At 41.3% G+C, this 144,179-nt stretch overlaps 4 protein-coding genes across 4 annotated transcripts in view; 2 read left to right on the top strand and 2 right to left on the bottom strand.

Annotated features, from left to right (window-relative positions):
• Nucleotides 1–23,662: 23,662 nt before the first annotated feature.
• Nucleotides 23,663–63,829, bottom strand: Mblac2 (metallo-beta-lactamase domain containing 2). Its single transcript, XM_076927077.1, has 2 exons — nucleotides 62,954–63,829; nucleotides 23,663–26,966 (listed from the first exon to the last, which is right to left on the bottom strand). The coding sequence occupies exons 1-2, from the start codon at nucleotides 63,405–63,407 to the stop codon at nucleotides 26,581–26,583; spliced, it is 840 nt and encodes a 279-aa protein (XP_076783192.1). The 5' UTR covers nucleotides 63,408–63,829; the 3' UTR covers nucleotides 23,663–26,580.
• Nucleotides 63,830–63,898: 69 nt separating this feature from the next.
• Nucleotides 63,899–100,910, top strand: Polr3g (RNA polymerase III subunit G). The gene is made up of 8 exons (XM_076927078.1): nucleotides 63,899–64,035; nucleotides 74,878–75,026; nucleotides 77,727–77,856; nucleotides 83,774–83,833; nucleotides 85,722–85,772; nucleotides 90,651–90,733; nucleotides 94,368–94,505; nucleotides 98,606–100,910. Exons 2-8 carry the CDS (start codon nucleotides 74,910–74,912, stop codon nucleotides 98,693–98,695), a joined length of 669 nt encoding a protein of 222 aa, XP_076783193.1. The 5' UTR covers nucleotides 63,899–64,035; nucleotides 74,878–74,909; the 3' UTR covers nucleotides 98,696–100,910.
• A 1,662-nt stretch (nucleotides 100,911–102,572) lies between these two features.
• Nucleotides 102,573–115,892, bottom strand: Lysmd3 (LysM domain containing 3). The gene is made up of 3 exons (XM_076927076.1): nucleotides 115,701–115,892; nucleotides 110,559–110,823; nucleotides 102,573–106,314 (listed from the first exon to the last, which is right to left on the bottom strand). The coding sequence occupies exons 2-3, from the start codon at nucleotides 110,811–110,813 to the stop codon at nucleotides 105,652–105,654; spliced, it is 918 nt and encodes a 305-aa protein (XP_076783191.1). The 5' UTR covers nucleotides 110,814–110,823; nucleotides 115,701–115,892; the 3' UTR covers nucleotides 102,573–105,651.
• A 24,268-nt stretch (nucleotides 115,893–140,160) lies between these two features.
• The window catches only part of Adgrv1 (adhesion G protein-coupled receptor V1), a 514,991-nt gene continuing 510,972 nt past the window's right edge, over nucleotides 140,161–144,179 (top strand). Inside the window, exon 1 of the mRNA XM_076927075.1 lies at nucleotides 140,161–140,219. Within this exon, the coding sequence (XP_076783190.1) occupies nucleotides 140,198–140,219 (22 nt within the window). The 5' untranslated portion in view covers nucleotides 140,161–140,197. The remainder of the gene's footprint in view (nucleotides 140,220–144,179) is intronic.

The raw sequence follows: 144,179 nt of genomic DNA, 5'->3' as shown, positions 1-144,179 counted from the left end.
ACAAGGCCTTGGTTTCCTTCTGCTTTGTAACAGTCAGTTTCCTGAAGTTTTATCTTTTTTGATTCTCTCCTGGCACTTGGTTCAAGGAAGCAGGCTTTGCTGTGCGGTTTCTGGTTTTGTTACTGTGTTGTGTTGTGCCTGATGGTAGCGGACTCCTCCATCACGCACGCTAGAATCCTTGGGACAAAATTCTCAGGGAGCTCAGCATCAAGTCCCTCCGATCCACATGCCCTTAGGTCCTCTGCCTCCTTAGCACAAACTCGCGTATAAATTGCCCACGTTGTGTCTAGTTCATGCCTCAGGAATGGAAGCTCCAAGGGGATATACACATGTGTGTTCGTGCACACACACACGTGTCTATGTATGTGTTCACGAAAGCACAGATCATTCATTCAAATAAGTGGCACCATGCTGCATTTCTATAGAAAGAATAAATGAAAGTAACAGAATGGGCAAACAAGCAAAACGCAAGACTCATTCCCTTCATGTCGCACTAAACCAGTGGAAGCCGGGTGTGATGGATCAGAAGTCATCACAACGTTTCTACTGTTCACTAAGACTTCTGTAAAAACACATTTTGAAATTGTTTTCTAATAATGGGAACCATAGGCTAGTTTACATTTCAAACCATAGATTTTCCTGGAAGTGTGAGAAATAATTTCCTCCTCTAACAGACATTTATTATAATTCTATCCCCTCCTGCATACCGCTACCTCTTTTATTAATAGTAGTGTTACTGGGCCAGGAGTGTGGTTCAATACTGCAGCACGAGGATAATCTCTGAGAGGCCTTGGGTTCAATTCCCAGCATGCGCGCACAAAAAGAAGAGTTCACAAACAAAGGCCCACCCTTTGTCTATATATTTTATTCAAGCTGAGCAGTACACAGCCTCACACAGCCCTTCTAATACTGCAAAAAAAAAAAAAAACCTAATAATACTAATAATACTACTACAATACTAAGACTCTAAAGTCTTGAGAAGAAAATATAAACATCTTTCCAGAATACACACAATTTGTTCTGTCTCTGTTGAGGATGCTTGGGCACAGAGGGTTTGAGAATATTATTCTATGTTTGTATGCAGACGGAAGTTTCCAGAAGAAACGGCTTTTAAAATATAGTAGAAAAGGGAGATTGATGTTTATTATGAAGAACTTAACCACTTGAGAAGGCACATATCCCAAGGAGGCCAAGCATAAGTATGGCATAAGCAGAGAGAAAGGACACAAAGGACACCAAAATAAGTGGGCCACATCGGTTCGGAGCCCGCTGGGAAGCTCAACAGGAACAGACCTCCAGGGAATACAGCTGATCCTTTTTGTTTTGCAGTCACACACACACACACACACACACACACACACACACACCCGCCCCCGTGTGTTGCATATAATTTAATGTAATGTATTTATCTTGTGAGGTTTCATAAGGGAAGGGAGACAGGACACGGGGAGGGAGGAAAAAAAGGGAGAGGCACTCTGAGAATTTGATTGACAGGCTGGCCTGTCAAGTTAGTTTTCTTGATCACAAAGCTGGTTTAGTGAAGCTTGGGGAGAATTAGACGCTGTTCGAAAAGCCACCTTACGCTGGACTGAAGAAGAAATGATCATAGCCTAAGAGACCACCTACCGCCAAAGAAGACCTTAAAAGGGTATTTTTAAAATACTTGGCTTTGTTGCTAACATTATAAAATCAGGAACAAAGAACAAAGACTTGCAGTTTGGGGCTTTTCTTAAAGAAGCAAGACCCAGCGCACAGGCGCTGAGCTCTCACAGTCGGGGCGCTGCTGCCCCCTGCAGGTGGGAATTATGATCTTTTTTTGCGAGTCCCTTCTCCCACTGCAAGGTACTGTTTCATTTTGTGCATTATGGAGTATATGGGTATTTGAATTCATTTATATACTAATTATCCTCATCCTGCAGTGTATGGCATGCTAGCGTGCATCTGATCAGGAAGAAAGGCGCACAGTCTTAGATTAGTGATTCTCAATGTGATTTTTCCACCCCATGTTGAGAACTACACTTCAAACCACTTCTCTGGCAATTAAACCATAGTCTATGCCTACTGTAAGGTCTCTCCCAGGGTTTTCTTGCGCTATAAATGCTAAGTGCCATGCGCATGAGTGCTGTGATAATAAATACTTAGGGATGCGGGGGCGGGAACGATTATTTCTGTAATCATTAAGAATTTTAAAAATTGGCTTGAACTTCTGCAAGAGGACAAGCATTCTGCATGACAGGGGAAGCAAAAGCAAATGCCTGAACTTAGTAGTCCACAATTCCTGCAGAGTATAAAGTGGAATACTACAGGCAATGCTGCCCCCCCCTTCAATCTTGAAGCTAGCTATCTCAGAGTAGGAGATCCACAGAAATACTGAAACAGGCAACACACTACATTTGAAACTCTTCTAATCTTCTTCCTCCTCTTCCTCCTCTTCCTCCTCTTCCTCCTCTTTCTCTTCCTTCTCCTCTTCCTCTTCCTCCTCCTCTTTCTCCTCCTCCTCTTCCTCTTCCTCCTCCTCCTCTTCTTCTTCCTCCTCCTCTTCTTCTTCTTCCTCCTCCTCCTCCTCCTCTTCTTCCTCCTCCTCCTCTTCTTCTTCCTCCTCCTCTTCTTCTTCCTCTTCCTCCTCCTCCTCCTCTTCTTCTTCCTCCTCCTCCTCTTCCTCCTCTTCTTCCTCTCCCTCCTCTTTCTCTTCCTTCTCCTCTTCCTCTTCCTCCTCCTCTTTCTCCTCCTCCTCTTCCTCTTCCAGCTCCTCCTCTTCTTCTTCCTCCTCCTCTTCTTCTTCTTCCTCCTCCTCCTCCTCCTCTTCTTCCTCCTCCTCCTCTTCTTCTTCCTCCTCCTCTTCTTCTTCCTCTTCCTCCTCCTCCTCCTCTTCTTCTTCCTCCTCCTCCTCTTCCTCCTCTTCTTCCTCTCCCTCCTCCTCTTCCTCTTCCTCCTCCTAATCTTCCTCTTCCTCCTACTCTTCCTACTCTTCCTCTTTCTCTTTCTCTTCCTCTTCCTCTTCCTCCTCCTCTTCTTCTTCCTCCTCCTCCTCTTCCTCCTCTTCTTCCTCTCCCTCCTCCTCTTCCTCTTCCTCCTCCTAATCTTCCTCTTCCTCTTCCTCCTACTCTTCCTACTCTTCCTCTTTCTCTTCCTCTTCCTCCTCCTCTTCTTCCTCCTCCTCTTTCTCTTCCTCCTTCAGAGGGAACAAAGACCTTAAGGAGTGGAGTGATCTGCTCAATGTCACACAGCCACTTGGTGAAGGAGCTGAAATCAAATCTGCCCCCCCCACACACAGACACACACCAGTGTTTTCCTATACATGTGAAGGCATGTCAGTCATTTTGGTCATGGACAAGGAGAAATTCTGAGCTGCTCAGGAGTTTTAGATGTAATTCTTTTTTGTTTCTATTTCTCTTCCTCACTCATTTCTACCTCAAATTCTTACCAAATTCTTACTGAAGAAAAAGCAGACAGAGAAAGTGTTATGGGAGGTGTGTGTATATGTGTGTGTGTGTGTGTGTGTGTGTGTGTGTGTGTGTGTGTGTGTGTCTGACCAATATAAAAACAGATCAAGAATACTTAATGAACTGAACTACTTTCCAGTATGCGATTGTAGTTGGCTACCTGCCAAAAAAAGTGATCTGCTCAACTTCTAAATTCTCTGTGACTGCCATTCTCTGAAAAGGGAAGAAGAAACTACAAGATAAATTTTCAGCCTACTAAAGTGAGCGCAATGAAAGCATAATGAGCTAGCAGGCATGTCTCAAGTTCAACAGTGATAATAATTAGAATCAGAATTTGGAAACACTAGTCAGTTTGGGGGTACCTTAAGACAAACTGACAGACAGACTGTCCCTGGCTTTCATACCACACCAGCAAGGCTAACTCTGCATCTTGGTATTTGGGAGTGGCAAAGTACTTTAGTGTTAAGAACACTTGATTTGAATTTGAACCCGGGTTTTTAGCATTGACCAGCTAAGTGGTGCAGACAACTGAATCAATCTTTCCAAGTATCCACCTACACATGTATAAATGACGAAAAGTTGTATTTTACTGTTTTCTTTGGGTCTTTAAGAGATTTACTACCTTTTGGGGGGGGGTTGCCCCAAAGCAAATTCCAAGACAAGATTTGAGTGCAAGTTGGTTACTTGACCCCAGGAAACACTGAGGCCAAATTGAAGTGAGGCAATGAAGGGAGAAAGCCAGTAACAACAATGGCTGTTTAACCGGCTCCATTGCTTCATTCGAAGCCCTTCGGGAACTTCCAACTCCACTCATTGGTTGATGTTATTCTGGGGGTATCAATACCCTAATGCTTCTGCCAGGACCTGACCACAGGTTCAGCACACGTTAGAGTGCTGAGAAATAATTTCCTACATAAAGCCAGGGGCTTTCTGTAGAAAGCTGAGTGTCCAGAGGAAGTGCCTTTTAAGGCCGCAAACAACTCCTGAGAAGAGGATAAAGGCGGGCTGATGGTGACATCTGTCTTAGTGAGGTGATGTATTTATTAGATCAGTCCCTAGAACAGTGTAACCACCAAACAGAGGCACAGCTGTTTAAACACAAACACTGAGCATGAAGAAGGACTCTCCTTTGAGAGTCCGCACAAATCAAGGAAGCTCTGTTGCTGAGCTGAGTGGAGCGAAATCCCCCACTCACACTCTCCTCTGCCGTCGCCCTTCCCTCCCTACCTACCTCCATTTTCCCTACAGCCTTCTCCACTCCACACCTCTCCCCTGCCTCTTCCTCAATCTCATCTTCCTCAAATCTTTCTCTCAATTCCTAAATCCCAAACCCAGAACAGTGCTTATGACGTCCCACACTTCCTCATCCTACAGAGCCATTGTCCAACTTCCCTCTCTTTCCTCAATAAGCCTCGTTCTTATTCTGAAATTCAAGGCACTGTCCGTTTCTGTGAAAGGAGGTCCCTACCTACCGGCACCTTTTTCTTGTGGTCTGAACCGCGGGTCAGGTAGCATCTCTGTGGATGTCTTTAAATGTACCACTGACATCAAACATGGTGGCACCTGTCTGTAATCACAGCACTTGGAAGCAAAAATACTGCAAGTTCCAGGCCAGCTTGGGTTACTCTGTGAGATACTGTCTCAAAACAACAGCAACAAGAAGACATAAATCTTACCGCTTGCATTACAAATATGCAGTTACAGCATTATAAATATGCATTTATAATCCAGCTTGCTAATTGCATCATTATTCTTTATAAGCAGATGTGGAACATTTGCATTCTTGAGAAGTTCATAGACGATTTGTAGCTACACTGATGTCTACCAGTCGTCTGTTTATGCAACAGGTTTCCTAAAGCAAAGAGCATCCTTTTTGGAATTCTGGTGCCTGTCATCAATTCTAATATGCATTTGGTGCTCCATAAGTAACATTTTAATCAATAAAAATGTGCTTTGAATATTTCCACTATTCACACTGATTTTTACCAAGTTGCTCCCTGTGGCGATAAAGTATATTAAAGGTGCATTCTGCATGCCCATGGAAGTGTGTTAAATCTTGTTGGCGATCTGCCAGTTCTGTAGCTAAGTGGCTATTAAATTTGGCCATTTGTTCTACCTTTTCACCCTTGGTTGCCTTAAAACCTCTTCCAAAAAGGTCTTTAGTCTTATTAGATTGGTCATTGGAGCCTGGGAGACTAATTCTCAAAATCAGGTGTTAGAATGGCTAGAGAGTGTGTTCTAACAAAATGTTTATTTACACTTGACAAGATGGTTATCAGAACACTCCAGAAGCAGCTCTTGAGATTAGCTATGTTTTCATGATTTAGCTTCATCAGCTTTCATTTAGCAGAAAGAATAATGTACATTATTTAGCACATCAAAATAAAGTCCATTGTGTAACCACCGTCTTCTACAATAGAGACATAGATGGCATGCCTGTACTGTCAGCCACCACCAAACATGCGTGCCCATGCATTCCATTCTTATCTTCTGCATCTTAGCAGAGTCTGTGGGGACAGTTGAGAGGCCTGCAGGATGAAGACTAGCATCCAACTTTCCACTCCTATAGGAGCTATCCAGGAGTATTAGGGCCTCTGCCTCTGAACCATCTTCAGGGTAGAAAGTGTAAGGAGGATTGTGTCGGTCCATAAACTGAGCTCCTCTGTTCTTCTATTTAGTTCTTTGACTCTCCTCTAGACTCTAAAATCTGCCCTAGAAAAGGTCACTAAAAGAGCCAGAATCTTGTCTGTCCCAGGCTGAATGGACAGCATGACAGAACTCTCCAGACTGTGGCTGAGAAAGAAGCTCTCTCCTGATTAAATCCTGGGTACACTATTTGCTCCCGAAAGTCTAAATCTTACTTGAAAAGTAGAGTCAGTGGTCTTCAGAGATGGCTCAGTGGCTTAGCTCACCTGCTGCTCTTGCAGAAGACCTTGGTTCAGTTCCCAGCACCCACATGGTGATTCCCAACCATAACTCCATTTCCAGGGAAACAAATGTCCTCCTCTGATCTTCTCAGGAACAGACATGCACATGGTAAACAAACATAAATACACGCAGAACCGTCATGCACATAAAATCTTCGGTTTTCTTTTTAAAAGAGAAAAGTGCAGTCAAAATGCTTAGAAACTGAGAGAGATCTTCTGCCTAAGTTAATGATAATTTTTGACTTTCAAGGGGAGTCTGAGACAATCCTTCATGTATTGTGGCTCTATCTGTAAGATATTCTGTATTTATCAGAATGCTTCATGAGAAATGAAAAATAGATCTCCAGTAGGATGCAGTGATTCTCTTTTACAGAGGAAAAAAAAGCTTATATTAATAAGGAGAGTAAATAATATTATTAGTGACTTATCTGAATTTATATATTAATATTTTGCTATTATAGATATTTTAAATGCTTGCATGCCAAGCTTATTAGAGAGTACTTTAGAAGTGTTTAATAATACATAGTTAACTCAGTCATTCTGGATTTCTGATGGGGTTGAAAACATATAGCTATTGACCTTAAGAGAAAAGATTTGAGTGGATGGTCGTCAGCTGACATTCATCCTAAAGCCAGGTTCAGAACTAAGTGTTTTAGTTAGGATAGATGACAGAGATTCTGGTTAGTCAACAAAAGGATGGACTGGGTATTAGGACTATCTTGTACCTCACTGGTACAAATTGGCATAATTATGCTCTAATTGTATTTTGAGAGAAAAGTTTCATTTTAACAGGAAGGGTGATGTGTAGGAGGAGCTAAGGTAGGAGGAGTACTGAGAGGAAGAAAAGGAGTAAGAAGAGGAGAAGAGGAAGGAGAGGAGAAGCTAGCTGATGAAAGAGAAAGAGGGGGGAGACAGGGAGGCAGATATTCATGTATCTCCACCAGTCAAAGATAGTCGTTATATCTAGGTTGGTCAGTGGGTTACACCTCTGATTGAACAATTCCAAACTTATAAAGCCTATGATTAACATTATTTTTAAAAAATGTATAAATGCAAAAAGGAAAAGGGGGCATGGGATAGGGGCTTCCTAAGGGGGGTGGGGGGGAATGGGGATAGGGGATGCCATCTGAGGTGTAAATAAAATATCTAATAAAAAAAATACAATTCAATTCTAATATAATATCTAGTAGAATATTATTTTATATCTACTCTTGTAGTAATGAAGAATTTTTAAAATATCTGTTTTTCAGTTTCTGTGTGTGTGTGCATGCAAACGTACGTCACCCTGGCATTTGCATGGAAGACAGTTTGTGGGAGTCTCTTTTTCTTCTGCCACCATGCATGTCCTGGAGATTGGACTCGGGTTATCAAGCTTTGCAGCATGTGGCTTTACTCCCAGAGCCATAGTGCCAGTCCTAATGAATGGATTCAATTAAATCAAAATACTTAAGGCTCCCGCCCGCAGAGGGCGCCCCGTCTCTTGGTGCGCCGGTTCGAGTCCCGCCGTCTCTCCCGTCTTCCCGCGTCATCTCGTGGGAAAAAAAAAAAAATCAAAATACTTAGCTTTGAAATTTTTCAGGAAACATTACTGTACAGCCATAAGTGTACACTATTTTTTACATATAATATACATATATGTTTTATTTTAACTATTTTAATTTCCATAACTATCAATTTAACCAATTTAGTTTTGTTTAATCTTTTAACGTCTTAAAAAAAAAAAAAATCTCTTCAATTAATCCAGGTACTTTGTAAGTATTTTCTATTGTGGAAAGGTTTTTGCGTGTTCTGAATCATATTCTACTGAGTTTAATAGGGAACACGGCCTGAAAAGGAATGAAGGAATGAAGAATGGCCAGGTCTGAAGTACTGATGCTAGAGGGGTGGTGATACTACTTTCACAGTCAGATCCTCATTGAGGAAACTGAGCCAAACTTATGGGGAGGGGAGCGGATGTACGTAACTGAATTTCTTCAATTAAACCACTAGATGGCACTATCCTCGTTTCTTTTGTAAATCCACTAGCTACGTGACTACTATATTTTAAATGTTGCAAAATGACTATTCTCTGGTTCTATCTAAGGAAGAAAACTACAGTAGAAGGGTTTCAAGCACTAAGAAAAGTGTTTTCTTGTGTTCAGGTTGAGGCGTGTTTGCATCCTTTCTGATTGGACAGAAACAGAGAAGCCACTGGGGTCACTGATGAGAAGCCATCTCTTCAGCTACTATGCAAGGCCTGCAAGGAGACCTCTCCAACAAAAACACAGATGACCAGTGCTCTCAAATCTGCCTTCATTTCTTTACTGCCTAATGTCACCATCTTTTTCCACTTTGTGGATTAAAAAGCTTCATCAGGTCCTAGCGAGGTTTTCGGCCCTTGGGACCAAGTAGTAGGATCCCGAGTTCAAAGCTAGACTAGGCTACGTAGGAATCAGGACTAACAGATGGCAGTTGTGTTGGAGGCTCTCTTACCATAGCGGATTTTACACGCTACACCTTTTCTACTCTACGCACAAAATTGAAAGCAGGAATACTCACTTTTTCTAGCCCAGACCACAGCACTTATTCTCTCTAATTAAAACTTAAACATTTGATAGCCTGTCTGGCTTGCCTTTTACATGAAAAGTATTTAAATGTGGAAATACAAGTATCAAACATTTTATTGTTTATTACTTTTTAAACGTATATGAAGTTTTACCTGCATGCATATCTGTGTACTGTGTTCATACCTGTTGCCCCGAGAGGCCAGAAAAAGTAATCAAATCCCTGTGGACTAGAGTTACAGACAGTTGTGAGCTATCATGTGTACTGGGAATCGAACCCATGTCCTCTGGGAGAGTAGCTAGCCTTGCCAGCCCTAAATTAGAATTCTTTTAAACGTGAAAACAATAGTTGTCTTTATTTTCATCCAAATATGAAGTGAACACAAGTAGAAGACTTTATTCATCTCATTTGTTGATTAGAATCTGCTTAAAGGAAACTTTCAAAAACATCTATGTATGTACGTATGTATGTATACACATACACACACACACACACAAAAAAAACAAAGGACTCCCAAAAACTTTGCTGGAAGACACCCAACTATTTAATATCCTACAAAGCAGTGTAAATGGGATATTCTTCTCTTTTTGAAAGTGTATCTCTAACAGATAAAATTAACCGATTTGTAACTTTGTTGTATATAACTTGTACCCATTTCTACTGAGATGCAAAATAGCTGCCCACTCCTTCATGTCGATCAGGCCAGGACTAAGCAACAGTCTTGTCAAAGCAGAAACTCCCCAGAGGACCTGCTAAACTCAAGACCCGGCTCCTTTACAATCTACAACCCCGCTGCTGGGAAGAATGGCCTCTTTGGAGAGCACCTTATTCCATTTGCCGCAATGCTAGGACAAACCACAGGGAGGCACTGTCTGCACTAGATTTTCTACATAGGGATGAGAACAAAGTTAGATTTCCTTGGCAGTAGCTGCTGTAGAAGACACACAAAGAAATTCAAATTAAAAAAAGAAAAACCAGAAAACAAAAACAACAACAACAACAAAAAAAACACCTCATCTCTGACTTGGTTTGCCATTTAAGTGGGACATTGTATCATTCAAAAGTCTCAAACTAGGGAGAGCTCAATGCTACATTGTTTACCTAGCATAAATTAACACTCTATTTTGTCCCCGTTTTGAGGTCACATAATTGAATGAAGTAGTCATGAAGATACCTGGAAGCAATAAAACATTTTTGAACACAAAACAACCAAAAAGTAATTCAAAATCAAATGCATAATGAATCTAAGGTGTTTCTGCAGCATAGCCTTGGCTCTGAGCACAGAGCATCCATACCTCACAGCGCCTGACAACACACCAAGCAGCTAGTCTGCCTGAAACTCCTCAGCTCCGGTGCAAGACTATAGTGATGATGGTATCAGGAGACAGATGCCAGGCAGCTTGAGGCAGGGACCTGAAAGCAGCAGTCTTCAAGAATATTCTGGATGGAGACCAGGAAAATCGGATCCCTCTGGGTTCTTTCTTTCAAAGTTGAGTTTCAAATACTTTTTAACTTTTGGAGGTTATAATGTTTCATATCATTCCTCCCTTCTCTTTCCTCCCCACAAACCACTCTCTCAATGATGCCGGTCTCTTCTTAATCACCATTAATTTCTCAGCTCTAGTTAACCACCATCCATTGTTCCAGTAAAGCAAAGGTTTCATTTCTATGTTACAGACCTCTTGATAATCACAGGTGACTGACTCTTTGGACCCAGCTGATCTGAACCACAGGACCTTTAAAAGAGCAAAGATGCAGTGGTCCCATGGTCTAAAAGTAATTCTCAAACTTTCCTCAGGGACTTCTCAAGCAAAGCCTCAATCCTCTCTATTTCTCCCGACATTCTCTGCCTCCAAGCTCCCACACAACGGCTTACCGAGTTTTGAACACTCAGTAGCTTTTCTCACCTAAAGTTCCAAAGTCCTTCCACGATCCCCCAAATCCGCATGGTCAGGTCTATCACAGCAATACCCCACTATCCTGGCACCAATTTCTGATTGTTGTGATAACTTCCATAACCAAAGCAACTTCTGGAGGACAGGGCTCATTTGGCTTCCGCTTTCACATCATTGTCCATCTTCAAAGGAAGTTGGGACAGAAATTCAAACAGGGCAGGAACCTGGAGGCAGGAGCTGATGCAGAGGCCACGGAGAAATGCTGTTTACTGGCTTGCTTCCCCGTGCTTTGCTCAGCCTGCATTCTTATAGAACCCAGGATTCCTAGCCACAATGGGCTGGGCCCTCCCCATTAATCACTAGTTAAGAAAGCTCTCCACCAGCTTGTCTTCAGCTGCTCTTACAGAAGCATTTTTTCAATTGTGGGTCCTTCCTCTCAGATAAACAGACCGGCTAATCTGCCAACAAAAATATCTAAAGTTCTTTTCGTATTTATAGTCCCTTACCTTCCTCCAGCTCTGTCTTTTAGCTCTACTAAGACTTCAAGTGCTATGTTGAATAGGTACGGAGAGAATGAATGTTTTTCCTTGTTTCTGGTTTAGTAGGAATGCTTTGAGTGTCTTCCTATTTAGGTTGATTGTTGGGTGTGATTTAGTTGTAAATCCCTTTATTATCTTTACTTCTTGTATCCCTTGTCTCTCCAGGACAAAGGGGTGTAGGATTTTGTCAAAAGCATTTTCTGAATCTGAAACAATCATGTGGCTTTTTGGCTTCCATTCTGTTTGGGTGGCGGATTACATTAATTTATATATTGAATCATCTATGCCTCTCTGGAATGAAGCCAACCTGATCAGAGTGAATAATTAATATTTATGCTGTGTTCTTAGATTCACTTTTCTAATATTCTATTTGAGAATTTTTGCATTTATATAAGGGTTATTAGTTTATACTTTTCTTTTTTGCTTCTTTGTATGGTTTTGTGTAGGCCGCCAACCTTATGCGACTGAATAAAAACGGCACTGCAGAGTTGACACGGCTGACTAAAACAACACTGCGCCGCTTCAACTCTGCGGGCCAAGGGCACACATTTGTGCGCGCCAGCCGCTCTGAGGTGGCGATCCAAGATGGCGCCTGCCTAGGCTCTGGTAGGAACTACCAGAGGCCTGCGCATGCGCAGTTCAATTTGACTCCAGCCCCTCCCGAACAGAGCATGCAAATGAGGTACCACTAGGGTACCACGAACCTGACCAATCACCCACTCCCGGGCAGGCTATGCTAATGAGTATGCTAATGAGGCATTGCAAATTGACCAATCAGGCACCTCCATGCGCTTTGCCATGCCCAGGGCTGGGGGTATATAAGCAGCCTGTTCTGGGCATTCGAGGCAGTCTCTCACAGAAATCTAAAAGAGCACTTCCACAATAAAGGCTGTTGAGAAGGATCCCATTTGTCGCATCTTCCTTGCTGGACAAGCGGGGTGCTACAGCTTTAGTATTAGGGTAATAGTGTGTTTATTTTAAAAAAAACAGAAAATGTTCCTCCAGTTTGTATTTTATAGAATAATTTGAGGAGTATTGGCATTAAATTTTCTTTGAAAGTCTGGTAGAATTCTGTGCCAAAACCATCTGTTCCTGGTTTTGTTTGTTGGTTGGTTGGTTTTTATAAGATGGGAGATTTTTAATTAGTGCTTCTACTTCAGTAGGGGATATGGTTCTTTTTAAATCACTCATCTGATCTTGACTTAACTTTGGTGTTGGTAGATAGTATGCTTCAAGAAATCCATTGAGGGCTGGAGAGATGGCTCAGGGGTTAAGAGTACTCAGTGTTCTTCCAGAGGACCCTGGTTCAATTCCCAGCATCTACATGGCAGTTCACAACTGTCTGTAACTCTAGTTCCAGAGGATCCAACATTCTCACACAGTCAAATGTGTAGGCAAGACACCAATGCACAGACATAAATTATAAAAACTATGTACATCTGATTTTTTGATAAAGCAGAAATACATTCTGGAAAAAAAAAGAAAGAAAGCATTTTCAACAAATGGTGCTGGTCAAACTTGGTATCTGCTTGTAGAAGAATGAAAATATATCCACATTTATCAGCCTACACAAAACTCAACTCCAAGTGGATCAAAGCCCTCAACATAAAACCAGTAATGAATCCTTCCACTTACAATCTGATGTTCTGGGGCAATGGTGGCACAGAACATGTGGGAGTGGCCAACCAATGTTTGGTTTAACTTGAGGCCCAAGCTGTGACAGGGAGCCCAGGACCCATAATGTCTGGATGGCCAGGAAAGGGAGCATGGTTAGCCTAGGACCTAGGGTAAGACCAAACACAGTTGGCAAAAAAAAAAGAAGAAGAAGGAGAGAGAGAGAGAGAGAGAGAGAGAGAGAGAGAGAGAGAGAGAGAGAGAAAAGAAGAAGAAGAAGAAGAAGAAGAAGAAGAAGAAGAAGAAGAAGACAAAGAAGAAGAAGACAAAGAAGAAGAAGACAAAGAAGAAGAAGACGAAGAAGAGAAGGAAAAGGAAAGAAAGGAAGAAAAAGAGGAAGGAAGAAAGAAGAGAACATAAAAAAGCTATCTAATGATATTCTCCTGTACTCATAAATCTGTACCTTGTCCAGTTGTCACAGGAGAGGCAGCAGATGGGAGCTTGTGCAGAGACACACAACCACAGTGTCTAAATTGGAGGTCTCCATTGGGTCCCTCTCTTCGGAGCTCAGAGAAGGAACCCTGCAGAAGGGGAGGAAAGACCCTAGGAGTCAGAATGGAAGGAGGACATGAGAAAGTTAAGTAGGATTCACAGAGACTGAAAAGGAAGTTTGAGGCCTGCATTGGTTGCACCAGGTCCTCTGTGTGAATGCCACGGCTGTTACCTTGCATGAGTCCATCATGTTCTCCTGTGTATGTGCCATGGCTGTTACCTTATGCTTCTGTGGGTCTCCTGACTGTGGCAGCAGGTGTGTTTCTGACTCTTTCATCTGCTTTCAGGACACTCTTGAGTCCTCTTACTGAGTTGCCTTGTCCAGCCTTGATATAAGGGCTTTTGTCTTATTTTATCTTGTTTTCTCCTGTTTGGTTGTTGTCTCTTGGAGATCTACTCTTTTCTGAAGAGGAAGCAAAAGAAGAGTTGGATCTGGGGGAGAGGGAAGGTGGGAGGGAACAAGTGTGAGTGGAGGGATGGCAAACTGTGGTTGAGATGTATTGTATGAGAGAAGAAATGTGTTTTTAATAAAAATAAAATATATATGCCTGCTTACTTCTTGGGCCTATTTGCTTGGAAATCTGTCTTCTATCCTTTTATCCTGAAGTGATGGCTACCCTTGCTGGTGAGGCATGCTTCTTAGATACAGCAGAAAATTAGTCCCTGCAATATGTCAGTCTGTGTCTTCTTATTTGGGAATTGAGATGATGTAGTTATCAATGAGCATGGGTTTTTATTGATTTCTATTATTTCGTGGTTGTGCTGTGGGTATTTCTCTGCTTCTTTTGATTTATTGTTATTGGATTATTTATTCCTGTGTCCTTTGGGTGTGGTTAAACTGTGCAGACTGAAATTTTCCTTCTAGTACTGCCTGCAGATCTGGATTACCAGATAGAAATTGATTAAATTTGGGTTTATACTGGACTGCTTTTCTTTCTCCAGTTGTTTGTGATTGATGGTTTTGTTGGGTATGGTACTCTGGGATGGGACCTGCTTTCTCAGATACCATATGACATCTGCTGAGCCCCTCTGACTTCCAGAGTCTTCATTGAACAGTCAGCTAGCTGTTACCCTAATTGGCCAGCTTTGGGGTATGACCTGGTTTCTTTTCCTTGTGACTTCTTGAATTCCTATCCTTGTTCTATATATTTGATTTTTTGGTTATTGGATATCATGAGAAAATTCTTTCCTGGGCTTATTTGCTGTTCTGTATGCCTCTTATACCTTGGTAAGCATTTCTTTTTTTTAGAATGAGAAACTTTTCTTTAATGATTTTGTTAAAGAAATTTTCTGTGACTTTATACCTATAATTCATGTTTAGTCTTTTCATACTGTCCTAGATTTCTTATATATTTTGTTCCTGAAGTTTTTTAGATTTAACATTTTCTATGACTGAGCTATTCATTTCTTTTACTCTGTCTTCAAGGCCTGAAATTTTCTCTTTTATGTTTTTGAATCTGCTGGTAAAGTTACCTCTGAAATTTTCGTTTTCATTCGAAGATTTTTATTTTAAGTTTTATTTCAGTTTATTTAGGTTTTCTTTAGTGATTTTATTTCTTTTTAAATTCTGTTTTCATGTCGTATAATGTTTTCATTTTTCCTTTTCTCTCTAAGATTTGTTTTATGTGCATGGGTATTTTGCCTGTATGCACAGATAGGTGTACAACATGCATGCCTTGTGACTGCATCCCCTAGACCTGGAGTTACAGACAGTTGTGAGTTGCCATGCAGGTGCTGGGAATTGAACCCCAATTCTCTAAAAGAGCATCCAGTCTCTTATCCTCTGAGTTGTCTGTACAGTTCATTTTCATTATTTCATGAAATTGTTTGTGTTTTCATGGTCTTCATTAAGGCATTTATCAATAACCTCTTTAAGGTCCTTGGACACATTCACAATTGACAGTTGGAAGTCTGCAGAAAACCATGGAGTCAGCCTGGCCCAGCTGCCTTGAGAGGCATGCAGCATAGGTTTTTCAAGTTAGAGTCCATGGTTTCTGAGGTTCAAGGTCCCTTCTAGTTCCTAAGAAACCAATGTACTCTCTCAGGCAGTGAAACACCCTCTGTATGTTCTCTTAGTAGTCAAGAAATCAGCAAAATTTGGCATGACAATTGATCTTAGATATTAATTTTGAGTAACCTACATAGTTTGCATACTTCATTGTATTTTGACAATTACAACTATATTGATCTTGGCAAGTGCCATTATATTCTATTTCCGACAAAGGTATGAAAACTCTGATTGCTCTCAATAAAATGTCACAACCTTAGTCTTGCTGAGTTTTCTCCCACCTGAACCTAGTTTCATTCCTTGTGGCCATATAAGGTGACCTTGGCCCAATAATCAATCGAGGGTGCTTACACAAATCCTTATCTTGTGCTACAGCTAAATAGCTTTTCTTGGGCCTATGGTAACACAGTTGCTGGCTTGTGGGGGAAACATACTATATTATCTGTTCACATTTTTTTTTTTCTTTTTGTACTGGGATCTAGGCATCTGGAGTTAAGATGTTTGTATTGTTTCTTTGTATACAAATCTTGTCTTGTGTTTGTTGCATTGGTGTTCTATTCTTTTGTGGCTATTGTCCCACTCTGGATCCTACTTAAGTGTGGTGGCTGTTGGGTACCTGGTGGAGAGTGTTGCTTCAGGTCAGTAACACAAAGAGTGGAAACAAGCTAATGCAAAGGCTCAGAAGGGCAGCGAGAAAGAGGAGGACCTTTAGTCTGGGCCAAGAGGCAGAGTTCCCAAGGAATTCAAGTGTGGTAGAAGGAGGGGCTACAGTAGGGAGAAAACATCAGGACTAAGAGTGGGTTCCCTCATTGCAACTTTCTAGTTGAAAATGTATTCTGTGTCTTTTAAAAAATCCTAGCATAAATTGGTAGGTTCTCTTTTTAGAAGACAATCTCTATATGCTTCTGGGCCAGGTATATTGTATCTCAGACCTTTGTTACCAACTGTGCAGAGGCATCTGTCTGTTTTATAGATTGGTTGTCTTCAAATCAGAATTGATTGGACAAACTCTGCTTCATTGACAAGCTGAATCATTCATATTGACTTTCATTAGTTTACTGGGTGGTGTCTGCCTCTCAGTCTTAAGCTGCTCCACAGAAACATCCTGCCCTGACACTTTCAAATAAATATCATGTTTGCTTTCAGTCTCTACTCCTTCCTTTGGTTTTCCCTTATTGAAGAGAGGAGTGGTGTCTCCTTAGCTGCTGCTCCACAAAAGATATTACTCTGTAATGAATGCTCACACAGGCAGAGAAGAAGCACAACTTGTACTGTCTCTTTAAGCTGCAGTGGACAGGGCAGAGGCACATACACACACCTTGTACTGTCTCTTTAATTATGTGGTCAATGATTCACCTGCCTTTTTCCTTTCCCCATTGTGTCTCATTTTCTAAAATAGCTTTTCAGGATCTCCTTTATGACTTACAAATACAGAGCACATTGCCAACTGTTCTTTATAAAAATGCTGTATTCATTGCTTTACTGTTTCATTCAGTACTGGGCACGTGTGAGTTTTAAATCAGTAAGAACTGAAATTATAGAAGACATATGTATATGTGTAAAACAATTTTTCAAAATGCTTTTCTAAGTCTTATACTGACAAAGAGTTTTATAATTATAGCTAATTATGACAACTGTGAAGAAGTACATGATAGATAACTGAATTTTAGGGTTTTTTTCTATTAAGAGTAAAGCCATCAGAACAAACACTCAGTAAACAACATTCTTTGCATATTAATCTTTACTATGTATCAGCAAAGACACAAGCACTTAAAGACACTAACTGCATAGTATCTATTATAACTATTGCCTAGTTACTTTTCTACTGATTTGATATAACACCATGGGCAAAGCAATTTATGAAAGGAAACTTTTAATTTGGAACTTGCAGTTCTAGAGGGTGAGTCCATGCTCACCATGACAGAAAGCATGTCAGCAGGGGGGCAGGCGTGGTGCAGGGGCAGTAGCTAAGAGTTTACACCTTCATCCACAAGCACAAGGCAGAGAACAAAGGGGGAATGGTGTGGGCTTTTGAAACCTCAGAGTCCCACCCCCTTCTGTGATACATCTCCTCCTGCAAGGCCTTACCTCCTAGTCCTTCTTTAACAGTTTCACCATCTGGGGACCAGGTATTGGGACATACTAGCCTATGGGGTCATTCTCAAACAAGCCACCATATTCTACTTCCTAGTACTTCATAGCCACATGGCTGTATCATAATGCAAAATGCTAAATGCATTTTGGAAATAAAATTTCCATTTCAAAAGTTCCCATAGTCTTTCACGCCCTCAACACTGTTTAAAAGTACATGTCTTCTGAGACCCAAGACAATCTTTTAATTTTAATCCCTCCTAAAAACAAAAAGCAAATTATGAATGTCTTCCTTGTAATGGTACAGAACCCACATTACTATTCCAAGAGGGAGAGAAGAGGCAGAGTGAGGGTATGTTGGCTCAAAGCAAACTCCAAATCCTGTGGTTCTATGACTGATGTCAAACAGCTTAAATGGTTCTGCCCTTCCGGCTTCGCTGACTGCAGCACTGTCCTCTCTGGTTTCACTGTCCACAGCTCTGCTTGGAGGACATCCCATATCTCTCTCGCCTCCACCACCCTGGGGCTCTCCAAAGTAGTCCAGGCTTCACCTTCACTGTTACGGTCTGACCCTCCCCCCACCCCATCCCTATCCCCACCCACAGAATAGCTGTAGCCATTTTGCTCCATGCCTGCCAGGTATTTCATACCATTGCTGTAACGTGCCTGCCCGTCACTGACGCAGAGACGTGACTTGGCTCAAGGACACGCTGACCACATAACCTGTTTTGTTCCGTATGCTCTGAATGTTCTGTATGAGGTTTGCTAATCTTAGGAAATTCCACAAAGTTTTACGTAGGACCCATCAAATCCAAGGTCAATATGAACTGTTCTATCTAAAAAGGCTCGAGTCGGAGCTGACCACCTTCCAGTTTCTGTGGATGACACTGAAGAATGCTTTTTTGAAAAAGTTATGATTATAATACTCATGCTTTGGTATCCCAGTGTGATGAAAGTCACCACCCATCCACCACCACCCTTACCTTACTCAGGACCAATCAGCTTAAGGTTAGCTGATAATACTTTGCTTAGTGAGCCCACGGCTCCCCTCCTCGCCCTTTAAACCTTTGAAACTGGTGTTTCCTATTAAAAGCCTGCCCTGAGTGCAGACGAGGACTGTAATTAGCCTTCCAGCCCTTTTTGTGGTCCTGAAGGCTCAGTATCACCGTGTGCACTCAACAAACCATTCTTGCTCTGTGGAGTGAAAAATTATAAAGGCCATTTTATGAAATATGTGTAGATTTCTCGCCTTAGAAAAACTTACTTTCTCCAGAGTACCTGAGCAGGAAAAATGCAGACATTCCTCAAACCTCTCCCACCTATGGGTGGGAGAGGCTCAAGGCAGGAAGACATTCCTGATTACAGATAAAGATGCTACCACCTAGGTGGGGCTATAGCCCTATAGCCGGAAAAAGTAAAGATAGTAATCTGAAATGGCAGGATAGGGCACAATGGCATGGTAAAAACCACATTTTTGAGAAGAATGCAGGGCGATTTCCACATGACACTAATCATTTAGAGTGAGTACCTCTGAATTGTTCCACTGTTTTCATGTTTTGTATCTTTGACAACCCCTCACCCCCCTTCCCACTCCCCTGGTTTGTGGTTTTTCCCTTTAAAACCCCCCAAGGACTGGCCGAGGGGGTCGGACCTTGACTCCAGTGCGAGTACCTGGTCAGACCGCTGGCTGCCAGCTCTTTCCCTAATAAACCTCTGCTGATTGCATCCAGGTATGGTTTCTTGTGATTTTTGGGTGGCTGCAATGGCCTGAGGCTTGAGGAAGGGTCTCCGGAGTTTGGAGCTCTTCATTCAAACTGAGATCAGTGTTCACACGGTTTGTGTGGCGTTTCCTGAACCCTAACGGTCACAGTCTCACAGACGCCCTCTCAGGGCCTCCATGTGGGGACTCCTTTCCAACTCCCCTGGCCTCAGTGCCTCTCCTTAACCGCAGTGGAATATTCCACATCCCGCTTACTTGTCTATCCTTTAGAACACTAAAGCCAGAACTGTTCGGCTTGTGCTGCTGCGGCTGGATGAAGCCTGACCCCAGCTTGAATTACATTTGCATAAGCTTTGATTTGTTGATTTTTATAAACATTCCTCAGGCCCCTTGTTTTTACAAATTGCAGGCTTAGCTGGGTGGGGGTCTTGTTGGAGCAGATCACTCCCTTCTTTCTTTCTTTTTTTTTTTTTTCTGACCTCTCCTTATAGATTTCAACACAAGCTCTAGCTCCAACAGGAAATTCTACAGTGCTTTTTTCCTCCAAACTGTGTATTTTGTATTGTTGTTGCCTGGCTTGCCATTTTTCACTGAAGACCTGCATAAAAATGATTAATGACCATGCAACAGGAATAATGCTAGATTGTCCTGAAATCTCCTCTGCTAATGAAATTAAAGCTTTTCAACTTAAGCTCAGGCAGATTCTTAGGACAAGAGAAGAAATCAGACACATTCTTTGCCAAAATGCCAGAAGAATCATCTCCAGCCCAATTGCTAATAGGGAAACCTCTTAAGCTGGGCCTCCATACTCCATCTTGCTCTCAGCATCCTTGTCATCCAAGCTCCTAGTGAAGAGGTCAGCTCAGAGCCTTTGGAGGATTCTACCAGAACCCGGAACCATTCTCCCTCCGGAAGGGAGAGGCAGAATAAGATTGCTCAGGAAGACCACAGCGGAACAGAGCGCGCAGACCTCAGGGCCACCGACAACTGGCCCCTGCTACCACATTCCCTAAGGAATCCGTTTAAAAGTAACACTATTCTGCCAATCGCATCGTGCCTAGTGGCTGTTGCTCTATTCTACCCCTGAAAACTGTATAAAAACTGGCCAAACAGGCTGCCCGAGGGCGGCGCCTCTCCTTTTGGATGTAGGACGCCCCCAGCATGCTGAAAAAATAAACTCTAAGTGGTTGGGGGGTGGGGAGGGGCGGTAGGGCTTCTCCACGTCTTACACTATTAAGATGGCCCATTAAACTTACTTACAATGTTCAACCATTTTCTTACTCCAAAATCCCAAAGTCTCCCACATTCTTAAACAAAACAAAACGGCATAATCAAGCCAATCATAGCAATAGCCCACTTCCTGGTACTAATTTCTGTCTTTTTTTTTTTTTTTTTTTTTTAATTGCTATGACTGTGCTCCATTGTAGGGGGAAGAAGCTAAAAACTGTTTCCCTAATTGTTTCTTGATTATTTCAATAAAGATCACAGAAGCCAATCGCTGGATGAAGGTAAAGAGGGGATTTCCGGTCCCAGGAGGAAGAGATAAAGAAAGGTTTTTGTTGCTGTTGTTGTTTTGTTGTTGTTGTTTTCGCCACCAGGCTGTGGTGAAAGGATCTGGAACAATGTAAGGTCTGGGGGCTACTAGAACTGTTGGTGGCCTTTGCCACTGGCAGAACTCTAATATAGGATAGTTGATGAGTCTAGAGCAATAGATTCTTTGCCCAACATTGTGTTATCTGGCTGGTTTTATAATATTAAAACTGTCTGATGTTTTCCATCTGTGGTGACTCAGTTGGGCCGGAGAAAGGGCAGTGACTGGGAGGGTGTTAGAGGCTTGGTGAAGCTGGCCGTGGGGACTGGGTGAGATGGCCTTTGCCGACACTGAGCAAGGAGCTAGCATGGATTTTAAAAATTAGACGTAATACACCATGACCAAGACAATTTATAAAAGAAACCATTCAATTTCGGACCCATAATTGCAGAGGGTTGGAGTCCATGGTCACTATGGTGGGAAGCATGGCAGCAGTCAGGCAGGCAGAGTGCTGGGGCAGTTGTCTTGAAGGTCCACAAACAGGAGGTGGAGGAAGCTAACTGGGAGTGGAAAGAGCTTTTGAAACCACAAAGCCCTTCCTCAGTGACACACCTCCTTCAACACGACCACAGCTCAACTGTTCCCTAACAGTTCCACCAACTGGAGATGAGCCTTTGAGGAGCATTCTCATTCAGAACACCAAAACTATTGTGTTAGTTAGAGAAACTGTTCTAATAGTGCGGACTAGTGGTAGGGCGTATTTCAGTAGTTGAAAGACACTGAAGTAGAGAGACAACCTCAGGTTGCTTCACATCGTGAGTGTAGAGTGAAAAATTATATATACAGGCTTTTCCTTTATCCTATACCTGAACAAGAATGTAAGTTCCAGAACGAGGAACTGAATGTAAGATTTTCATCACCCCAGGACACATTCCAGGTGAATGTGAATCAAGCCTCAAACAATAGGCCCACCTATGGGTGGGAGAGGCCCAAGGCAGGAAGGCATTCCTGACTACAGATAAAGATGCTGCCACCTAGGTGGGGCTATAGCCAGAAGATAGTTAATCTGAAATGGCAGGATAGGGCACAATGACATGGTAAAAACCACATTTTTGAGAAGAATGAGTGTGCAGAGTGATTTTCACATGACTCTAGATCATTTGGGCTAGATTCCTCTGAAATGTTCCACTGTTCTTGGTTACCCCTCCCTTGGTCTCCCCAGTGCTATGTTCAAAATTTGTAAAACAACCAATCATGTGTAACCGCACGAAAATGCAACCATTCATGTGTAAGCGCGCGAAAATGCCTTCCTTCCCCCACCCCATGCTATAAAAGACCCTTTAACCCACCACTCTGGGCCAAAACCTTGCTCTTGGAGCTAAAGAGCCTGTAGTTTTGACCGCCGGCTAATTTCCCTAATAAAGCCTCTGCTGATTGCATCCAGGTATGGTTTCTTGTGATCTTTGGGTGGTCGCGATTTCCGGAGATTTGAGGAAGGGTCTCCCGAGTATGGGGGTCTTCAGTGAGTATGCTAGCATTAGGAATATCTTGAGTGTTGGACTCTGTGTACCTGTGAGAGAAATGGGAGGATCAAGACAGTTATGCTGTAGATGGGATGGGTGTGTGCTCCTAAGTTCATTTTGAAACATATTCCACAATATGGTAACACTTGGAAGTTTGGCCCTTTGAAGCTGATTAGATTGTGAAGTTTTGATTCTGTGAATGAGACTGATTCCCTCTTAAAGAGACACCCATGTAGGGCAGTGCACAACTGCCTGTACCTCCAACTTCAGGGCATCTGATAACTTCTTCTGGCCTCATAAGGGTTCTCCTCACTGAAACTCTAATTACAGCTGGTTATGAAATGGCCAGCATGGGTGCTGGGAACTGAACACAGTTCTCCTGGAAGAACAGCTAGAGGTCTTAAATCACTAAACTGTCTTTCCAGCACTGTTTGTATATGAAAGACTTATATATGAAGGATTTTGTATAGATGTAAAAGTATGTACATTATATATGAAGGATGTGCATATTATATATGAATCTGTGTATATATTTTAATATATAACATATATGAATCTATGCATACATATATGTATATGAATCCTTCTTATATATGAAGGATTTTGTATAGATATTGTATGCACATTAAATACAGCTGTATGTTTTTCTCTAATCAGAATTTGATTCGCTTAAATCTTGAACTAAGCCACAACACCTAAACTCGTAGAAGAAATGTTTTCCTTTCCTATGGTGGTCTACCTGTTTCACTGTAAGCACTGTTTATATATGCTTGGCTTAGTCAATCTTTTGTGCTGTTAAAGAAGTACACAGGTTATGAGTTATTTCTTCCTCCTCATAGTCCTTCCCCCACCTTCCTTCTCTCTCCAGTTTTTATGACATAAAATCTTAAGCCAATGAAAACTTAAATTTTGTTGTAATTGATTCTTTTTAATGTAACACGGCCCCTCCCATTTCTACTACATACATGTATAGCTCTGGTTTACACATCTACACTTTCAATCAACTTCAGGTTTGTTTTTATGATGGCATAAACCTTTATCTCCCACAGGAGAAACTGTACTGCTCCTGAGTCTGCTGATTGGATTCCTCTGCATGAACTTTAATAGCCTTTGCGGGTGTTCTGCTGCCTCTGGGTTCTGTATAGCTTTTTCTATCCTTATTGTTACAAATCTTTCAAAATTTCATTTAGTAAAACAAAATGTTTTATATAGTATGTATTCCTCTAAGATATTAAAAGGACATCCGTTAATATTATATAAAAAGCACCACTTGAACACTGAAATACATGGCCACTTTAATAGTTACCATACAATGTTTACATAGACTTATTTGAAAATTATAGAACAATTTGTGCATGTCACATTCATATTATTACCTATATTAGAACAAATACACATAACCAGATACTCAATTACATCAGTATAACATACAAGGTTTCTGTTTGCTTCAAGCTTCTCAGTTAAAAGGAGACATTAATTAAATAAATAAAGTGAAAGTCCACAAGTTCATTATTAGCAATAATAAATAAGAAATCATTTTGACATGTCTAACATTTTGACAACCTTGAGTTACACTTACAATATTCTAGTTCTGAAAAATCATAAATTTACAAGGGCCACTGTCAGGGTGAAAATACATATTTTTTTTTTTATTTTCTAAAAATGCTATTAGGATTTTATATTATTTATTTTTCACATATATGGCATGTTAGAAAGTAAAAATATATGTGGGCAATTCTGTGTATTGTGCAGGTTTAAGAGAGGCTATGGTTTGGGAGCAGACAAACCTGTGTTCAATTACTAGCATTGTTCCTAGTCCATACTGTATGATGCTGGTCAATTATCTCTGGGTGCTGGAACTAGGATGCAAATTTAAAATGTATTGTGGATACTAAATGAGTATAAATTTACTTCTGTATTTTTCGCAGGGTAGCAATAGTGAAATATCGCAATCTTACATTGGAATTTAGAAAACTAAAAAAATTGGTGAGATCGACAAATATCAATTTATACTGAGAAATTGCACTTTTAATAAATAAAGAGACATCTCATCAGGAATAAATTTTCTTAATAAAGCTTAATGCCTACTCTATCCTGACTTTAAAGTAAATACTAAAATATGATAAAATAGTCAATGATTAAGGATTTTTGGCTTTATTTTGTGCTGCTGATACAAAAATAATGGCTATATTTAAGGCTTACTAAGTGATTGCAGTTGCCCTGAACCAACCTCTATTCTCGGTACGGTGACACCAGTTGAAACAGACCCCACTGTCTTCAAGGACACGACAGACACTCATGACACCTCATACAGAGCCAATCATGAAGGTTTACGTGGTGGCACACGACAGCTCAGTCCATCTGACTTTAAGAATGAGCCACGTACACAATCAGAAACCCGTTCTGGGAAGAAATGGGACTCCAGAAAATTAAATTTATATGGTCGCGAGGAATAGGCTAGCCTATCTAGCAATTCTTGAAAATGTAGGCTCACATCTTTTTTATTTCCCAGCCTCCCTGAAATCTGACTAAAAAAAAAAAAAAATCCCCTCTTCCAGGGACTTTGCCTTACCCACCTTCACACCCTTCCTTGTGTCCTTTATATTTAAGCATCATGTTTATTAATGTCAACTTGCATACGTTACTTCTTGGATTTTGTGGCCTTAACTTCTAGCTATAACTGGTTCTTTCACTTTCAAACATCCTACATTGTTTAGCACAGTACTGTGCACCTATGTGTAAGTGTGGCATGCCTGCGTCTGTGTGTGTGCACATGCATGCCAGCATGTGTGTCTACTGAATGAATAAAAACCTAAAGAACCTGGGTGTTTGCAGAGAAAAAAAAATGACATAACTTGACAGAAATAAGAATTGCTGGTTGGTACGGAGTAGACCTGTTTGGTCTACAATGTCAATAATAAAATATTACTAATAAAACGGTAGTGGGAAACTCTTCTAAAAACTTTTATGAAATGTGCCAAAAGGCTTTTTGATAAATTTATTATTATTAAAAGCACCAAACCCAAACATTTTACCTAGTATCACTGAATAGTGATAATAATTAATAGCTTAATAATTTTCTATGACATAATGAACATAGACTGTTTTTGTTTACGACGAAGACTACTGAACAGGAACAGGTGTTGTGAATCAGGATAAGAAGGCCATTTGCTCTAGTTAATAGATAATACAATATGCAATAAATGTATTCTTCTGTGGTACATATACATGTTATATCAATTAAAAGAATTGTTTGCATCAAGATGTCAGAGATATCAGGAGTTGTTTTGGTACTGTAAAACATGACACAATACTGAAATTGCTATTTAACCAGAAAAAAAAATTTGCTTATAGTATCTATTAATACTAAAATAGGATAGAATAAAAAATTAGTCTCAATGTGTTTATTTTCAAATTTGCCTGACAGTGCCCTTTTTTAAGAAATCTGATAAGTTATAGTTAGAGAGCATAAATTTGAATTTCACTTTCATGACTGAAAATATTACTTACACAATAACAAACAACAAACAGTGGCTTTTTACTGAAGTGCTCTGAAATTTACATTTAAAGCTTTGCAGTAAGACAAAAAATCCATTGCACTGCTCATACGTTAAATTATATAGCATGGTATATGCCTTATACTTATACAAAGAATTAAAAAATAAAAAAGGGGGCGTAAAATCCAGGATCACAAATACGGGCTGTTTTAGCTGTCATTTTAGAACTAGTTTGTTGAGTTCTACTTTGTTTTTGAACCCAAGAAACTTTATCTTTAAATAAAGTATGGAGATGAAATCAAGTGTAAAGGGTAAGCACAGAACTCCATACGATTTCCCCCTAGGTATCTGGGGAAGTAAACTATGGGACAAGGGCAGTTCTTGGAGCTGCTGCCAAGTGTATCCTTGATGCCTGGAGCACCCACATCACCACCAGAACACACATTCTGAAATGACAGCACTGGCCAATTACAAGCGTATTTAAGTGGCTTCTTCCTTGGAGAAAAGGAAAAGATACTAACCTAAGACTCTGCTTTTTTTTTTCTTCTTCTTCTTCTTCCTTAATCCTTTTTTCCTCTAACATACAATGGTGATCTTAAAGCACATTTAGAAATGCTCACTAGTAACTGTTTCCAACAACACAGGGGAACTGGGTTAATTTACACAATTAATACAAACAAATGGCCCATGTCGATACTAGGGTGAGGTCCTAGGATTTGTTACACGGAGAGCTAAACTTGCAAGAGATCTCATGGCAAAAGTAGACACTTTGTGGCATATCCCAGCTTTTGAAATATAGTTAGAAGCTAAACGAAACAGCCTTTCGGCACCAAAGGTATTGAAGTGCCCAGGAAGCACCTTCTCCACAAGACCTCTGTCCACCAACTCTATGAGACGTTCACAAGTTCCCACATAGTCACTGATCCTGCTGTACGGGAGCCAGTCAATCAGTGATCCATCATACACGACGTCACCACTGAAGAGTACCTTGCGGTCTTTATCATGTAAGCAAATACTGCCTCTGGAGTGACCCGGCATATGCATAACAGTGAGCTGTCTGTCGCCAAGGTTGATCACATCCCCTAAAATAGAAACAGAAGTTACCAATAAATACATGACAGTGTACTTGCCATTAATCATTGAAGAAAGCAGAGGAGCATTAAATGGGTTTCGAGGAAACTGAGGACACCATTCATTAGCTTTACTTTCATGTTGTTTCTCCGTGTGTGTGTGTGTGTGTGTGTGTGTGTGTATCTGTGGTGTATGTGTGCTATGTGCTATTTGTGTGTGTGAGTGGTGTGCATGTGTGTTGTGTCTGTATGTGTGGTGTGTGTGTGGGGCATGTGTATGTATGGTGTGTATATGTGATGTGTATGTGTACTGTGTGTGTGTGTGTGTGTGTGTGTGTGTGTGTCAGGAGCACTGCCATAACTCAAGGTTAGTTTGGGCAACAGTGATTTTCAAGTTATCCTGAGCTACAAAGTGAAAGTCTATCTCAGAACAGACCAAAACAGATCAATAAATAACAAAAACAAGAGAAAATTAACCAGAGTACAGAAGACCAAAACACTTATTAATCAAGTTAATATAATTGACATATATAAAGCATTTTATACACAGAGAGATAACATTTATTTGATTATACATCAATATTCATTTGCCTATAATGCTAAGACATAAAACAAGTTTCAATAAATTTAAAGGAATAAAATGCAAAATATACCCTCTGTCCACAATACAGTTAAAATATTATTAAAATAACTACAAATAAGAAGCAGCTAGTTTATAGAGCATCTTAAATAACAAAAATAATAGAAAATTAAAGAGATGGCAAGTATGAAAACAGGAAATATTCACAGATGTCGTCACCACCATATTTCTCCCCAGCTTATGAAAGCAAAATGAATTAGGAAGTATCCTGGGTTGAAGTAATTTGAATGAAATTAAAATATATCAAAATCTGTGGAAACTGGTAAAGCAGTATTTAAAATTACTTTAAATGCTTGTTCTATACAGCATTAAGTATTGAGATCAATTCCAAAGATGCTGTCTTAAGAAGGTAAGAGCAATACACACATATACTTATTAAGAAAGACCCAACAGCTGGCTGGAGAGCTGACTCAGTTACAATGCCTGCCACAAACGTATGAGAACCCAAGGGTGGAACTTCAGCCCGCATGTAAAGAGGCTGGGTGTGGTTGCATGCATTGGTAACAGGGCATAGGAAGAGTAGTGACAGGAAAATCCCTGGAGTTTCTAGCTAGCCAGACTAGCCAATCGGTGAGCATCAGGTTCAGCAAAAGACCTGTCTCAAAAGAAAAGGTGGAGAGCAACTGAAGACACTTAATGTTGACCTCTGGCCTCAATTTATAAATGTATGCAAATACATTTAACACACATACACATAAAAACGTTTTGAAAGAATGATAAGGAACATAGAAAACGAGGCCAGGGAACTGGTTGAGCCATTAAGGGAACTTGCTGCACTTGCAGAGGACATTGGTTAGTTTCCCAGCACTAACATAGATGTTGTAACTTCAGTTCAAGGGAGCACATACTCTCCCTGGCCTCCTTGGCACCAGGTATGTAGTGAACATGCTGACAAACAGTCACATACATAGAATACAAATAAATAAGTCATTTTTTTAAAAAAGAGCATAAGAAAAATAGAATGGAAAACAAATGTCATTAGAGAAAAATCAGTAAAGCCAAATTGTTGGGTTTTGAATAATGCAAGAAAATTAATATACCCTTAGATAAGCAAATCAAACCAAAAATTGAAGAAAAGACAAATTCTCAGAATGAAAAATGAAAGGAGGGAAGACAACACTGAGTGATTCAGAAGCACAGGAACCTGGCACCCATTCATGCCATCATGAAACAGAGAGGGCTCAAACCTCAGCTCACTGACCCTTGCACCTGGATGGCTCCAGTACTCAAAACGTCATCAAACTGTTTCTCCTACACATTATTTTCTGTGGTGTTGGTATTGTTAGCTTGCTATTTGGGCTTTTTAAGTTTTTCTGTCTCATGGGATATGATTGAGACACTAAACCTAAGAATCCATTAGATAAAAGAAGAAACTGAGATACGAACAAAATAAATAAATAAATAAATAAATAAAATCTAGTCAGTGATTTATAGCCTAGACTCCCCAAATCTAAATACAGTGATATCCAAGCACAGTGCACGTTTGGAGTCTTATACAGACATGACTAGAGACCTATTATGGCCAAGATGACAAAAACACAGAACAAGGAACAATATTAGAGCTGTAAGAGAAGATGCCAACTGACACACAAAAGAAAACACTTGTGAATAACATCAGAGAGCTTAACAGAACTAAATGTCATGAAAGCGTGAATGGTGTATTTCAATTCCTGAGGTAAATAATGTCTAACAAAGTTATATAGCAAGGCTATCTTTTAAAATCAGCAGATAAGGGTACTCTGAGACCTAAAAAAGTTAAAGGAATCTATTACCATCAAGCCAGCATTGCAGAACATAGATGAATTCAAATCAGAGAGAAGGAATGCAGTACCAGCCATAACACAGGAGAGAATACATTTATAAGAGAGATGGATGAATGAAAGCAAAGTAGACAATGACGAATCATATCCAAATTAGTCAACTCCAAACTCTTCATTGATACAACGGAGAAAGAAAATAACAAAGAACAACACAACCAAACAGGAAAACAACCAATGAAACAACAGACATTACCAAACTCTAAATGTAAATGATATTAACTCTACAATTTAAAGGTCTGTACTAGCTGATCTGGTTAAAAAAAAAAAAAGAATAAGAAGATTGAACTATAAGAAACACACCTCACTGGCAAAGACACAGATGGGAAAATCAACACACCCTCATGTGCCCTTCCCCCACGCTGCCAACCTGTCTAGGTTGAGCAGCCCCTAGGTTGAACAGGCCGGAACATGCTGTTTACTACTAGAGATAACAAAGGACCTGGGAAGCTGCCTGCATTGGAGACCTGCAGTCTGCCACAAGAGTTGAGCTGAATGGATTGCCTGCTGAGCTTGCTCCCTACACCTCCGGCCCCTGATTAAGGATGCACACCCTCTCACCCACACGGCTAAGCTATCCTTGGCACCTCCTAGACTGCTATCGCCTTGCCCAGCCCCTGGGCTGAACCAAGAAGAGATTCTGGGGGGGTGGGGCTTCCCCTTTTCCTTTATATGTGAAAGCCAATTATTAAATTTCAAGCCTTGATCAGAGAACTTTGTCTTGGCTTCATCTCTTCTCGCCCTCCATCCCCTTTCATTCCCAGCCCCCCTTTCAGGTGAACCCACTTGACTTGTGGCCACAGGCGGCTACACCCTCAAGTAGAAGCATCAAAGAAGCTGGCCTACCCACTCTGGCAGGTGATAAGGCAGACCTCAAGCCAAATCTAACCAGAAGTGATACAGCAGGTCATTACATAGTGAAGAAGGTAATGACCAACCAAGAAGACAGAGTTACTATAGCTATGTATGCATCAAACATTGGGGCTCTCAATTTATCCAACAAATATTAACATACATAAAAGGAGAAGTAGATCTTGACAACGTAGCAGTGGATAGCTTATGTAACACTTATCTTCAGAGAGGTCATCCATACTAAAAGCCAATAAAGAAATGTCAGAGTCAATTTACACTATATACCAAATGATTGACTGTAGAATATTAATCTTCTTTTCTGCACACATTCTTACGAGCAGGCCATGAAACCTCCTCTGACATGAATCACATTTTAGACCATAATGCAAGTATCTACACATGAAAAAAAAATACAACTTATCAAATCATAATTGAATAAAACTAGAAACCAATAAGAGTAATGATGGAAACTATGCAAACACATGGTACGGGGGGGGGGGGAGGGGGGCTGGACACCAGGCTTTTGAATGACCAGTGGGTTTCAGGCATCATCAGGGAAATGTTTTTTTTTTTTTAAATAATAAATTGGGGCTGGAGAAAATGGCTTATCATTTAAGAACATTAGCTGTTCTTCCAGGAGACGTATGTTCTATTCCCAGCTCCTACTTTAGACTCGTAAGCGTTTGTAACTTGAGTCCCAGTGGAGATCCAGTGCCTTTTTCTGGCCTTTCTGGGTACACAGACACACATGTAGATAAAACTCCCACATGCGCAAAATAAAAAATAAAATTTTAATCCCAGAATCAAATGAAAATGACAGCCCAACAGCAAAGGATGTTCTAAGAGGAAAGACTAAGTAAGTGCTACAGACTGCACTGGAAATGTAGAACACTCCCAAGCATGCAGGATGCACACACAGCTAGAGACTGCACTGCGATTGTAGAGCACTCCCAAGCATGTGTGATGCACAGCAAGGTGCAAAACCAGGAACAAGGCAAGCCCAAGGGCAGACATGGAAAAAAACAGAAAAGACAAAGGCAGAAATTTATCAAAACAGAAATCCAAAGACTAGAGAAAAATGCATTAACGGGTCGTTGAAAAACAAAATAAACAAGATCAATTAACTCTTAAGACCTAAATTCATAAAATTACAGATGACAAGGGAGACATCAAGCAGATTACAAATAAATTCTCAAGATAATTAGGGGATACTTTGAAAACATATTTCAAAAACAAACAAACAAAAAAAAAAAAACCACAAAATAGCCCACCAAAATTGAATGAAGAAAATACCAACAACTCTAGCAGGTCTCTAATGAGCAGTGAAGTAGAGTGATGATAGACTCCCCAACATAGCACGCTCAGGACCGCACACATTTACCGCTCAAATCTAACAGGTCTTTAATGAAAAGTTAAAATCGACTCCTTGAAGAATTCCATAAGATAGAAACAGAAAGAACACTTATTCAATGATGAAGTACTGAAATCAGATAAGGTCACAATATCAAAACTATAGACCAGTTTTCCTGAAGAACACACATGCAAAAGTCCTAAATAAAATACTTGCAAATCAAATTCAACAACAAACAAAAAAAATATCATAAAATCATGATCAAGCTGGTTTCACTTCAAGGATCAAAGATGATTCAATCAATATATACACATCAAGGGCTAGAGAGATGGCTCAGCGGGTAAGAGTTCATATTGTCCAACCCAAGTTCAGATCCCAGCACTCATGGGGCAGCTCACAGCCTCCTGTAACTCCAGCTCCAATGGGACCCAATTCCTCTAGCCTCTATAAGCACCCGCGTGAATGTGTACATGTCCTCGATGAGACACATACATAAGAGGATGAAGACATGGCTCTGCCATTAAGAGCACTTACAGAGGACACACGGTCTGTTCTCAGGACCCACAGGATAGTTTATAGGGTGATATATTTTAATGCTTAGTCACTACTGAGAAGGCTAGGTTGACTCCATGACAGGCTTCAAACTGGCAGTTTAAAAGACTAGCCCTAAGAACTGGAAGAGTCAAGGTAAGACCAAGCAAGTCAGTTATTAGAAAAAAAACAAAAAAACAAAAATAAAAGCAAAAAACAAAACAAAACAAAACAAACAAACAAACAAACAAACAAAAAAAACCCCAGGCTTCAGGCAGCTAGTCAGAAACGCCCCACCATTAAATGCTGCCCATTACCTGGCCTGAAACAAGGACAATGGGTCAGCAGCAGTTTCCAGCCAGCCCTCATGCTCCATAATGGAATGTCCTTAGAGACAGAGCCAAGATTAAGATAGAGATAATCTAACCCTCCCAGGAATTGCCCTCAAGTGCTTTAAATCCACCTGTGAGCTCACTTCAAGGTCTATCTAGGTAATGGTGAACTTCTGAAGAATAAAACACTCTTTGCATTTACATACTATTTGAGTCTGGGGTATCATTCTTTGGTGATTCATGGCCCCTTACACAACTTTGTAGGACTGCTTGGGAAAGATTAGAAAGCCTCTTTGGGGGAGATATATCACTGGCAGTGGATTTTGAGGTTTCCAGAGCCTATGCCAGGTGATCTCTCTGTCTCTCTCTGTGTGTCTGTCTGTCTGTCTGTCTCTGTCTCTCTCTCTGTCTCTGTCTCTCTCTCTGTGTGTATCTCCCTGTCACTCCCTCCTTGTGACATCCCCACCTCCCTTTGTTTCTGCTTGCTGATCAGGATATAAAGCTCTCAGCTACTGCTCAAGCAAGAAGCCTGGCTGCTTCCTGCTGTGTTAATCATGAACTAATCCTCTAAGACTGTAAGCAAGTCCCCAATTAAATGCTTTTAGAAGAGCTGCCTTGGCCTTGGTGTCTCTTCCCAGCAGGAGAACAGTGGCTATGGCAGAAGTTGGGCCCAGGCGTGGACATTACTGAGGCAGGCCTGACCAAGCTGCTCTTACGCAGTGTGGACTGTGGATTAGAAGAGCAGTTGAATGCACTGAGATGGGCCACGGTAGTATGACCATGAAAGACAGCGGTGTTGAGAGCAACATGGGCCGTGCAAGCCCAGCTCAAGAGGTTTCAGAGAGGAAGAATATTAGCAAGTGGCTTAGATCATTCTTGTGTTATTTTGGTGAAGAATTTGGCTACTTTTCCCCCCTTGTCCTAAGAATCTGTGTGATGCTAATTAGAGGAGTTTGGGGACTAATTCCATTGGCAGTGGAGATTTTCAGTGTAAGCAATGACTGACTGCACTGTGTGGTTATCAGTAGTCACTCTTAGGCAGATCTACAAGAAAAAGCCTTAGGTGGGACAAAAGAAATACTGAAATGTAGTTTGAGAGGGAAAAAAAAAATCAAAGCAGGAAATGTAACGTTGAAACCAAGTACTGTGCTCAAGCAGATGAGAAACTTCCAGACCTGCTGTTGGATAGAACAAAAAGGCCCCACACAGCTAATCTTACAATCTATGGGAGGAAAAGGCCTGAGAGATTCCCTAGGCCTAAGTACCAACAGAAAGTTTACACGAATAAAATTCAAGAAGGGGGCCCGGCTCCAGCCTCAGCTAGTAGAACTTGGCAACTTCCACCTCATGGTTCTGGCTTTAGAGTCAACAGTGAACTGGAGACGGGTTATGGAGTCTTCCTCCACAGTTAAGGAAGGCTACTGAGGCCAGGTATGTGGCAGGGGAGTCTCTATATGGAGGCAAGAGAGGCTATTTCATGAAGCTGTGGAGGTGAGGCCTGCTTTGCTTGGAGAACCCTGACATGGTGGAGATGCCAGACATGTGGGATGGTTGCCAAGAAGAGGTGCAGACAGGATATGGAACCAGGTCCAGAGAGAGGAAAGGATGCAGTCAACAGAGATGGGAGGAGTGGGAGCTGTGAGGAATCGTCTACGCCACTGAAGGTCGGACCTACAGCTACATCTGGAGTTTGCCCTGCTGGTTTCCAGTCTTGCTGTGGTTCAGCATTTCCTCGATATGCCCCCTTTCCTCCCTTTTGGAATGGTAATGTGTATTTCATGCCATTGTATGTTGGAAGTGTGTGTTTCGCTATTTGATTTTGATTTTACAGGGGTTCACAATTAACAGATTGCATTAGAGTCAGAAGAGACTTTAGACTTTAGAAATTTAGACATTGTTGAGAAAGATTATGTAGAATTTTGAATTTGAACCAAATGTATTTTGCATTATGATACGGCTATAAGCCTATGGGGGCCAAAGAGTGGAATGTGGTGGTCTGAATTAGAATGGGCCCCAGAGGCTCGTACTGTAGAGTGAAAAATTATAAAGGCCATTTTATGAAATATGTGTAGATTTTTCACCTTACAGAACGTGGAACTGAAAATAAGATTTCAGGCCTTCACATTCCAGGTGAAGGACACTTGCTGGATTACATTCCCCAAGCCTCGCCCAAGGCAGGAAGGCATTCCTGACTACAGATAAAGATGCTGCCACCTAGGTGGGGCTATAGCCGGAAAAAGTAAAGATAGTAATCTGAAATGGCAGGATAGGACACAATAGCATGGTAAAAACCACATTTTTGAGAAGAATGAGTGTGCAGTGATTTTCACATGACTCTAGATCATTTGGGCTAGATTCTCTGAAATGTTCCACTGTTCTTGGTTACCCCTCCCTTGGTCTTCCCAGTGCTATGTTCAAAATTTGTAAAACAACCAATCATGTGTAAGCGCGCGAAAATGCAACCATTCATGTGTAAGCGCACGAAAATGCCTTCCTCCCCCCACCCCATGCTATAAAAGACCCTTTAACCCACCACTCGGGGCCAAAATCCTGCTCTTAGAGCTAAAGAGCTTGTCGTTTTGACCGCTGGCTCTTTCCCTAATAAACCTCTGCTGATTGCATCCAGGTATGGTTTCTTGTGATCTTTGGGTGGTCGCGATTTCCGGAGGCTTGAGGAAGGGTCTCCTGAGTATGGGGGTCTTCAGTACATCTGAATGTTTAGTTAGTGGAATTGTTTGGAAAGGATTAGGAGGTGTGGCCTTGTTGGAGAAGGTGTGGCCATGCTGGAGGAGGTGTGGCCATGCTGGAGGAGGTGTGTCACTGGGCTTTGGGGTTTCAAAAGTTCACAGCAGGCCCAGTCTCTTTCTCTCTCTGCCTGGTGCACACAGATGAGAATGTAAAGCTCTCAGCTACTGCTCCAGTGTCATGCCTGTCTGCTTCCTGTCATGAAGATCATGGACTAACCCTTTAAAACTGTAAGCAAGCCCCCAACTAAATGCTTTCTTTTTATGAGTTACGCTGGCCATGGCATCTCTTCACAGCACTAGAACGGTAATTAGGATACGGAGTTTTATTATGTAGATCTCGCTGTCCTGGATCTCCCTATGAATACCACACTGGCCTTAAACTCACAGATATCTACCTGCTGCCTCTCAAGTGCTAGGATTAAAGGCATACACCATTCCACTCAGCCAGCAAAGAAATATTAAATATGAGAAACGCTTTCAACAAAGCAGCAGGATATAAAACTGGCGTGAAAATCATTAGGTATTTTAATATACTAATAACATATTTATGAAGAAAAAGAAATTAGGAAAAATTCATATATAATAATTTAAACAGTAAAATACCTAACAAATACTAACAAAGAAGTTGAAAAAGTTTTATAATGAGACCTTTAACAGACTAAAAAAAAAAACCCTAAAAACATAAAAAATAAACAAACAAACAAACAAACAAAAAGCCCATCCTGCTATCCTGGTAGTTTTTTTTTTTTGTTTTGTTTTGTTTTTCCTGTTGCAGTAGTCAAAATACCCTAACAAAAGAAACTCCATAGGACAGCTCTGTCTTAGTACAGTCTATCATACCGGGGAACTAAAAGAAGCAGGCAAGCAGGCATTTGGAACATCAGGTGATGTCACATGATACCCCCAAACCAGAGAGATACATGAAGGCTGTTGCTGCTGACCAGCTATTTCTCCACCTTATACAGCTCAGCATTCCTCAACCCAGAAAATGGTCCAGTCCACAATTGAGATGATCGTCTCCCGTCAATGAATGCAATCAAAATAGTCCTCCACGGGCATGCCCAGAGGCCCATCTCCAAGTTGATTCTACATTCTGTCAAGATAAGCTTAAGGACTGCGAGAGTTGTGATGATGCCCATGTTACCAAGAATGACTTACAGATTTAATGCAATTGCCATCAAAATACAAGTGACAGTTGTCACAGAAGTCCAAAAACAGTTCTAGGATGGATACTGCTGCACAAAAGACTTTGACTAGTGAACACGATCTTCAGTAGAAGTAGCAGTGGCAGCATCACTACACCTGGTTTCAAATGTAGGGGCCACATCAGCATTTAACGACACAAAACCTGACACCAGTTCAATGGGAGAAAGCAGAAGACCTAGAAATAAATACACATAGCTGCAGCCACCTAATTTTCAACATATTTGTCATAAATATATATTGGGGGGAGGGGGGAGCCCTTCCATGACTCATGCTGGGAAACCAGGATATTCAGTTTGTGTGACTTTCCCTGGAGAAACATAAGCAAACATCTATTAATTCTCAAAGAGTGGAGCCAATGGGCCACTGAAACAATTCCGCCCAAATTCAACTTGGTGAGCTGTGAGGAGCCGCATTCGCCATTAAAAGATGGCGCAGGCTTCTGCTTCCTGGTTCTTCACGGAAGCTTTACTTGAGAATGCGCCTGCGCATGGCGCGAAAACCGAGTATGACAATTGGATGAAAGATTTGAGCCAATGAGGGATCTGCACGTCTCCCAAAGCTCTATTTAAGCAGCGGGCTTTCTGAGCTCAGTGTCCTTCCCCTTTTCTCCATCTTGAAGAGCTGTTCAATAAATGCTGTCAGAAGAATCCTGAGTGTGGCGTTCTCCTTATCGGCGAGGCTGTGCGCTACATTTGGTACCAAAACCCGGGCGGAGCCGAACGTCTCGGGGTTTTGACCAGTCACGAAGGACCCTGTTGGCTCGCAGAGAATTCAGAACTGGCGGCGTGGAGAGTCTAGACGCTTTTCTGCAAGGTATGGTGGATCTTGTTTGGCTTAACAACAAGATAGCCTATCAGAAGCAGAAAAGGGAAAGAGCGCTAATAAAATAGAAAAGAAAACTAGGATAGAGAAGAAAACGAAGAAGGAAAGGCTAATTTGGACAGAGTCTCAATGTTAGAGCTCCAGTAAGCGGGATACAGTGAAGGACACCACGGGAATTGGAAGCGGTCATCCTCACTCCTGTGCTGGAGAACTAGTCGACTGACGGAGCTGGCTGAATTCGGAAGTGAAACAAAGGTGATTGTATAGTAACAAAAATGGGGCAAGAAATAAGTGAGTAAAAACAGATGAAAAAGGCTTTAAAGACACGAGGAATAAATAGAAGGCTGCTCTAGACAGAGAGCTAAGCAGAATGATAATGTTAATAGATTTAACTTTCAAAATGGGTGTGATTCTGAGTTGTATAATATTTTTCTGGATAAAAACTCAATGTAAAGGTTTTTCTGGTTACTGGCTTAAGGAAAGGTTAATTTGGAAAAAAAGGTTTTTCTATGAGTTTTCTGATGAGGTCATTAAGATAGTAGTTATGTCTTCCAGAATTATATGGATCAGACATGACAGAGAACACTAGAGGCCTCCAGAACACTAGATTTCAGAGAATCAAAATAATTATCTTGATACTAAAGTTTGTTTTGAGATTTGTATATTGCAGAATACACAGCTTTGGAGAATGAATCTTATCACCTGCATGTTCACTGATGCCCTGGACTTTCAGCTGGATGCAGTTAAGACAGACTTCAGATGCTTTCAATTTACCCTTCCCCTCATTCCTCTTCTAAAAGTCAACGCCCATGTTCAGCTTGAAGAAGTTAATGAAGAGTCGGCGCCCCAATTCCCTGGACTTGGGGACTGAGGTGGTTAATATTAGGCTGTCTTTATCTGTATAATTGTTACTAAGCTGATGCAAAATTCAAGGATTTCATTGGTATAAATTTGTGGGTACAAGGCTTAGACCTTTCACTTCTCCAACAGGGGAAGTTGTGTGTTGCCTTAAAGAGTGTTTGCTTTTATATCAACAGTTTAGATATTAAGTCTCTTGTCTCTCGGGTTCATGCTGTTCAAACTGATGGCTTTGGTACGGCAACAGATAACAAATGAAACCCATACAGGTCCGCTATTACAGGCTGAAAGTAGGGGACTCTGAAACCTCTGTCATCAAGATTGACGAGGATTAACCCCTAACTTATGCGCTAAGCCAGATAGCCAATGACGGGTAAGAGAGCATATTGAGACCCTTGCCCCTAAAATAAGGGAGGCCTCACCATCTTAAGTGAGGCTGGGGTCCTTTGCTCCAACTTAGGACAGGCACGGTTTCCGTAAGTTTTCCCAGCCTTCCCTTTTGAAAAAAAAATTTAAAAAGGGGTACCTCCTGTTGGGAGCCGACTTTAGTAGAAAGCGGCTAGATCAACTTTGCAGCCATCTGGAACCATATACCCTGATGAAAGACTTGGTTGTCAAAAGCCTATAACAGCTGAAGCACACTCTGATAAATATATTGTTTATCCCACATAGCTTGTTTTGCTGTTTAGTGACCTCAGCTGTATGGTGCACGTGGTAAAGTGTTTTCACCTGTGCTCTCCTGCTTGTGTATATAAATACCTCCATTCAATATGAAAATTTTACTCCGGCAGTAAGGAATGGGTGGGGGTAGGGTTATTTGGCTGCATGATCTTTGGGGGAGTGCTGCTTACCCTCTGGTGGCTCTGCAAATTCAAACAACAACATCAAAAGGATAAGGTGGTGATCACGCAAACATTGCTTGTCGTGGAGCAGGGAACATCCCCTCAAGCCTGGTTGAATCTGCTTAAACAATGAGACACCATCACTTAATAGGATATCCTGAGGGCTCGTGTTCCCATTGCACCAGGTATCCTAGTGGTGGTCCTCCACACTTCCCGTGGCTCAGGTTCCCATTGCACGGGATAAAAGGTGTGGAGGGTCTCGTACTGTTTAACTGCCTTGAACGCCTATCGGTAGAACGGTGGGCTAGATCGGCAACCTAACAGCCCTCGATTGTTGTTGCAGTTTAATAAGGAAGGGGGAGATGTAAGGAGCCGCATTCGCCATTAAAAGATGGCGCAGGCTTCTGCTTCCTGGTTCTTCACGGAAGCTTTACTTGAGAATGCGCCTGCGCATGGCGCGAAAACCGAGTATGACAATTGGATGAAAGATTTGAGCCAATGAGGGATCTGCACGTCTCCCAAAGCTCTATTTAAGCAGCGGGCTTTCTGAGCTCAGTGTCCTTCCCCTTTTCTCCATCTTGAAGAGCTGTTCAATAAATGCTGTCAGAAGAATCCTGAGTGTGGCGTTCTCCTTATCGGCGAGGCTGTGCGCTACAGTGAGCCACTGAGTTTGCCGGAGTTAGTTACAAGAGTATGGGTAACTAAGACATTCCATCACTGGAAAGTCTGGCCCAGCCCCGGTGATGCACTCACAAGTGCTGCATCAGTGAGTCCTGACCTCAGCTAATCGTCCACCTCCTAACACTCTGCACCCAAGACCACATGGAGCCATGTGCACCAGTGGAAGGGTGTGTGATGGGGAAAATCCCAGTCCAGTCGCTTTCCTTCTAGAAGGGAGATACATACTCCCATCACCACACCACAGGACTAGCTAACCTGTATGTCTTGCTTATTTCACTGCAATGACCATGAGTAAGAAGAGTACTGGGTAGGTCACAACAATCTTTGCTCCATGGTAGCTAATGGTCATGTTACATTCCGAGGAAACAGTCCTTTCCTAATACCACATTCCCAACAATGAAAAATAGATGCCCATCTGTCTCACCCTGTACAAAAATCATTCAAAATGGATCACTGGTGGGCTGCTGAAACCCTAAAACTTGTAGCAGAATTTTAGCAGAGCCATGGAATCGAGATGCACTCTGAGTGATGGCACATAGGCTTCTGTGAATAGTCAGAGATTATTATCTGAGGTTGACTGAAGTTGTTCTTCCCAATGATTCTCAGAGCTCTTGCATAACTTAGATCTAAGTCCTGGCAAACCAGGACGTCTGAGAATTGCTTAAGGTCATGGTTCCTTTAGATAACTCCTAAGCCAGATGAGCGGTTTTGGTATGTGGAAAGGACTTGCTAAAAGTACCTTTTGGGAGAATGCTTCCAGACAGGGAAGTACTGTGGAGCTGGCTCTGGAGGCCTTAGGGTGAGCTGGCCTGAGGGCAGGAGAGCTGACCTCGCCTCCTGTCCATGGTGGCATTGGGTGTCCTAGCTAGAATAGAGCCGGAGACTCCTGCAGATAAGGAGGAGGCAGAGCCCTGGGCAACTCAGACCCAGATCCAAGGCTCAAAACTATGTCACCTTCAAATGGTTGGGATAAGTAAAAGGGTAAGTCCTACTGAGCCAGAGCTCCAGGATCTCCATGACACAGGGCAACAACAGGATAACCAGGAGTTTCCAGTCCCGGAATCTAATATTCATTATGTCATGGAAGCCAGAGACAATGACTCTGGTTTAATGGACCAGTGATTAACAAGACCATTGATTCAATGATTGTAATGAACAGCAGCAAGTGAAGATGTGTGGACAGAGGGATGTACTGTGGGACACACTGTGACATACTACAGCTCCATGAAGAGAGATGTTTTCTATGCTTTTCTTTCCTTTTTTTTTTTTTGTTTGTATGCTTTTTTTTTTTTTTTTTTGTAGGTTGCAAGATCAAAGGGTGGATATTAGAGACTGGGAAATGAACAGGACCAGAGTGCATGATGTCAAAATCACAAGGAATCAATAAAAATGCCTTTTGTGTAACAAGAAAGGCTTCTGCAAAGGTCCAAGTCAGTCAGTTTATCAGAGCTATTTCCGGGACGCTGAGAAGCCTCTTATATCCCCACAGTCTTTCTCTCTCCTACCAATCATCCCAAGTAACCCCAACCACCAACTGGCAAGAATATTCTCACCAGGCTTTCATCATTTCAGGAGATAACTACACAAACTGACAAATAATACTGCATGAAATGCAAAAGTATTTGTACAACGGGGGTGGGGGTGGGGAAGGAGACAGCAGGCATATGGGAGGAAATCTTATCGTGTATCTGATAAAGGATTAACATCTAGAACTGTAAGAAATGAAATATTAAACACCCACAAGAAGAAATCCACTCACTCTGAAACCCTGGACACTCTCATTCTTTCTCCGACAAATGCTCTCGTCTGACACCAGCTGCTGAGCCTGTCTGTGATACTAACTCAAAAGGATCTTTGCACTCCTTCATTCACCTCCCTGGTCCCTAGAGCTGGCAGCATGCATAGGTCGCCTGACCTGCTGCTTATATCTTAAAGTGAAAGGAAGGAAGGAAGGAAGGAAGGAAGGAAGGAAGGAAGGAAGGAAGGAAGGGAGGGAGGGAGGGAGGGAGGGAGGGAGGGAGGGAGGGAGGGAGGAAGGAAGAAGGAAATGAAAGAACTGCTCCCCAAGTTTTCTTCTGAGACTATTGTTTCAGTTCTTTTATCAACAAAACTAAGAACCCACAAAAGGGAAATCAGGCTAAGTCACAGAAGCCAAACCCCAAACCAAATATGTTTCTTTTTATAATAGGAATATAGACAGATAAATACACTCCTAACTCTCCCACAAAACTAGTTATAATGAAACTTACCGTTTCATATGGTCACTTAAAAAGTCAATTAGAAAGGACAGTAAGCTAGCACTGGTTACAATTTGAGCCTGCCGATTTTAGTGCTTAGCTGACATTAGAGTATCTTTAAAAAGAGACAAGTATTCCAAGGTGCTACAAGAAAAAAAGTCTAAATTGATCCATGCAAAGCAAAGAAAATGATCAATAATTTACAATCTCCCCAGAAAGTCTAATCAAGACTTAGAGCTTAACTGGCCAGCTGTGTCAGTCACTGAGGAATGGGTTAACAACAAGCAAGTCTATATAAAGAACTTCAGGGTACAGAAGGGAACGCTCTTCTAAGAAATCAATTTTACGCTAATAAAATCTAGAGAAAGGTAGTATAAAACATAAAACAAAGTAATGAACACTACGTAAACTTCTAACTAAACTAATCCCCAAACCTTAAAACACGAGCAAATCAAATTCAATGGCTTATAAACAGGAAAAAAAAAATCCAAGGGTTTATTGTAGAACAGTGTAAATGTGTGGGCCACTGAGATGACTCGGAGGGCAACGACACTTGCTCCCAAGCTGTCACCCGAGCATGACTCCCAGGACCCACATGGTGAAGGAGAATTGACTCCTCCAAGGTCATCTATATTTCCACCTGTGTGCCTTGGCAATTCACACACACATACACACACATACACACACACACACACACACCTCGCTAATAAATGTAAATAAATAAAAAATTTAATAATCACTTTAACGTGTAAAAATCAAATATTTTCATTTCTATATGAGTAAATTAATTATAATAAGTTAATGGAACACACTGTATTAATAGCATAAAGGAGATCTGAGCATGGTAGGTCAAACCCATATCCCAGCAGTCAAGAGGCTAAGGAAAAGCAGAAAATTCATGCTCCTGGGGGCTACATTGAGACTGTTCCTCAAAATGATGATGAAGATGAAGCAAAGGAGGAGAAGGTGGTGGTGGTAGCAGAAGAACAGGAGGAAAGGGAAGAGGGGGGAGGAGGAAGACGAAGAAGAGGAGGAAGAAGAGGATGAAGAAGCAACCATGAAATGATCTTAAAATATTGCCAGCAAAGTAGACACAGAGGAAAAGGTCCTGAGCTTGATAAAAGTTTCCTGTGGACAACCTACAGGTAGTAATTCTCTCAACAGTAATGACTAAAGGCTTTCCTTCTAAGGCAGGAGCATGGCACTCAAGACCTTAGGGAATGCAACAAGCCAGGAGAACAGAAGTAAAGTCACAAGTAGTACAAAAGAAGAAACTGTATAACTGTATCTTTGTTAACAGGCACTATGACCCAATATAGAGCAATACTATACTTGGTGTGTGTGTGTGTGTGTGTGTGTGTGTGTGTGTGTGTGTGTATGTGTGTGTGCATGTGCACACGAGCATCCATCAATCATGGCCAGCACATTAACAATCTGCAAGAGAAAGGGAAGTAGTTGGATCCAGCACCATTCAGTAGCCAGTGTTGGTTCAAACTTCTGGAATCTGGCCCCCAGTAGTTTACTTTAGTCCTATCTAAGCTCAGTACCATTTGCAGACTGTTTCCTGGTGAAAATTAACCCAAATCTGTGTGCATAGATTGAGACAAACTCAGATAAAGTTCTGGGGAGGGCTGGTATGTCCTCTGCACACAGCTAATGCAAAGGCTATTAACCACATCCATTTCCAGCCTTCTGGGCAGAAAACCCGTTCTAGATCTCCTTGTTTGAAGAGACAACCACGCATCTTTAACATTCCTGGTTTCCATAGCACATACCTGAAGCACAAGGACCTACATGCCTCCTACACTACATAATCAAGAAAAAGCCAATGAACTGAGATAAAACAAAACAAAAAAAAAAGGTTAGAAATTGTATAAGGTATCAGGCGAGCACACAAAAAATTAAGTTAACTATATTTACATAAACTACAAGGAACTTTCAAAAACAAATTTTTAAAAAAATTCAAAAGAACACCAAAAAGACTACTCAGACAAGAATAAAAGGTGCTCACAGGCAGACATGGTGGTACAGTGCTGCCCTAGCTTCCTGCACGTGGTTAAGGTCAGCCTGTGAAAATTAATAAGAGCTTCTCTCAAAATATAAAATTGAAAACAAAGGAAGGTTAAAAAAAGGGGTGGGGGTAGGAGGTTGGACATAGCTCAATGACAGAGAATCTGCCTGGCATGTATGAGGGCATAGGTTCAAGCCCCAGTTCCGGGGCTGAGGGGGTGTGATGGCTATTCTCGGTTATCACCTTGATGATATCTGGAGTGAAGTACAACCCAGAAATGGAGGAACACCTGTGACATATTCTGCTTGGTTTGAGGTGGGTGAATCCACTTCTAGTCCAGACCTTTGAGGTATGAGGACACACCTCTGATCTAGATCTTGAGGCAGGAAGACATTTGCCTATAATACTGACCTTGAAGGGAGGATATACTTCTAATCTGGGTCACACCTTCTGCTGAAAGCCCATATAAGAACATGGAAGAAGGAGGGTTTTGCTCTTCGCCTGCTTGCCCTCACTTTGCTGGCACATCCTCTTTCACTGGCATTAGTGCCTACATCTTTGGGATTCCAATATACAGAAGACCAAGTGTCTGAGACATCCTGAGCAACTACGAGATTCTTGGACTTTCAGTTCATAGCTAGCCACTGTTGGATTAGCTAGACTGCAGCCTGTAAGTCATTCCAATAAATTCCCTTTATAAAGAGAGAGATTCATTCCATAAGTTCTGTGATGCTAGAGAGTTCTGACTAATACAGGGGGAAAAAGAAACAAATGACCTGAAGACCGACTGTTGCACCAGCACAGCCTTCTGCCACAGCTGAAGCAGTCTGTGGGGCCCACCTGAGCCTGAGAACTACCTGAAATGGGGGTAGTGCAATTAGGACCAGAGTTTTAATTTTAACCTGATTCATTTCAATTTGTATTTTGACAGTCACGTGTGCTTTGTGGTTGTTATAATGCTTAATACATAATCATTGAAATCTCAATCAAAATCTCAAGGTGATTTGTTGGAGATGGAGAAGGCAGTGTATGTGTGCATTTGTGGGTGGTGGGTATCAAATAAGAGCAAAATATGAAAGTGTCACAATGAGACCATTTTATATGTTAATCATGAAAATTAATTTACAGAAATTAAGAGATGGAAAGAGTTAGGGCATAGACATTAGATTTTTGATAACTTTCTTCCTGGCTGGTCAGTTTGCATACTTCCATACTGAGAACAACTATAGTCCTTACCTTACAGAATTGTTTATAGTTTAAGCTATTCAAGGCCTGTACTCAGAATGCTGCTCAGACATTACACCTTTATCACTGCTGCCTTGCTCCTCCATGTCCCAAGCTAGATGCTTCTAGAGGTAAGTTTACTTTCATGATCTGCCCATCACTTGCTGTGTGAACTTAAAATCTTGTCACTTTCTCTCTTGATGAGATTGGTTTTCTTTTAATCTATAAAATGACAATAACAATAGAATCTATTCATATGATAGTCATAAGTGTCAAAAACTTTTTTTTAAAAAAAGGAAATGACTGTAGAAATTTACATGAAGGCTGAAGTTGTGGGTTAGTGGTCAAGTCCATGCCTAATACTTGTGAGGATGTGGGTTTAATTTACAGAACTGCATAAACAAGAAGCCCATAAAAACATATACAGCTCAGAATAATAAATACAATTATGAAAAGACAACATGGGAATGCTTATACTATATAATTACAGCAAGTGAAATAAAGTCACAGCACGGAAAAAAAAAATGCTGTTTCTGCCTAAATGAAGGACACAATGTTATAGTTGAAATACAAATGTCTCCAATACTTCAGATGTTTGAGCAGGTGGCCCCCAGAGAGTGAGCTTTTTTGGGAAGTTTGTGAAACTTTTAGGTAATTCTTGACATCCAGAAATTTTGTTATCAATGAACTGTACCAGTTGTTTCCATACTTCAGTATGCCCTGACATCCTATAAAAGGGTTTGTAAAACTGTAGACATAGGTCCTACACATTCCTGATTCTATAGATAGATACAGAGTAGTATACAAGAATCTAAATTTTGATCAGTTCCCAGCAACCTGGAGACTTCTCAATCCAGGACCACACTTTCAGAAGTACTACTGAGAGAGCCTGCCTCTTTGGTTAGAAGTCTGATGTTAATGTCTCCAAGCTGAAAGGCAGTAGTCCTGTGGTCTACTGGTGTAACATCATCTTTCACACTGACTCCACCACTCACCTGGAGAGTCCCTTGACAATAAGGCCTCCTTTGTCCTGTATCACCCCTGTGGCATCTAAAGTTCTGGCTATTAGGGCCTATGAATTTCTACTTTTAACAAATTTACTCAAGTGGTTGTTTTGAACCCCAAAGTTCTGGAACTACAGTCATGCCTAATCAACAAAATATGCCAAATGATACATGAGCACAGAGCTGAAGGCTCCGAAAGAACTTTGGTCATGACTGTAGTCACAGAACATCTATCTTAAATATATCAGGGCAAAAGAAAAAAGAGAAGAAAAATAGAAAAGAAAAGAAAGGAAAAAGAAAAGAAAAGAAAAGAAAAGAAAAGAAAAGAAAAGAAAAGAAAAGAGGAAAAGTCTCATTACTGCTTCATCCTATCTGGTCCTGACTTAACCTTAGCAGTAATATTGTTAATGAAAGACATCCTTCGATTTCTCCAAATTATTTTCTTGAGGTCAGAATCCTTCTACCAGATGATCATTCCAGATTTAAGGTACTTCTGGGAATTAAAAACCACCACTGTTTGTTTACTAAATGACTGCCAACTTAGGGAAAGAAATTATTAAGTTGATCCATATAAAAGTTGTGCTTTAGTCAGGGTTAATACTACTGTGATAAAAAAAAAAAAAACACCATGACCAAAAGCAACTTGGGGAGAAAATGGTTTATTTTGCTCACAGATCATCATTAAAAACATCAAGGGTGGCTGCCTCTCCTTTGGTTGCAGGACGACCCCAATGCATTGGATCATTAAAATTCCTCTTGCTTTTTGCATCTATTCACACCTCCACATGGTTCACTCAGGGGGCCACGGTAACCTAAGGCTCTGCTCCCTAGAGTCTTACATTTGGTACATTGGGCAGGAAGACCATGTCAGAACACACTGGAGAGTGGTAAATCTGAGGTCTCGAGCAGGTACTGAGGACTGAACATATAGACTTAAACATCATAAGTGGGTAAGCTCTCCCATCTACCACCATGCTTCAGGTTTTTCAACCATCGCTCCAGCTCATGTGATACTCTTTAGGAAAGTATACACATTAAGCATTTGAAAATAGACACCACTGATATTGGATGATAACAAGGTTCAGAAGACCCTCTGGAGGATTTCTAGGATCTTCTGTCCTCAAGGAATCGATTAGAGACTTCTACTTGCATAAAAAGCAAGAATCACTGATTAGGAAAAAACATACTCCCAAGGAAGGAGGAGAGCTGGAGGAAAGAGATGAGATGGAAAACCACTCTGCCATAAAGGACATGGTCTCTTCCTTCTCATGGCCACCCATCATGGTTTATCTTAATGGGGTTCTTGGTGAAACTTGGATCCTCAAACCTACTGGTAAGTACTTTGCCAACTGAGCCATTCACCCAACTCTGTTAAGTCTTTTCTATATAATCTCTTTGCTATAGACAAAAGAGAATTGAGACATTTTCTTTCCCTACATCTGGGCAAAACTATGAAGATACTGTTTCATTTTCCAGTGTCAGTCTCAGTCTGTGGCAGCAGTGAGCAATGGACCTCCCTGAGTTCCCTTTACAGTAATGGAGAGCAGCTTCAATGACAAGTGTCCCCGTGTGCATCAATACATTTGTCTATTACTACCACTCTATATAGCTCAGCTGGGCACTGCTCAACTAAACTCCACGTATATTCTCCCTCTATAATCCAAGATAAAGGAGTGGATTCTCTCTGGAACGTTCTAACTCCATTGCAGAGGCCCAGAACAGAGTAACAATCACTGATATGCACAATGTATCTAAGGCTTAAGCTGGTGAGTCAAGCCCTCAACACCTGCTTTTCAGGTTTCACCTCACAATCCAGGTTTTATTACTATGCCATAAAAGAAACAGGAGACACCAGAGCTTGTGAAATGTTTAAGTAACTTTAAACCTTAAGTAAAAATTGCATAAACACAACCATAAGATAATGAATAGAAAACTTAAATATAAACTATCACATGTAAAATCAGTTATTTTAAAACTGGTTGTATCAACCCTAAATACCAAATCCCTAACATCCACAGTGGGAATGTTAATCTAATGAGAAAAAAAAAATCTCAATTTCATCTTAATATATACCAAAACTTTTTAAGAATAAAAATTTTAATAGAATAACTTTAAATTGAATAGAACTTTTGAAAACAAAACAAAACAAAACAAACAAACAAACAAAAAACCCCAATTCAATACAGCCCTAAATGAGGTTTGTATTCAGTGAGACCTGAGATAAAAATGGACATTTGCCATTATAGTTACTTCAAATCAACTTCCAAAACTAAGGCAGGTCTGGGAAAGAATGGGTCTTTAAATGACCATGGTGCTTTTCTTAATAGTCCTTGAGTTCAGTCAGTAGTTTGGCTGCAGTTCTACATCCTGTACAAGTCCAGTAGTGTATGGTGGTCCAGAACAGTACTGATCTGTGCATTTTCATTTTGTATAATATTTTCAAGAATAAAAACAAGGTGGTGGCGCACATCTTTAATCCTAGCACTTGGGAGGCAGAGGCAGGTGGATTTCTGAGTTTGAGGCCAGCCTGGTCTACAGAGTGAGTTCCAGGACAGCCAGGACTACACAGAGAAACCCTGTCTCGAAAAACAAACAAACAAAAAGAATAAAAACAAAACAAAAAACAAAAAACCCACCACCACTACCCCCAGCTTTAACTGAACAGCATCCAACTCCAGCCCTGGAGATGCTGGTAAACAGCTTCTGCCTCTTCCTGCTGATGTCCCTCCTCATCTTCAGCAGAGAATGGCACTGGGATGGACATTCCTTTGGGAAATAGACAGTTTGAACAAGGATAAGAGGATTGGAAAATGATAATGGCCAAGGTTTGCAATCGACTCAAGGAAAATAATCACTGTGGTGGGGTCAGGAAGACAAAAACGAAAGAAAACAAAACAAAAACATGAAAAACAAACAAAAAACAACAAAAAACTAAAACGGAACCAAAAAACACAAACAAAAAACAAAAAACAAAAAACAAAAAAAAATAAGAAAAAGCAAAACCAAAAACCCAAACAAACAAAACAACAAACAACAAAAAACCAAGAACACAAACAAAAAACAAAACCAAAAACCCAAACAAACAAACAAAAAAACAACCGAAAACAAAACCAGAAACACAAACAAAACAACTTAGAATAAAACCAAAACCAAAACAAAACTACAACAAAAAACAAAACCCAAACCAAAAAAAAAAAAAACAAAAACAACAAAAACAAAACCCTAAACCCAAACAAAAAGCAATAAACAACTAAAAACAAAATAAACAAAAAACAACAAAAACCAAAACACAAACTAGAAAACAAAAATCAAAAAATAAAAACAAAACACAAACAAAAAACAAAAACCAACAAAAACAAAACACAAATAAAAAACACAACAAAATAAAACAAATAACAGCAATTCATTGACTAAATCCAGCATTAAAACAGTATTTCTTGAACATGTGGTCTCCTGTGTGTCATTGCATGCATCCTAGAGATGGCATTAGGGCAGCAGTCTGACATCCCAAGTTAGGACTATATTAAAGAGAGTGGGCTTCATCCGGTCAGACAGCTCAATACCTGTTTTAAATTTCTTCAACTCATCCTATTTGAGGTATATTAGAAACATCAGGTGGATGTTGTTTTGTTGTTGTTTGTTTGTTTGTTTGTTTGTTTTGGTTTTTCGAGACAGGGTTTCTCTGTGTAGTCCTGGCTGTCCTGGACTCACTCTGTAGACTAGGCTGGCCTCGAACTCAGAAATCCACCTGCCTCTGCCTCCCAAGTGCTGGGATTAAAGGCGTGCGCCACCACCGCCCGCCCGGCTGGATGTTGTTACAGTAAGTGACTGTGCAGGATTTCCCATACTATCCTCTTCCTGAAGATGGGGATGTGCTGCACTTTTAATTTCCTTCTCCATGTTCTCTGTAACATGAAAATTTTGATCCACTTTTCTGCCCTTTTCTTGGTTTGTGAGAGGCTTTTTCTCTGCCACAAGTTACTCCCCTTTTCGGGGAGTAACCTATCGCCTCTGCCACTATCCAGGATGATAAGAGCTAGTGTTCCCGGTAAGGGTAAGTCAGGCTCCAAGCTGTTCCCCCTTCTTCCTTCATGGTTTACACCCCCTTTCTTTTGTGTAACTGATTTCTCCTCTGAACACCTCCTCCCCTCCCTTCTCCCTCCTCCCTCCCCCTCCTCCCTGACACCAGGGTCAGTCAAAGAATGGAGATAATTAAGCTGTCAATATCGGAAACTGATTGGTGAATAGTCAGATGTTGGCAATTCACCAGGGTCCACTCTGGGAAACTCTGAGGAGTTCTAAGAATACTTCCTCAGAAGTATCCTTCTAGGGCGCTGTAACCAGCTACCAGAAATTTCAAAATCAGACTAATCGTCCTAGTTAAGACACCAGGCCTAAACCTAGCAGCTAACATATCAGAGGCAACCTCACGAGTGATGTCTAACTCAGGGGTTGCCCCTAGTTATAGCCTTCAAGGTTCCATAGTTGGTTATGATGTCACCTGAAAGAGTGCAAATCAACGTTTCTAGATGGTGGAAGCCCTCCCCAACACAAACTGGGTCCAGGATTTCAGAGTGCTCCCTTGCCCGAGTGGGAAGTTTGAATGAACTGATACATATCTCAGTTTCCTTTGGCAGAGCACAGGGTTACCTAAATCATCTCAACAGCATCATCATCAGCTGGTCCCGACTAGTACATTTGTCTTTTAGGAAACTGTCCCATCATGGTCAATTATAGAAAACAAATATAAGTGCTATTCAAAATATCTTCTCACAATATGCTTGCTAATTACAAAGAATAAACAGAATTATACAGTTATAAAACAACAACAACAACAAAAAAAACCCCAAAACAAACAAACAAAAAAACCATCAAGGGTAGACACTCATGCAGGACAGGAACCAGGAGGCTTGCTCTTCATGGGCTGCCCAGATGCTTTCTTACAGTACCCAGGACCACCAGCTCAGGGATGGCACCACCCACCATGGTCTGGGCCCTATCCCATTGATTACTAATTTTAAAAATGACATTTTCTGCCAGGCGGTGGTGGCGCACGCCTTTAATCCCAGCACTTGGGAGGCAGAGGCAGGCGGATTTCTGAGTTTGAGGCCAGCCTGGTCTACAGAGTGAGTTCCAGGACAGCCAGGGCTACACAGAGAAACCCTGTCTCGAAAAACCAAAAAAAAAAAAAAAAAAAAAAAAAAAAGAGAGAGAGAGAGAGACATTTTCTCAACTGAGGCTCACTCTCCTCTGATGACTCTAGCTTGTGTCAGGTTGACTAGGCAGCACAAGTTGAGACCAATTACTTAACAAATGTACAAAAGGTAGTGGTGTGAGGGAAGTTTTATGTTCAGAAGCAGTACCAATGCAAGAATGGAGTCTATTTAGTAATACCTAGGTGATATTCAAACTGTTTTTAACAACAACAGAAAGACAAATAGACACCAGGCAAAGCAGACACTAACCTCGGTGCCAAGTCCCACTGCTCTACTCTACCTCAAGGTTTAAAAAGGCGTCCTGCATGTAAGAAGTGCTCAAGTACATCACGAAATTCAAGTACTTCAAGTATTTCATGAAAACTTATGAGGACCATTTACCCATGAAATCCTCCCTCCCTCCCTCTCCCTTCATTCCTTCCCCTGGCCCTCCCTCCCCTCCCCTCCTTTCCTTTCTCCCTCCCTACCACCTCTTGACCTCTCAAATGCCCATTCCCATTCAAGCATCCTCCATCTCTTTTCTAATTTCAGCTTTTAATAATAAAAAAAAATACATATATTTGAAATAAGATGTTTAGGGCTTTAAAATGGAAGAGACATTTCCTTCCCTATTCTCTACCCCTCAAAGGTGACCATTTTAAGTAACTGTAGCTTCTTCTTCTGAGACTTACTTCTACAAAACACGGTTGTCTCCAAGTAATAGTTTTCTGACGTAACAATTAGATACACCCCAGCAATTTCATGCATGTATTCCTATGGATTTAAAATGTTTATGCTATTGATTGCTTTCCACATTTTTCGCTTTTCTCACTCTCCATCCTTACACACATTCATTTCTCACCACACAGCCATCCAAAAGAACTGTGGTCTGTCTACACCTGCAGTCACCCACAGGGCACCGACTCAATCATCCTGATGCTTTCCTTTTTCCTTCCATTAGACTTGTTACTGTACTTAGTGCCTTCCTCTGCTGGCTTCCTTCCTTCCCTGTGAGGAGCACACCCGGTGGTTTCCTAAGTAACAGCCTGTGGGAAGTGCTTTTGTGAGCATCTGGCTGATGATGGGGTGGATGCCTTTTAAGATGGGGAGGATTACTATAGCAAAATGGCTGCTCTAAACTGGCTCTCATCCCAATATCTGACCCCTATTGACTTCTGCGAACCTGTAGGATCTTCTTTGTCCCCAGTGTTCTCATTTTTTACAGCATGCTTGACATGGATGAGTTTCATCCCTGTGTTGGCATCCTGTGGGATCTTTTGGTCTGAATGCACATCTTCTACACATGGGATGTATGTTTGGATTGCTTCTACACATCACCTTCCTCAAATGACCTCTGCACTCGTGCCCCAGTGCTGGCCTTCCAAAGGTCGTCTGCTTACCTACTCTTTTTCCTGTTCGGTTCCATTTTTTCCCATTTTTTTGGGGGGGGGGTACATTTATTATACTCATCTGCTACAAAATGAATTGTTATGCTTTAAGCTTCCTAAATTCTTTGTAGATAGTGTTTTGGTGCTCAGTTTAAAAACCTCCTTGTTGCCTCCAGAATACCTCTCCCATAGCATTGCTTGGTTTTGGACAATGCTGATGGTAATCCCACATTGACTTCCAAGTTGATTTAAGCTAAATGATAAGATATTTGATCTTGTGTCAGCAACTCTGGACAGAAACTTGGCCAGATTGAGGTGTCCATCTATTAATGAAAAGTGACTTTCCTATAATCCTCAAAGAATTTGGTGGTGTTTTCTTCTCATGCTTTCAAAGGCTTAACGTTTAAAGCACCCACACCAAGAGTTTACAGTACTTTTCCAGCTCCAAAACTCTCAGGATTTGCCATCAGCTGAAGTTTGGGAAACCAGGGTTAAATATCCCAGTTTCTAATCAGTCTAGTTGATCCCAGGCAGAAAGCTTGGCAGTCTTTTTAAAGAGCAGAAAAGAAAATGGCACGTGAAGTCATAGGAAGCAGGCTCGACAGTATAGAGGTCAGGCCAGGGAAGGCAGATAGCCTCCATACTGGCATGTTCCATTCTCTCTCAGAGAGTCACACGTCCCAGATGATAAGGCTCTAATTTCCTATGCCTAGATGGCTTTGCTCTCATTCTCCTGAGAATCTAGTAAGGAGCGTACACTCATTCCCCACTCTCTGTTTTGAGTCCCTAAGCCTGACTGTACCAAGCATTCCTCAATTTAAAAAAGCCATTATTTTCAGTCCCGTGAGACCAAACTATCTGAATGGGGAAGCCATTCCGTTTTTTTTTTTTTTTTTTTAAATGTTCACACTTATGCTATGTATGTTACTGTTCCTCTCATCCCCACTGAGGTTCCCATACTGAACTGGCTCTTGAGATAGAACTGTTCACTTGGTCACATCTAATTTCCACCACCCAAGATCATTCCCTTGCCCAATGTAGACTTAAACTTCAAGTCATGGTCTCTTTATGGTAATATTAGTTTCATATAGGAGGCAGTAGATCCTTGTGGGGAAACCAGGAATGTTAAATGCATAGTTGTCTCTTCAAAGAGACAACCTGTTTTCTGCCCAGAAAGCCGGGAACAGATGTGGTTTATCACCCGGTGACCTTTGTATTATGTAAGTGGCCAGTGTGGGGGGCCACACTGGCTCCCCCAGACCCTTGTCTTGAGCTTGTCTGTCTCAGCCCATTGCACTTTCTTCTCCTAGATCATTATTATAAACTTCTTTGTCTAAAGCATTTTTCCTCAGTTAATCTATAGAGCCCAACTTTATATACAATATCAATTGTACTTTATAAGATTTTCAATGTATTCATGTCCTAAGCTTTGTTGTGTACCCAAGATTGAGTTCATTATCACCAGGAAATTTTTTTCCACATTGTGTTGCACTTAAATATGCCTAAAATAAACTACTTGAGTCAGACTCCTAAAATTTGAACCAATACCAGCTACCGAGTTGTGTTAAACCAGTGGCTCTCAGCCTTAATAATACACTGTAGTCATTTAACACAGTTCCTCATGTTGTGGTGAGCCCCAACCATAAAATTATTTTTGTTGTTATTCATAACTATAATTCTGCTACTATTGTGAACTATAACGTAACTATCTGTGTTTTCCATGGTCCTTGGTGACCCCTGTGAAAGGACTGTGAGAGCCCCAAAGCAGGTCACAAACCACAGGCTGAGAAGCACTGTGTTAAGTACAACTGCCGTATTTCTCCCGGACAGACATTTTGCTGGCTTTGGTGGTCACAAGGATGTCCACAGTTCCATCGGGTTTCAGGAGGGAAACAAATTACATGTCTGTTCACCCCTTTCTGGTATGTGCAGTTTTTAATTTGCATAAATGACATCTCTATCTGAAACCACTCCTTTCCTCTAATATAATTTATCGTGGCGATGTTTGACAAACTATTTAGATATGAATCATGAGGACAACGGGAAATCACTTGTAATTGAATCAACAGAATACTGCGAAGAATAGACAAAGTGATATGTTCAAAAGGCCTGGACTGTATCTCAGGTCTATTGCTTACATCTTACAGAAAGACACTGTTTCACTGTAGTACAAGGATTGTTTCCCATCGAGGCTAATGCACTCGATGAGATGGCTACCCTCTTTGACCTTCAGTTAGAGGCAGCTTTTAGGTTAGAGATAACAGTGCAGATTTATGCTTTCCCTTGACAGCAAATCATCTATCCACTTAATGAAATGTAGTGACTTTGCCTACTTGTATTCTAGCCAAAGCTGTTCTATTACAGCTGCACATGAGTGTGTGTGCGTGCGCAAGTCGTAAATGAATTTTTAATATATATGTATCTCCTTCCAGACATCTGGACTGTGTAATATTCACTTAGCAGCCCACATCATTCAGAAGACAGGAAATTAGTTTCCTGAGATGAGAGGTCAGATGATGCTGGAGAGCTTGAGGTATCTATCTCTTAATGAGAAGCAACTTTACACAACATGGTCCTGTCACTCTCAAAACGAGGCTCAAAGCACCATACACCCGTAATTTACAATATTTTTTTCCAGCTCCAAAAATGTCAGGATTTAACACTGGTGAGGCCCACTCCTTTTCACATTACTGTAGCCATTTTGTATTCAGTCTCCATTTAGCTCATAAGGTAAAGTAAGTTCAAGTTTGCAGACTCCACTTCCTAGAAGTAATTATCCAGAGTTGACACTGGAAAATGTTACTAATACACCAAAAAGTTATGGTTGAATCACTTATGTTCTGTTATCTCAATGTACTGATATTATTTTGTTCACTACCTGTTCACCACCCCTCCTACCTCACTCTGGACCAATCAGCTTAAAGGTCAGCTAAAGCAAAATGTTATATCACTTCACTGTTTGATATTAAACTTTAGAACCTGGTTTTTCCTATAAAAAGCCTGCTCTGAGAAAAGTTTGATGTCATAAGTTTCAGACCCAATTCTGAACGATGTCTCCGGTCTGACAAGTATTTCAGTGTGTGTTCAATAAACTACCCTTGCTTAACTGAGATCAGTGTTCATACGGTTTGTGTGGCGATTCCTGGACACCAACACCATCAACTCTCGGATTTGGAAAATCAGGATTATAATACTGGTTTCTAATCAGTCTAGATCACAGCCATGATACTCAGCTAGTCTCTCCTCCACTATATAACAATAATCCCTACCGTTCCTAAAAAGAAAACTGCAAACGTGTGTGTGCATGTGTGTGTGCGTGTGTGTATGTGTGCACATGTGTATGTATGCACGTGTGTGCACATGTGTGCATGTGTGTGTGTGTGTGTGTGTGTGTGTACTCACATACACAGGCACGCTCATGTGCCAAACTCTGTGTGTGGCTATTGACTTGCTAGACTCAGTTCTCTCCGTCTACCATGGAGGATTCAGGGGGTCACACTCTGGTTGCCAGGCTGGCAGGAAATGCCTTTACCTACTAAGACAGCTCATTGCTTCCCCACTGCTCTTTGACTCTTGACTTCATATTGCTGGCAATAGTAAAGAGTAAACAAATAAAATATTCTTATTTCCAACAGTTTAATACAATTTAATATTAATGTCATTTTTTTTTTTGGTTTTTTTCAGACATGTTTTCTCTGAATAAAGAGGGTATTTTAATTTTTTGGTGGCTTTGAACTGTTGACTCAGCTTCCTAAGAGCTGGAATTATAGCCTTATGCCATGTAACTTTCAATTTTTTTTCTTTTATCTTTTTCTTCCTGGAACTCACTATGTAGAACAGGCTAGTCTCCAACTCACAGCAATTTGCCTGTCTCTCAAGTGCTGTGACTAAAGATATGTGCCACCATACACAGCTAATGTAAATTTTAGGTTTCTCCCTGAAACCTTCAATTTTAAGAAGAAATATAGTGATAAAAATTATATCTAATGTAAATGTGTAATTTCTGTTTTTGTTTTGTTTCTTGTTTGTTTTGCTTTCGAGACAGGGTCTAACTATGTAGTTCTGGCTGTCTGGAATGCCCTCTGTAGATCAGGCTGGCCTTGAACTCACAGAAATCTACCTGCCTCTACCACCCAAGTGCTGCAATTTAAGATGTGTATCACTACATTCAGCTTATAGTTTTCAAAGTAGACTCCCTTCTAGAGCAGTTTTTAAAAAAGAAATATTTAGACTTAAAACTTTAATGAAGAAGGGACCTGTTAGGTGGTTGTAAGAGAATATAATCTCATACTTTTAAGTATCATATATTATATCTGTGGGATAAGTGTATCTCTGTAAAATACTTCATTATTGGCAAAATTGTTAAGTTTACTAAGCATCATGATAATGCAGCAACTGGACTGTTTTTTAACATTATGGAGGAGTTTGTAGGCAATTAAAGATGATTAACACAGAAAAAGTTATTTTCATGATCTACCCATGATTTTCATAATGTATCTCATGAGTAGAATTTTTCTATATTCTGTGTGCTTGCATCTTTTATGCCATGGTGTAAGTCCTGGGTTTGATTATGATTCTGCTTAGTGGACTCTAGGTGAAACCTTTAATCAGAGGTCTCTGGCCTCACTTCACAAGTGTTATTATGGATAAAATTTAAAAATAAAACCTACTAGCAGTTGTGGGCTCTGCCCTGTCCAGCCAGAGTTCCAACTTCTCTCTGGTCTACACCTATACTAGCTAAGGTTGCACCATGCCCCACCCTGTCAGAGCTCCATCTTCCTTCTGGCCTGCACCTACACCTGCAGCACTCAGAGATCAGCACACTGAGCCGCACCCCACAGCTCTGCCTACCTCCCAGGAGCCCTGTTCCAACGTGGAACACCCAGGCCAGCCAACACCAGAGACAACCAGATGGCAAAACCCAAGTGTAAGAACATAACCAACAGAGGCCAATACAATATGGCACCACCAGAATCCAGCTCTCCTACTACAGCAAGCCCTGGCTATACTAGACATCTGAAGAGCAAGACTGTGACCTTATATCCCATCTCATGAAGATGACATAAATCTTTAAAGGAGATATAAATAATTCCCTTAATGAAATACAGGAAAGTACAATCAAACAGGTAGAAACTCTTAAAGGGGAAACAAATAAATTGTCTAAAGAGATCCAGGCAAATACAAATGGGTGAAGGAAACGAATAAAACAGTCCAAGACCTAAAAATGGAAATAGAAGCAACACAAATGGAGGCAACCCTGCAGATGGACAACTTAGGAACTACAGATGCAAGCAGCACCAACAGAATACAAGAGATGGAGGAGAGAATCTCAGGCATAGAAGATGCCATAGAAGAAATGGATATATCGGTCAAAGAAAATACCAAATGTAAAAAGTTCATAACTCAAAACATGCAGGTAATTTGGGACACTATGAAAAGACCAGACCTAAGAATACTAGGAATGGAAGAGTGTGAAGATTCCAATTCAAAGGGCCAGAAAACATCTACAACAAAATCATAGAAAAAAACCTCTCTAACCTAAAGAAAGAGATGGCTATAAATATTCAAGAAGGTTACAGAACACCGAATAGACCAGAGCAGAAAAGAAAATCCTCCCATTACAAAATAATCAAAATACTAAATGTACAGATCAAAGAAAACATTAAAAGCTGCAATGGAAAAAAAAACGCCAAGTAATGTATAAAGGCAGACCTATAAGAATTACATGCAATTTCTCAACAGAGAATCTAAACGCCAGAAGATACTGGACAGATGTTTTGCAGACCCTAAGAGACCACAGTAGTGCCAGACTACTATACCCAGCAAAACTCTCAATCACCACAGATGAAGAAATCAAAATATTCCATAACAAAACCAAATTTAAGCAATTATCTTTCTACTAATGCAGACCTACAGAGGATACTGGAAAGAAGACTCCAACACAAGGCAGGTAACTACATCCAAGAAAACACAAGAAATTAATCATCTCACATCAAAACCAAAAGAAGAGAATCACACACACACAATACCACCTCCAACAACAAAATTATAGGATCTAACAGTCATCGGTCATTAATATATGTCAATATAAATGGCCTCAATTCACCAGTAAAAAGACACAGGCTAACAGACTGTATATATAAACAGGATCTATCATTATGCTGGATACAAGAAACACACCTTAGCAAGAAAGATAGATACTACCTCAGAGTAAACGACTGGAAAAAGATTTTCCAAGCAAACGTACCCAAGAAACAAGCTGGAGTAGCCATGCTAATATCTAATAAAATAGACTTTTACCCAAAAGTTATCAAAAGAGAAGGACACTACATACTCATCCACGGAAAAATCCACCAAGAGGAACTCTCAGTTCTGAACATCTGCTCCAAATGCAAGGGCAGCCTCATTTGTAAGAGAACCTTTATGAAAGCTCAAATCACACATCGAAGTCCACACCATAATAGCGAGGGAATTCAATACCCCACTCTCACCAATGGACAGGACATTGAAACAGAAAATAAAGAGAAACAATGAAACTCACAGATGTTATGAACCAAATAGAGTTAACAGATATCTACAGAACCTTTCATCCCAAAATAAAAGAATATACCTTCTTCTCAGCACTCCACAGAACCTTCTCCAAAACTGACCATATATTCAGATACAAAGCAAGCCTTAACAGATACAAGATGATTGAAACAATCCATTGTGTTCTATCAGATCACCATGAATTAAGAATGAACTTCAATAACAACAAAAGCAACACAAAGAACACAGACTCATGGAAACTGAACACCTCTCTACTCAATGATAACTTGGTCAGGGATGAAATAAAGAAAGAAATTAAAGACTTTCTAGAATTTAATGAAAATGAAGGCACAACATACTCAAATTTATGGGACACAATGAAAGCAAAGCTAGAAGGAAAGTTCCTAGCACTAAGTGCCTTCATAAAGAACTGGAGAGAGCTCTCATACTAGCAACTAAACAGAACACCTGAAAGCTCTAGAACAAAAAACAAACAAACAAACAAACAAATCCAAGAGGAGTAGACAGCGGAAAATTGTCAAGCTCAGGGTTAAAATCAATCAATCAGAAACAAAGAGAATATAAAGAATCAATAAAACCAAGAGCTGGTTCTTTGAGGAAAGTCAACAAGATAGATAAACTCTGAGCTAAAGTAACTGAAGACACAAAGACTGTCTATATTAACAAAATCAAAAATCAAAGGAAGACATAACAATAGAAACTGAGTAAATTAAAAAAAAAAATCATTAGGTCTTACTTCAAAACCCTGTATTCCACAAAACTGGAAAACCTAAAATGGATGAATTTCAAGACAGATACCACACACCAAACTTAAATCAAGATCAGTTAAACTATCTAAACAGTCTGATAACCCCTAAGGAAATAGAAGCAGTCATTAAATCTTCTAACTAACTAACAAACAAACAAACAAACAAACCAAAGCCCAGGGCCATATGGTTTTCTACCAGACTTTCAAAGAAGAGCTAAAACCAATACTCCTCAAACTATTCCAAAAAATAGAAACAGAAGGACCACTACTTAATCCACTATATGAGGCTACAGTTACCCTGATACCCAAACCACACAACAATTCAACAAAGATAGAGAGCTTCAGACCAACTTCTCTTATGAACATTGACGAAAAAATACTCAATAAAATTCTAGGAAACTGAATCCAAGAAGACATCAAAAACATCATTCACCAAAATCAAGTTGGCTTCATCGCATGGACGCAGGGATGATTCAATATACAGAAATCCATCAACATAATCCACTATTTAAACAAATTGAAGGAAAAAAAAAATCCCATGATCATCTCATTAGATGCTGAAAAAGCCTTTGGCAAAATACAACACCCCTTCAAATTAAAAGTCTTGGAGAGATCAGGAATTCAAGACACATACCTAAACATAATAAAAGCAACATACAGCAAACCAACAGCCAATATCAAATTAAATGGAGAGATACTTGAAGCAATCCCACTAAGATCACAGACAAGACAAGGCTGCCCACTCTCCTCCTATCTATTCAACATAGTACTCAAAGATCTAGCTAGAACAATTAGACAACAAAAGGAGGTCAAAGGGATACAAATTGGAAAGGAAGAAGCCAAGGTATTACTATTGATGGATGATATGATTGTATATATAAGAAATCCCCAAAATTCCCCCAGAGAACTCCTACAGCTGATAAACAACTTCAGCAAAGTGGCTGGGTATAAAATTAACTCAAAGAAATCAGTAGCCCTCTCATTTATACAAATGATAAATGGGCAGAGAAACAAATTAGGGAAATAACACTCTTCACAATAGTCACAAATAATATAAAATATTTCATTTAACTCTAACCAAACAAGTGAAAGATCTGTATGATAAAAATTTCAAGTTTTTCCTGAAGCAAGCAACTGAAGAAGATATCAGAAGATGAAAAGATCTCCCATGCTCACAAATCAGTAGGATTATGTCTTGGGTTTAGTGACCCAATAGAGGGGCTCAAGAAAGGATGCTTGATTCACACTTAGAAGGGAAACAAAGTAATCATAGGAGGCAGGGGGAGGGAAGGAAGTAGGTGGAAGAGTGGAGGGGAAGAGGATTAAGGAGGGGGTAAGATCAGATACAGGAACAGACAGGAAAGAGACTCAGAGGGCCAGGAGAATGAATGTCAATCTTCAGCTGTGGAGATGAGGGTGGAGGTTGGAGGAGGGGAGAATCTCTAGGATGTCCCAGAGACCTAGGCTAGAGGAGGCTCCCAGGAATCAATGAGGGTGAGCTTAGCCAGGATTCCCAACAGTGGGGACATGAAACTAGAAGAGTCCACCTCTTGTTGCCAGATAGAACTCCCGGTGAAAGGATAAGGACACCAGCTGACCCACAAAACTTTTGACCCAAAATCTGTGCTGTCTAAAAGAAATGCAGGGATGGAGCAGAGACTGAAGAAAAGGCCAAGCAATAACTGCCCAACTCAAACCTCATTCCAAGAGCAAGTACCAATCCCTGACATTATTAATGATGCTCTGTTATGCTTGCAGACAGGAGCCTAGCATAACTGTCCTGAGAGGCTCTACCAGCAGTGGACTGAAACAGATACAAATACCCACAGTCAACCATTGGACGGTGGTCAGGGACTCTTATGGAAGAGCTGGGGGAAGAACTAAAAGCCTTAAAGGGGAAGGGAATTCCACAGGAAGACCAACAGAGACAACTAGGCCTCTAGGAGCACTCAGAGACGGAAGCACCAACCAAAGAGCACACACAGGCACATATGAAGCAGGCATGCAGCTCAGTCTCCGTGGCTGCCTTGTCTGGCCTCAGTGAGAGAGGAGCAGAGACTTGATGTGCTGTGTTGGGAGAAATAACCAGGGGAGAATCCACCATCTCAGAGGAGGAGAGAGGGAGGGGGGGGGAGAGACTCTGTGAGGGAGGGAGCAGCAGGAGGAGTAGGTTTGGGGATGTAAATAAATAAATAAATGCTAAGACAAAACTATAAAACTTATATACCAAATACTGCCTTTGTCGCTAATCAGTCCAGTTAGTGCAGGTCCAGCATGGGGAGAAGGGGAGTGGGATCCTACTCCATCTTGTTCCGTTCTATTTCTTAGGACCAAGAGAACAGAGTCTACATTAAACACGCACTCCCTTATCGATCTTTCCTAGGCCTTGCTCTCATCCAGACCAGATATTTGTCATAATTCTACGTTTAAGTTCACTATCAAGCCCTTTTTCTTGTGAGGCACTAAGCAACCAAACCCATCTGAAAGGTACGGATGGGATGAATGGAACCAAAGCTTTCTAAGCCTACAGGTGGGACTGATCGGCACTCTGCAGTGAGCAGGCAGATGAAGTCAGCAGTTTTCAAAGCACAGGAGCCTAACACTCTTCACAAGGTGCCATTTCTTAAAAGCCTGCTCGTTACAAACGCTGGAAATGTTCAACCCGTACTTGGGAAAAGAACGGAAAATCTCCAGTCACAAGTCTCTGCAGTGTTACTACTGGAGCCTACTGACTGGGGATGGTGTGAGCTTTCAAAGAGACAGCCACAAAGTAGCAGCGCGCATCTCCAGGCAGAGAAGCCTGCCGGGGCCTAGGCTCTGCTCAAGCTGGCTTTCACGCAGCAAAGGGTGAGACAGACTATTCCCGCACTGCAACCCAACAGGGCCACGGAAGGTCTGCACCATGCTGTACACGCTTTCCAAGCCCCTCCCTCAGTGACAGCGCGCGCCCGCGGGGCTCATTACCATCCTGCAGAATGAGGGTGGGTTGCACTGCCTGCACTCGGAACTGCCTGGCCCTCCAGCCAGGGCTGGGAGCCCGCACCACCTCGCTGTCAGAGAGCCAGGTCACAGTCTCAAAGTTGTCCCCGCGAGCCAGGGCCTCGGCCTCGGCGCGGTGCACAGCCACCTGGTCGAACTGATAGAGGCCGCCCGAGTGATCGAAGTGCACGTGGGTGGCCACGGCCAGCAGCGGCCGGCGTCCTGCATCCTCTTTAGCCCCGCAATCCTGCAAGAGGCCCGAGGAGTAGAGGTACTCCGGGAGGCTGCGCAGCCCCAGGCCCGTGTCGATCACCACGTCCTGCTCCGAGCCGCGCACCAGCCAGATGTTGGCCCGGTTGCCTGACTCGTAGAACCGTTCTTGAATCCAGAAGATGCCATCGCCCAGAGACTTGTGGGCATACCACTCGAGCGCCGACATGCTGCTGCGCAGGGGTGCGGCCGGGCAAGGTGGGTGTGCCTCCCACAAGGCAGTCCAGGACACGCCGCTGCAATGCGCGAGGAGCTACCCTCAGCTCCGGAGGAGGCGCGAACGAGGGGCGGGGACGCCGAAGGGAGCGCGGATAGGACGCAGCGACACTGCCCAGATCGCCTGTTCCGCGCCCTCCGGTCCGAGCCGCCGAGCGCCAAGACTTGCACCCCAGCTTCTGCAGCCACAGCACCAAGGCGTTAACGCTGGCCGCTGAAGCGGGGCGGAGACACCGGGCAATGCTGTCCTGCTCCGGAGTCCTACTGCAGAGGCCGGGAGAGATGCGTGGGAAGCGACAGGACTGTCCCTACACCGGCAGCGGGCGCTGCGCACTCGCCGCCGGAGCCCAGAGTGAGGCCGAGCCAGTTGGAGGCGGACTACGGCGCCTGCCAAGGGCTAAAAAGCTCCTTTCCGGGGGTGTGGCCTCGCAGGGAGTGGGCGGGGCTTCCAGTGCGCTCGCCCTGCGCTGGAGCCGCGTGCGGTGTGGTGCACGCTGCTCAGGCTCCTTGCTGGCGCTGCTGCCTACATTCCTACCGTCTCCGCCGCGCCGTGTGCCCAGGCATCGAGACTTGGCTAGCAGGTAACTGTAAGCTATCCCTTTCTGGGCTGGAGGTGAAGAGGGTAGATGGGGGTTGATGGTGCACGTGGAGAACGCGGTGGCCGGGTCTCCGGAGCCAACATTCATCAAAGCCCTTCTGGAGTGACTTTGGGAGGTAGCACTACCTCCCCCCAAAGCTTGCTGCGGCCACCTTCCAAACCTCTTAAAATTTTCGTAGCCCGATCTTCCAGCCGCCAGTTGGGGCTGTTCTCAATGAGAAAGAAGGGAGTTTATCCTTACAAGAGAAGACTGCAAATCCGGTGACTCTGGTTTTTGTTCGTGCAAAGTTTGGCAGCAGTTTGCTGATAAGGGCATACTTATCATCGCTTCTGTTTTCTTAATTGTTGGCACCCTTGATAGTGAGGAGAGGGGGCTGGTGATAAAATTTTTCTTTAAAAAAGGAAATCCTAAATGCCCGTCGTAGTTCTGGGTGGTTCTTTGCTCTTTGAAGAGAGCAGAGAAAGTTAGAGCTTCAGGAAAGGCGGAGCACTTTGAGGGGACAGGAAAAGTGGATAATGACTGGGCGTGGCCCTGCAAGCCACCGAAATCACCCCCCCCCACAGTCAATATCAAGTCCCTGTGCTTGCACCCCAACCACTAGCTATTGATGCATCTATTTCGGATTCAGAAATTCCCTTTGGAATTTGACTAACCTTTAGAAATTATAAAGAGACCCATGGGACAGCATTATAAAGGATAATTAGGAAAATCCGTCCAGTGGCATCTCCTAATAAGCTTTTCCTGGAGGGAGAGGTGTGTTTCTCCTACACTCCTAAACTCTGGTGGGTGTGGGAGCAGGTCGCTGCCCTTTTGAGTATTTTGCTAATTTCATCTATTAATCAATTATGTAAGTGGGAGCATTCTTAGCACCAGTGCCTGAGCTAAATGATGTGTGACAAGCAGAAAACGTGTTAAAAAAAAGTATGAGTTGAGTTCTCAAGAATCTGAGGAAGCTAACACCTGTACACAGATACTTGTTATATAATGCAACATGAATGCAAAAATTGGATTCTACATTCAGATGGATTACTGAACAGTGGCACTTCCCTTACAGAAGGTTTTCTCCGCGGAGAAACACTGCCCAGTGTACTTTGTTTCTGCTGCAAAAGGGAGCCACTGGGTAAGATGGCACAGTATTGTTCCTTTGCCATGAGCTCAGAAATAATTCAGTGATGATTATCTGGTTTGTGCCTGGCTCTAGAGGCCTTTGGACCCACAGCTCCCAGTGTCTTTTCTACTTTTCAATATGACTCTGCTTCTCATCTTAATTAAATGTATTCTCAGATAGTCCTGAATGAGGTGAGACTTCTTTAGTTTTTCTGGACTGGTTCCTGCTTCACTTTCGCACCTACGAACTATCAGGTTTTGACAGGTTCTCTGAAGTATATTTTGCCCACTTCCCATACTTGACAGTGAGCCTCGTAAGAGCAGAGATGTTATTTTGTTCTGTATTTCCAACACAGAGAAGATGGTTTGACACAGAGGTTAGGGTTATGTCTTAATAAAGACTCCAGTGGGGGAAGACCCACCCTGGGGAGGCAGACAACCAACAGTTATCTGGTGAGAAGCAGAAGTTAAGTGTCCTAGGCTCTGAATTGAAGAGAATGACATATCAGAAGTATAAAGATTTGCCTTCTGTTAAATTGACAAGAGATGATGAATTGAGAGTGACATAAAATGTCTCCTATGTTTTAGAGGGTCACATGGGTGATGCTAAAGGCCTGAGCTAACTCGGAAGAAAGGAGAATAATAGAGAAACCACAGCTAATAGTCTTCTGTTAGATGATCAAAGGAGACAGCCAGAGTGGAATGAGTCAGGCTCTTGATTAGAGCACGTTTAGGTCATTCTTCAGGAAGATACTGTGACCTGGCTTTGGCTGTCTCCCCTGGCCTCCAGCTGTTTGAACATTTATTCATCCCCTTAGATGTCTAAGGTCTTGTATACAAGGGGATGACACATTTAAGTCACAACCATAACTCACTCACGACATTTTAGATCTAGGAAGAATTGCAGAGATGAGCTTGCCGTCTTCCAGGAGATTATGTTTTAGAGTTGGTTAGGATAGATTTGAACAATGCCCATCTTCAGATCTCTTGGAACAGATTCTGAATGGCAGCTTTGAGGCAGCATCCTGAGGTGAAATCAGCAGCGGCTGCTTTGTCGATGTTGCGTTTTCAATTTCTGATTTGGGGGCTGGAAAGATGACTTAGCAGGGAAAACCTGATGGTCCTGTAGAGGACCTGAGTTCGGTTCCTAGCAACCACACCAGGTGGCTCACTGGTAACCTCTTCTGACCTCCATTCCTCTCCACATACCCACACACATTTTATGATTTTGAAATTTAGAACTTTTTGCAGTTGCCCATTTCCCTCATTAATCTGGGATTTAAAAAGTAGGTTGTCGCCAGGCAGTGGTGATGCACGCCTTTAATCCCAGCACTTGGGAGGCAGAGGCAGGAGGATTTCTGACTTCGAGGACAGCCTGGTCTACAGAGTGAGTTCCAGGACAGCCAGAGCTATACAGAGAAACCCTGTCTCGAAAAACCAAAGGAAAGAAAGAAAGAAAGAAAGAAAGAAAGAAAGAAAGAAAGAAAGAAAGAAAGAAAGGAAGAAAGGAAGGAAGGAAGGAGTAAGTATGTTGTCAATGACTTTAGGCATGTGCTTCCAGAAGTAAAATATAAGTAGGACATTGGAAGGTCTTCCTGAGGCCTGATATACTCCTGCCTTCGATAGGGATTGACTGAGACTATCAATTGATCTTTATAACCTTTTTGCTCTTCTACAGAACGAGGAGATTTAATCTACTGTGGTTCTTAGTTTAGCCAGGACCACATAATGAGGCCTTGGAACAGGTCACTTATTGTGCATAGAGATGCCAAAATATTTGAAAGGACTGGGTGTTTCGAAGGCAGAATTAAGAATTGCGCAGTGCCTTTCCAAACTAATCAAGGCTGGTTGAGTAAATGACTCTCAGTTGAGTTGGGCCATTCTAAACAGATTTGGATAATAGGAAACGGAGAAATAAAAAACTCCTCATTCACAAAGTTTAGAAGCTGGGGCAATGTCCCATCTATTAAGGATGTTGAAGCAGAAAGATTATAAATTCAAGGCCTGCCGGTGCTGTAGAAAGGGCTCAAGTCCAGTCTGGAAAACTATCAAGTCTCTGCCTCAAGAAGTAAATATGTAAATAACTAAAAATGAGAAGGCTGAGGATAAAATCTAGTAGGGACGTTTGCCAATGTATGCGGAGCTCTAAGTTCAACCCCTCTTCTTGGAACAACACCCTGTCCCTTGAAAAAGTCTGACAGGTTGATTTAAAAAAATCAATGTATTGGGTAATACATCAGATAAAGGATTGAAGTGACTGGCACCTAGGCCTCACTTGTGAACCTTTCCTTTCATCATTTACTCTCTGTCTACAGGGGGAAAAAATGAATTAAGAACCTAAGTATTCTATGTACAGCAGCACCAGTGTCTGGGTCATCAAAGTGTAGAACGGCTTTTAGGCCAGTGTGCATAATGACCAAGGTGTCTCAAGAGCTAGTGTTTGATTTTCTGCAGGTTACATTTACTGTTTGTTACCAATATATGCCCAGTGACTGCATGGTAGAAATAGGACATTCGAGTCTGTATAGCTTATTTCTGGGATGATATTCCATTAAACAGTGTTAGCTGAGATGCTCTTATAGTGAATTTCCCAGACCATTTCCGAGGCCCAACTTCAAAGTTTATTAGGTTTGAGAACTAAGTCTTCCCCAGGACTCAATATGTTTTATACTTATATTGCCCAGTTCATTCCTCTGATTCGGCAAGTTTGGTAAGCTTCTCCTGGATGTATCTCTAATCTCTAATTAGTGACAGATCTTAAATTGGAATGTAGCACACTGGTCTTGGCTCTGCTTGTTTGGCTTCTGTGGGTGCTGAGCAGAGATGTAAGCCTCCTCACTCAGCAGATGTCTTACCTGAAAGACCCGCTTTCTGTAGACTCAGCGTGGTGGTAGAGTGACTCAGCAATTGGAATGAAGCCATTGTGATATTTTATGTCTTTTAGAGTGGACAGATGGAATGAGCTTTGAAATTAAAATGAGTTTCTCAATGGACTTTGTTTCTGAGGTAACTGGAGTATAAGAAAAATTAATCTGGAGTAGAGTTCCAATCAGCAAAATAGAAAAATTATAAAAATGTATGCATCATTCAAGTCCACAGGCTTGTAAAAAAATGTATATCACCGTTTTGTAATCTACATTGGAATAGTCCATGTAGGCAAGTAGGTGACACTGAGGAGTGTCCTGTACTAACCAACCCACAGACCATCCTGACTGTCAGCAAGAGAGAGACAAAATGTGTATCTTGTTATGATACAATGAGAAAACAGTATTTTTAAACTATCCTATTAACAGAAGTCAATCTGAAATCTGAGTTAGTGGCTAATGTACCTGTTCATTAAAAATCATGGTCAGAGGAATTCATTAAATTACTTAGGTTGTGATTTTCCAACCCAGAATTAGCTGTTGCTAATTTCGAGCTGTGCTCAGATGCATTGCTGTCTCTGGGAAGGCGTGGTTCTTGGGCCCTGCTCAGGACCAGCACATCAGAACATGAGCATTTGCGTGTGCCTTCATGTTCTAATGGTGTGAGTATCACATTACAGCTACCTAATCTTTTCCATAAGTAAATAGTGGGAAAAAAAAAAAAAAAACAGAACAGGAGACAAATAGAACAGGAGAGATGCTACAGTTAGAAGGAAGGAAATGTAAAATACATCATTCCAAATGCCATGTGAATTTTTTTGTCTATATAAAAACAAACCTATAAATTCACTTACATGGTAAGGGAGGAAGTTTGGGTGCTGATTACAAAAAGATGATAGTAAAGGGCTGTAGAGATTATACATGTGATATCATGTGGTTTACATAGTTTAAGGCGCTCACAGATTAGCAGGTTTCCCATCACACCTCATCCCTGCTGCCCATCCCCACACTCTTCAGCTCTCCCTTCTCCTCCTTCCATCTTTGCTCCACGTGTTTTCTATAAGTATTCCTCTCCTCTCCTTTAAGGCTCCCTTTACTCTTCCTCCATGGGCCCCGTTCTGGTTTCCTGACCACTAACTATACTCACTGCCACAGAAATACACATACGTGGAAAATCAGAAGCCCTCATCTGCACACACAAGGGTATACAGTATTTATCATTTCCATCCTGAGTTACCTCAATTAGTATAAGTATTTTCTAGCTCTGTAAACTTCCCTCAAATTTCATGATTTTATTTTTCATTAGGGATGAATATATTTCCATTGTGTGTATGTACTGTGTTTTTATTATCCATTCCTTGTGGATGGATGCGCTAGGCTACTGATGGACATCTGGGCTAGTTTTGTGTTCTTGCTACTGGAGACAGAATAGACAGGAATAAGCATGGATGTGCAGGTATCTCCAGCTCCATAGGAGTTTGTATCGTCCTTCGGGTGTCTGCCTCACAGGCTGTAATTGGTACATACCATAATTTTTTAAAAACTCTTTTAAGAAATTTCCACACTGATTTCCACAGTGGTTGCATGCCATTCTCTTTCACTGTTAGCTCTCGGAGACTATACATAATGAAGAGTTTTAAATAACCTGAGTCTCGGAACTGGGAGAGCCTAAAAAAGAAGGGACTGGTCATATATTGATAACTATTGGAGCTGCCTCTTCAGGTACAGGGGAGTTGATTAAACTATCTGTCCTGCTTGTGTGTGTACATAGTCGTAGAAGTCAGTGGAAGTCTGTAAAGCCCTCAAATGTCCTTTGCAATGACAGTAATGGGATTACATAATCATTTCTTAATTATTGTTGGAATGTCATGTATGCAGACATACTGGGATGAATTTATAAAATGTATAATGTTAAATTCTGTCTGAAAATGTTGTCAGTGTCAGCCCTTATCTAAGTCAAAGGCTGCGTTGCCTGAGTGCATCACAGAAGAGAAGAAACCATATTTCACCACTGTCTGGATTTTTCTATGTGTAGCTACAGCCCTAGACATATGAGACCATTAACACTGGCAGCCACCGAGCCTTCAAAAACCGTTCAGTGACTTGATAGTGCTTACCCCTACAAATGAACTCACAGGCTGTGACACACTGCGTTCTAGATGTGTGGCGGTTCACAATCACTTGACTACTACTGCTTAAAGACAAAGGTCACTGGATAGTGTGATTTCAAGCCTCAGAGATGGGCTTATGGACATACGTAGTTAAAAGCTGCGTTTTAACTAAACTACTGAGCAGGGAGACTTCCCTCAGAGCATGCACCCCAATACTCTCAGCATACACTGTGTGTTAGTAATCTAGAAAGATTTCAGATGCACAATCTGTCACATGTACCACAACGTCCTTGGGACCTTCTTAGAGCACAAACTTGAAACACCAACTGAAGCCTTCCCCTAGAGGTGTGTTCCCTCTGCCTCCGTTCCTCCTCTTCTCCCCTCCCCCCTTCCCTATTTCCTCTAGGTCAGCTCCTAGGGTTCCCATTTTCAACACTTTCCTGGATGCTGCTGCTGTAGACTGCACTGTTTGGAAACCACTGCTCCAGATTTCTAAGCTACCCAATGTTTTAATGATTGGTAGGGTTGAAACCTCTTTTTTTATGTTGGCTCCATGATGAAGGAAGCTTAGATTTCTAGGTTTTTTTTTTTTTTGTTTTGTTTTTTTTTTTTGTTTTTTGTTTTTTGTTTTTTTGTTTTTTTGAGACAGGGTTTCTCTGTATAGCCCTGGCTGTCCTGGAACTCACTCTGTAGACCAGGCTGGCCTCGAACTCAGAAATCCACCTGCCTCTGCCTCCCAAGTGCTGGGATCAAAGGCGTGCGCCACCACCGCCCTGCAATTTCTAGGTTTTTAGACCAGGCTATTATAATCAGAAAATACAAAGAAGTAATTAGCTAGCCCTTTGTTAATTTTGGAGGCTTACCCTTATCATTAACATAACAAAACCAAGAGGACTACCATTGATGGTCTTTCCATCCTGATAAGAAAACTGGTTTGAGTACAGCAGCTGTGTGAGATGCTGTGGCCCTTGCCCCTTGCTGGTGTGATTGTTAGAAAGGAGACTGCATTACACAGGTGGCAGTGAAAGTTCCTGCCCTCTTCTGTTGTTGAGAGGTCAAATCACTCCTGGGCGCTCCCCGTTAAATGGGTTAAATGCTACACGCTGTTCTGTCAGCGCTGTTCTGTCAGCAAGAGAGAGGCAGGGGTGTGCATTTTCATATTCACAGTGGAGCATGGAATTCCACCGAAAGAGCCAGCCCAGTTCTCACGCTTTAGAGCAGGGCCTCTTAAACTTCTCGTAGCCACTGACCCCTGCTTACCGGAGTATTTCATACAACCCCAGGTCTACAGGTGTGCATGGATGTGTACACATGCACACATTCAGTGGCCATCCCAAGTTGATTTTAAAACACTTAGTTGGTAAACATATATTTTTACCATTCATTAAGAGAAAAGCAAATAAGAATACTAAGAAGGTGGATGTTGTTTAAAGAGTGAAATCTTGGTAACTATTTGGCATTGCAGGATGGAAAGCATCTTGGAGTTCTGCAGGGCTTCTCCATAGTTTAATTTTTATAATCATTGGTGCTGAGAGCACTGTTTGACAGATGGGAGTTCAAGCTGCCAGAGACGTCTGAGAGCCATCTCTGAAATTGTTGGAAACTCTGTTCTAGTCCCAAGCCTAGACCTATTAAACAAGTTTTTATGAAACTTGAGTGAGCAATTTTTAAAATTAAACTTCCTAGTGATGCAATCTAGTGGGAGCTTTTTTTTTTTTTTTTTTTTTTGGAGGGGTGGATATATGATAAAGAGGAAAAACAGACGTCCTCGTAAAATACTGACAGTCTTTGTCTTCCCTTAACAGAAGTTCTGAATCTGAGCTCAGGTGTCCCAAGCACGAGCTGCTTGGGGGGGAAGGGGGAGGCGGGCTTGTACAAGCCAGGTGTAAATGTGTTTCAGGTAGTGACTGCGTGAATGGGGGTGTGTGTGTGAAAGGGGGGAGAGCCTGTCCAGTCAAGTGAGCATGATTTCCCTTCAGTTGCAAGGCTGCAGTGATACCAGGTGGGTGTTCATGACATATTACATTTATTTTTGGTTGTTTCTCATTCAGAAACCTTTTTTATTGACGTTTCTTTGTTTTTAGGGTTTTTTTTTTGGGGGGGGGGGTGTCTTTTTTGGATACTCAACAGTTCTACAACTACAACCCTATACAGGGTTACTTTAAGATGCAGGGGTTTGGCCGGGCAGTGGTGGCGCACGCCTTTAATTCCAGCACTTGGGAGGCAGAGGCAGGCGGATTTCTGAGTTCGAGGCCAGCCTGGTCTACAGAGTGAGTTCCAGGACGGCCAGGGCTACACAGAGAAACCCTGTCTCGAAAAACCAAAAAAAAAAAAAAAAAAAAAAAAAGATGCAGGGGTTTGCATGGTGGTGTACATGTCTGTACCTCAGTGCTGGGGAGTGGAGAGAAGCAGATCACTGGTGCAAACTGACCAGCTAGTCTCCAGATCACTGGTGTGTACTGACCAGCCAGCCAATCTCCAGCTCCTGGTTCCTTGACAGACCTTGTCTCAAATAGTGCAGAAGCAATCAAGCAAGGTATCCATGTTGATGTAGACTCTGCCTCTACCCGTACATCCTATACACATGCACACACTCCCACACCCATGTACACACATGCACACACTCTCACACACATGCACACACTCCCATACTCCTCCAATACCCATGTACACACATGCACACACTCTCACACACATGCACACACTCCCATATCCCCCAACACCCTTGTACACACATGCACACACTCCCACACTCCTCACACACACGTGCATACACTTACATGTTCCTCTCACACAAATGAAGGGCTTCTGTTATGTGTTGTGGTTTAAATGTGCTTTGCACAGGTAAAGTGGCACTCTTAGGAATTATGGCCTTACTAGAGGTGGTATAGCCTTGTTAGAAGACTAAGTGTGTCACTGTGAGAGTAGGCTTTGAGGCTCCTAAGCTCAATGTGGAAGAGAAATTCAGTCTCTCCTGGTTGCCTTTGGATCAAGATGTAGAACTCTCAGCTCCTTCTAGGTACCATGTCTACCTAGAGCCACGCATCCTACCATGATGAGATTATACTGAACCTCTGAAACTGTAAGCCAGCCCCAATTACATTTGTCCCTTGGTCATGGTGTCTTTTCACAGCAGTGGAAACCATAACTAAGATAGGTGTGGTGGTGCCCTCCTATGATACTAGTATCAGGATGCAGAGGCAGGAGAATCACTGTATATTCAGGGCCAACTGAAGATGTTCTGAGCTAGTCATGGCTTCACAGTGATATCCTTCTTGAAGGAAGGAAGGAAGGAAGGAAGGAAGGAAGGAAGGAAGGAAGGAAGGGAGCAGGACTCTGGGGTGTGAGTCGTCTTCCAGGCTTGTCATTCAGCACAAGTCCTGAATATTTATCATTACAGGCCTTAAAGTTGAGAGGACATGTTTACTTTCCCTTGAGTAGTCTGGAGGCTTCCTGAGCAGTTACTATAGTTACTATTATTTGACTTAGGCAGACCATTTCAGAGTTATCAATCCCTTTCATATTCTTAAAAGGACATTACAGCTCAGAGTCCTGTTTAACACTCATGTAAATAACTTGTGAGGAGTTACAGTATATGGTTACTAGTGTGCAGATTGACATAAGTAAGATTTCCTCTTCTCAGCCTGAGTTTATCTTCCCCCTTTTCTTCTTTTCCTCCTCCTTTCCCCCACTGCCCCTCCTCTTCTTTCTTCTGTATATCTGAGATTTTGTATCAAACCACAGAGATGGAGAAATCTCAAAGGAGACCAGAGTCAGCCCTCTCCTGAGGATCTGCGTAAAGGGGCTGTAGCCGTTAGACTTCATCTCTACATAGTGGAGGAATGTGAACACTTCATTAGCTTTCAGTGACACTTGTTCTTAAACACATTTCTTTTTAGCTGAAAAAAAAAAAATCATTGCTCATACAATTTATTCTAATGACAATTTCCCCTGCTTCCAGGTCCTACCAGATCTTTTCCACCCACCCAACTCCATGCCCTTTTTTTTTCTCTCTTTAAAAAACAAAAACAAGAAACACACACACACATACACACACACACACACACACACACACACACACTCCTTCACAAAAACAGAAGTTAAAATATACAAGCAAAAGACCAGTAAAACAAAACTCTGTAAAGCAATCTGAAACAAAACTTATTTTTAAAAATTTTTTTTAAAAAATGATTAAAACCATTACGTTCATTTTGTGTTGTCCAACTACTCCTGGGCATGGGGCCTGCCCAGAAATGTGGTCAATGTACCCAGTGAGACGCCATTGGAAAAAACTAAAAATGAATTTTTACTTTACAAGCAAGTGTCCACTGTATTGTGTCAGTGGCTTTTTGGTTTGGGGGGAGTGGCTGGATCTACTTGTCTTTCTTGTGGGAGGGTGGGGAAGGAGTCTGTGTCCGATTTCCTCTCTGAGTCCTGGGACCCTGTCTGGCTTGAACCTGTGCAGACTTTGTGTGTGCTACACTCTCTGAGTTCATGTGTGCACCAGTCCCGTTCTGTCTTGAAGACACTGTTTCCTTGGAGTTATCCATCCACTCTGGCTCTTAAAATCTTTCTGCCAAACTATGCATAGATCCTCTTCTACGCAGATCCTTGAACCCTGTTCAAAAGTATTTTAAATCAACCATGCTGTATGGGGGCTAGAGTCTTATATTTTGCTTTAAAATGCTTGTTTCCTTTTGTGTATGATCCAGTGACTCTTACCCACTCACCGTGTCTTTCAGCATTGGTCAAACTGCTGCTATAGCTGCTTCCGATGGCTGGCAGCAGAGGAAGAGGGCGCGCTGCCTATTCCTTTAATATTGAAGCTGTTGGGTTCAGCAAAGGGGATAAGTTACCTGACGTCGTGTTGAAGCCTCCCCCGCTGTTTCCTGTGAGTATCATGATAGCTCAGTTTTCACAGTGGTTTTTTTGTGTGTTCTGCTTTGGGCTTGAGTACATGCTATTGTCATGACATCCTTATGTCTAAGAGTAAAAGAGTATGTCACATTTACCTTGTACTCAAACATCTGGCTACTCTCAGATCCTGCCGAGACTGCTTTCTTAAAATACAGAGAACAAAACCATGTATACCTTTCTCCAAGCACGACGAGTACTGTGTGTACCAAGAAAAATTATTTGAAATCTCGTGTCTGCTACTGATGTCATTAGTATATCTAATTACCAAAATAATATTTTAAGTAGCCAAGTTAGGTTCATGATGGCCCCGGTGTAGCCAGTGATTTTCTTCATATTCTGTATTTGTAAAATTGATTTTACTCCTTACTGTTATGCCATGTTTGTCTCATCAAGTTTGTCTTTGCTGTATCCTTGTTCTAAGTCAGTTAGATTTTGTTAATTTTTCAGGCCAGAAACATTTCTCCTATTCTTGCGATTCCTTCTAAACTGAACAGTACAACAGCTGATGTTTCCTCTACATTCATTTGAAAGCGAAAGTTTCCATTTCCAGATGGGTCTATGCTGCTGCTGAAAACTGACAACCTTTCATGTTTCACGTGGAGAAGCCCATTTTTTTCCCTCTCCCTCTTGCTCCACCTCCCCCCGCCCCCACTCATATGAGGGCATCAGATCTCATGAGGGGTGGTTGTGAACCACCAGGTGGTTGCTGGGATTTGAACTTATGACCTCCGGAAGAGCAGTCAGAGCCATCTCACCAGCCTGGAGAACGCCCACTGTCGAAGGGCTCATGGCAATATAGAACCCTGGACAGAGGGAGCTTTGTTCTAGATACACACATAAAGAGATTATGCTTTTTAAAAAAAACATTTAAATAGTTTGAATTTTTTTTGAGAATTTTATACATCATTTACAGGATTTTATACATCGTTATATCATTTTCACTCTGACTCATCCCATATCCTCCTCACTCCCTCTCAAATTCATGACCTCTTCTTCTATAATTATTGTCCTTACATATTCACTCTATATGTATGGTAATAATACACACACAGCCTACTGGGTCCGTTTACTGTTGCTCATATGTATGTATTAAGGGCTGACTACTAGAAATTGGATAACCTATCAGGGGCCTTGTTCTTGACGAAAGCTGACTTTCTCTTTGTAATGATAAATTGACTATAGCTTTTTATGAAGAGCCGGGGCATTGTCTTTTGGGGTCTTTTGAGTTCCCTCATCCATGTTGGCCCTTCAGCTGCTATTATCCTTAGGCCGATCTGTTTTGACAACAATAATGTTGAGATTCCATGGATGCGACTTGTGTCATCTCTGCATGACACTGTCTTACATCATGTGTCCTTCCTAGTCCCCTGGCTCTTTTCATTTTCACTTGCTCTTCTGTGATGTCTCCTGAGGTTTAGGTGTATGCCAAGGACCAGCCTCGACATGGAGAAGGGTCTGAGAGAAGAGGTGTTTGACAGCAGTGAAACAGACGACTCGAAGTCAAATCATAGGGTACAAATCATGGGGCCTGTGTTCTGCTGGAGATGGCTCCTAGATAGCTCTCTGTAGATAGCTCTTAGCTCTGTAGTCTGCTCAAGATAGCTTTCTGCTTCAGACAGCTCCCTGCTGGAGACAGCCCCCTCATGCTGGAAGAAATTCTAAGTGCTTTCTGGTTAGCTCATGGGTTTCGTAGTGAGAAAAGATGCTAAAAAAAAAAATTATTGGATTTTCTGACCAAGTCAGAAATGCTATTAGAAAAAATTCTAAAAGTAATTGTTGGGTTTTCTGATGAAAATCAGAAAGCCAGAAAAAAAAATTCTAAAAGCTTTGTTAGATCTCAAAGCAGTTCTCTAGAACTTCTCAGGTCTTTGTTCCTGCTGGATTCTTATAACAACTTGCTCTCTTTGCATGAGTAGCTGATTGATTTTTGTCCATATCTCTGTTCAAATGTGTCTTCTCCAGGAGGCCATGCATGCTTACCCTGTGCACATTAGCCACTATGAGACCCCCATGTCACTTCTGCTCTTTTATATTTGTCCTCACAATCTGAAATTTATTGTACCTCCCTGTTTGTTTAATTGTGTGTTTCTTCCCTGGGACGTAGGTTTTGTTGTCTAGTACACGGTAGTGGCTCAAGGAAGTAGTTTTGAATGCCTTAATAGATTGAGAATCTGTCTGAGGAAATATACTGTATCTTTACTCTGCTGTATTTTTATCTGTATTCTGGGAACCCACTTTTTAATAAATATGTACCGATGGTCATATAGTCGTACCTGCACATTTATATAAATATGGGTATTATAGAATCTTTTTTCTTAACTATAAAATAAGAAATGCTTTAAGGTTAGATTATAGAAGCTCAACGTCTTTATTATTTTATTTTCTTTACAATTTTGAGACAGAGTTTTATGTTTTAGCCTGTGTTGTCTTGGAACTCACTGTGTATCCCAGGCAGGCCTTGAATTAGAAGGAGTGTTCTTGCCCCACCCACCAAATACTGGGGTTACAAGAGAACAGCATCCCCTGCCCGAGGCTCAGTAGCTTTTTTGATTATGACCGTTACTGTTCATGAAGCATGATCTTTCAATAAAAGCAACATTTTCTAGAACGTGGATAAAAGAAACAGTAAAATTCTTCATTTATTCAAATAGACTTTGTCTCTTATGTTAAATAGGATACAGATTATAAGCCAGTGCCCCTGAAAACGGGAGAAGATGAGGATTACATGCTGGCCTTGAAGCAGGAGCTGAGGGAAACAGTGAAACGATTGCCTTACTTTATTGAAACACCCGAAGAAAAACAAGGTACGTGCTAGGCTCTTCATGAGCCGGCAGCTCAGTGTTTACAGAAGAAGCAGTGTATGCTGGGATCCGTGGTCGCTGAGTGCTGGATCACGTGATTCAGTCAGCCCATCACCCAACTCGAAAAAGCATTACTTACCAGAATTGTCAAAAAGAAAAAACATTTATATTTTATATTGTATTGTTTTTCTTTTCTTTCTTTCTTTTTTCTTTCTTTTTTTTTTTTTTTTCTTTTTGGTTTTTTGAGACAGGGTTTCTCTGTGTAGCCCTGGCTGTCCTGGAACTCACTCTGTAGACCAGGCTGACCTCGAACTCAGAAATCCGCCTGCCTCTGCCTCCCAAGTGCTGGGATTAAAGGCGTGGGCCACCACCGCCCGGCTTGTCTTTTCTTTTTGCAACTTACTCATAATACTTTATGTCTTCCTTTTGTAGTGCAATAATATATTAGCCTTTTAACATTTCCTTAGTACTCTTAGAAAAACATAATTTAATGACTATGTTACTCCATTATGAGGCTAAAATATTATCACTAATTTCCTACTGTTACAATGAAGTGGTTCTTTTTCTTTAAACTATATGCGCTGCTGTGATTATTGCCATCGTACATAAGTTTTTAATGGATGCCTCTGAATTTAGGCTAAAAAAAATTTTTAAACTTTGGTTTTTTTTTTTTTTTTGTTTTATTGTTTATGTTCTGATGGTATAAAATACGTTCTTGATGCCAAAGGCGAAAGGAGGAATTATACTTGGAGAAGGCTCAGCCGTCTCAGACTAGAAATGGGAAGTGGTTTTCGAGGAAGCGAACCTGCTTGTCAGCTGAGCAGTTCTTCAGCACAATAAAACCGTATTGATTGTTAGAGAGATCAATATCAACTTTGAGTTCTTAAAACAACACCATTAAAACATGAGAAATTTGTATAGTATCGCTCATGCCATTATTAGTATTAAAAGCATTTTTTTTTCTCTAAGACACATTGGCTGGGTCAGAAAGGGAGTGTATAGGTGATGGTGTTATATGTCTTTCTAAGAAGCGCGTTGGACAAGCTTAATCTTCATGACTTATCTACTTGAGTTTGCTTATACAATGGTTTGATAAACTTTACCTCAGCAATAGAGAGGTTTTCTTTTTATTTTTACTTTTCTGATTTTGTCGCATGCCTTTGTCTGGATTTTAAAATTAAATTAGATTTTATATATTTTTAAATGAACTAATAAATGCTCATTTTTTTTTTAAATTTTAAAAATGAATAAGGCGTGTTATAATTCGATCCTATTAAAATTAGACTCTCCTTTAGCTGAGACATGTTTAGCTACGAGGATGTATTTATTGAAGTGCAAGTCTGATTAAAAGGCTTATCAGATCATTCAGGCAGTTATGTGCCGTCTTTTAAGTGGTCATCGTTTTAGTTACTGTTCTATTGCTGTGAGGAGACATAGGGTGAAGGTAGTGTTTACAAAAAAGCATGTGATTGGGGGCTTGCTTACAGTTTCAGAGAGTTAGGTCATGATCAGTATGGTTGCAGGCGTGCCAGCAGGAATGTAGCTGAGAGCCCACACGTGATCCACAAGTTACAGTCAGAGCGAGGGCTAGACCAGGTCTGGCATGGGCTTTTAAAATCTCAAAGCCTGCCCCCCAGTGACACACCTCCAACAAGGCCACACCTCCTAATCCCTTTCAAAGTGTTCCACTAACTGAGGACCACACATTCAAACATATGAGCCTATGAGGCCACATAAAATATAAAAAGATATAAAACTTCTTGTTTAATCCCATAAGAAAATTCTGTAGGGTTTTCCAAATTGATAGAAGTAAAATCTCTTCAAATCTTCCTATCTGGTCCTCTTTCCTGATGTATGTTTTTTAAAAGCTCTGTGGTTCAAAATACCATTTTAAATAAGATGCATACATTTTTATATATGTGTAGGAGCACACACTTACCAGCAGTCTCCTTTCTGTTCATGGGCAGTATGTTCCAAGACGTCACCAGAGGATGCCTAAACCCACAGATCGTACTGAACTACATCTGTACCGCACTGACTGTGTGTATGTACTGCACTGACTGACTGGGTACTGCACTGACTGTGTGTGTACCGCACTGGTGTGGTCACTGAGCACCGGGAGGGTGACATGGGGAGGCTAGACAGAGGCACGGTGTTCCGTAGGGGACTTTTTTTTTTTTTTTTTTTTTGTCTGTTTTGTCGTGTTTTGTTTTGTTTTTGAAATAGGGTCTTCCTACCTGTCTCTGACTGGCCTGGAACTTGATGTGTTGACCAGGATGCCCTCAAACTCACAGAATCTAGCCACCTATTTCTTCCAAATCCTGGAATTAAAACGTGTACCATCATCCTCAACTTAAATCAGTATTTAAGAAAGTATGAAAGATTTCAGAAACCTTCATCTTTATAGTTATTTTCTTATTTTCAACTTCCAATGAACTGAGAATTCAAGTTATTTTTGTTTTTGTTTTTAACAATATGTTTCCCTAGCCCTCGGCCCCTCAGACTGTCTATGGGAGTAGGGGATGAGAATGGGAAAAATCAGTGACACAGATTCCGGGAGCCAGATGAGAAGCAGAAGCAGACTTGTTTGTTGTTATAATAGAGAGTGCCTTTATACCCTCTGTCTGCGTCCCCTCGGTCCATAACTGCTTGTCCCCTATAGCTGGCACCTGGCTGCCCAAGTCACATACTCCTGCTCTGGCTTTGTTCCTCTCCGGATGTCGGGCAGGTCACAGGGTTAGAGAATGCAGAAGTGCCTGCTGCATATGCGTGGGCCATTGCCTGCCTCTAGTCAGAACACGATGACTCACTGCTGCACTAATAATGCCAAAGAGAAGAAATGTTTCCTGGGAAGATGTCTTGCAATAACTAGATGAGTCGGAACTGAGTGCACCGCTGAGTAGAGGTTCCCTCCACACGGATGGCGCACCGAGTGCATTAGCAAAGTCACAGCCTGAATCCCCAGTGACGAGAGAGACCCAAGGTGGATTGTCTCGGATATGAGAATCCGTGAATGCACAGATTTAATTCATTAGGAATTCAAAAGAAATGTGCTGCGGTCCTTATGCTGAAAAATCTTTGAGAAGGATTTCATCAGAGAATTTATAATCATTTGGTGTCTTGTTTGCTAAAATGCATGCTACCATATTTTTTTTTTCATTTTGATGATTATTTATACACCCAAATTTATCATCTGTGGTTTTTAAATGAAGAATGCTGAAGAAAGACAGAGACACTGATCAGACAGAAGTGGGTTATGTAGAATTTCGAAAAATTATTGGGCCACTCATGTTTGTCATTTTCAGTAAAGATAATAGAACCCTTTCTCTTATTCAAGAAAAGTATAAGTCACCAACGGTTTTTTAATTTAATTTATTTATTTGCTTATTTCAGGTTTTACAGACTAAACAACACACTCTGTGGCTTGAGTATGCTACACAAATGCCATAAACTAAGCTGTGTCCCCAGCCTCTTCAAAGTTTTGCTTTCTGGTTTTTTTTTTTTAATTCTGACTTTTAATTATGGAAGCACAAGAGTTAGAAATACAGGTGATGTTAAGACAGAATCTATCAGAAACTCACCAGGACTCCTCAGTGGTTCTCAGCCTTACTAACGCTGCCACCTTTCACACAGTTCCTCATGCTGTGCTGACCCCCAACCATAAAAGTAAACCATGAGAGGTGCATTCAGATCACTTTTCTTAACTTCTTAGTGCAACTTGTGGGCTTTTCTTTGTTCTGCTGTTTGATTTTTCGCCTTCTCTCTTCCCAGTCACATTAAGTGCGTGTTTGTTACCACAATCCTGAATCTCTGGTTAGTTCTTTCTTGTATGGTCTTTTTTTTCTGATATAGGATCTCACTCTGTATGCCAAGCTGGTCAGCAGCTCACTGACCTCCACCTGCTTCTCCCTCTTTTTCCCTTTCTTATAGCTAAACCTGCAAGCCACTTACAAAATATTTTTTGTTATTATAGTTTTTTCATGCAGTATATTTGGATTGTTTTTTCTCTTCCCCAACTCCTCCCAGATCCCCCCCCACCTCTATCTTCCCAACTTTGTGTTCTCTCTTTCCTTCTCTCTCCTTAAAAAGACAAAGAAACAAGAAACAAAACCAAAAAAAAAAAAAAAAAAAAAAAAAAAAGGCAAGAAACAAATTCTCGCAAAGACACAAAAAGAAAAATCATAACAAATGGGTAACAGAAAGATCAAATATTAAAACAAAACACAAAACAGTAAGTTCACAAAACACTCTGTTTTGGCCAAGTGCTCCTGAGCACGGAGCCCAGGCTGCAGTGTGGTTATATACCTAGTGAATGGAGCCCAGGCTGGAATGTGGTTATATACCTAGTGAATGGAGCCCAGGCTGGAGTGTGGTTATATACCTAGTGAATGGAGCCCAGGCTGGAGTGTGGTTATATACCTAGTGAATGGAGCCCAGGCTGGAGTGTGGTTATATACCTAGTGAATGGAGCCCAGGCTGGAGCGTGGTTATATACCTAGTGAATGGAGCCCAGGCTGGAGCGTGGTTATATACCTAGTGAAACTGTACTGGAGAAAACTGAGTTTCCCCCTTGCCAATGAGGAACAATTGCAGATATTTTCTTGGTTATGGCTGGGATCCCATGAACACTTCTTCTTAGCACTGGGGCCTCATCTGTCTTGAACCTATGTAGGCCCCATGAGTGCTCCAGTCAGTCTCTTGGAGTTCAAATGTACTTCAGTCCTGTTGTGCCTGAAGGAAAACATCTGTCACCTCCAAACCTTGAGGGGAGGAGTTTGATGAAGACATTCCACTCAGGACTGAGAGCTCCAAAGAGTGTGTGGAGGTGTGGGTGGGAGGGATGACTCAGTGGTTAAGAGCAGTATCTGCTCTTCCCGAGGTCCTGAGTTCAATCCCAGCAACCACATGGTGGCTCACAAACACCATATAATATGATCCAATGCCCTCTTCTGGATGGCACACACAGAAAATAAATAAATAGTACATGTAATAACATTTTTTAAAAGTTTGTGTGCATGTGGTTCTGTCTGTCTGTCTGTCTCTAGCTCTCAGTCTGCACACTGTCCAGCTGTGCGTCTCTATGCTAATTCCCATTTAATTCTCTGCTGTGGGTAGAGCGAGGCTCTGATCTGCAGGTGTAGCAGTTAGTCGTTCTGAGTCAGTTTGCTGCCATCTGAGCCACCTTTTCCAATGAGCTGTGCTTTTCGAATGTCTGAGCTATGATTCTCTTCACCAACTTGTGCTGCTAGTAAAAGGTAGGGGTATTACTGGGGTTATCTGGCAAGACTGACAAACTACAAGCAAGACATGACCATGGCTCTGCTGATCCTGGGAAGTTCCAATGGATTGTGTAAAGCTTGTAATAGTTTGTAGAAGGCTTCCAGCTGACTCACTTCATTCTCCAAACAGGTGGTATCTCACCATACGTAGCATTTCCTAGCCCTGTCCATGTGAAAACTCCATATTGGGAGCCTCACAAACCGACTACATGTATATGAAATGCTAGAGGTGAACCAGCCATTAACCCTCCATTGCAGTGACCACGGTTTGGTTGACTTTAAAGACTGGAGCCTGGAGGTTGTAGAAAACACCCAATAGGTCTCTCTACCCTTGTGTGTAAGTGGTTCCTAACCTGACTCTGAGCTTTTGGGAATGTTTTCACTGGCTAGTCAGGTTGTCTCATGCTGAGAACCAGGTTTAAGGTTGCTGTTTCTGCTCAGCTGGCCATTGCTCTTGCCAAATTTTAACCGTGTTACTCCAATTAAATTTGTCAGTGTTGGTCCGGTTACATACATGCGTAATATACAAATGTAGGAAATACATGAAAAATAAGAGACGTGATCTGGTGATATAAGTTGTTTCAAAGAATGGCTTAAGTTTTTTGTGTTTCTAATGAATGCTTTTTCTCCTCTGACCCTAGATGATATTGAAAGGTACAGCAAACGATACATGAAAGTCTATAAAGAAGAGTGGGTACCAGGTACGATGAAACAGATCATGCTAACGTAGTTTTAAGAGGACTCATCTTAGTTTTATTTATGTATGTGTTTGTGTGTGTTTATGCCCTTGGAGGCCAGAAGAAGGAATCAGGTGCCCTGGGCTAGCATTTCAAGAGAAGAGGCTGTTGTGAGCTCCTGGTGTGGTACTTAACACCGAACTTTGGATGGGAAGCAAGCACTCTAAAGCACCAAGCCAGCTCTCCAGCCCCTTGAAATACTTTTTAAAAGATCACCTTCCCTATCAAAATACCACAAAAGTCCATTAGATTCTTGGGCGTTTTCTTTGTTTTCAGCTGTCAGAAAGTAGAGTCTTTTTTTTTTCCTTCCTATAATTATTATAATTATGGAAATCACGTTAAGGATACTTTAAGTCTTTCTCATATTCTATGAGACATAGATAAATTTTAGCTACTAGCATACGTACCATTTTGATAGAAAGATGCCTGAGAGACTCGTTGTTAGCCTTCAGGAGCGTTACATCGCATAGCTACAGGATGGAGGGGGGCTTAAAGGAAACATCATTCCACCAGTTTATGTTATAAACAGAAAACAGTCACCGTAGAAATGAAATAACCTGTCAGGGTCTCTTACCAGTACTGCCGTCCCTCAGACATTCACCTACTTTTATACCTCCGACAAAAATGGTTTTATAGAAACTGCCCTGAGGTGAATGTGTAAATATCATTAACAAGCTTTGTCATTTTCCCAGAGTAGAGTGTTCTCTTTGCCTTGTTGAGCTTAAGATGTGGGGCGAGGGTGGGAACCCACCTTTCCAAGTCATTTTTTTTTTCATGATCTAAGAAGTTTAAAACTTAAAATATATTCAAATCAAAATGTATCACTGTAGGTAAAATGATAATGGTTAACAATTTTGTAAAAATGCATTGACATTGCTGTATCAGCAGCCACTATCTTTAAACCTGGTTTTGAATATTTCAAGTATTTTAATTTATATATTTTTGTTGTGTGCACATGTGTGCATGTGTGTCTGTATACACCAAATGTGTGGCGATGGCTGAGAAAGCCAAAAAGGAACATCAGATTTCCTGGAGCTGGAGTTACACATGACTGTGAGCCACACAGTACGGGTGCTGGAAACCGGACTCAAGTCCCCTGGAAGACGACGAAGTGCCCTCACTACTGAGCCATCCCTCCAGCCCTGACTCTATTTAAAAATGAGGCTAGCCGGGCGGTGGTGGCGCACGCCTTTAATCCCCCCCCCCCAAAAAAAAAAAAAAACCAATGAGGCTAAGGATTGTAGAATATTTGACTAGCACATGTGAAGCCCTTGTTAAGTTCCTAGCACCCTCCAGAAAATTAAAAGAAAGTAAATAAATAAAGGAATCGTTTACTTAATGCAACTAAAAGCCATTCACTGGGGAGAATTTACATGTTCACAACTACTAGTATTTTTAATTGAAAATTTCAAATAATTATTAAAATCATTTTATGTCTTATATATTGGGTTTGGTTATCTGCCTTAACTCTTGAAAAAATGTTGCTTAATATGTATATATCAACAGACAGCTTACAAAATCCAAAGTAGCCAAATAATAATATTTAAGAAAATAGTTATGACCTTAATAGTAACATCCACAAAGAATTTCCATTAGATTTTTTTTTTTTTCAAGATACTTTATTACTTCAAAGCTGTTTAATGAGGTCTTTTTCTCTACAGGAGAAACTATGTCATGGTGCATTCTATTTATATCGGTTTTGTTTTGTTACATTCCAGACTAAGTCCGTACAAGCAGATACTAAGGAATGTTGCTGTCTTTGCATGAACAGCTGTCACTGTGTTAAGTAGCCAGGTCCAGAGCCACCAAGGACACTGAGACTTTTTTTCTATTCTTTCTTTTGTACACATAGATTGGAGAAGATTTCCAAGAGAGATGATGCCAAGGAAAAAATGCAAAAAAGGTACCCTGACTCATGTGACCGTAGTCCAGGTTTGCAAGAGTGTTGCAGAAGCTCTGAGTGCAGAAGCCAAGCTCAAGTTAGGCTCAGTATTGCAAATTCTCTTCCTTAAAGTATGTCTGGCATTTTGGGTATTTTACTGGCTCTTAGAGGCTGTGGACTTTTGGACCTTCTGTTTTCTTGAATTAATCTCATTCTTTAATTGCGGTAATTTTCCATGCTAGCAGAGAACTCTGTTATACACACTGTCTCATTTGTATATCTGCAGATTTTTATGATATCACTGGCTATGTTCTACATTATCACATGACACATTTTAAAACTGGGGCACTGTTGACAGTTGCTGGCTGTTGGGGGAGGAGAGTCAGCCTTTAAGGATGTGGCCGCTGTTAGGTTGACAGATTTGACCTGATCAGTAGATTATTAAAAGGAGGAGGACATAAAGTTGGGAAGGAGAATGTGAGTAGATTTGGGAGGAGTTAATGGGAGGAGGAGTACAAATGAAATACAATGTACATATTTATGAAATTCATAAAGCATTAGTAAACTATTTAATATTGTAGTTGAACCAACATAAACTTATCCCTGGCCAACTTACAAATGAGTGAGACTCAGACTATGGTTATTTATTTGAGTTAACAATTAAATGGGGTGGGGGTAACCCCTGATCTGCTTTTCTAACTGCTGACCTGGCTACTTTCCCAGTGGTGTACCCCAGATACTTGCTGTTTCTCCTGACCACGGGCAGCCCCTCTCATGACGGCTTTAAGCAACAGATCAAACCTGAACATAATATTAAAAAGAAAGACATGTACTAGGAAACATCGAAGAGGTGGTAAAAAGAGTTTTATGTTAGATAAAAAGATACCAAAATATATATTTTTGTTTGTTCTTTAATAATTCCAGTAGTAAATAATTGTCTGCTATTGCAAGACACTGCCATGAGGAACAGAGAGAGCCCATGCAGCTGGGACTATTCCTGCTTCTTGGAGCTTACAGTTAGGTGCAGAAACAGCATGAAAGGGGTTTGGGGATGGCTGGGTCAGGAAAGTGCTTAGTTAGATCTCACCCATGTAAAAAGTATGGCACTGCTAAACCCACCTCCAAAAGCCTGGGTGCTTACTGGCCAGCCAATCAACATGCATGAGCATACACACACACACACACACACACACACACACACACAATATGAAACAAAAACATATGTGCTTGTGGGAAGTCCGGGCAACGTTCTGAGGAAGTGCACTGGCTAAATTCATTAGTGTCATGATAAAGCATGTATGTGTGGAGATGATACTGGTTATGTGCTAGTGGACCATCGTTTGTAGCAGACTGGAGATCTAAGAACATACCTATCTTGGTTGTCATTAATGCAACTGGACTCCACTTTCACTTTCCACTCCCTTCTCCTCCTAGTGCTAAGCCTTCACATATTAATCTTAGTACAGCTTCCGGTAGCAAGGATTTTCATTTATTGAAAAACAAATCAACGCTAGGCGGTGGTGGCGCACGCCTTTAATCCCAGCACTTGAGAGGCAGAGGCAGGCGGATTTCTGAGTTCGAGGCCAGCCTGGTCTACAGAGTGAGTTCCAGGACAGCCAGGGCTACACAGAGAAACCCTGTCAAAAAAAAAAAAAAAAATCAACAATTACATTCTCTTTCCCCGTGTGTGTTAGTATTTTTAATTGTGCACGGATAGTTTTTGTGTCGGTTTCCTCCCCGTTGTGACGACTTCTATTGATCTACATGAAAGTAGATAGAGAGCCACAGAGGGTTCAAGGTTGGCAGAGGTTTGTGGAAGAACCAGCTTCTGATAGATACTGGAAAGAAACAACTTCACATATGTGCATACATGGAAAAAAAAATGGTTACCTACGGAAAATTTTCATGGCAACATTTTGGGATAAAAACAGTCTTTCTGTACTATTGGTGATTTGATACTTCTGAATGTGAGCATGTGTGCACGAATTAAGTATTAAAACACAAAGAAGGAAAGATGAGTGGTATTGTGTCTGGGACTCACCTTTTTAGTAACTGGGCCTGAAAGGAAATCTCAGTGGTTAAGAGTGCTTCCTGATTCATCAGTGGACCAGTGTTCAGAGCCCAGAACCCATATAAGGTGACTCATACGTGTCTGTAACGCTAACTCCGGAGGATCTGATACCCTAATCTGGCGCACGCACACACCACACACATGCACACGCAAATGAAAGATTAAATATTTTAAATGAAATTAATGATTTTTGTAAATATTTCTAGCTGATCAGCTTTTCTGGTATTCACCTAATGGTTATATATATATTGTGAAATTAAATAACTTCATAAAAAGTCCTTAGAAAAAAAGACTTTATGGTGTGAACGGATTGTATTCTCAGCTAACAGTTGTTGGCTGAGTACTTACTGAGTACTTACTTACTGAACTCTTGGTCATACATGATCCTATGCTTTGAGTACTTATTAAACAGTCCTTGCCTTCCAGGAGGACGACAAAGTTATGTTATATACCATTTAATGTTAGGTTGTTAGGTTATAGTTTTCCCCCAAACTTCATTAATTCAAGAGCTCTGAAGCCACTGTCTTAGTGAGGGTTTTTTTGTTTTGTTTTGTTTTTGTTTGTTTGTTTGTTTGTTTTTTGTTTTTTCGAGACAGGGTTTCTCTGTGTAGCCCTGGCTGTCCTGGAACTCACTCTGTAGACCAGGCTGGCCTCGAACTCAGAAATCCGCCTGCCTCTGCCTCCCAAGTGCTGGGATTAAAGGTGAGAGTTTCCATTTTTGCAATGAAACACCATGACTAAGGAGTAAATTGGGAAGGAAAGGGTTTATTTGGCTCACAGTTCCAGATCATAGTCCATCATTGGGGGAAGCCAGGACAGGAACTCAAGCAGAGCTGGAACCCGAAGGCAGGAGCTGATGCAGAGGCCCATGGCTTGCTCTGGCTCTGCCCTCTGCAGCTCACACACCGTGTCTTCTAGGCTCCAGCAGGCTCCACTCATGCTGCTGCTGTTCTTGGTAGTTGTCCCGTGGTTCTGACCTTACCAAAGCTACTGGGGTCCCTTGCTGCAGCTGGACTTTGACTTTTCACTGCCTTCTCCTCCTGGTGCTAAGCCTCATCTTCTCTGCACGACTCGTTAGTTTTGGGTCTTCACCTGCCACCCGGGCTACTACAGCTTCACCAGTGGCCTCTCTTGGCCTCTCACAGTCTCTGGTGCATTACTTGCTCTCTGTGACCCCTCCATGCTTTCAAACACAGCACCATCTGGGTGACTTCTACACATTACTAAGGCTGCCTGCCAACATGAGATACAGCCTTGGCTACCTCTGCAACACTGCTTCTCTGTGTTCTCAGAAAACACCTCCCAGATTTCACCTCAGTGATGCTGGTCTCTTCTTGATCGCCACTAATTTCTTAGTGCCAGCATCGATTGTCCCAGTAATGCAAAGGTTTCGAAATCGAAATAGCAAATGACCCTGATAGTCTTCAGTCTTCCTTCTGAAATTTCACAAGCCAGGCCTTCATCCTCTTCCTTGTTCGCAACACTAATTTTTTCGGAGCTTCCACAGACCCCTTAACACTCAATGGCTTTTTGAGCCCAAAGTTCCAAAGTCATTTCATAATCCTCCCCCAAACACATGGTCAGGTCTGTCAGCAATACCCCACTACTCTGGTATCAATTGTTATCTTAGTTAGGTTTTTACTGCTGTATGAGGCACCATGACCAAGGCAACTCCTATAAAGACTAACATTTAATTGGGGCTGGCTTACAGTTTCAGAGGTTCAGCCCATTATCATCATGGCAGGAAGCATGGCAGCTTGCAGGCAGGCATGGTGCCGACAGAGCTGAGAGTTCTACATCTTGATCTGATGGCAGCCAGGAGACTGGATTTCATACTGGCCAGAGCTTACACACACACACACACACACACACACTTTAAGGTCATATATATGATCTTAGAGCCTGCCTCCACAGTGACACACTTCCTCCAAGAAGGCCATGCCTACTCCAAGAAGGCCACACCCCCTAATAGTGCCACTCCCCATGGGCCAAGCATTCAAACACTTGAGTCTATTATGGGGGGAGGGCACAGCTATTCAAACACTCAGTGACTCCTTATGTTAAGGTTTTAAGTCCACCAGTTATGGGTCATCTACTGTGGTCTGAAAATCATTTGTGTGTTCAGTGTTTGTCTTTAATATGACTCTTTCTGAGCTTGGTTTTTGATACCTAAGGATTTGGGGGTTGTTTGATATTGACAAAGAACTGTAGTCATTTGTCCTTGTGAGAATTGTTTATGGCTTAAAAGAATTCCTTGGTAATTGGCAAAGTCTTCATAGGAAATAATTCTTTATTACCTGCTGTTTTAGAATGATCTGGAGATGAAATACTTTGCTTAGATTAAAACAAACTGGGTCTTAGAGCTTGTTGAAACATTTCCTTTCACTCATGTGAAGTGACCGACTGTTTTACTCTTCTCCGTGAAGACAGCTCTTGCTAATGTCAGCTGTAATCTTTCCTAACCCTTTACATCAGCTAGGGCAGATTTTTTGCTTCACACCTGCTTAGCACTGCTTGTGTTAAAATGGACTTCACTGATAGATGAGTGACCGAGAAACCCTTGCAGGGTCTTTTCTTGTTATTCCAGTGTTTCTGTCTCAAGTAATGTTATAGCAGATTTTGTCTCTAATGATATTAATACTGAGACTAAAGTTCCAGTGCTTAGTTAAAATATTTCTGGTCATAATCTAAATAATGTCCTGTGCTGTATTTGCTTAGAGCACAGGGCGTGGTATAGCACAGTGCTGCACCCCAGAGCTTAGGAGGTACCGCCCTTGCTCTTCTTTCTGCAGTAGAAAGTCTGTTAACAGATTGTGGTTTCGTTACAGGGGATCCAAAATCCAAAGCGGCCAAAGCAGCAGGGAAGGGCACTTCACTCATTAGTTCTGCAGATGTGTTGAAAAAGATTGAGGTAAGTTTATAGTTATGAACGTGAACTGGGAAAATATAAAAGGCTGTACTGCTTCTTCCCCCACCTTTCTGCCTTCTCCTTTTTTTTAAAGCGTGTGCATTTGGCTGGAGAGAGGCCAGTGTTTAAGTTAGGGTTGAGCTTGGCTGTCAGGGAGGTGTGGAGAAAGAGCCCTCCTGTCAGCACACAGGGCTCCTGCTGTCTGGTTGTCTCACACTGTCCCACAGTGCCCGCCTGGCCTTCTTTTCACTGTGCCCTTAACTCCTCATTGTATTTGATTGTGGCATGGGGGAGGGGAGAGACTCTGGAACCACTGGTGTAATTGTAATTACAGAAGTCCTGCTTCTCTTTGTGGGTGTGTGGTACTTTACTCCCAACCTCAGTGTTTTGGAATATAAATAGAAGACTCTATTGAGGCAAAGGTGTCATTTTCTGGAATTTATTTGTCCATCATTAATCAGAGCAAACAAAGTTTGGGTTGGTACCCTGAGACTGTGCTGCCTCCTCCTTGCCCACAGCTTTATTCTCTTTGTTGTAGATTCAAAAACTACACATCTCACATCGATTCTTTCGGAAATACTTTACTCATAGAAAATACGGAACCTCCTCCTGTCATTGTTTTAAATCTTTAAACATTATTTTATTGTTTTATGTGTGTGAGTGTTTTGCTTGCATGTATGGTGGGTACCACATGTATGCCTGGTGTGCATGGATGTCGAAAGAGGGCTCTCAGCTGCTGAGGCGGCCTGAATCTCCCCAGTCAGTGATGAAGATAGCACACCACACTCCTGCATTTTCATTGTATTTCTTAACAAAGTATCATAGGCATAGCTCCAGGTGCGACTGTCCAGAGCTCCTCTATTCTGTTGTCAGCACTGTGAGAACGAACTGTAGTTACTTAATAATGTCATTAATGTGTTACTGAGAAACAGTGCTTCTTCCGGTGGTTTGCTGTTATTAATAACGCCGAGAATTTATAGTAAGTACGCCCCACACAAGTAGAGTAGTTTCTAGGTTTACAATAGTGCTTGCTGACCTCTGGCACATCTGCTCGATGGGGAGCTTCTCATTTTACTGTTTTCCTTTCTGAACAGTGTTTGGGCTGGATGATAGCATGGCCAACATCAAATCCAGAAGATCAGTGAAGGACTCGGGTTTAACTAGGTAGATGGAATTTACAGATGGAACTTACCTGGTCCTGCCTGCTCAGAAAGCTTGGAGAAGTTCTCGAGAGGCACATACAGTGCTCTGTAGATTGGCCTTCACTCTGGGTGTGATTTTCCTTAGGACAAACTGTGCTGCCTTGGTGCTTCCATTTGCCACCTTTTCCAGAACATTCCAAACACAGAAATCCTACTGTGTTTACAGTTTTAACAGAACAGTGGTTGTCTCCAACTAAAGCAGCTTCATGCTTTATTATGGCGGCATCTGTGGGCAGAGGTAGCAGATCAGGCGTCAAAGCAATGACACACACACCTTCCTTCTGTCTTACCTGAGGGAGGGGCCTCCTTGGGTGTCCAGTATCCTGCTCTGGGTCCGCATCTTAGCTCCTTGCCTGGTGGCCGTCCTTCTCCCCTTACACCTGCACAATCAGCTTGAGTAGTTCAAGCTTGTGGAAGACAAAATGGAGCCTGCTAAGTAGGCGAGCCAAAACCGTTAGCTCGTGGAAAGAACAAGGGAATCACACAGTACGTGTCCCTGGGATCGTAAGAAAAGTCTGAGATGGCTTCTGTCTCACTCTGCTGACGTATATGATGGGTTTGAGTTGGATGTGTGTGGTAAAGGTGAAGGTGAGTGTATTTGCTTAGGCTGTGGGATTTGGCAACAGTAGAAATACAGCCTTTGATCCTTACAGCACATTGAATGGATGCTATCCTTTGAATAATACAGTTGTTATAAAACAATTCCGTTTCTAATTTTGAAATAATTAGTTACTTTTTAAAAAGATGATAGAGTATAATTTTCACAAAGTAAAATAAATATTTCAGTTCTATTATAATTGCATTTAGTTGTAGGCATTTTTACCTATGATCTAGTTAGAGCAGAAAAGACATAGCTTAATATTATTGTAGTATATATATTGTGTGTGTGTGTGTCTGTGTGTCTGTCTGTCTGTCTGTCTTAGATATTTCAAAAGGCTTGTGAAAACTTTGGTCACTTAGGATTTTCCAAGAAGATAGCCAGTTGGGAAACTGTATACATGATATTGCCAAAATAACCACCAAGGCAAGACAATGGTTATTATTAGAGTAACCTATCCTGTGTATGTGCTGGTTTTAATTAGTTCTGCTTGAGCAAGGTGAATTGCAAGCAACATTGCTTGAATTTTGTTTAAAAATTGAGTCTTATGAGCTTGAGAGACGGCTCGGTAGATAAAATGTTTACTGGGCAAGCATACTGACCGACCTTGCAAGCCCCAGCATGCACATAGAAGTCATGTGGACCTGCAGCAGCCGATAATCCCAGCACTTGGGAGACAGAGAGGAGTTCCTAAGGCAAGCAGTAGGCTGGCAAAACTAGCCAGGACCTGCCTCAGTAAATTAATTGAAGCATGAATGAGGAAGACATCCAGGCTTGTTTCAGCCTCCACATGCATGCTCAGTATGAGCACATTAATATACACACATGCATTCTGCACACACATAGACACTATAAATCAGTTTGTTTACATTGGGTTTGGTTAATATGATCTTTCCTTTATCTTTGATTTTCTTCAGTTCCAGTTGGAACTGAAATCATTTTTAACGTGAATATTTAAGAAGAACAGCTAAGTTATAGTTACTCTGGATGTTAAATATGTCTCTGCTCATTAATAATCAACAAAGCCTTAAGGAGTGATGGAGCATGCCTACATATTAATTCATTAATTACTCTTCTAGTTACTGTTAGTAACGATCAGAAATTAGCTCATGTGAAGTTTTAATTAGGAATATGCAAAATGATTGCTGTGCCCATCTCATAGAAAACCTGTCAAATTCTGTCTTTTGTGTAAAGTGAGGGCCACCCAACTGAGCAAACAGAGACAGTAATAAAGTTAGGTCACTTCTATCAATTGAAAAAATAATTGGTAGTAATGAGGCATTTATAAAATCAGAACTTCGAGATGATGCACAGTGTGTGGTTTTCCAGGTAGACAGCAAGAACCATCCAGAAGCCAACGCCTTTCCAACTCTGTTTGCTTCTCTTCTTTGTTTTTAGAGTTGCTAATACAAGCCTGTGTGTTCAGTGATGTGTTTTAATCTCCTTTTCACAACCTTCCAGGTGTATCAGGAAGCAGAAATTCTTGGCAATGGGAGATTACTGAAAGGCAAAGGACACAGGCGTGGGATAAACTAAATCATGTCCTTCATCTTAGAAGGAGGTCAGATTGGAACCTTGAAAAGAAAGCCTTGTGAATTAGGATTCTGACCCCAGAGTAGCTGAGGGAGGCCCAGCGATAAGAAATAGAATGAGACTGGGTGTTGCTCTGGTGACTGGTGGCTGCTGCTTCCCTGAGAGGTGGGAGGCAGGCCAGTGGGCCAGCGCATTAATTTAGGATTCAGCACGGATAATCAATCCATAGCTCTTCTTTTTGGGCTGGTTGTGTAGATCACAGTATAATCATTTGCATGTGGATTAACGGATCTCACTTTATCAGGAACTGGAAAAGAGAGGCGAGGGTGAAAGATCGGATGAAGAAAACGAAGAAAAAGAAGGAAGCAAAGAGAAAGATGAGGAGGAGGACGGCGAGGAGGACGAGGAGCAGGAGGAGTATGATGAAGAGGAGCAGGAGGAGGTAAAAGTCTGCCTGAGGATGATAAGAGACCGCTGCCTAATCTTAAAGATTAGCTGTGGCCAGTGGCACACAGTCTGTCGGCAAACAAAACCACGCCCATAATCCTAGCACTCAAAGATGATTGGGAGGAGTTTGAGGAGCTGAGGCTGCACCATTGTGAGACCTTGACACAAAAAACAAAACCAAAAGAACTGTTTGTGGAACTGGAAATATATTTCCATCATTGGCATCAGTTGCTTGGTATATGAAATGACAATAATGCAAAATTAAAACCAGGAGATCAAAGTAACTGGATTAACATCTCCTGCAAGCAAGGAATTAAGGAAATTGCTGAGAGTAGTGCAGATCATCCCGACTGACAAAAGTTTACGTGACACTGGAGGTACCAAAGGGCTTAGGCACAAAGCTCTCGAAGGGCATCCTTGCAGGGCCTTTGAAGCTCAGGCTCCCCAGTTCATGTGGACAGAGGCAGAGCGTCTGGCTGTCAGCTCTCGATTCAGTCACACACACACACACACACACACACACACACACACACACACACACAGTCAGTGGAAGAAGTTTACCTTATCCTTTGTGAAACAAGTTGCCCCAGCCCTTTTGAAACAATACTCAAGCCATTTCCTTTCCACAGTTTCAGCACGTTCAAGTGTGTTTGCTTCCTCTAATTGTGATTGTGAGCATGCTCAGCTCTATCGTGAAGCACGTGGCCTCTGGGCTATGCCCACCCAGCCTGTTGTTGGCTCCTGTTGCTCTTGAGAAGCTAGTTCCCAGTTGCATGCTGGTCACCTGATTACTCACTCACCACTGAAGCAGTTCAGCCCTTACTTCTCTTGGCTGTTCTGTAGCACCTAACATTTCTGCAAAACAGCAGCTAATTCTGTTTGTCAAAGTATCATCTCTCCTACGTAAACAGTTTACACCATGAGACACAGGCGCGTACTGTGTGCCAGGCTGGGTCCCAGCTGCCAAGGTTGCTTCCCTTCATTTTTAGATAGAATGCTTCTCCTTTTGCATCTGTTTCTTGCACCTTTTTGTGGCGTCTGTAGTTCTCTTCTCTCTGTTATTTTGCATCTTGGGAGTTCTCCAGCTCTGTGTTTAGCCTGTGTTTTCTGTATTCGGTCTCTGGCTGTGACATCCTTACTACAGTTACTTCACATTTGGTTGTGGTGTCCTTACCACATTACTTCATATCAGGTGTGACTCCTTTTCCTTGTCACTCTGTATATAGTGATCTTTACATTGAAGTATACGCTTGACTTAAGCTTGGCCATGAGACTGAAAAGATCATTCTCTGCTCGTGGAGGCAAACAGGAAAGGCAGCAGTTACAACACAATGGAGAATTCTGTGGTGTAGAACAGGGTGCTATGAGGTCACAAACCAGGCACCTGCTCCTAATTTTAGTGCTTGGGAGGTAGAGTCAGGATTATCAGAAGTTCAAGGTTATCTTCAGCTACATAATAAATTTCAGGACAACCACAGACCCTGAGTCAGTCAAAAAAAAAAAAAAAAAAAAAAAAAAAGATGACTTGCAAGATGTAGAGAGTCAGTGAGGTCAAGGTGAGGAAGCAGACTCTGTGTTTGTGTGTGTGTGTGTGTGTGTGTGTGTGTGTGTTGACAAGACCTCACTGTAGGCCTATGTTTGGAACCCACTACAGCCCCGAGGCTTTAAATTTGCAGCTGCTCTTCTCTGCTCTCAGCCTCCTGGGTATCATTTGAGCCACTATGGCAGCTCTGAAATGCCGTTCTGATAACACCCACTTTCTTTGAGTCTGGACCATGTGTGTTAAGATCAAAAGTTACTCATGACAATTGCAAGCTCATTGGGCTTGGGTAACAGCCCACCTTTAATCCCAGCCCTCTGAAGGGGTGACAGAGCACACCTTGAAAACCAGCCCTCTGAATTCAAAGCTCACCTGGCCTACGTAGATTCCAGGCCAGCTGGGGTGACATAGCCATACTGTAATGTAGCGAACAAACAGATTCTGGTAGTTTAAGAGCTGTCAAGTAGGCCTCAGTAAAGCACTGCCCCAGAGAGTGGGTTTAAATCCATAAGTTTATATATCTGTATTTCATTAAAAAGCAAAGCTAGAGAGAAATGAGGCTGGGTGGGGGATAGAAAGGGAGCTCCCTTAGAGGCCCGGTAACTTGAAAGGTCTACTCTTTGGGTTTTTTTTACTCAATTAATTAATTGATATTTCATGGTAATTAACTTACTCATTGAGTTGGGTTGATAATACTTTAACAAGTACAGTGGAATATTTCATCTGCTAACAGATGAAAATGTTAAATAAAGCACATGCTTCTTTTGCTGTTAATGATTTGAATATTTAGCTTAAGAATAGATTTATAACTCAGTGGGGAACCAAGAGCCCCTCCGTCCACCAGGCTCAGCAGACTCTGAAATGTCATGCCTGAATAAGATTGCTAACATCGATGTTAGCATCTGAGTCACCAGGCATTCGGAGTAAGTACCCATGGCCAAACTACAAGGCGACTTTCTCTGCCTTGCTTTTGGGTGGAAACTCATTTGCTTCTATTTGCCTCCACGCATAGAGACAAGGCCTTGTTCCCTGGGCGCCTTCCTTTGAATGTTCTGCCAGCCACCCCTTCCCGAGTACAAAGGCCCAGGCTCCAACTTGTTCTGGACATTTATGAATTTCTCAGTACCAGAGAAGCTAGGCCAATTTTATGGAACTACAAAGGGTTTGTGTTGAATGAATAAACTTGCAGGATTTAGGGAAGAGAAAAGGTAATATAAAATACACAAATGTGCACATAGATTCTATAAACCTGTAAGATAAAGCTGGTTTTCCAAAAGCTTTTTTTTGTTGTTGTTGTTTTTTTGTTTTTTGTTTTTTGAGAATGTCATCTGTTTCTGCTGTAAAGAGTAGACGTGTGGATATTTTGGGGGGATAGGGTCTGAGGTATACAACGGGGTCTTGCTATGTATGTAGTCCAGGCTGGCTTTGAACTCTGCAGGTCTTTCAGCTCAGTCTTCTATTTGTTTTTTTTTTTTTTTTTTTTTTTTTTTTTTTTCGAGACAGGGTTTCTCTGTGTAGTCCTGGCTGTCCTGGAACTCACTCTGTAGACCAGGAACTCAGAAATCCGCCTGCCTCTGCCTCCCAAGTGTCAGCTCAGTCTTTTTAGTTCTGGGATTCCAGGTATGAGCCACTATGCTTGTCCTACACAGCTAATTTTCCATTCATCTTTTTCATACATTCATCCGATCTATCCCTGCCTGTCAGTCTTTGACCTTCCATCTCCCAATCTACCATAGATCATAGTCAAACAAGTCCTTAGCATTGTCCTGTCTCATTCCATCCCTAAGAGTCTCAGTGTGGACACAAAGTAAAAGCTCTTTAATGCCATGGTGTCACTGCACTCGATATGATCAAGTATCTAACCACTCTTAAGTTTTGATTGGTTCAAAAATCACTGTTAGAAACCCATGCACTACAACTGTCCAAGAAGTCTTAATCTTAATCTGTCTATATTCAAATGGATTTTTGAAGTTTGATAGAAGGCACGCATGTCTTCCGTAGCCATAAGGACTCAGCTAGAGCTAGCACCTTGCCGGAAGCCAAGAAGTCATGAGTAGAATGTAATGTGGTTTCCCACAGGTTTGGGTTAGAAGGAGATTGTATTTTGATAGGAAGGGAAAGTCCCTCTGCTGGTGCCATTGAGCTTTGTGACTTCATGCCTGGGTTCTGGTCCAGGGTGAAACTATTGAGGAAAACACTTCTTTCTTGGTAGTCAATGCTTACTTAGTGTTTCAGCTCCTTAAACCCCGAATCTCCCCGCCGAGGAGGAGTGCTGCCCAGGCCAGTCCTGCTGAGGTGGATCACAGCCCTTTCTTTTCTCTTAGCTGGTTAGCACCCGAGCACAGTAGAAAATGGTACTTAAAAGAAAGAGGCACAGGTCAAAACGTGTGAGAACTGCTTTTGAAAAAGAAGGGCACTCACAAGCAAAAGTCTCTGCAAGTTTCTGTGTTTTCTTTTTATCTCACCTCAATACCTATAAACCACAGGGATGTTCTTTTTTTGTATTGTCTTATATGGTGCTTTCTACTGACTGAGGAATTCATCTCTTCACTTAGGAGAATGACTACATTAATTCGTACTTCGACAACGGGGATGATTTTGGTATAGACAGCGACGACGACATGGATGAGGCCACCTACTACTAGCCACGGGAGCCCCAGATGTTTGGCGGATTCAGCTTCAAGCATTTGAATCGACTTTATTTTGGATAAGGATTAAGTCCGTGTATTTTCTGTTGTTCAGTGTTCCATCTGACAAATTTGTATCCAATTCTTCAGAACGACTTTGTGTTTACACCCCATGACCTTCCTCCATTACCTCTGCCACACCCCCGATTATGCAGTGCAGTTGTGGGGTTCTCTGGGTTTTGTTTGATCTGGATTTGAATGTTTCTGAAGAGTTTTAGTATCACTCTGGCTCACCTGCTGACCTTTGGTAAAAACTGTTACTCGTCATAGCAGATTTCTCTTAATACTGCACGTGGGGCACTTTAAAAACAAACTGGATAATGATTTCTCTCACCCGGTACATTCTGTTCTTATCACACTGTGATCTTGTAAAACGTACCTGAGTTCTTAACAGTACAGACTTAGGGGACTAGAGTTATGTGGAGAGGAAACAGGCTCTCTGCAAACACCAGTGACCTGGATGAAATCCGTTTCCGTTTACATCTCAGCCACTACAAAGACTTTCACGTGGTGGGAGGTTAGCAGTGTCTGGCCGTGGGGATCACTCTCAGCCTTATGGTGTACAGTGTGTGAATTAGGACTCCACTGTAATAAGTCTGACACTTACAATTTCTTGGGCTTACAAGGGAAAAAAACTTGAGACATACTGCTTAATTCTGGACTTTATGTAACTGGAAATAAGTCCTGGTTGTATAAACCTCATGATAGAATGATGTGTGTGTGTGTGTGTGTGTGTGTGTGTGTGTGTGTGTGTGTGTGTGTGTGTGTAAGGGCTGTGCCCTCCCTTGTCTTTCACAAGAGTCATAAATTGCAAGTCAATTATATAATCATGTAAAATGAACTCAGGTCATTTTGGAATTATGATTGATTCTTCTTTTAACTTACAGGGTGACTCCTTGCAGTTTTATATTTTGCAGGAGAAAAATATCCAGAACCCCTCACCTCTGAGGACTTTTTAACATGCCAAAGATTTTCAAGAGAATTCATAGCGTGCATTTTAAAACTAATATATAAATGTAGCTGCCTACAGGACGAAAATCAGTTTTTCCCACTGGGGAGACTTGTTACTCATTGTCCTCTGACCTGGAAACCGGAGCCCTGCTTTTTCTCTCGGGGTCAAGATAACCTTGATATTAAGCTTAAGTTTGTGTGCCTTTACTTTCTCCGCTTGTAAACAGTTTCTTGTAAAAATTTATAGGAAAATTTATAGTGTTTAAACACTAACCAGAATTGACCAAATATGTTATGTTACAGAAACAACCATGTCTTAAATGTCCTTTTTGCTCTGTAAGCAGTTGTACTGTGGAAGATGAAATCGTTGTGAGGAACAGTTTCCTACTGAGTTATAATTCGACTTGCCAATCTTGTTTCTGTGTTAGAAACTGTAGTTTATTTGTATGATCCAGAGAGATTCCAAAATTCCTTTCTCAGGTGAAGGATCACTTTCAATGGCAATACTTCAGATACTTCCTGATGGGCTCAAGGGCCATCTTGACAGTATAATGCTGTACTGAAAGCTTGTGAATGACATCCAGTTAGTTCCCAGAAGCTTATACAAATACTTTAAGATTCCAAGTGGATACCAAGTCTTTAAAGCTTCAGTGTGTTGGGAAACTTACATGAGATTTTCAGTAATAATGGCAAATGCTGTTGTTTGGGAATAAAAGTACTTTATTCTTTTACCTTTGGTACCAGAGCCAAAGATCCCATTCATAGACACTTTGGTTTTGTTTCCTTAACTCTTTCCAGTTGGGGAGCTACATTGACAAAGACTTCTTCCCTAGCTTCCAGTGTGTCTCCGGGTGTGCGCCTGCCAACCAGAGGGAAGCGCTTTTGCACAGGATTGACTCTGGAACCCCTGACATCTCTTCTAAGGATGCCCAGCCTCATTTGAAAGATCAGTTTACAACTGTAAAACATACTGATTTTGAGAAAAGATGAGATTTTCCAGGTTGCTTGGCTACCATAAATCTTCTTTTCTTTAGCTCTGAGTCTATGAAATGACTTTGTAGAGAGAGCTTCTTACTAGTTAGATAAGAGTACTTACTGGGACTGGTGATAAAATACCTTTAACATTATCATAACATAGAAAACTAGTTGCCACATGCTGATTTTTCTGTATTTGTTTACACATATAAAGTTTAAAAAAATAAAATTTTGGCCTTAATACCAAGATGGTTTGCAGTGAACATTTATTTGACAGAGAAAACAAGTTAATTCTGATTTTTTTTTTCTGCCAAAGTAACTATTCATTGAGCAGGTATGGTTGAAGAACACCATGTGCCCCCCCACCCCCACCCCAAAAGAAACCTCTTGCCTTCATCAGGGACTCTGTGCTCACTGTTCTCTTGAACAGTGCTGGAAAGATGCCAAAGCATCAGGATTGCTGTCCCTCTTTCCAGCCACACCTTCAAGTGGTAAGTGTCAGAGGAATTGTAAGCGCAACTGTATGTCAAGCAGCTTTAAAATGGAAAAAATATATGGGAAAGATAACTTTCCCCTGAAGTCCTTTCTCATCTATGGTTCATGTGTGTGTGTGTGTGTCTGTGTGTGTGTGTGTGTGTGTGTGTGTGTGTACATAGTCTTTATATATGTGGTATCCATCTATCTTCATGTGTGCAAGTCTGTTTGCAGGCCAAAAGTTAGGTAGAGTCTTGCTCTATTACTCTTCATTTTGAGGGATCACCAATCCCACAAGATTGTCTGGCCTGTGAGCCAGAGCGATCTTGCCTACCCTGCACTAGGATTACAGATGTGCAGCTTTTTACTGCTGTGCTGGGAGTCTGAACTCAGGTCCTCATGCTTGTTCCGAACTCTTCACTGATTGTGCCTTCTCCTGAGTCCCCAGACTAGTATTCTGGAAAGGCACTTTGTATAAAATCTATAGACCATCCCATGAGACCGACTCAGCTCTGTAAGCATGGCCTATACTTACCAAGTCTTATTTACCCAAAACACAATTCCTCAACACCATTTAATATTTGTTATTCTACGTTCTTCAAGTGATGGAGTAGATACTGAGTGTAACAAGTAGAAAATCTGAATTCATAAATGTGGCACTTTGGGTCCACCAGCTGTGTACTCTACTGGCTATGACTGCCCTGGCAGGACACGTCCATTGGTGAAGCAGTAGCTCAAGCATCTGGAAGTAAACAACCATTTTCTTATTAGATCTAAGCCCTCTCCACTTGACACCATTGCTAATCTGAGAATCCACCATCAGACAGGACCTGGGCCCTAGGAGAGAACCTACTATTATGCTTGTAAAAAGATAAAACAATAAACTAACTAACTCTGAAGGACTCTGAAAGCCCATCAGAAAAAGCTTCCATTTGAAGTAGACTAACTGGCCAATGAACAAAGAATCGGAGACTGTATTACACACTCCTCTTCCCAAGGCTCAGGATCATGTAGGAGAAATGGATGACTTGGAAACATCTGGATAGTGAGGTAGCTACACCTATGATCTGTTGTGACAGCATGTACAAGAAGACCTGTGCAAGTTCAAGCCAGATTCCATCCCGTGTAGTGAGGGAAGTTAGTCATACAGTCCTGTCCTAGTCATGGAGCAAGTGACAAATGACAGCAGCTGAAACAAGAGTCACTTTTCTGTAAGAATATATCTCCACCACGCTCCAGTAGAAAGCACACACTCAAAAATATTTGGGGCATCATCAAATTGGTGTATATACGTGTGTCTTAAAGGACACAACGCTGTGTGCACAGGGAAGAGAAGGACCTGTGGAGAGCTAGGAGTATGTGTGAATATCAACAAAATGCATACAAAACTTGAAATTTTAAAAGAACTCATGTGAAGAAATATATTTCAAATAGCTTGAAAGATAAAATGTTTGCTTTATTCAAATTATATTCAGCAACTTCCATTTTCAAATTGATTAATAAAATAGAAATTTTATTATAATTTGCATATCCTTAAAATATGAAAAACAAGGCCAAAAGTTTAAAAACCAGTTTTACAGATGTGCATGCTAACGACAATGGTTTAATACATTTGCAGTTATATAAAATATATTATACAAAAGATGCCTAACTTTTATATACATAACGTGAATTAAATAAAGCATTCATGTTTCTATGATCTAAGTGCAATATGCACATACTTAAAAAAAATACTGATTTCCTGAGCAACAATGCTGTAATTCAAAATCAGAAACAGTCCCATGATAATGCAGTGTTTAAATAACTTAATGCTATAATACTCTGAGTCTAGATCTGCCGTTCTGTTTCTAACTATAGCCTTCGCATTGGCAGTGAGGTAATGTCAGAAGTTTTTTGTTTTGTTTTGTTACTAAAGACTAACAATTACTAAAGAGTGGTTCATTTAATGAACTTCTCACACCACCGAACACCAGAGTCCAAAAAAAAAAAAAAAAAAAAAAAAAAAAAAAAAAGCTTTTAACAATCAAACTCCACCAGAAAAGAGAAAACATGAGATTACACACTCCTTCCTAATCTAGTACATGGCCAGGGCAGATCATAACCTGGTTTTGTAGACAGGACAGTGAAAATGTTTAAATAATTATCCATTGGTTCAAAACAAACTCAACCATGTACCAAGTCTTAACAAAGTCAAGAATTTGCCCTATAATTGGATTTTTTTTTAATTTGCAATTCCAAGTTTTTAGGTGGAGTGATCAGCTCAGTGACTATGACTCAGTTCTGCTTATAATTGCATCCACATATATGAACACATAAAATATTCAAGGGCCTGGACATGATCCCTAGGATAAAACAATGACAATTGTGCTGATGTTGTCTAGAATACAATGTAGTTTGCAGTTGCCAAAAATTTGCATAATTTGCAAATGTACATTTAATGTATTTCCAAAAATTCTACTAAATGCTTAATTTTTTTCTTTTAAAGATGAAAGCATAATTCTACATATAGAATTATATCAATAATTCTAAGATATATAGGAAAAGGAAATTGCTTGGTTGTGTCCTAAGGGTATGTGTTGTATTTCCTCCAAAAAGGATGCTCAAGACAGACGGTTTTAACCGGCAACTACTGGTCCTCCTTTAAGTATAAGTGATCAGACCCTTTGATTATAATTCCAAGTAAAACCAGCTAAAACAAATCACAACTCTATAATTTCATCTGTTTGAGGTAAACAGAGGTTATGTAGCCTGTTCTGCCCTGAAATCTACATTTGTTACCCTAAAACTTGATTTTTCAGCAGTCTTAATAAAGATAATGTAAACTGGCTATATTAACACTGAGCATAATTAAAGATCTTATTTCCAAACGCACATGCCATGTTAAAAAATTATTTTAACTAAGGTTTACTGAAGGAATCAATTTATCAAAACTGTCCTATTATTAAATAAGGACATTTTCTAAAACTGCTCTGATGTAAGGACTTTAAAATGACTGACTTCCATGTCTGTCTTTTTGTAATGCTTTTTTTTTCCCAGAGTATATAAAATCCCAAATATAACAAATATATATTAATAATTCCTTGTATCAGGATTGGAATTTGTTATACAAAATGTTTAAAAAGCCGAAACATTGATTTAGGAAATAATGTCCAAAAAATGAGGTAATGTAACATATTTTAAGATATGTACTTTGTTACACAAAAATCATGCAATCCAGACTCCACTCCCTATATATATATTTTTAAAACACATACTTGTCACACATTAGATGTAGAAAATGCCACTATTAAACCCTTTTGACCAAGCCACACACCTTTGGCATATGGCTTTCAATGGATGATGCAGATTAGGTGGGGATAATCTAAATTGGACACGTCCTTTTTGAAAAGCAGAGGTCAATAGATCACCATATAAAGCAATCTGTCTACTGCTGATGTAAAAGTCCTGTTTACTCATTTTTACGTAATAGTTTTCTTCTGCAAGACTTCAGAGACAGGTTGTACAAATTTGTTTTTACTCCATTAACTTCTGTTTAAAAGTGAAGACAGGCAAATTTACATAGCCTGTGAAATGATAGCCTATGCAATAAAATCTGACACAATGTTTCAACTTTGATTGTGAAGTGTACATGAACTTACATAAAGTAACATTGTAAGGCATTAAGTGTTAATTAAGGCATGTTACTATTTATAACAGCAATAGTCACAGTATGTAAAGAGGAATTTGCTTAATATGCTTTTCTGTATAACACTTCATCAAACAACTACAAAATATCAGACATAAGTATTTTTCAAAATGAAGAAGTGGAGGTGAGGTTGAAGGGCTCATCACTATGATGCCTTATGTTAAGGAATAGATCTGGACTTATCTCAGTGTCCTTGCGATCAAATGGGAAGTTTCCAACCCAAAGACATTATTTTGGGGTCTTAAAATATTGAATCTATTTCTTACTCTGTATTACACAAATTATAAGCAATGTTTCCAAATCTGTTCCTACATTTGCTTTTGTAGCACATATGCTAAACATGTTTTTAAAGTTTCAAATTTTAAGTGTTAAGTACTTGGTATCAGGAATAATTTTAGAATTAAAACTTTTACAATTAGTATTTCAGTGGTACTTATGGTGTCAAATCTTCTTCAGTTGTAAGCATTTAGAATCTTCAACACGAACAACCTTAAATTAAAAAGCAATTTTTTAAATAATGAAATTTAAACATAACTCATCTTGAATAAAATAATGGCAGTATCTTCTAAGTTAGAATTCCTAGACATACATATAAATTAATTTCTGCTTTAAGAACTGATACAGCAGATGTATGGACTGAGCAGTCTCAATATAGAATATTCAGGTGTTATAGATAATCCATTTGTAAAAAGCTCAGGAATTTTTAGAAAGGTAAAACCAAACCATCTTTGATGTTCTTAGATTCTGACTTCAAAGCAGTTGTCGGATATCTGTAAGTCACAATATTCCATATGTAGACATGACCACTAACACTGACAGCAGCTCACTGTTACGTTTTGTGTTGAGCATCATGTGCCTGAGGGTCTTGCCTATATAGTTTGTGGTCATCTTGTTGACCAACAGGTATTCCTTTTGTTGGACCAATTCCATTTTCCATCTCTCTGTGCTGTGATGGAGGTGTGAGTCCTGGATGCAAGTGTGAAGAACCCACTGTTGAATGGTGACTAACATCCACTTTCGCTAAAATTTCATAATACAGCAAATAGAACACTGGTGTTATTATACCCACTATCAACATTATCACTACAGCTGTCCACCAACCAATCCCCCAGTCTGCTCCATAATATGGATCCTTTCGGTGAATGCTTTTGTTATCAGGTTCAAACCGGACCTGTTGTGCTGTTAAGGCAGACGCCACTTCACTCAGGTTCTCCTTCTTGGTGTCTGTACACTTGACTATTTCTTCTATCTCTCGATCCACTTCTTTTAGGAAACTGCCAGCTGACTCACTGGAAGAAAGAGAATCATCAGCTGGCACAATGTCTTGCGCTTGAAAATACGGAACAGGTGGGGGATGCAAAACTTGTCTTCCTTTCAGAGGATGAAGAGTTTCAGTCAAAGAACTAAACCTTTTAACGGGAATTTTGATAGACCTAAGAGCAAAGAAGTCTTGATCACTGATGAGATTGTTAACTCTTTTGATATCTGCTACCTGCAAAAAAGAAAAATGCGACATTAAATTGAATTCTAAAACTAGACTTTCATTCATTCACTTACTTTGGAGAGAAAACAGTTGGATTACATTCTTACTGTCGGTGCTATTATCACACACAGATGTAGCTTTCCTGCATATTAGAAATGTAACCATCTAGTGTTAGGAAATCACCAACAACTTTGTCTTATTGCCTAGATAGTAGTTACACTAGTTAATATCCATATATTTTGCTGTTTTTCTTTGTACATCATACAAAGGTACTGTAGGTAATGTATGTCTGCAAGCAATTTGTGAGTGAACAATTTCTGGTACTAATGTTCCTTATTCCAACTTGGCAAATAGAGTAGAAGCACTTTAACTTACCCAATTAAAAGTGCTTTATCTTATCACAAGTAAAATGACATCAACACCACAGTGCACCATGGTTCTAGTTATCTCTAGATAGGAAAAACTGCACCAAATATAATACAGCTGTTTCCAGCTCTAGTTGAGTGAGGTGTACTAAAGTTTCACACAATAGCCAATTTTATTCAGAGTATCAGACAACTCATACTCTGAGGGTTAAGAATCTGAATAAAGAATAGAATCACAAGGACAAGCCACAAATGTTTGAAAAAACCTCGTTTCCTTTAAAGGAATATGAATAACGACTGAATAACTGACTCCTGTCCACTGCACCTCCAAGAACAATTCTGGGTTTTGAAGACAATGAGAATCTTGCCTTGTTTTCTTGGATGTTCTCTCAAGCACTCAGAGTTCTCCTCACACACCCATTCCTGGGCTGTGTTCCACTGGCATGCTACTTTCAAAGACGGTGAAATGTGAGAGATGTGTACTGGACGTTACCTGTGTAATTCACCCCAGGCTTTGCTCTAACACCAGGTTCAGGTTGTAACCCCCACTTGTGTGTTCTACACCGCTCTGATGGGGGAAGAAAGGATGGGCTGTTCCTCAGATTATCAGTTAGTAGGCAGGTTCTCTCCCCACCTTTATTAGTTCCATTTGTTAGACTTAAGTCAACACTTCAAGCTCTTATACTGTGGTGCCCAACTAGTGTTAGAGAAGTGGAATGAGTCTAGGATGGAACTTTGGCTGGGTCAGCTCCATGGGTGATGATGCCACTCTGATAACGGACGAGGATAGTGGGAAGAGGATGCACAGAGATTTAGATACAGTGGCTTTTAGATGCCTGAGATATACAAGTGAATGATGTTCAGGAGGGATGGAGACAGATGTCTGAAACTCGGCTGAAAGGATGTGAGACTGGATGGAGTCACTAGAAAAGATTATAAGGAAAAGTGAAAGGAGAGGGCCTGCGCAACACTGTGTGTGTGAGTGTGACATGAAAAAGTGTGCAAGAAAGCAGTATCACACGGTCATGTGAACACATCTGTGTCTGAAACACAACTGTTACTTTCTATTAATTATGTTACTCCATTTCCATATCTGTAAAATGCCAATAATGATACTCCCTACCTTAAAAGGTTGGTGGGCATATTAAAGGGTTCAAATAGATAAAGAATGCTTGTAGCAGTGAACTACAGCTTATCCATACAATGTTGGCATTTACTGAATATTAAGCAGTATGAGTCTAGGAAGCCTGCAGTGAGTGTCAAGAGGTCAAGCAAAGTGTTAAAAAGGGAGCCCATGAACAGAACCAGATTAGTGGCCTATACTCAGAAAATTAAAAGCTATCTGACTAGACAAAGTCTCCTACAGTGTGTTTTTGAACTACTGTAGAAAGAACCGTAGACTAACCAAGAGTTGAGAGAGTAGAAGGAAAGAGTGTTTGTTAACTGTCTACCTTAGCCCATTGTGTCTTAAAACAAATGAAGATACTGTGGCAAGCCCCAAAGCAAGACTCCATTCTATTTTAACATGTGCTTTACTAAGAATTCGGCATCTAAGACTCACCAGATACTTAGATTACATCTCTAAATATACCAAATCATGTTTTTTGTTATGCTAATTTGGATACATTTAATATTCCAACCCTGGATCTTTTGTTCCCCCAATCACTGTTTTGTAACAGCGTATATTTTAAATATAGCAACAATTCCTGACTTATCTTCAGAGCAATGTAGGTCCCTCTATAAGAATGTTTCTTTGCAGGTTGAGTTTCCATCACAAAGGAGCACAATGAGCAACCATCACAGGATATTGGAGTCTGCTTCTAGTTAGGGTGGGACTTAGCTCTTTGTTCATACTTTCAATCTGTCTGGCTGGAATACACCTTCAATCCCAAACAACGAAGGGAAAGTTAGTTTATAGACGGAAACATGCATGTTTTAAAGAGATGTCTAGAGTGGCAGAAAAAGTGATAAATCAAAGAAATATTTGACAGAATAGGATATGTCCAACCATCTCGAGCAGAGAGAGGAAAGGGCAGCTACTTTAAGAGAGAGATGGACGGTACAGAAAGAAGAAAGTGTAGAACAGAAATCCAGTAGAGTTTGTACAGAGTGGTACAGCAGAGTTGAGAAGGGAGGGTAGGGCAGCACAGAGAGGGAGACAGAGGCAGTTTTACTGGGAGAGTTTTACAGACAGGTTGAAGAAAGCTAGACACAAGTAGACAGAAGGAGCAAGAGAAAGAGGAGCCAGAAGATTAGAAAAGATTTCTAGAGTAAGTTTGAGACCAAGCAGAGCAATTCAGAGGAGGACCGAAAGCCAGATTGGGTAAGTCGGCAGAGACAAGTTTGAGCTAGAACAGCTGACCTGAACCAGCCAGCTGGGGTTCAGAAAGAACAAGAAAGACTTGCCGCAGCAAGTCACAGAGGCTGAAAACATTCTAAGCCTAGATAAGATTATAGGAAGTCTAGAAGCTACCAGGACTAGCCCCAGGTTAGCAGACAGAAGCAGCAAGCCACACAGACAACAGTTACTTCAGGAGAATAAAAGTTATCATTTACAAGCGATAAATGTGATGTTTGTATATGCTTGGCCCAGGAAGTGACACTATTAGGAGGTGTGGCCTTGTTGGAGTAGGTGTGTCACTGTGCTTATGGGCTGAAGACCCTCACCCTAGTCAGTCTTCCACGATCAGCCTTCAGATGAAGACATAGAACTCTCAGCTCCTCCTGCACCATGCCTGCCTGGATGCTGCCATGCTCCCACCTTGATGATGATGGACTGAATCTCTGAACTTGTGTCCTTTATAAGACTTGCCTTGGTCACGGTGTCTGTTCACAGCAGTAAAACCCTAACTAAGATAAACCCCTCCCCCACACCTCCTCTCCTCTAAAGCTCCTCAGTGTCAGCATTCCTGTGTCTGTTCTCAGTGACCCTGCAATGATGCTGCTATACAAAAGGCAACTGGGGAATGAAAACCTTGTGCTCCGCTCTCTACCTCATCAAAGACATACCAATGAAAGATATTATTAATCTTTAAATCCAAAGCTATAATTTATTTTGACATACTATGAGTAACTACAATAGTTTAACCTGAAAAAAATACTACATAGAATAGAGTGGCCATAGGAAGTTGTCATTTTAAAAATCTTATTTAAGCATCTATACATACAGACATTTATATAGCAAATGTATGAAAATGTATGTTCTTTACTGCACAGTAGTATAAACAGGTCACCAGTAAAGGGATTTCAAGTATAAAAATATTTTACATTTATGAAGACTCCTATAGATGGAAATATTAAACGGGAAAAGAATGATACAGAATTTCACATTATATGTTAAAAATAAAAGAGGGTTTTAGAGGCTCAGGGGTAAAAGGCATGTGCTGCTCTTTCACAGAGCCTGGGCTCAGTGACAAGCTTCCCTATCAGGCAGCTTACAAAACTGATACCTCCAGCTCCAGGGGAACCAACGCCCTCTTCTAGCTTCCAGTGAACTCTATAAGGTTATAAGGGATATCCAAGATATAACAAATGCAAGTTACAGAATAATGAATAATACACAATATATAACAATATTAAGAACAAAATACATCAATTCTTTATCAACCTCTATATATGAATCTGTAAAGATTCATATATACAAGCACAAAAAGAAGGTGCAGAAACACACCTAAGTGACAGGTTGAACTGAGAGTAATTCAACCACTTCCTTAAAATGTGACAAAGGTCATATCCACAGGCATAGGAGATCTCTGTGCAAAATAAAGAACTAGCAAAACGTACAGGTAGGAAGAAGTAAGGGGACACAGAATTTACTTCAATTCTGGCTGGTCTAATGAACAAATCATTTATTCTGGACTGTATTATTCAAAATAAATTCAAACCTACCGTACAACAGTACTGAAGGGCTACTGCATTTAGAGTATCTCCTTCTTGGATATCTTTTGTTAATATGACAATGTCATCGAGCCTGTCTCTCGATGTGCTTCTTCGAACCTTCTCCTTTCCCCTGGACCGGAGTTCATAGACTTCAGCATCTTCTTCCAACACGTCATTGTCTGTACAATTCCCAAAAGTACGTCCATGGCCACTGGCCTGAATTCCTGGGAGGGAAACAGTCCGATTCTGATTCCTCCCCGCCATGATGTTAGAACTGGGGGAAGAGAAGAGAGAAGCTTGAAATGTGGCTGATCTATTTTAGTGACTTACATGCATTTCACACGCTAGACACTACTTTTCCCAATATTGTTTTAGTTATGTAGGAATTTAGGTTCAGCTTCTGGAACTATTGAAGTGCGGCAGACAGCGGGGAAGGCAGCATGGGAAGAGGTCAGATAATTCAGGGCTAGCACTTTCCACTCAGGACTCCTGTTCACCTAGCCACTTTATATAACCCCAGGCTTACTGGTATATACAGCAGGTATACAATGCCAACATTTACCGATGTTAATCAAGAAGTTCATTTTAAACCCATCATCTGGCATATAATTTTACCACTTACTAAAGACAAAAGTAAATCTGAATACGGAGACACTGGGCTTGTTTCTTTATCATGGTTTCAATCAGTTTGGCACACCTCGATGGCTCTGAGCTAACGGTGCTTGCTGCCAAGCCTGATCACCTGAGTTCATCCCTGTGACCCACATGGTAGAAGGAAAGTCAATACCCACAATCTGTCCTCTGGCCTCCAAATCTGTGATGTAAAAACATTCAATGAAAACTGAACCTTGGCTGGGTTGTTGGTACTCTGCAGCTCGAAGAGAACGCACAGCGCTTTCAGAGTTCTCAGCAAAATGATTCCAGTTGCAGTTCTAAGCATTCAGTTTCACTTCAGTGCTAGCGCATGATGTACCGTGGTGGTTTTGGCCAGTTCAGAAACTGTCCAAAATCTCATTTAACCATTTCCTTCGAAACCCAAGTCAGAAATCTTTAAAATGTTTCCTTACAGTGTGTGCACAAGTAGATGTCAGAGCACAACTCCAGATGCTCGGATCTCCGCCTCAAGCACGTGGGTTCAGCAGTGCTGGCCACAAGAACCTTTGTACACTAAGTCATTTGAGAGTCCTCTAGCAGCAGTTTTTAAAAATCAAACATTGTAATAAAATACTATCCAAAACATATTTGTTTGATACTTAAATGCTGAGAAACACAGAAGAACATTAGAAAAGGTCCCACCTCTTCGTTTTGCAATGGAAGCATTATGTTTCTATAGAACAGGGAGCTTTCCCTGAAATCTGTTGGTTAGCATCATGCACTCTGATGACACAGAAGGTTCTGACGGGCAGAACCAAGGCTGCAGTGAGTTAGACATGCGGCAGGGTGAGCAACGCCAGAGACACCTTGGATATCTGGTTCTCATCTCAGTTTTGGTTACTCTACACCCAGAACCCTTTTACTGTTGTCAGACTGTTGAGAAGCCCACCTCCAGTCATATGGGCCCAGATGTGGTTGAGACCCTGTTTTAAGAAGCTGAGACTGCCTGTGTGCTGTGACAGACACCCTTCATCCCAGCAATGGGGAAGTAGATATAAGCAGATGTCTCTATGAATTCAAGGCCAGTCTGGTCTACATAGTGAGATCCTGTCTCAAATAAAAAAACCAAACCCCCAAAACAATAAAAGAAGCTGAGATTTAATGAACTATGTAACACATAAAACATGAAGTAACTATATTTTAAAGTAGAAAAGTTACTGTACCTTTTGGTGTCAAAATATTAAGTACTTATGCTATGACTAGGAAGAAAATTAGAAAGTTTTGTTTGATGTCTTAAGAATTTGGACTACCTGCAACTTCTAGTTCTGAAATGTTTGTTTTACACACACACACACACACACACACACACAGCCTGCAATACTTCTACAGAATTCAAACCTTCCTTCTTCTGCATTTGACTCACATGAGATTAACATATCTCTGCACGTCTTACTCACTGGTTCACCTTCAATTCAGAATTAACATTTAGTACAGTACAGCACAGTATATACTCTCTTATATGTAATAACTTTGCTCCTAACCAGGGATTTTTCTTTGAAAGCTATTGATATAACTTAAAACTCTTTATCAAATTCAATTTATACACCATAAAGACTGAATGGATTTTAGACATTTATATTGTTACAAAAACCATACATGCCCACTGAGAATTGGACTACGAATTCTTTATCAATAAATACATCTCATTTACTTCCAAAGTCGCTATTAGCACATCTTCATCAGTTTGGTCCAATTCTCATAAAAAAGAAACAACAAGCGTCCCATTTGGTTTTGCCTCACTTTAATCACCCTCGTAGGAGGACTGAGGGAGTAGGAGAGGCTCTTGCAGATAGAAAACAAATTCAAACTCCAATGTATCTCAGTCACAAAACAAGAAGTTAGAAAGTCTTCACAGCTAAATATAGCACCGTTCTCTTACAATGTGGACCACAGAAGACGCACAGGGATGGTGTATGACTATTTTTTCTGGTAGTTTTCTTTGTCAATTTGACAGAAACTAGAATCCTCTGAGAAACAGATATTTCAGTTGAGAAAATGCCTCCATCAGACTAGCCTGTGGGTAAATCTGGGCAGCACAGGGCAGGGGGTGGGTGGGGGCATTTTCTTAATCAATGACAGATGCAGAAGAGCCCAGCCCACTGTGAGTGGTGACCTCTGGGCTGATGGTCGTGGGTATTATAAAAGAGCAGGCTGAGCAAACTATGGAAAGCAAGCCACTACCTTCCACCACCATCTCTGAGTGCCTGCCTTGCCTTCCCTCAAGGATGGATGGGGATGGATAAGCCAAAGAAACCCACCGCGATGGTTTGTATAAGCTCCACCCAGGGAGTGACACTACTAGAAGGTGTGGCCTTGTTGGGGTAGGTTTGTGACTGTGGGTGTGGGCTTTAAAACCCTCACCCTAGCTGCCTGGAAGCCAGTATTTGCTAGCAGCCTTCAGATGAAGATGTAGAACTCTGAGTTTCTCCTGCACCATGCCTGCCTGGATGCTGCCAAGTTCCTGCCTTCATGATAATGGACTGAACCTCTGAACCTGTAAGCCAGTCCCAATTAAATATTTCCTTATAAGAGTTGCCTTTGGTTATGGTTTTTATCACAGCAACAGAAAGCAAACTAGGTCAATTATAATGAATTCCTCTAAGACAGCAAAAACAAATGTTAAACACGCAAGTGTGTCATCTCAGTGAAGATAAAATCTTCCAGCAAACAGGGGAAAGCAGTGCCCAGGGGAGGAAGAAACTGTTAAAAAGTTATGTCCTGGATCCTAGAATGCACAATGACATCTAGAAGGATGGACAAAAAAAAAAACAACTAAAAACTAAATAAAACAAACGAACAATGGAGGGGGGTGGCAGGACACAACCAAAACTCCAAAACGCAGACGACAAAAAGATGATAGTCTCTATGTAAAAACATACCTAAGTTTCAAGACTATTTCCTTTCATTAAATCCAACCCTTAAAATCTAGTTTCTGACCTTGCTTTACAGCAACACTGTAATGCTTTAAAAGTTGAAAAGTCTCTACTTAGGCAATTTACTAACGGCTATACATTAGTAGCTTCGTTCAGCTGCTCCCACAGGTGTTACATTATTTATTGCCAAAAACCACTCCTACTTTGAGAGTCCCAAACTAAAGAAAGTCCACATTTCACATCTCAGTATCCGTTTAAAGTCAGGATCATACCTGTTTATACAGGGAAGTTAATTTCCACTTCCTTATCTAGGTCTTTTCTAAAAATAAAAACAAAACCCCACATCTTTGATGTAGAGGGTATCTGTCAGTTTTGTGGAATCAGTAGCAAGTTGCATACATGCAGGTATTGCCGCAGGAAGTATCTGTTTCAGATCCTCCAAAGCCAGCAATGAATATATGCATGTAGGTGGTTATGTTATATATATATATATATATATATATATATATATATATATATATATATATATGCTGTCCCTCTAAAGCGCTCTCCCTTGCATTCTTATTTTTTACTTTTATTTTTTATTATTTTTTATTTTTTTTTGGTTTTTCGAGACAGGGTTTCTCTGTATAGCCTTGGCTATCCTGGAACTCACTTGGTAGACCAGGTTGGCCTCGAACTCAGAAATCCACCTGCCTCTGCCTCCCAAGTGCTGGGATTAAAGGCGTGCGCCACCACTGCCCGGCTTCTCCCTTGCATTCTTAATACAGCTATCTGAAACTTACTGAGTAATACCTAGACGCCATTTGAAACAACGTTTACTCTATCAGTCTTCTCCTCACCAGAGTCTTAACTAGGAATCGAAAGACTTGCCTCTTCATGCATCTATTCCTCTAAAATGAAAGGAGAGCAGAATAAACAATCTGGACACTCATGTCTGACTAACCAAGAATTGGCTGTGCTTGTCTGTAATCCAAGTGCCAAGTTACACTTTGGCCCAGGCAGGTAATGACATGTACAAACTACTACAGATTAGAAAGTACACGGTATCCGAGTCGTCAGCCTCAATTCTCTTTACCTCTCTGAATTCTCTATGGAATCTACGGCTTCAGAAAACTAGAACATGTTGCATACCACACCGCTGACAAACGTCCCTAACGTGATCATCAGTGGATACAGTGAGCATGTTTTCATCCACCCGGTCTAGACCGGAAAGCGACCCCCCAAATTCCCAGATACTACTTAGTAATTGCTGCTGTGGGTAGTTGGTCTTGACCTTAGGCAGGAAGTAACAGAAGACTCACAGGGCACAAGCCAGTTCAGCACTTAGGACAGAATCACCAGGGCCAATTTTAAACCAGAGCAACAACTGCAAAACTTCCTCCCCGTTACATTCCATTCGCCTTTATTCTTTCCTCCGTACGTCCCCCGCAAAGATTACATCTCTGACTTCTAAGTCGCAGCATCAGATTGGAACATTTCGGAGCAGATGCTATAGGGACACAGTGGCCCCGGAAAGGGCAGCCCAGGACCGGGAGGTTAGAGTCCTTCCCAAACCGGGGACAGCGCCCCACGGTGACCCCAATCGACGTCGTGCCGCGCCCAGTCCCCCAGCCACAGTCACCTGTCGTCTAGCAGGGGCGCGGCGACACGGTTATGTCTGCCACCACAGCCGCGGCCCCGGGGAAGTTCATGGCCGACTCCAGGTTCTTGGGTGTCTCGGTCTGCTTCTGCCACCGTCGCCGCCGTCGCCGCCTTCCGCACCGACAGCCGCCGCCACGTCCGCAAACCTGCGGTGCGTCATCGCGTAGAGTAGGCGGAGGTGCGAGGGCGCGGGCGGGGGCGGGGAACCCAGAACCAGGCGGCCAACCGCAGGCACACGCCAACACGCAGGCGCGCCGACGCGGCCGGGGCGGGGCCTGGCTTTAGCCCCGCCTCTAGCCCCCGCCCCTTCGGGGGCCGCGGAGCCCGGTTGGACCCTGCAGTCTGTGGTCGGGCAAGCCCCACCTCCAGGCTAAGAAAAGTACAGAGGGGAGAGCAAGCGTCAGGAGTAGCCAATGGCGAGCCGCTGTGCATTTCTTCATGCTATGTGTCTGGAACTTTCTTCTCGGTGGGGCAGAAAAAAAGCAAAAACACTGGGCTTACGATGTCGAACTATGAGCCCTAGAGCAGCAAACAAGACAGGCAGAGTACCTTGGGTCTGTAGGCGAACAGAGTGAGCCACCTAGAGCCAAGCCCCAGAAGGGTTTGCCCTGGAGCTAGCTGCACGTTGAATGGGACAAAGTTGTCAACAACTTGTAACTAACCTACTTGGATTTGGAAATTAGCAGGACGTTAGTCAGTGTTGCACTATCTGATGTCAACGAAATAAATACCTCGTGTCTTCCGACTTAATTTTTATTAGGAATTTGCCGAAGGGGTAGATAAAGTGTTTGTATATATGCAAATGATGTACGGCATTTTAAGGGTGCGCCTGGTGTTTTGTGTTGGCTACGGACACTGCACTTGACTAAATGCTTACCCATTTAGGTCAACATAGCTTGAACTCCGGACGTACCGCACTTTTCTTTACAGTCTGAATCTTTATTCCTTATAAAGCCTTTGGAACGCTGTTCCAAATCCTTTCCAAAGGGTTTTTTGTTTGTTTTGTTGGTTCCTTGATCAGTTAGTTTTCTGGGAAGTGCCTCTGCGAGGGCCGGGGATTTTACTTACATTGCAATGAGCGCCTTTTATTTGAAAGGATAGGCACTGTGCTGAACAATGCTACAAAGAATTCCAGGCAAAGACAACCGGGGAAAAAAAAGTTTGCCCAAGCTGTTCTGTGCACTCTTGCCCTTATGACACCGCTGTCTGTAACCATTTATCATGGAGACATTTTCTCATCAGGAGACAAAGGATATATTCCGTCCTTGATGTATAGGGCTTCTCCTGTTCAGTCCTCATGAATGTTAATGGAATGTAACCTTCTTTTTGCACATAGGTTACTTTTCTTATTTTAATGTCAATAGACCGTGGAATCCTTGGGAGAATGAGGATAGAATGAATTCCAAGCATTTCTTCAGGACTACCTGTTTGCTTTGAAGAAACATTCTACATGATATATGCAAAGCTTTTGAAGGATTATTTGTATCTAACTAAAATCGAGTATTTTGTTTACAAAAATGCCACGATATGTGTATATTTTATTATTAGACTATACAAAAGAAGCAGTTAGCCATGAATGTTGGCAGAGTTCCAAAAAACTGGCCAGTAAGAACAAGTATTTGTCTTTGGAAAAGAGGGTGTTCTCAGCGATCAGAATGCCAAAAGGAGTAGCTTTTTCAGATCTGATCTGATATGTTGTCCATTAAAATCTTGCAGATGAAAGTACGCGTTTCTAGGAATTTGAGTTTTTGTAGCTACCATTTAGGTTGAGACAGTAAATGCAGTGCTGTATAGAGTAAATCGATACAACTTGTTATCAGCACCGTTTGCTAAAGTGCACTGAAAATTAAAAATAAAGTTAGTTAGGATGCAACTTTGCTGAGTGTGTACCTTAAATTCACTTACAGATAACAACTGAATCAGATTTAACAAGTAAGTTCTGGAACATTTATCACATTAATGGTAAAAAAGGAAAAACAATACGAGTGTTCATCAGTAGCTAACTGGATCCTTTGGGTTCCTTAAAACAATGTAATATTTGATCAAAAGATTTTGGTTCCTGTTTCTTTACAGATTTATGTCTACAAAAGGGAGTATGTACAAGAAATGTGTTCCAGTCATTGCATATTTAGTTCTTTTTTAAAAAACACAAAATCCTGGGCATGAGGACATGTGTTTGAAGCAGAAAACCCAAATAAAAATTCAGCCATGGTTGCATGTGTGCCTATAACCAGGTGTTGGGTCCCAGGAGAGTGAGTTCAGGAGGACCATTGGGGCTTGCTGGCCACCACTCTAGCTTGAAAGTTCAGTAGAAATCCCTGTCTGAGAGGAATGAGGCAGGACTCCGGCACACCTGTCTTAGTTAAGGTGTCCATTGCTGTGACAAGACAAAATTCCACGACCAAAAAGTGAGTTGGGGAGGAAATGGTTTGTCTTACACTTTCAAATTGCTGTTCATCATGGAAGGAAGTTAGGACAGGAACTGAAATAAGGCAGGAACCCAGAGGCAAGAGCTGATGCAGAGGCCATGGAGGGGTACTACTTACGGGCTTGCTCTCCATGACTTGCTCAGCCTGCTTTCTTATAGAACCCAAGACCACCAGCCCAGGGATGGCCCCACCCACAATGGGCTTGGTCCTTCCTCATCAATCACCTTACAGGCCTGCCTACAACCTCATTCTATTCATTTTCTGAGTTGAGGTTTCTTCCTCTCAGATGACTTCAGGTTGGGAGGCATTTATGACTATACACATGTAGAAAGATTTCCAAAATACACTTTAAAGATTAAAAAAATACAGTTACATAAGAGAAACAGTGTATTTTCCTTTGGGATAAAACTTAAGCTTACATGTCCCACTTTATTATCAATAAAATATTAAGAATACATACATTGTATTTTGTAATAACTAGACATATTCCCTTAGAGCTAACTGTGCATGTCTGAATCATTCTCAAGTTGTTTGGAATTTTGTATTTAAGTGACGCATGCCTGAAAAAAAAATTAATTCCCTCAGAAATTAAAGCCATTGCCAAAGCCTTAATTCTTTTTATATTTCTTCCTGGTCTCCCGTGGCTGACTTCTTTCAGCCCTGTATTGCCACGCTCTGCTACTTTCTATACCTTTTCAGAAGCAAATCTGGAAAACACTCTTGTACATTAAAGAAATGATGAAATTAATTTCAAATTGGATTCTAGAGTGAAATTTTAAACAGCCTTCAGTTGTAATTTTCAAATGATTTATATATAGAAAACATTACTGCTTCTCTTCTTCAGACATCCTGAAGGTAGAAAATAAGTCACTGCTAGCTTTAGATCTGTTGATGGACTCCTTACTTGACCCTCACTCTACAGTTTTAAACATGGTGATTATTACAATCACAGTTTTGTTACCTATAGATGAAAGAAGAGTCAAATATAATGTGGGACTATAGAGAAGCTTATAAAGGTTTGTAAGTCATTTAGGGAGATTAAATATGACTCAAAAACAACCATCTCCAATGCCTCCAGCTATCCAGATTTTATTAGATGAAAACTAGTCTCCCAAATACTATTCTTAAGGTAGGCAGTATAGAGAGATAGAAATAGTTATATGCCTATAATAAAGTAGATCACCTATTAAAATTATTTTTTTCTAATGGCCCTTGTAAGAGTTCACACAGGCAAATCATAAATTAATGCTCCTAGATTCTATAGCATACTAGCATGTTCCTACCCTTCCCAACACTTAACCAAGAAGATCAGAGAGAATTCAGTTAAATCTACTCTACTGGAAAAAAAAAGATATCCCTTCCTCTGAAATTTGGAATGGAAGATGAAGGCAGAGTGTGATCACTCCAACAAACAGAGGTATTCAAAAGAGAATGCAAAGGTGGAAACTTTAAATTTTGCTTTGGGATTTCTTGGTTTCTCAGAGATTCTTAGTAAGGTCTGTGAACAGACATCATGACCAAGGCAACTCTTATAAAGACAACATTTAATTCAGGCTGGCTTACAGATTCAGAAGTTCAGCCCATTTTCACCAAGGCTGGAGCATGGTAGCATCTAGACAGGAATGGTACTGGAGGAGCTGAGAGTTCTCCATCATGTTCTGAAGGCAAACAGGAGAAACTTGCCTTCTAGGCAGTTAGGAGAAAGCTGTTTCAAAGCCCACTCCCACAGTGACACACTTCCTCCAATAGGCCACATCTGCTCCAACAAGGCCACACCTCCTAATAGTGCTAATCCCTGGGCCAAGCATATTCAAATCACCACAGTGATCATCTTGAGTCCTAGACACTCTAGCTAGAAGGCCATATCCAGATTCAGGGTCCACTGACCAGATTGGGTTCTATAGCTATGTTCTGACATCCAACAAGAATAAACATGTCTTATGAACTGATTGTCACAGGAGGCACAAAATTGTGTTCAAGGACAATCCAGGGAATGGAATGCACCTGAGGTAAAGCTACCTTTGCCCCTGGAGCCTCTCTCACAATTCCCCAAGGCATTGTTCACCATGCTATTCTTTTGACCATGTTTCAATGGGTAAGCACATCTTTTTAAAAAGAAAGGGGAAAAATGAAAACAACATATTATTCTGGTCTAAGCCTTTCCAGGTAGACCCTGCTTCTGTTGACAGCCCTCACTAAGAATCACTGAGAAACCAAGGAAGAAATCCCAAAGCAAAATTTAAAGTTCCCATGTTCATATTAAGAATTATACAGCTGACTGACAGTACTGGCCTATAATCCCAGCCACACATAGGGTTGAAACAGGAGAATTAAAAGTTCAAGGATATTCTGGGCTGGAGGTGGGGTGGAGATTGGGATGGATGAAGGACAAAATGAGCAATTTAAGGACACTCTACCCAAATACATTAAAAATGACCTGGTTATGGCTGGGTATACATTTCAGTAGTGGATAGCTTTGACTAGTATGTGTGAGAACCTAAGTTCCCTGCCCAGTCCAAGTAAAACTGGAGAGAGAGAGAGAGAGAGAGAGAGAGAGAGAGAGAGAGAGAGAGAGAAGAAGAAGAAGAAGAAGAAGAAGAAGAAGAAGAAGAAGAAGAAGAAGAAGAAGAGGAGGAGGAGGAGGAGGAGGAGGAGGAGGAGGAGGAAGAGAAGGAAGAAGAGGAGGAGGAAGAGGAGGAAGAAGATGAAGAAGAAGAGGAGGAGGAAGAGGAGAAGAGGAGGAAGAGGAGGAAGAGGAGGAAGAGGAGGAAGAAGATGAAGAAGAAGAGGAGGAGGAAGAGAGGAGGAGGAAGAGGAAAAGAGGAGGAAGAGGAAAAGAGGAGGAAGAGGAGGAAGAGGAGAAAGGGGAGAGGGGGAGGAGGAGGAGGAGGAGGAGAAAGAGGAGGAGGAGGAAGAGAAAGAGGAGGAGGAAGAGGAGAAAGGGGAGAGGGGGAGGAGGAGGAGGAGGAGGAGAAAGAGGAGGAGGAGGAGGAGGAGGAGGAGGAGGAGGAGGAGGAGGAGGAGGAGGAGGAGGAGGAGGAGGAGGAGGAGGTGCTCATTCTAAGAGCTGTTGGACGAACAACAAAGATGCCAGCTCTGCTGGAGTGGTTTGCCCATAAGAAAGGCAGGACATGAACCAAGTTAATGGGACTTTTAAGCCACTTCAAAATAATGGGCTTTCCCCCTTATCAAACTGAAATACAATGGAAGTGTTATTCTGAGGGAAGGTCATCACTTTCCTTTTAAAAGGATCCCTTAGGAGTAAAGTAGAAACTGGGAAATCATTAAGAACCACTGAAGTGACCAGGACAAAAAGATGTTGGCTTGTACCACCTACTAAATTGGTTTGCATTAAAAACATATGATTTGAAACCTTTTTTCAAAGTCTCCTTTTTTTTTTTTTTTTTTTTTTTTTTGAGAGTACTTAATCTTGGTACTTAATATATTGTTTCAAAGTTCTTTCTTGCAAACATTGGTAGTGACTCTGTACTTAGGTTTTCTTTTCGATAATTATTCTAAATAAGACAGATTACTGCTGTAGCAAGTGTTGGGTCTGAGTCAACTTTTCTGTCTCCCTTCCCACCATGTGTTCTGTTATTTGTAGTAAACCTTGAGCTGAAAGTCTCCTGGTTTCCCAAGCTTTAATCCTATCTGGCTTCTAAATCCCGTCAGAATTATTTGAAGCAAAGCATGCCCACTGACTTCAAAGCATATTTCACACTTAGATTTACTCAGTTGGGTGTAACAAGAGTAGAGAAACTGGCCCTCTTTCCACTCAAAATATTATTATAGAAAATCCTACAAACAATGTGCTAAGAAAAAACACAGAAACTCATTTCTTTGTTATTTGAAAAGGACTTACTTTCTTTTAGAGTGTTTGTTTATTTTTTATTTGCAGGTCTGTTATTTAGGGGAGATTCGATTTGTGTTAATTGACATTTGATCCATGTCCTCTGTTCTTAAGACCACACGGCAGACTTAGTTTGGCATACTAAAAGTAAGTGTTTAGTTTACAAAGATGAATAAATCCTATCTTTTAAATCATGTCTTTGAAAGAGAAACTTTTACTATACAGTCCTCTAGAAGAGTGCCCTTTGGCATTATTCTTGGCTTTGCTGGAATCAGAAAATTTATTATGATAAAATATGATTCTTCTTGTAAAAATATTATTGTTTGACAGGCAAAGCCATGAAAATCAATCCATAATCTGTAAAATAGTGACAATAGTCCTTTCTTTTTCTTTTTTCTTTTGCAAGAGAATAGGACAGAGTTTGGAGGTGAATATGGTGAGAATTAATTAAAAAATGGTATTTTCCCCCAGCTATTCTGTTAAAACTTCCTTGAGCCATGTTTCATTTTCTCCCAATACCTGCCTTAATTACAATTATGGTGTCATAAAAGACAGAATCTGAGACTTTCCTACGTTGGGAGTAATGAGAACAGCAGATGGATAGCTAAGGGAAAATAGCCACAAGGAAAGGAGGAATGGCAACATGGGCAGGTCACCGTGGCATACATCTTTAGTCCCAGCATTTAGGAGGCAGAGGCAGGTAGATATCTATTGAGTTTGAGGCCGGCCCCATCTATAGAGCTAGTTTCAGAACAACCAAGGCTACACAGAGAAACCCCGTCTCAGAAAACCAAAACAAACAAACAAAACTAGAATGACAACATCGACCTCTTGTATTATTCCTGAATTAAAGCAGTCTGTGCAAAAACACTTTAATAGCCAACAACTGTTGTTCAAGTGTGATTTACATATTCCTACCAGTCCCCAAGTTTCCTTCATTAGATCCCCCTGTTGTGGCAGTCTCCTTTTCTGAAAATATCACTTGCCTTTGAAGTGACTGAACATTTGCCATCAGTGTCTCTTACGACCTGAGACCACTTAAAACTATGTATGTAGCGTGCTGTCCTCTGGTTCTGGTGTCCTCAGGCTGCGACCTGAGACCACTTAAAACTATGTATGTAGCGTGCTGTCCTCTGCTGTCCCCAGGCTGTTTAAGTTTGACCTGTCTTAAGAGGACAATGTAATCACCCTTTATTATGCCTTGGATTTCCCACTCAATCAGCTTTTACAACCTAAAATAAATGCATAAGTTTAATCTTAAACCGTGTACTCTTTCTTGCCTTTGGCCCAGAATAATATATGTGTGTGGTAGCAACCACGTGCTGAAAGTAGCCAACATATTGAAAGCAACCTTAAAAGACAAATATCCCCCCAAAGTTGGAAGCAACATGGGATATAGTGACAAAGTCTGTGTGTAGTTTGAGTGCTATTCAGGTCAGTAAAGTCATGCCCTTGGTTGTAAAACGATGTTAAAGGCTTGTGGAAATGATCCCCTCATTCCTTCCTTATACCATGCCTTATGTGATGTTTAATAAACATAGAGCAATACCCTTTGTTAGGCACAAGTAACACGGACAGGCACTGGGGTCGGGTCAGACTCTACAACAGATACCAGACAGGCTAGTAGCCACAACTCATCTCAGATGCCCAGGGAGAGAACTGGAGAGTTCAAGTTTGGGCTCTCATTCTTGGTCTGGACTACTACAAGAGGAAGTCTCTTTTTATCATTTCATAATGAGTCATTGGCACTCTCAAATGCGGTCACAATTATTTACAAGACTTGTTCAGCTACCCCACCTTGATCACTGACCCTCATAGTTAATCCTTAGCGTAAATTAAGGTGGATTAGTGGTCACTACCTTCTGCACTCCTCTTTTTCCTCAATAAAAAATAAGTTAAGGCTCTCTGGGTATATTCTCATGGCAGAGTGCTGCCCAAGCATGCTCAAGATCCTGGATTTAATTCCTAGCACCAGTAGAATAAACAACATAAATATAAATGAATACAACTTTTAAAAATTTATGTATACTTGCAATGCTCCTTGATTAAGCCGTTTTTAAAAATCTACTAAGGGTCTGGGGAGGTGGCCCAGCAGGTAAGAGCACTTTCACTCTACACAGGACCAGTTTGGTCCCCAGCCTACATCCTGGGGCTCACAACCAGGGACCATAATACCCTCTTCTGTCCTCCATGGACATATGCACACACATGCCTATACAGAACACACACACACACACACACACACACACACACACACACACACATACACACATACACACACACACACATACACACACATACACACACACACACACACACACACACACACACACACATACACACACACACACACACACACACACACACATACACACACACACACATACACACATACACACACACACACACACACACACACACACACATACACACACACACACACACACACACACACACACACACACATACACACACACACACACACACACACACACACACATACACACACACACACACACACACACACACACACACATACACACACACACACACACACACACACACACACACACACATACACACACACACACACACACACACACACATACACACACACACACACACACACACACACACACACACACACACATACACACACACACACATACACACACACACACACACACACACACACACATACACACACACACACACACACACATACACACACACACACACACACACACACACACACATACACACACACATACACACACACACACACACACATACACACACATACACACACACACACACACACACACACACACACACACACACACACACACACACACACACACATTTTAATACAATAAGTCTTTTCAAAATATCTATTAAATTTCAACCTTTGAGTGCACGGACTTTTGTTCTTTCAGATAAAATTGTAAGTATCTACAAAGCTTTTCAGCTTTGCATCAAAACATAGTGGTTACCAGGGAAAAGCTCCAGTACCAATTCATGTCAGAAGTGAGCAACCAGTTTTTAATCAGACACTGTTATTTTTAATAGAGAGTGTGGGAAAGAACAATCAAGGGAGTGACCAATTGCTTATCCAGTGCCCAAAGGTCTGAAAAACATGGAAACATTACATGGACTGAACAGTAGTATGTATGTATGTATGTATGTATGCATGCATGCATGTATATACACGCAACAATAGTAATTGAAAAAAGAGGCCATGAATTTGAAGGAGAGCATAGAGGGGTATTTGGAGATAAGAAAGGGAAAGGTAGTGAGAAATATAATTATAATCTGAAAAATAAAATAAAACTTAAAATGAAAATTTGAGTGTAGGGGCAGTTCTGCTGCTAAGGTTCTGTTCCCCAATTGGTTCTTGATCTGTCAGTAAAGAAAACTATGGGCCAATTGCTGGGTGGAAGGAATAGGTGGGACTTCTGGGTCCCTGGAGGAAAAAAGAACTGCAAGGAAGGAGGTGGAGTTTGCCATGCTTTGGAATGAGGAGCAACCATGAAGCAGCCATGTGAGGTCTTGGGACGAGCAGGAGCTGTGGCTGCTCCTCCAGGCCTCCTCCTCCAGACAGGTGGTCAGGGATGTCTAGCAGGGACTAGTTGTACTTTAGCAACTAAAGTTTAGGGCAGATGGGAGGAATGGAGATAAGAATATTGTTAAGGGCACACTTTTCCAGGCAGGAGGTAGAGAAGTCAAGTTGAAGACAAGTTGAAAAGGAACAACTTTGTGTGTGTGTCTCTAATCCGTGGATTCTAGGGAAGCTGGGTGGGGACTGGTAGTGCAGCCACTTCCCAGAGCTAAGGTGGGGTAGCATGAAGCTACATGCAACAACTGAGGGTAATATCTGTATTTGTAGGGTAGATTTTGTAGGGTAGATTTTTTAAACACATAATTAACCATTTACTTACTGTCAAATGAAGTATGACAATACTTGCTGGCATTAATAGAAATCACATTTTTAATCATAACATAGTCTAGAAAAATTTTTACTAAGCCCATGAAGTTGTTAGGCTCTCAAAACTAAAATAATTTTGTGAGGAAATTGACATTCAGAATAGCAGTGGACTATTTGAAAAAAATAAAAAAAAATTTGTCAACATGTGAGGAATCTGTACAACCTAGGGGGCCAATAATTTCCAAATAGGTAATGCATTGATACTACAAAATCACCTACAGACAAGAGATTCAATCCAATTGAAAGGTCAAGGTACTTCACTATTGTAGTTTGAATGAGAATGGCCACCGGAGGCGCATATGTCTGAATACAAGATCCCTGTTGGTGGAACTGCTTGGGAAGCATTAGGAGGTGTGGTCGTGTTGAAGGAGGTGTATCACTGAGGGCAGGCTTTGAGGTTTCAAAGTGTGCTCTCTGCCTATTGCTTACAGAGCCACATGTGAGAACTCAGCTGTTCTGTCCTCGTTCATCTGTTCTGCTAGCTCTAACCCTCGGGAACCATAAACCAAATTAAATACTTATTTTATAAGTTGCCTTGGCCGTGGCTATTTGTCACAGCAGCAGAAAGGAAATGACAGATATGGCTGAGTGAAGCAACCTCGCTGATATGGTTTCAGGTGCTACATTGCAATTGGCCTTTATAAAAAATACTATTTATTGAGTTTTGGCATGGTTTCAGAAGAGAAAATCCAAAATTATATGAAAACCCTATTATATCTCTTTCTCTATTCCAACTATAAATTCACGTAAAGTCAGATTTAATTTATATGTTTGAGTCAAGATTAAAGGACAGACGACAACAGAGCAAACTTGACTTATCAGTAAAGTACACAAGCCCTGGCTAACACAGAGGAGCCACTGCATTTCTTTATACTAATATGAGCAATTTGTAAGAGACACTAGGAAGTAGCTCTACTTTCAATAGCATCACAATAATCAAAAGCTCAGGAACACGGTCAGCTTACGACGCGTTCACAATAATGCCGAAGGAAATTAGACGATTTCTCAACAATGGAAAGACACAGTAGGCTGACACAGATTTAATATCAAATGGAAGGACACAGGCTGACAAAGGTTTAATATCATGAGACAAGGGTTATGTTTGAAAGACACTGATCCTTGTTATGATCTCAATGCCATTTTTTTTTGCTAATTAAAAAAATTGAACAATTTTGTTATTTGACAGTGTTTTGCATGGAATGTCTTCTGATTCCTCTCCCCCACACCTTTGTGTCTCTCCTTACCTCTGGGAACTGTCCGGCATCCATGATCCCTACTTGTCACGTTCCAAGAATTATGACTTTTGGTTTTGTCTTATGACCAACATCATTTTATCAGAGCCATCTGTGAGACCTTGGAACTGGGGTTATTGGTGAGTGTGCAGCTGTAAGCAATGATCTGTCCATCCAAGAATCCACCAGTAACAAACAGTTAGGCAATTATTTTTTAATTAGCATTGATTAATTATACATAAAGATGGATTTCACCATGATGTTCCCACATGTGCACATAATCCATTTTGATTATATTCATTTTTCATCACTCTTTCTCTTCTGCTGATCCCCCTTTTTTCACAATCAGACATCCTTCTACTTTTACTGTGTGTGTGTGTTATTGACTTTACTTAGTGTTGCATACAGGAACACTGGTAAGTTGTTTACAGGTCAACCATAGGTGTCTTATCATTGGCTATCTCACTGAAGGAAAAGTCTGTCACTTAGCAACTGTCAGCTAGCTAACTGTAGATCCTGAGGGAGGTTGGGCCTCACTAGCTCCTCCTCTGCTGACTCCTAATTGAGTAAGGGAATGGTGACCAACTCAGTCTTCTGCACATCTTGTGCACATACTCACAAGTACTGAGAGATCATGACTGTAACTTCCATGTCAGTCCCAGAAGACAGCTTTCATAACCCTCCACTCCTTCCTCTCACTCTGAAATTGTTTTTACTGTTTATTCCGTGATGTCCACTGAGCATTTGCAATTAATTTTTGAGAGATAAAGCAGGTGAGCTGTTGTCAAAGGCTAGAGAGAGGAAGGTTTGGAAACCAGTTGCCATGTGGGATGCTGGCAATGTTTTGAACTAGAGAGCAGTGATGTCCGGACAGCATTGTGAATGCAGTCCATGTCACCGAATCTGCACATTTTAAAATGGTGAGTTTTGGGTGGTACGTACATTAGGACAATGAAAAATAAATATAGATATTTTCTGTGACACAGGTATTTAAGACGTTTTTAAAATGACAAATGATACCACTGATTTCCCTAAATATTTCTGTCTTAGTATTGCATTTTCCTAAAAATATACTATTTCTACTTACATAAACTGGGTATTTTAGTTAATAAATATGTATCTTAAAATGCTCTAAACCGTAAGCTTTATGATTATACATATTGATAGATGGATGATACTTCTGTCTTTGGGTTTTTAAGGACGCAATGGCATCTTAAGGAGGAGTCTTGACAGCTACTTACTGAGCTGTCCTGTAAAGTGCCGCAACCTGAGTGGTATCCATGCCAAGACACTATGGAGGCCATCGGGTTTCTGGGGTCAGTTGTGAGTATAAATGTTACAGCATATAAAGCATAATCAGGAAAAAGTTCTCCCAGTCGCATTAGTGACTAATAACTAAAGTACCCTGGGGCAGAGGGGGGGGGAGCTATCACAGAAAGCATGACAAGAAGAACTGAGCAATGTAATGGTTGAACAAAAGAAAACCAGAGGGTGGTGGTTTGAATAAACATGTCTTCCTTAGGCTCAGGCTTTTAATACTTGGTCCCAGTTGAGGTTGCTGTTTGGGAAGGTTGTGGACACATGGGCTCGCAGCCGGAAGTACATCGCTGCTGGAGAGGGGCTTTCACAGTATAGAATAACCTTGCCTCATCTCACATTGGCTCAGAGAAGTTTCCGGTGTGTAGTGATGAGTGCAGAGAAGCATACCTGGTCCAGTGCGGAAAATAAGTGACCGCTGAATGCCCAGCCATAGATGGGACGTCTCCCTCCAAAGCCTGGGGGTTGCTGTGGAAGGCAGGGTAGAAAGAATGTAAGAGATGGAGGAAGAAGTGGAGGGTGAGAAAGAACAACCTCGTCTCTGCTCCTCTTATAGGTTTACAATCTGGAAAAAGTCCAAGTAAGCAAGGAATTAATTCTTGGAGCTTCAAGAACAGGTTAAGCTTTGCTTTTTACTGTCTGAGAAATGGAATAGTGTTTTAATGATTGAAAATGAATGTGGGGAAAGAAAACAAAGGGCTGCGTGTGGGCACACCTTTATTCCCAGAACTCTGGAGGTAGAGGCGAGTGGATCTCTGTGAGTTCAAGACCAGTCTGGTCCACATAGTGAGTTCCAGGATAGCCAAGGCTACATAGAGAGACCTTGTCTCAAAGAGAGAGCGAGAGCGAGAGTGAGGGCGCGAGCGAGAGAGGGCACAAGGGAGGGAAGAAAAAAGAAAAAGCTAAAAAAACAAAACAAGAAAAGGAAAGAAAAACAAAATGGGGGATGGAAGTCAGAGCTTAGGCAGTTGAACATACTTGTTGCTCTTTCAAAGGACCTGGGTTCAGTTCCCAGTGGTCACATGGTGGCTCTGAAACATCGGTACTGCGTGTTCCAGGGATCCAGTGCCCTCTTCTGACCTCTGTGGGCATTAGGCATGCCCGTGCAACAAACACATACATACATACATACATACATACATACATACATACATACATGCAGGAGAAGTAGGTCACACACCCAAATACATCTGACTTGTTTTTAAGGGAGATGAATGTGAAGCCGGGCATCTCCCCAAGCTCCCATTACCACAGGTAAGGACGGTGATGGAGAGTCATTTGGTGAGAAAGATCAAAACTGAGTTAATGTAATAATCTGAATACTACGGTTTGGAGTTGTACTCCTTTAGGTTAGTCTTACACTGACTGTGAGAAGAAACTTCTGTAACGTCCAGAATGCCTCTGATCCTTGACTCCAATTTAGGAAGACGAGTCTAGGGATCAGTCTATTCCTGAGAGAGTGTCCAGAACTAAGTGCTATGTGACTTCTTTTATTTTGTATTTTTATTTTGCAATTTTGTGAATAGCACTGAACTTCTAGTTATTGGGTGGAGTAGATCACCACTGACAGCCTGGAATTTCTTTAGTACTGCTGCCCAAATTCTCCCCTTGTAATTGGAGGCGACTGTGCTATCTGTGTGTGCACAGTCTTTTGGATATCAGCACTGCCTGGGGTTGCTGAGCTCTGAAATACAGATAATGCATTGTCCATCTTTTGCTCTGCCCATGAAACTATTTTTAAATTTGGTTATACAGGAAACAGTGGCACATTTATTTTGTCTGTCAGATCAGTCTATTCCAGTGTTCTTCTCTCCCTTCCAGCTTCTATGAGCAGTCAGCTTCTAACTAATTTTACGTTCTATTTGGAGCACTGGGCTTTTCCCTGGGACCTCAGAGGACACTAGATGTTTCTGATTAGAGTTTGGAGATCAGATGCATGTGCTCAGGCGCTTCCTAGTACTCACTTTACCCAGTGCACCTCCAGCCACCTCCAATCCCCTCTCTCTGATCCCATTTCTCACACTATGCCCACAACACCTGCCCTGGGACTCCAAAGTATTGAAGACAAAAAGCCTGGCACTTCCTTGCAATCACCATTTTAAGAAGCAAGGATAATTCCCAGCTTCTTTGCAGGTGCAGGAATATTCTATCTCTATTTTAAGTACAGGAAGGCTTATGTAATGTAAAGATTGTAAATGTGAAGATTACAGTATGTACGGCTTATCATGCTTGCTATGTTTAGTCGTAGGCAAGAGCTGGGCATCTGAGGAATTGCACATCCAAAAGTTTTCCTTAACTAGTGGAATGTAGAGACATCAACTAATTCATGTGTTTTTTGAAATCATTTAAATAAAATAAGGTAAGTAAAAAAAAAAAACTTTATCAAGCCTATTTTCTTCTACTGAGTTACAATGACAAGGAACAGAACAGACCATTACTTTCTCTCAGTAAGAAAAAGAGGTAGTAGTTTTAACCACACGAAATTGTTACTATTTAGCAATTTTTGACATTTTTGTGATTATTTATTATAGCAAAATATAAGTTTCAAGACTCTGCCTAATACTGCTTTAATGTCATTACTATTATAGTATTTCTTACTGTAACAGTTTTTAATTTTAATACACTTGACCTTTTTCTTTCTCACGGTTTTCAGTTACTTCACACTGCCAGGAGAGGGCGCAGATTGTCTTGTTGAACTCACTGGAAAATAGGAAAAAAACAAAAACAAAAAAAAAGTCCATACATGCATCTGGTTATAATTTGCCTTTCCTGCTCTCCGTTTGCACAATTTAACTTGATGCTGTATTATTCCCCTTTCTTTTCTTTTATTCTGCATGAGGGCTGAGCCACCACAGAAAGATGAATACTTTCAGTGCCTTTCAGATCCCTCAAAGCGGCAGCCTTCACATTCCATCCTATTGATACTGCATTTGGCAGTGGATGAAGGGACACAGTTGAAGTCTGCTCATAATTGGTTTTATTTGGGAAAGATTTTCTTTTGAACTAGTGGCCACCAGTGATTTTATAATTATCAGAAGTTAGCTACTTCAGCACTTCTTGTAGGAAACACTCTCAATTCTCTTTCTCACTGTGGAAGAACAAAGTATAAAACAGAAGGAGAAAGAGAATAGTCATGAGCATGAGCGAGCTCCGGTTTGTTTGGGACCACTCCCGGGGATTGCCGTGGGCAAGCCCAGGCTGTCCTTGTTTGCACAGCAGTCTCCCAGAACAAGATTAATCAGCCTTTTACTTTCTTGAAACTTTAAATTTTATTTAGAAAAAACGAGGCAAATCTAGTGTATGTTTCTGACTCCTAACATCTGCAGACAGCAGAGCAGAGCTTGCTGAGCGGTTTTGCATATGTTTCTGTATGAATCGAACAGTGGAACAACCCAAACCCATCTCCGTGGTACGTGAACTAGGTACCCACAAGTAAGATACAAACTTTGCAAAGCGCTGCATGATGCCCACATACCGTCAGCCAAACCTTTTTTGCTTTGGGGCTTGGTTTTCCCACCCGTGTGGGAATAGACAGTGGGATCCTTGTTTCCAGGGGGCTTTGTGTGCTTTGAGTCACTGGTAAAATAAACATTACCTCAGTTTGGAGAAATCCTGGGTAGAGAGCAGGGGTCCTGGGAGAGCTTTTCGTACCCAGCACTGATGACTTTATTGGGTTATCTCATGTAGCAAGCTGAGGACAGTTTAATTACAGCAGCGCCCTGTGCAGATCGGAGGGGCCTGAGCGTGGTCTTGACATGTGAGCTGGCTCATTTCTGGAAGGAGATGCAACCGAGAAAGAATGAAGCGAGGCGTGTCCTCCTTTACTGTAGCCTGGCTCTCTTCATATGGAAACAAAACCTAAGGCCCTAGAGTCTCATCAGGCAGGTGTGCACTTATTCTTAACTCATCGTCTCTTCTTCACATAGTAGGGATGCGCTCTGCTCTAAATTTAGTCCAAAGAGAACTTAAAATTACTCAGTAAGTGCTTGATAAACTATACTCATTTTGCGACCCGTCATAACAGAAACACATGATTAGAAACTTTTTTTGTTTTTTAAAGAAAACGACATTTTAAACCAGGGAGGTTTATTTTATAATTTTATATTTGTTGAATAGAATGATTTGTTGAATGGTAATGCCTGATGGAAATAGTATGTAACATGCTTAATCTGGTTCTTGCTAATTATATCTCAGGATGGAATATGTATATAAAATGAATTTAAAGATTCATACACCGAGGATTTAAGAGATTTTATTATCTATCAAAATAGTTATATCTCCATCCACCTCCATACTCCTATACTACTGCTAAGGTAATTAACTTTAAATCCAGCACTTCATAAATTTATTGCAGTACATTGATGGTTTTTGGAAACTGCAATTGCTTTTCACTATATTGCCAAGAATGGAAATGCAAACTTATTTCATGGTAATTTTGCAGAGTGAAAACCTTATAGTTTGTCCTCAAAGAGAAACACAAGCAGAAATCATAACCGTGGCCTCACTATAACTTGATATTAGGAGTAAACGATTTGGTTGTCTCCCCCACCCCCACCCCCAAACACACCTCAAGTGACAGATCTCAAGAGCTTCAATATTGATTCAGAAGAATGAATGGCTGAGTCATTGCAGAGGAACTGTGACAGGGAGACAAAGGCTGCCATGGTGATGAGTTGATATGCAATGCGGTTAGTGAGCCTTGGTGGTTTCCTACCCCTGCCATTGAAGCAAAGTGACAAGCCATGGGAGGAGCCACCCAGCAAGCCTGAACCAGAGGCAAGTTGGAAGAATGATTTAACTAGCAGTCCTCGCGGGGTTGAAGATTCCATACCCATGTCTGTCTGATTCATAAATATAAGAAAAACCATCCTGAAATCTGCTTCCAGCTAAGAAATAGACACCTGGGTTCTAAAAGTCTCCAACAGCATTTTCTGAAAATGCTTTCTAAAATGACTGCTTGAGGACAAATGTGTTTAGCTTGGAAAAGTAAAGATTCAAAATATTTTGCATAGAACACAGTACTATGTTTAACTACTTTGTTGATGAATAGGATAATAAAATCTTACACATGGTAAGTAGTAAAATAAAAGGGAATTTGTAAGCAGTGTACTATTGGTGTAGGAGATCGATTCTAAGGCATTTGCTTTGGAGCTGTGTGCACACAGGGTTGTTACTTGCTTGTGTTTTATCTACATCCTTAATATTCATCCTTATACCCACAGGTAAGTGTAGTTCTCATGTCATGAAAGAAACATCCCTTGTAACAGATCAAAATGCAGAGAACAAATGTCTATGTAGTATCCAGCCCAAATATCTAAAGCAGAATGTAATACCTTTAAAAACAACATTTCTAAAAGCATATTTTTTTATAATAGGAATAGGCAAGAAAGAAGTTTCTGTGATCAATTGAATTGATCACCAAATTTAAACTTGTTTATTTACCACAGTGCTCTGATCTCTTAATGTTTTACTGCTGTTCTTAGTGATGTTCTAAGAATATTTGCTGCATGTGTGGTTGTATTGACCAAACCTTTTCCCTTTGTACTTTGGGGAACTAAATCTATAATAATATTTTTAGAAATATTGAGACAAATCCTTTGCTTGAGTGGCTTTAATTCAGTGAGGTTTGAATATACATTGGAATTCTTGTCTGGAGTTCTTTCTATATGCACATATGCACCCTATGTTAAATAGTTAATTTGAGCTAGCAATCTATATTAATCTTCTGCAACCCAGAACCCTGAAGACTTCAGCTTCCGGTCTCCATCTGCTTATCTTGGCTTAGAATGTTCTAGCCTCTGAAACTTACTGATGAATGCACCCACACTTTCTAGCTCTTGCTGAACTCTGGCTGGCCGGTCCAACTCTGTTTTGGCTCAAACTCCTCTCCAAGCTGACTGACTCAAATTGGCTTCTCAAAGCTTCTGACTGAATTGTTCTCTTTCCTGTCTGTCCTCGAGTTGGGCATGTTGTTCTATCTCTGATTCATTTTGTCAAATCTTTCTCTGATTCATCACTTTGTCTGCTCCTTAATTAAATGTCATTGTTTGGCATCAAAGGTGTGTACTTTGGGGAATTAAGTCCCAACCAGAGGGATTAAAGGTGTGTGCTGTGTTTACCTTCCAACTGGATCATATCTTTAGATGAGACCCCTTGCCAGAGCAGCCATATTGCTGGATTAAAGTTGCTCTATACCAAAGTTGACATAAGATCAGCAATACTTTAAGAACACCATCTCCACACTGGGACTGCTTCAACAACCAGTCTTTGTAGACCTGCACAGAGCAGGGATCACCCACCACATGGTCATTCAGCCTTATCTGGCTGCCCCAGGCATGTTCTTCTGCTTTCATATGTCCTTAGACCTTCCTAGAATTAACACGGAGATCTGAGTACTCATCACAGTCATGAAGATGACACCGCCTGAGAGACTGAAATATTTACTATTTGGACCTTACAGAAGAAGTCTTCTGATGGTGCTTCGACTTGTTTCCAGCTACAGTAGTGTTGGCCTGGGTCCTATGAGAAGAGGCAGGTAAGGAGTACCAGAGTACCTGGTTGATGAGCCTAAAACATGTGGTTCTCAACCACTGGGTCATGAGCCATCTGAGTGGGTCAAATGACCCTGTCACAGGGGTCACCTGATACCATCAGAAAGCACAGATATTTACATTATGATTCAAAACAGTAGCAAAATTGTAGTTACGATGTAACAATGAAATAATTTTATAGTTGGGAACATGAGAAACTGCATTAAAGGGCCATAGCCTTAGGAAGGTTGAGAACCTCTGGTCCAAAACATAGCAGGATCCAAGGCACCAAAACAGGGCAGGCATGGCAGCACCATTAGAGCCAAGCTAACATGTGATTTCCTTTGTAACTCTGGGCCCTCCTAGCTTACATTTCTTTGACAGCATAGGCCTTCTTGTGCTTTGGATTTATGTCGTTTCTCCAACATAACGTGAACTACCCATGGCCATCTGTTAGTATCTAGTAATGCTTCTGAATAAGTGACTATTCAATAAAATATGCATTGCAGTGAACAGGATTGGTGCAGCAAAGGAAGGAGACAAGCAGGGCCTCCCGTCAGAGGAGCTCTGCTTGTCAGCATGGCAATGGTGGATTGAAACCCCTGCTAGGAGTAGTGTTTGACTGAATGGTGGTAGCATGCCATGGCTCTGTGTGAAACAATACTCTTTCTAAGGAGTTGTAATGCCTGAAGGCTCAACAATATGTATTTTTTTGTCCCTGGAACAGATTGTTGTGTAGAAGTTAGGTCTGGTTCTTCCTCCCAAACCCATGCTTTCAGAAATAAGACTCAGACTCAAGATACATTTACAAATACCTTGGCCATATAGCTATGCTCTTCTCTGACTAGGTCATAACTTAAAATAACCCATTTATTCTAATCTGCATTGTGCCATGTAGCTGGTTGCCTTTGTTGAGGTACCATACATCTTTCCGGGACTAATCTCCCAGGCCTTGCTCACTCTCTCCCAGAATTCCTCATGTCTCCCAGATGTCCCACCTTCTATTCTACCCTTTCCCATAAGCCATAGGTTTTTAAAATTGACAGGTGATGCATCCATACAATACACAAGATATTCTCTCTGTATTGTTAGATGACCATCACCTGAATTTTGTGACACTCTGGAGGAGTGCATGGTTTCATTTCCCTCCTAGATTCTGATTCTACATCTGAAGTTATGGGCTTTTGATCACTGTTTCCTCAGTCATATAACTAATATGACAAATGTTTGATATGTGTCCTGTGTCTTGGCTATAAGAAGAACTTGGTTAAGCTCTGTTGCTTTTTTATTTCAGAGTTCAAACACAGTAAATAGTAAAGTGTAATGAGACCTTCACTACACTGCATGTAAGAAGACACATTTGGAGTGACCAGCTGCTGTATTTTGAGGTTCCAGATGGGAGGAAGGTTCTAAGCCTACAAAGGAAGAATAGAAAGAAGAGACACAGCTGTGGCAGGCTCTTGGTAGTCCTTTTCCTATCCAAGAATCGTTTAGCACAGTTGGATGTGCTCGAAGCAATAATCTAATTCTGCTTTTGAGAGGTAAAAGAAGGTTTAAAAAAAAAAACCAAAACCGGGGTGTTTGAGTTGCTGTGCTGAAAGTTGCTCAAGCAGGCTTGCACTTGGGAACTCCTTCCCCACCAGCATTATCCTCTTCAGGGGCCACAAAGACAGAGAAGACTACAGGGGTCATTTATTATGCAAGATTAACTCAGCTGCCTAGGGAAAGAAATTGTACCACCAATATTTGTTAGTGAATTTAAGAAGACTGAGTGCGTTGAGGAGCATTTGTTACAGAACTGGTTTGATGAAGAAGAATATGGAGAGAAGAGGCTTATTCTCTCAGTTCTGTGCTCAAGCAGAGCTGAGAATTCTGGCTTTGTCTTCAGAATGTCCACCTTTTCTTCCAACATTCTGTTTCCTCTGTGGTTCATTTCAAATCAGTCCTGGTTCTTTTTCCTTTCATCCTTCTGCCCCCTTCACCTCCCTCCCTCCCTCCCTCCCTCCCTCCCTCCCTCCCTCCCTCCCTCCCTCCCTCCCTCCTTCCCTCCTTCTCTCCTTCCTTCCCTCTTTCTTTCCTTGTCAACCAAAGCCCTCCTAAGTTGTAAATGGTGCTTAAGGCTTAAAAAAAAGGTTTAATGGCGGGAGTCAACCATGGGAAGACCTCCAGGAACAGTGTGTCAAGCAAAGGAGAACCTTACACAAAGGCTGTGAGGTAAGAGTGATTTTGCTGTGTTGACAGTGCTGTGAAACAGGCAGAGATGGAGGTGGTGTGCTGGAGGAAACAGGCACAGAAGCATGTGGAGACATGGGTCAACATCAGGAGTACAGCGGCCTGGGTGCTAAACACTATAGCTCTCAGGCGTTTTGTGGCTCGTTCCTTCTAAGCTTGTTCCTTCATGAATTTCTTTGCTGGTCTGGTTTGGCCATGTAAGAGACAGGATGACATTGGTTTTTTGTCCCTGAAACAGAGTCACCAGGGCCTTTACAAGAGTAATGATTGCTGTGGGCATAAGGCCTGTTTGTACATATTTTCTCGTTCCTCCTTGAGGAATGTCCTCTTTGCCAAGATTAATGACTCCATGATAATCAGAGACTTATGACACAAGTTGAGAGATAGATAGATAGATAGATAGATAGATAGATAGATAGATAGATAGAGCGAGAGCCATCTTGAGTAGAACATAAGTAGGCTTGGACCCACAATTTGACTTCGAGTCCTTTGTTTCACCATTCTCAGATACCCCTTCTCTCAGAACCCCTGTCCAAGTCAATGCTGGTCCTTGGTACTTCTTGAAAAACCTATATCCTTCTTTTCACTTAGAACAACAGTTACAATTTGGATTTTAAATGTCCTCTGAGGCCCATGTGTTAATGGCTTGGTTGGCAGAGCGGCATCTTTAAGAGACAGAAGAATTCTTAGGAGGGACTGCAGGGATTCCTTAGGTCATTGGAAATGTATCCTATGGGAAAGACAACTGACTCTTCCTCCTTCTCTTTGTTCTCTGGATGGGCTGTGGACTTTTCTTTTATGCTGTGTGCTGTCTCAACTCAGATGCAAAGCCATGGGCCAACAGATCACGGGTGGGAACCTCAAAACAAAAAACAAAAAGCCATGAGCCAAATTAAAACATTTCTCTTTATCAGTTGTTTGGCTCAGGTGTTTTGCTGCAGTGGTGAAAAAGGACCAACATAGTGTCTCTGTAACTTTCTGGGCCAGTAAGCTTTTGTTTTTCACATTCTGACATTGAGTTGATTGAACTTTCACCTCAGAAAGAATGCAAGCGTAATAAATTCAGCACTGTGTCTTCAATTGCTGGTTTTCCCACAGTGCCTCCTAGTCTTCTGTTTCCTAAACAGCCAATGATTATTGTTAGTGAATTACTCACTCTCCTGAAGAAACGGGGTTAGGGAAATAAATTTTCATTTCAGTGCCTAGAAAAAACGTCACTCTCAGAGCAGACATGCACGTTGTGTTTGGCTGTAAAAGAGTGAGTTTGAGGATAAGACTTGGGGAAAGAAGGACTAAGAATATTTGACCCATAGGGACTGAGTTTGGGACGTTGCAAAGAGCAAAACAAACCAAGCCAAAATGTTCTTTAGTTTTTCCATTTTTTTTTTTGGTTTGGCCTTATGATTATGTGGATAACTGGTTCATTATTTTGAGCCTCTGTTGTCTTAAATCCTGTTACTGTACTACCGAATTGAGAGCTCATGCCTGTTTGTGACCTCTTCTAGATGTAGCCAATTTAACTCTTTGTAGGGCATGCCATAGGCATTTCCAGCCCCATGCAGATTGTGTACTGTTTTGCCTAACGTTCCTTTTGATGCCCAGCTGTTTGGTGAGTCTTACAATTTTGAGGTGAGGCATTCTGCAACAGTTCATAACTAAGTGCCCCAGGGTCCCGATTTGTTACTTAAAGCTCACTCTATTCTGAATAGTGTGGAATGGACCTAGGATCCTCCACTGGCTTCGTGTTCTATTTCGTTTAGTCGTTTGCTCTGTTCTTACTTTTTAAAAAAAATCTGTTCTTGATTTAAACTTGCTTCTCTCATTAAAAAGTGGAGGCAGGGGTGTGGAGAGATGATGCTCTGCTAGAGAGCCCAGGTTCAATTCTCAGCACCCACAGGGCAGCTCAGAACTGTCTGTAACTTCAGTTCCAGGGGAACTGGTACTCTCACACCCATAAACATAACATAAACTTAAATCAATTATTAACACAAAAAGTGGAGGCAGAGGGTTCGACCAAAAATCTTAGTCATCTTCCTTGTTTCAAACTTCCCATGAACGATGCTGCAATTGTTCTAATAACCCTCATGGCCGTTTCCACACGGAGGCCTTCATGTCTAAGTCCAGGGTAAAATTACAACCCTGCCCCTCGCCCCACATACACATGCACTGTACGCTCAGGCAAAACTTGATTCCCTTAATCCTTGAAGCAAATAGGTATTATTACAGTAGATAATAAATTAGGTATTAATACAGTGTGAGATGACACAGATTTTGAGCTCAACCTTTGCTTTGCAAGTGTGCATAGAGATACTGCCTTCATTTCTACTAATTCATTAGCGAGTGCTCAGAGTGAACACTTGAACACGGGCTTCAATCGACAGTAAAAGAAACACCCTTGTAGTATGGGCGCAAGACTCGCCAAACATGATTCTCCCTGGAGAGGACTGAGAGCAGCTTACAGCGGGGCGGCAGCGTGGACTGCCCTAGGAGCAGCCCCAAAGTTTAGCGCCTAAGAGAACCTGCAAAGCGCGCGTGGTACCCGGGACTGTCGCCCTCGCGTTCGGGCAGGTCAGCTCGGGCGCCTGACTGCTGGAAGAGTCCATTAGTCATGGCCACGGCGGGGAGTTCACCACACTGGAGTGCGGACCTGGCTGCCCGCTGCGCAGAGGAGGGCTTGCTGCCAGTATGGTCACCCCCGCCCCGCCGATCAGGTGAGCCCAGCCCCCGGGCCAGAGTCCTATTGGAGCAGAGGAGCGCTAGGGGGAGGAGAGAGGATGAAGTCTTAGGCTAGACTGGACAGTGCGGGAAAGGATTAGGGGAGGCGGAGGATAGGGACATTGCAGAGGGGCAACGCTGGGTGTGAGCGAAGGCCCGGCACCAGCGGGGACCGGAGGGCTCGCAGATGTCGGTGACCTCGGAGCCAGGTAGGATGTGAGGGGATCCAGTGGGTCGAGGAGCGCGACAGCATCCCTTTGGCGGTTCCCGGGCAGCCGCCGCTGCACCTGTTGCTGGAGGTGGGAGCGAGGGTGGCGCGGAAGGCGCGTGTGGCGGTGGCGCGGACGAGCTGGTAGCGGGCTGCGGATAACGGGACTGCTGCCCGGTGCCTGCCGCCTGCTCAAGGCTGCGGCTTTGCATAGCTGCTTCCAAAGCTGCCATCTCAGAGAAGGGGAGACTAGGATGAACAGAGCGAAAAGTTCTTATTTTTCTCCTTCTGCCCAGTTGAAACTCAAACTCTAGTTTCAAAGTTGGCCCGGAAAAATCATTGTGCAAGAACCGTAGGCGGTCGATAGATAAAACTTATTTGTGGGAATATCGAGGTAACTTTAAAGGAGTCTTGTTATTGTTTCAGATAGCTACTGTGTCAGGGAATTTCAGTAAAACACATTGTTGTCAAGGAGTTTGAAGTTAGCATAGAGTGTAAAAATTCCTTATGTATATACACATATATCTTTTATATTTTAAATATTCTGCACTATTTTGGATTTTTTTCATTGAGGGAATAACTTTAAGGTGCAACATTAAGTTGTATATAACTTGTATAAACTAACACCTTACAAAATCTCTAGCCTTTAAAAATGTACATAATGTGTTTATAAGTAAGCTGCACATTCTTAGAAATTGGAATTAAAATTTTAATTCCTGACAGGAAAAGCTCAAAATGTTCCTTATGTGACTTGGCACTGAGCCTCACAACCACCTTCCATCCCTGAACTGAAGTTTCCTTCTTTGTGAGTCATCCATCCAAAGAACTAGAGCAAAGAAACAAAAAGAAAGGACATTAAAGAAGACAGTAGACATTTAATCAGGACACCGGTACCAGACTTTAGCTCTGGGTGATTTCCTAGGCTAAGTAGTAAACTCTTACTCATTTACAAACACATTCTGAGTTGTTACAATAAATGCATGTGATTGCATGCGCTAGAGAATTACATCCTACTTCTGCCGCAACTTCAATCACTTTGGACATGAAAATGTTCTTCAGGATTTTGTTTCTTCACTTATAAAACCAAGCTGTTTATGCTAGGTGAGTACAAAGACTTAGTCCAGCTAAAAATTATATCACTCAAGACTGTATCTGTTTAAAAAAAAACAATGAGTATATTAAATGTATCCAAGCAAAGTTGACCAACTGAACGATCGTATTTCCACGATGAATATGTATAGTTCATTCCTTAGTCAAAGATATTAGTAGTGAGCTCCTTGGAGTCCTTTATAAAGACCTTATTTGACATATCACATCAAAAACTGAAGAGTGGTATTCCAATTCCCAGACAGTGACACTGAGGCTGGGAACTTTCAAGATTCCTGCTTCAAATCTCCAGTTATGAAGACCTGATCAATGGTTCTTTCTGAGTGCTTTCAGACTTCTATTATTCTATTCTATTGTTGAATATTAGGAACACCACCTTAATCTGCCTATAGACTTTAGAAATCCGACTACACTGTGTCCAGAGTGAGACAAAGGCTATGTGAGAACGTCAAGTCTTGATGCCATCAGATACAGGAATAGAGAGTTAGTTAAAATTCTCAGTATTTAAGAAAATAATTTTAATTTTATGCTGTTGAATTCCTATTGTATTTGATGTCATAGAATAAGAATATGAGATATTATTTGGGGCACAAGTGTTCTTAGAGAAATAAAACCAATTGTTAGAGACAATGTGAAGGGTCAAAAGGTCATGTTACACCAAAGAGTGTCAGCTGGTTTTTCCCTTGGAGGTGGCCGTGCTCAAGACAAGGAGGGACGCTGTGCGTGGGAGAAGGGGCTTCACAGCAGTTAGCTGTGACCAAAGGCTTTGTTTACATCTTCATGAATAGCAGCGATGAGCTCCTTTGGCCTAGTGGACACAGTATGCCAGGAATTCGACTAATCCCTTTACACAGATCAACTTTATAATAAGCCACGAACTGTGATTTTGATTTCCATATGAAGAAACTAGGGTAGAAAGGTTTGTGACTACAGTGGAACTTAGAAAAGCTGAGAAGCAGTTAAGGTCACACATTGTATTTTCGTTTTGGTCAGCTGAGCAATCCCTTCGTAACTGTTAACGGGTAAACTTGATCGTTAATTTATTGTGTGACACAGATGCCACTCCATGTATGATGCCCTTGCTGTACTGATGCCCTTTCATTAAAAAATGTCAAGGTTGAGCCAATTAGAGAGCAAAGCCTTTAAGGACAGAACCTGTTGTGTCTTTCTCTATAATAGATGTAGTTGCTTACTAGTTGGGTCAATGACCTGTTATTTGCCTGCACCTACTGATTATGCTAAGGTACCATGTAGGAGATGGTTATGGTGGAGTCACCGTTACTACTTTCTGGAGAGATGGTTCAGTGGCTCACAGATCCTGTGGATGTACTGAGCTCCTTACACCATTTTGTTAGGTTATGGAACAGTCAAGATAATGTAAAATCAAGTAGCAAGTTCAAACAGTACAATGAGTAAACGTCACCCAAACCTCCCTCATTCAAACACAGTGGAGACACTCACCCAGAGAGATGCTCTTCACCCCCTAACTCCTGTCAATGCTTTGTCGAAACTATTTATGCTTTAAAGTTCTACTTAGTTTTAGTGTTCTGTCATTCCCGGGCAGTTTACATATATCAATAAAAATCTTTGTTGGGAAATGAAGATAAGCACTAACGAACCATGCAAGATGGAAGGAGAGGAGAAATTGATTTCTCCATCTGCTTGCACAGGCAAAAATCTTTGTATATCAGGAGGGCTCCCCATCACCTGGGTTGTCAGGCCACACAGGAAGTCTCTGCACCCCAGGTCTGTTGGCCTGATTGTGGTGTAGCAGAAGAGGGTGGAGCTGGAGCCCAGGGGAAGCTTGGTAGCACAAAGGCTGTGTTTTCTGAGTCCGCTGTGACACACTATCCACTTTAGAATGTACTAGACGAAGTCCCTCCCCCAGCTGCTGGGCAGGTGGTCACAGGCCCTTCTCTTGTGCAGTCAGGCATGAGGCTGGCTGTACCTCAGAAGGGGGCAGGGTGCTGATAGGATGTTTCTCACTCACTATTAATGATTTTGAAAGCCTACAGGGAACCCTTCGTATAGTAGGGAATATTGGCTGTTGGAGTAATTGTCCATAAATGAGCTTTGACACAATACAGAAATTATTAAGTTATAAAAAGGAGTCTGGATTCTCTTAGAGGTAGTGAGAGCGTTCTCCATGTACGCAGCAGTGTAATTACATTGAAAGGGTATTTTAAAGTGTCTTTTTAAATTAATTTTATGAATTTTTTATTGAAAACTTTTCCCTAGATGAATTTCCTCAGTTTATATCACATACTTGAGAATAGAGTCTTTTCATGTTTTCTTTATTAGGGGCTTAGCATGGCTTTGAGCCAATGGTCTGTTCATGTCTTGGTACATCAGCATATTTGAAATGCTGAGAGAGTTTAAGTACATTTCCCACATCTTAAAGGTTATGGAAAGAACTACCTTTTATGAATAGATTTCAAATAACTCTCAGCAAGCCAAGGGTACAGACGTGGAGTAAAAATGCATTTCATTCTCTGAAGTACAAGGTTCCCTGTCTGTCTTTAGTTTTCCTGAAAGGGAATTAGCATTTCAACTGGCCCATTTGGTTACATGCAACCAAGTACTTGGGTTTATAATTTGCGCTCTGTCTGAGGCCTCAAGTCTCATATAAGCCTCTCCAAGTAGCCCTCTCCCCAGCATCGTTATTGTGGCTGGTCTTAAACCACTAATCAACAGCGAGTTTGCCTTCAACTGTAGGGCACCATGGGGAAAGGAAAATGAAATGCCAAGCGAATGAGGGGATGGTTATTATAAATAGCCATCTTTACTTGTGACACAGGTTGGAAGATATAAAATAGCCTTATATAAAAGAAAACATAACTCCAAAAAAGGCACT

Source organism: Arvicanthis niloticus, chromosome 29 (genome assembly GCF_011762505.2).
Source record: "Arvicanthis niloticus isolate mArvNil1 chromosome 29, mArvNil1.pat.X, whole genome shotgun sequence".
Lineage (NCBI taxonomy): Eukaryota > Metazoa > Chordata > Mammalia > Rodentia > Muridae > Arvicanthis > Arvicanthis niloticus.
Note: the sequence above shows the minus strand (reverse complement) of the source record. Positions and strands in the feature narration are given on the sequence as shown.

Coding starts and splice junctions, on each gene's coding strand:
- Mblac2 (XM_076927077.1), bottom strand. CDS start 63,407: ATGTCGGCGCTCGAGTGGTATGCCCACAAGTCTCTGGGCGATGGCATC. Junction 26,967..62,953: donor CACCCTCATTCTGCAGGATG/GTAATGAGCCCC, acceptor TTTCTATTTTAG/GGGATGTGATCAACCTTGGC.
- Polr3g (XM_076927078.1), top strand. CDS start 74,910: ATGGCTGGCAGCAGAGGAAGAGGGCGCGCTGCCTATTCCTTTAATATT. Junction 83,834..85,721: donor TAAAGAAGAGTGGGTACCAG/GTACGATGAAAC, acceptor TTGTACACATAG/ATTGGAGAAGATTTCCAAGA. Junction 90,734..94,367: donor ATGTGTTGAAAAAGATTGAG/GTAAGTTTATAG, acceptor TCACTTTATCAG/GAACTGGAAAAGAGAGGCGA.
- Lysmd3 (XM_076927076.1), bottom strand. CDS start 110,813: ATGGCGGGGAGGAATCAGAATCGGACTGTTTCCCTCCCAGGAATTCAG. Junction 106,315..110,558: donor CCCTTCAGTACTGTTGTACG/GTAGGTTTGAAT, acceptor TCTTTTTTGCAG/GTAGCAGATATCAAAAGAGT.